Source organism: Aquarana catesbeiana, linkage group LG03, assembly GCF_042186555.1.
Source record: "Aquarana catesbeiana isolate 2022-GZ linkage group LG03, ASM4218655v1, whole genome shotgun sequence".
NCBI lineage: Eukaryota > Metazoa > Chordata > Amphibia > Anura > Ranidae > Aquarana > Aquarana catesbeiana.
The window spans coordinates 272939976-273084154 of record NC_133326.1 but is presented as its reverse complement, the minus strand read 5'-3'; the positions used below and the strand labels follow the sequence as shown (position 1 = coordinate 273084154).

At 42.7% G+C, this 144179-nt stretch overlaps 1 protein-coding gene across 5 annotated transcripts; it reads right to left on the bottom strand.

The window, feature by feature from the left end:
• Positions 1–42625: 42625 nt before the first annotated feature.
• Positions 42626–137143, bottom strand: MDM1 (Mdm1 nuclear protein). Of its 5 annotated transcripts, none has more exons than XM_073620085.1 (15): positions 136950–137018; positions 131312–131417; positions 123784–124187; positions 120259–120393; positions 118877–119053; positions 115778–115935; positions 108170–108269; positions 105352–105390; positions 103151–103326; positions 98023–98283; positions 61639–61787; positions 59739–59872; positions 55806–56040; positions 52656–52715; positions 42630–45735 (listed from the first exon to the last, which is right to left on the bottom strand). In XM_073620085.1, the coding sequence occupies exons 2-15, from the start codon at positions 131346–131348 to the stop codon at positions 45626–45628; spliced, it is 2175 nt and encodes a 724-aa protein (XP_073476186.1). In that variant the 5' UTR covers positions 131349–131417; positions 136950–137018; the 3' UTR covers positions 42630–45625. The 5 variants fall into 5 exon arrangements, with proteins under 5 accessions (XP_073476187.1, XP_073476188.1, XP_073476186.1 ...); XM_073620082.1 differs by having other exon boundaries at positions 42632–45735; positions 136846–137025; XM_073620086.1 differs by lacking the exon at positions 123784–124187 and having other exon boundaries at positions 42626–45735; positions 136950–137143.
• Between the last annotated feature and the right edge of the window lie 7036 nt (positions 137144–144179).

Sequence of the window (144179 nt, the reverse complement as noted above, 5' to 3'; positions counted from 1 at the left end):
TCTGTTACAGCTATGGGAATGTGGCACTGATGGCACCAAAACATGAGAAGAGCTGTAACCAGTGGCGGACCGTCCATGCAGGGCGAAGGGGCGCCGCTCCCCTAATCCATGCACCCGGCCCCTAATCTACATGCAGGGCCTCGGATGCATGGATGCATGGATTTTAATGTGTTTTTTTTTGTTAAGCTCATGATTAGAGCCTGAGGCTCTAATTGGCTTAAAAACAGGGTGGGCTCGAGGCGCAGAGTACTGTGCCCTGAGGCCCACCCAGTTGTGTGACAATAGCGAATTAATATTCCTTATTGTTTTCCTGATTGCCTCCCGGCCAATCAGGATGCCCCGATTGGCCAGGGAGCCTTTGGACTCCCTGGCCAATCATGTCTCAGGACACTCTTCCTGTTCGGCCAAGAGGAGAATGTCTCTCTGTGTGCTGCATCATGCTCAGACTCACCCCACCAGGCAGACGATGTCTTTAAAGTCTGGCTGGGAGAAGCGGTCAGAGCGGCTCTAGCTCTTCCTTCCCCCTGCCTCCTAAGGTAAGGCATCTGATTGCCGCATTCAGTCCATCTCCATCCCCGTCTTGTGAAATGTTCACTGTAAAGCATATTTGCTGTCTGCATTTGCCAATGCATTCCATCACCCAAGTCACATTTGGAGCCTTTTGGAAAATGATTGAATGGAAAATCCAGTTTTCAGTAAACACCTTTGCCATTTTAATGTGTAATATGGTCAATGTTATTTATCTGCACCAATATCTTTTATACATTCACTGTTTTTAAATGGCAAACCATTGATTTGATTTACCCATCAAGTACAACCATGCGTTCACATTACAGACAATATTTGCCACGCAATCTACATACTGCAAATGAGGATTGTAGGGGATGTAAGAGTTTATAAAAAAATAAACATACATTCTTTCATCTGTGCTGCAGCATTGGTGTGATGCTGCAACTGTCCCACTTGAGCTCCCACATGATCGCTGAGCGTTCAGTTCTCAGTCTGCTTAGAGCAGAGAACAGTGACTGTCAGTCACTGCTCCCCATTCTGCGCCTCTACATGTGAACAGCAATGGCCACTGTCAGCCTGTCAATAGTTTAAATAGGCTGAAGGGCCTCTGCTATTCGCACACACCGGTCATTCCAGCTGCAAAAATTGCTGATTTTTGCCACTGGAATCCGTACATGGAGGCATGTATATCCTTATAGATAACCCCTATGGCAGTAGTTTAGAAAGGATGACATTGGGTTTACATCCACTTTAAGCAGGGTGAGCTATAGAATAAAATATTGTTAACATTTTATCTACAGTAACACAATTATTATTATTTTTTTAATTAACAATCATCATAGTGTAGCATGCACCTCAGTCCTATTAAAACACCACATCATACACCCTACTAAACTCAGCACACCACGGCATGCACCATAGTACATTCAGCACACTGCAACCTGCACTGCAATACAGCCAGTACTCATCTCCATACAATTCAGTGCACTCAGCAGACTGTAGCGTGCTCCCCCAATATACAAAACACATCACTACATACATGTAGCGCACTACTCCCTTGGGAGCTGCTGGGTTGTTCATTACCTTTTAGGTCAGTGTACCCCATTCTCCCTCCTTACAACCCATAGAGTTGAGACAGTCAAGGCTTTATGAAACTTAGTTTATTTTGCAGAACTTTAACTTGGTTGGGAGAAGGATTGGTTGAGATGCTCTTTACAATTCTTTCCAGCACTTACTGCGATACTGTGGTACAGAGTCACTCTGAATAGCTCTCACAGATTTGGCGTTAAGTGAAGTAAGTCCTGAGAATACATAGTCCAGATTATATAGAGCCACTCTGAATAACTCTTAACCTGCACTTGCTTCCAGTTATACCTTGCAGTTTTTCTCCCTCCTGTTTACTGCTACTTCCCAACTGTACAGCGCTTCCAAGTTATGCCCAAAGAACGTTACACTGAATAAAGTTCCTTGGCCGACCGATTGGATTTCTCCTGGGTATTAATTCTTTAAGGCCAAATCCCTGCACAGTCTTCTTCATTGTCCCACACTCCAACACCTTTTTTGGGGTATTGATTCTTTAAGGCCCAAGACCTGCCCCTCCTCCTGCATGACCCGCACTTTAACACCTTTAAGTCTTTGGAAGTACTGTTTCCCTGGGTTTCCACTCACTTGTACTCCTGATCAACAGTCCATGTTTGCCACGGAGGTTCGATCTCCCAGTCTTCCTCCTGTTAGTAGTAGCAATTTCCTTCTGACGGCTCCTCCATCTCTCCTCCCCGCATGGCACGTTCCCCTCCCCAGAGGGGAGAGCGCCCGAGCTGCATCAGCCCCTACATGCTGTATTCTTCTTTTCCTCAATCCAACTCTCCCCGAAGCATGGTACCCCATCTTATATACAAGCCCCTTACCAATACAAATAAATGATTGGACAGAAGCAAGGTGGTCACACCCCCCTCTAAATTAGCACTCCCATTCCCCCAAATCAAAACAACCAGGCCTGCCAGGAACCACAGGCCTGACTAAATTTGCCTAAAACTGAATTCTAACACTAGTGCACTGTAAGATCATCTACCATTTGGGTAGTGACTGCTACCTACACAACAATACACTCAGTAGACTACAGTATGTACCACAAGACATTTACCACAGCATAGCATTATATACTTATATACTCAGCACAATGCAGCACGCATCCAGTACATTGCAGAATGCATCCTAGTACACATAGCACACTGCAACATGCATTTAAGTACACTCAAAACAATGCAGCATGCACCCCAATACACTTAGAATGCTGCAGCATACACCACTGTACACTGAGCTCACAACAATATGCTCTACAATACATTTAGCTCAATCCAGCATGTCCTCCAAAAAACTTAGCACACAGCTGCAAGTGCCCCAGTACACCCACACACTGCAACATGAATCCCAGTACACTTCCTACACCTCAGTATCAACCCCACTCCACTTTTCACACTACGGCATGCACCCAATATAATCAGAACACTGTAACATGTACCACAGTACGTTTGGCATATTCCAGCATTATGCCCAATACACCAAGCACACCACTGCATGCACCCCAGGGCACTAAGAACACTACAGTGTGCAACTCAGCACACTGGGCATATTGCAGCATGAATACCAGTACACTTACATCATTGCAGTATCAACCCAGTGCTCTCAGTGCACCCACCTGCTGCAAAGGACCACAAAACACAATACACCATATACATCGTTACATCCCGAAGAATGTATACAAGACCTTGAAATCCAATACACTCAGCACATAATTGGGTGCACACTAAAAGATTCAAAACACAGCAGCATGCACTCCAATACACTCTATACACTGCAGCATGCACCCCAGTATATTCAGCACACCACATCATGTACTCTGATAGACTCAGCTCACTGCAGCAAGAACTTAAGTACACTCAGAACACTGCAGCATGCGCACCAATACACTCAGCCCAGTGCAGCATGCACACAGGACACTCATCCCACTGCAGCATGCACCCCAATACACTTAGCACACTGCAACATGCACCTGAGGGCACTCAGCACACTGTAATGTATACCCCAATGCACTTAGCACACAGAGGATCCCCCCTAATGAACTTAGCATACTGCTGCATGCACACCAGTACACTTAGCACACTGCAGCATTCACACCAGTACACTCATCCCACTGCACTGTGCACTCCAATACACTTAGCACACTTCAGCATGCACCCTGATACACTCAGCACATCAAATCATGTACATACATGCACTCAGCACACCCCAATATACTTTGCACACTGCAGCATGCACCCTAGGACACTCAGCATGTTGCCCTGTGTACCCTAATACACTCAGCACACTGCAATATGCACCCCTATACACTTAACACACTGCAGCATGCACTCCAGTACGTTCAGCCCACTGCAGCGTGCTCCCCAATAAACAACACACTGCAGCATGCACCCCAGAACACACTGCAGTATGCACTACAATACACCTAACAAAAAATTCAGTGGAACCAATGTTGAAGCTGTTTTTAGAGGTTGACTCATCTCTAGCTGAGATAAGACTGTATGCAGTGTATTTGACTCATATAGAAATAGATGATAAAACAAACTGCAGGTGATGGTTTATACATTTGATAATCATAGCAAAACTTTTAGAACAATAAAAAAAAAATAGAAACATTACTGGTTATTGAAGATGTATCTTTGTAAAGATGTGCGTTAATCTGGGAGTTCCCATGTTTATGAAAAAACCAATGGTGGTTGTTATTCTCAGCAGTTACAGATTTTTTGTCCAGCTTCTGAATTTAAAGGTGTTCTATGTTAAAAAAGGTTGACCACTGCTTCAGACCCTTTGAACCAAAATGTAAAATATTGCAGTTTACCAATCTTTAATGTGGTGGCTGCATTAGTTTTTTTTTGTAAGCTTTTTTTCCTTTGTTTTATCTGGTGATCCTGCCCGTAAAATACTACCTATCAGAGTATCAAATGAAGTGTGCATCTACTGGCAAAATCAGCAGGTTTACAGGAAAAACAGGGAGCCTGATCTCATTGTTATGGGCAGCCTACATCATGCATGTTAATTTATAATTATATTCCTCTGAAAGATTTTAAATAGTTGTAGCAACCTCTTACTCCTGGGAGATGGATGGGGACCTCCAAGCACTATAGTGGGGTAGTATTTAAAACTTTAGGGTGCAATCCTTGCCCGTGTGTGAGGAATAAGAAACTAAGTAAGCATCAGTGGCTTTAATATGATGAAAAAGAGTTTATTATAAGACCATAAACAAAGAGTTAGTGCACAGTATACTATAATGCCGCGTACACACGGTCGGACTTTTCGTCTACAAAAGTCCGACAGCCTGTCCGACATACTTCCGACGTACCTTCGGCGGACTTGCGGCAGACTTTCTTACGAACGGACTTGCCTACACACGACCACACAAAAGTCCGACGGATTCGTACGTGATGACGTACACCGGACTAAAATAAGGAAGTTCATAGCCAGTAGCCAATAGCTGCCCTAGCATGGGTTTTTGTCCGTCGGACTAGCACACAGACGAGCGGATTTCGGGGTCCGTCGTACTTACGACGTAAAGATTTGAAGCATGTTTCAAATCTAAAGTCCGTCGGATTTGAGGCTAAAAAAGTCAGTTGAAAGTCCGGAGAAGCCCACACACGATCGGATTACCAGCCAGCTTTAGTCCGTCAGCGTCCGTTGGACTTTTGTAGACGAAAAGTCCGACCGTGTGTACGCGGCATAAGGGATAAGGACCTTCATACTGTTGAGCAGCTTCAGGCAGCACAATACCTTTACAGTTGACCAACCAGACTTCCTGCAATGTCCACTGGCAGAAGTCTATACACAGCTCTTCAGGACATTCTTCAGCAGTGAAACTCCAAACTGTGCAAGCCTTTCAGGCCCAGTGCTCAGGCCACTTGTTCAGTAACACACTTACTAGGCAGCAAGCCTGAGAGGCAGTAAAGCTCCAACACAACCTCCTCCCCAGGCAAAGCCTTGAAGGACAAAGAACTTTATGGATAGTCATCCCATATGTATGTCCATCCCCAGCAAGCACCACTGGCAACATTCCAGAGGTTCATCAGGGAGTCATAAATATTCATAACTCAGCAATATTTCTTATTACCCTCTCTGAGGAACACTGGCATAATAAGCATAAGCAAACAATACCCTGAGCTTGGAAAACACCCCAAAAAAGCAGAACTAAAATAATTCAAGCTCAGGCTGATTACATCTTAGTCAGGGGTGAAAGTCTTTACCAATCACCATGTATGTGGAATGTCCCTTTGTCAAAGGGGGGTAAGACGGCACTGTTATGGGGGGTAAAGGACACTGCTGGGGGGAGAAAGAGGGCAAAAGACACTACAATGGGGGGGTGCGAAGGGGCAGAGGACACAGCATTGGGGGGTATATCACACTACAGTGGGGGGGCCATGTGAAGAGGCAGAGGACACAGAATTGGGGGGTACAGGGCACTACTGTGGGAGACAGAGGACACTACAGGGGGGGGGGGGTGTGTGAAGGGGGCAGAGGAAACTACAGTGGGGGGGGTGATGTAAAGGGGACAGAGGACACTACTGTGATGCTATCTTTTTATTGGGCGCTTGATAGTTTGTTTTTTTAAAGGGCTCTGTATAGTAGACCCAAGAGGATATCTTTCTCGCAAAGGTTACAATTACAAATCAACTGTATCAGCTGAACTGTAATAAGGTGGTTAATACCGCCAAGGAGGAAAACATTCAAACTGCTTTCACACATGGCACAGACACCTTGGGCCCAGAAGGCCTTACATAATAAAGAAATTAACTGAGAATGACTATGCAAGTGGAATAAAAATTAGTTCTTGTGTAAAAACAATCAAATGCACCAGCAGTATTAACCAGTTCACATCCGCGCTAAAGCCGAATGACGGCTACAGTGCAGATCTACATTGCCGGGACTACTTCTATTGATGTCTTCCCCTTTCCTCGCTCCCCGCACGCTCTCGTGAGCACGCATCAGGTAAAATCTGTGTTGGCCGTGTCCCTTGGACACAGCCAATCACAGATCGCTGTAAATGGCTAATCACAGCGGCTGTTTACAGCGCGATCAGCGTGGCCAATGAGAGATCATCTCAAATGTAAACATATGAGATCATCTCTCATTGCCGGCTCTACCTCCTCACACTCGGTTTCTGTGTAGAATCATGAGTGCTAATTCAGTAAAAAAAACACACAGTGTGCCCAAACAGTGCCCAATCAGTACCACAGTGACAATTAGCATCTATAACTAGTGTCATCAGTGCCCATTTGTGCCCGTCTGTGCCCATCTGTGCCCGTCTGTGCCCATCTGTGCCCATCTGTGCAATCAGTGCACATCGGTGCCACCTCATCAGTGCCCATCTGTGCCACCTCATCAGCGCCAATCAGTGTCCATCTGTACCAATCAGTGCCCATCTGTGCCGCCTCATCAGTGCCCATCTGTGCCACCTCATCAGCGCCAATCAGTGTCCATCTGTACCAATCAGTGCCCATCTGTGCCGCCTCATCAGTGCACATCTGTGCAATCAATCAGTGCACAATTGTGCCGCCTCATCAGTGCCCATCTGTGCCGCCTCATCAGTGCCCATTTGTGCCACCTCAACAGTGCCCATCTGTGCCACCTCAACAGTGCCCATCTGTGGCGACTCATCAGTGCACATCTGTGCCAACTCATCAGTGCCCATCTAAGCCACCTCATCAATGCCCATCTGTGCCACCTCAGTGCCACCTCATTTGTGCCCATCTGTGCCGCCTCATTAGTGCACATCTGTGCAATCAATCAGTGCACATCTGTGCTGCTTCATCAGTGCCCATCTGTGCCGCCTCATCAGTGCCCATCTGTGCCACCTCATCAGTGCATATCTGTGCCACCTCGTCAGTGCCCATCTGTGCCGCCTCATCAGTGCACATCTGTGCAATCAGTCAGTGCACATCTGTGCCGCCTCATGAGTGCACATCTGTGCCGTCTCATCAGTGCACATCTGTGCAATCAATCAGTGCACATCTGTGCCGCTTCATCAGTGCACATCTGTGCCGCCTCATCAGTGCACATCTGTGCGATCAGTGCCTATCTGTGCCGCCTCATCAGTGCACATCTGTGCCATCAATCAGTGCACATCAGTGCTCATCAGTGCCACCTCATCAGTGCCCATCAGTGCAGGCTTAGCACACACCTGTGCAGTCTCATCACCACCAGTAACCATGTCCAAAAGATGCTTTTCCGCCGAGGAGGCATACCAAATACTTTACACGGTCGATGAGAGCAACGAGGAGCTCTCTTTTTCGGATTCCCTTTCAAATTCGGATTCTGAGTCTGATGTAAATTATGAACCAGTCCTCAGTAGTGGAACACTGACAGACTCAGAGGAGGAAGATGTTCGACCCGCCAAACAAAAGCGTTCTGGTGAGGATGCAATGGCATCCACCAGCACCGCAGTGCCATCCACCAGCACCGCAGTGCCATCCACCAGCACCGCAGTACCTCGGCAAGAAAGGCCAAGTACCAGTGCGGTGTCACCTCAGCCCCAAAGGGTTAGGACCCATGCCAGCCTTCCCTATGCCCTTCAGAACCCCTTGTGGCTTCCTCCTAATTCAGGAGAAGCTAACGTTCCCCCTTTCACTGCTCAGCCAGGAGTCCAGGTAGACATGGGGAATTTTACCCCAATCAATTTTTTTTATTAAATTTTTACGGAGGACATGTTAGCGTCAATTGTGGCCCAGTGCAACCTGTATGCACAGCAATTTATTTTGAAAAATCCAACATCATATTATGCCCGTCCCTACGAGTGGAGAGACCTATCAGTGGAGGAGTTGAAGGTTTTTTTGGGCCTCACATTTAATATGGGATTCACCAAAAAAATGAATTGCGTTCCTATTGGTCAACCCACCATATCCACCACATGCCGCTCTTCTCCGCGGTAATGCCCAGAACCAGGTATCTGATGATCATGAGGTTCCTACATTTCAGTGACAATACCCAGTGCCCATCCTGAAATGATCCAAATTATGACAGGCTTTACAAAATTCGGCCAATACTAAATTATTTTTCAAAAATATTCACCCCAGTTGTTTACCCCGTACCAACACATATGTGTGGATGAGTCCCTTGTTAAATTTAGCGGCAGGCTTAAAATTAAGCAATTTATCCCCAGCAAAAAGGCCTGCTTTGGGGTGACAGTGTACAAATTATGTGACCGAGCTGCAGGGTACACATATTCCTTCATAGCTGCAGCCCCCTAATTGCCTGGACTACTCGGAAAAGTTGTTTGGGACCTCATATCCCCCCTACTGGAGAAAGGCTACCATCTATACAGACAGCTTCTACACATCTTGCCCCTGTTCCACAACCTTCACTGGAAGAAGACGCCAGCATGTGGCACCGTAAAAAAGAACTGGAAGGGCTTTCCTCAAAGTCTTGTCAATAATAAGTTGAGAAAAGGCAAGTCTGTGAAACAAGGAGATTCTGGCAGTGAAGTGGAGGGACAGAAGGGATGTCTACATGTTGTCTTTGATCCACAATAACACCTACATGGAAATCCCCTACATGCATCCATGAATACAATTTGTTTATGGGGGAGTCGACTTCAACGACCAAATGATCGAACCATACCTTGCCACAAGACGGACATACCATTGGTATAAAAAAGTAGCAATTTATTTTATTCAATTGGCCATATTCAATTCCTATATCATTTACTGCAACTCCACCCAAAACCCCCAACCCTTCCTTGGCTACCAGGAGGAAATTTACACTGCCCTTATATTCCCGAACGGCCCACCAGAAAACATTCGATCAGATGTTCTTATGCCCCGTACACACGGTCGGATTTTCCGATGGAAAATGTCCGATCGGAGCGTGTTGTCAGACATTCCGACCGTGTGTGGGCTCCATCGGACATTTTCCACACACAAAGTTTGAGAGCAGGCTATAAAATTTTCTGACAACAAAATCCGATCGCGTTAATTCCGAACATGTGTGGCCGGTTCCGACGCACAAAGTGTCAGGCATGCTCAGAAGAAATTCCGAGACGGAACAGCTCGGTCTGGTAAACTTAGCGTTCGCAATAGATACAACACTTTCGTCACGGTGCAATGTTAAAAATGGTTTAATACAGCGCACTCTCTTCTTCTTTATAATGTGAGCAGAATGAAGTAGTTTTGCTGCTCATATTCACACAGACTTCTCACAAACTTCTTTCTTTATTATTTATTGGGATTCCCTTAATATATTTTGATTTGTCACATCTGACAAAAATATTTATTTATTTTTTTTTTTTTTTAAAGGCAGATTTTTTATTTTATTTTAGGTTTGTATTTTTTCCAAGGCTGATCTTTGTTTTATTTTATTTTTAGTTTTACTCCAGAATATTTTTGTGTGTGTTTTGTGTGTCAAGTTACCACAACACCATTATTATCTTGTATTATTTAATCTCAAGAAGGTTGCTTGGTGTTGGTGTCTCTTGTTAATTTCACATTGTATTTTTGAAATGTACCTGAATCCTTACAAACAAACTGTCCTTTTTGAAGGAAAACACACATAGGCGAGTATAATTGAACCAAAAAATCCTTTATTAAGGGCTCAGAACCAAACAAAGAGGGAGGCAACGCTGGAGAAACAGGAGAAATTAGCAAAGCCTGGTACCCTCAGGGCAGACATCAATTCTTGAACATCAAAATTGGTGGCCTGAGGAGTCCATATGTAAGGGAGTGCAGTCTGGTCCAGAAGTCCCAGAGATCCGGAAAGCAGCAGATGACATCTGTGTCCCCAGGTTGTGGTACCACATGCTGCATCTTTTGCCAGACCAGACTGGATCCAGGGTCATCACTTTCTGGTCTTCCTTCCACGCTTCCTTCCTGGCTGTAGCTCTGCTGTTGGAAATGTGGCAGGAGGAGGAGTAGAACCTGGAGGAGGAGGAGGACTAGTAGGACCTGGAGGAGGAGGAGGAGTAGTAGGACCTGGAGGAGGAGGACCATGTGTGAGGTCACAAATGTGGGTCTCAGATGTTATTTGGGCCCTCAACCCCTTATTGAGAGCTTCCAAAATTAATGACTCACACATGAGTTGTTGGCCCTCCTCCATCCGCTGCATTTTACAGGCAATTATGGCAGCAAAGTCCTCCTCCATGGTGTGTGGTGCTCCCAGGGCCTCTGTAGCCGTCCAAAAGAGGCCTATGGCAGCCTCCTCTAGGGTACTCCTCTTCCTGCCACTTTCTCTTTGCAGGTGTAGAGGAGGGACCTGCATATCAGGCAGCCTGCTCGGCCCGGCCACCTCCTGGCTGAGACTTCCCTGTGTATGAAAAAGGGACGTGGTTGTAATGTTTTGCATCATCAATCACAATCATAAATTAGTACTCCAAACTAACATCTAGTTAACATCATTGATTGGACAACCTGAAATATTTAGAGGAATGCTATACCTGTCTCAATCTGGGCTCCTCCACATGTTGCTGCCTGGAAGGCCCAGGTTGGGCGTCAGAAGCCTCAGCTGGGGGAGAAGAAAGCGTGGAAGGAAGACTGGAGAGTGATGACCTGGGTTCAGTCTGGCCTGCCAGAAAATGCAGCCTGTCATAGTACCACATCCTGGGGAATCCTGGACTTTCTTGCGCTCCCTTACATATGTGTTCCTCAGGCCACCAATTAGGATATTCAAATATGTAATGTCTGCCGTGGGGATCACCTGCTTCACAATTTCCAACAATTGATCCAGCGCTGCCTTCCTCTTTGTTTGGTTCTTATAATGTGGGTGGTTGATCTCCCACAGACAAGGCAGCTCCCTGAACATGTCAATGAATATTGCCATGAAGTCGGTATCATTCAAGATATCCATTTTCACTGCAAGACACAACACAAGACAAACCCTAATGTCAGCCAAAACTCTCCTAATCTTGTTACAATATAGGCCTCAATCTAGAAGCAGTATAGGCCCAAGTTTGTCTCTTACCTTCGTTCTTACGATCGGCACCTCCGATGCTCCTTCCTCCGCTCACAGATCGTACGTAATACGCACGCTTTATACACGCTGCGCATGCGTGTAACTCCGCCCGCCCCTGACGTTCTTTCTAGTCTATTCCCCGCCCCTTTTCGTTCGGCGCAGTGGGGGAAGAGCACATGGCGGATACACAGCAGGTGCGTGCTAATTACAGGAACGAGGAGGAGGAGGAAAGCCCGGATCCGGAGACGTTCCGATCCAGAAGGAGATTTAAGGCCTCAAATATGTCCTCTGGGGAGATGTTGGAGATGGTAGACATCCTGAAGAGGGCCGACTATGACGGGAAGTATGGACCTTACCCCAACCCCAATGTCAGAAAGGCCAAGATCATGGCGAAAGTGGTCAGGAGTCTGCACCGGAATTTCGGGGTACGACGATCGAAAGATCAGCTCAGGAAACGGTGGTCGGACCTCAAATTACGAGAACATGAGCAGTACAGAAAGATCCGGAGAGTGCTGTAAAAAAGTAAGTAGTTGTGCTGTGTTCCTATTCTTTATGTTTATTACGTTTGTGCTGCTCCATGTGCTTTTCTTAAAAGTGTACATTTTAAAATGGCAACTTTCATGTTCATGGGCACATTATTCGTTCGTATCAAACATTTTTCTTTCTGCCTATAAAACACCATTGTTTTGGCCATATGCGTTTGGCCACATTTTTTACGCCCTACTTGTATGAAACTAATTTGGTTGTGTAGATGGCTTTGTTACTAGAATGAAATGCAAACTAGATTCTGTGTAAGGAGAGGACACTTAGCAGCTGTTTTCACATCTGGACACTGGAGCACTAGTGTGGGACACAAGAACACCATTTTTATTAGGGGGGCCCACACAGGTGCTCCAGTGTATACTATAGGGGGGTCTCCATCTGTGAAGCTTGTACAAGACAGGTAAAGTATTCAAGCTTGACAAAGGACACTGAAAATGCTACATTTTTTAACTCTGCCAAAATAGACAATTGTACCCCACTTCCAAGCAATGTTTCCTATTTATAGTTCTGCCATCAAATATCTGTGTGTTAAGTATAGCATTTTTGTTTTACATAGGGAGAAAAGACTCGGAGGACACTCCTCATCCGAGGAGACCACAGACCCCCCACCTCTAGAAGAAGGGGAAATACCTCCAACCCAAGAAGAGAAGGAGGAGGAAGACGTGGTGGAAATTGTCACCACAACAGGTGAGTGTCTGCGATCACAGGCTCAGGTAAGAGATGGATGCCGGCATATATTTGATACCTGTTTTTGTTTTGTTTCTCTCTTTTTAGGTGATCGTGATGTTGTGGATCCAGATCCTTTCACATCAAAAAGTGCCCAGATCCTGATCGGGGAGATCATGGGGTATAATTTACAATTGGAAAACCTCAAGAAAAACATCAATGATGTTATTCAAAAAAATAAAAACATCATTGATGTTTTGGGGCGAGTTTAAAACCCCTCCAAATCCCTTTGTTTTTTTGTGTGCTACAATGTTAAAAATGTTTTAGCGATTTTTAGAAAAGCCAAATTTGGAGGATGCACACAGTGTGTCAACATGTGCTATCTGCCATCATGGTAGATCAATGGACGCGTTTTGGGGGTGCAACCCCTTCCTCAATAATAAAGTAGCTGAGAGGAAGGGGTTTCTCCCCCAAAACACGTCCCTTGATCCCCCATGATGGCAGGTAGCACATGTTGACATTGGCAAATTTGAGTGCATCTTCCAAATTTGGCTTTTCCTGGGGTGACTTCACCCCATCTGAACGCAATATCAAACACAGTTCCTAAATACTCACGTCTGATATTGCCTTCAAGTTTTACCTAATGTGAACTTTGTAAGTTCAAGATTTGTATCTTTCTTGTTGGTTTTACACATGCCTGTTTTATCTTAAATGGACATTTCTATTTTTTATAATGCCCCCCCAAAAATTGTTATACAACAAACATGTTGGTTTGTTTTAAAAACCTTTTCTAAATGCACATGTGATTGTGCAGGTATTAAAAAGATTGTTAATCAAGAATGTGTGGATAATTGTCTCAACGCTACAACACTTTTGTGGTGATGTAATTGCTGCTTTATGTGAAAATGGGGGTTATTTCCTAAGGGCAAATCCTCTTTGCACTACAAGTGCAGTTTCAGTGCAGTTTCAAGTGCACTTGTAGTGCAAAGTGTCTTTGCCTTTAGTAAATAACACACAACAGTGCTTTGTATAAGGTTACACAATCACGCCATTTTCAGGCCTCCCCACATTTCTGTCAGGGTCAGCTAAAACAAACACAAGCAGTAAATGTCAACAAAGATTTGCTTTTTTTTGTTTTTATTTGATAAAGGCTTCACAAATTTGCTGGCATATTGATGGCCCCCCTACCCGCAAAGAACTCAAGGTATCTTAACCGGACATCACAAGCACTCAGGGAGGGCAAGCCAGGACGGTCACTTTCAAACGCCTTCAGGGTTGTTTCATTTAGAATTCTGGCCTCAGGCCCAACTGAGCCAGCATAGTTGGCAGAATGTTGGCGTAAAAAGTTATGTAGAACACAGCACGCCAGGATTATATGATTAAGTTTATACTCCGCCATATAGATGGGTGTCAGAAATAGGCGGAACCGGCTGGCCAGGATTCCAAATGTGTTCTCCACCACTCTTCTGGCTCTGGCCAGCCGGTAATTAAATACCCTCTGTTCTGGGGTGAGGGTCCTCATCGGGAATGGCCGCATAAGATGGTCCCCCAGCGCAAATGCTTCATCCGCAACGAAGACGAATGGGAGTCCTTCCACATTCTCTTCTGGAGGTGGAAAGTCCAAGCTGCCATTCTGGAGATGCCTGTAAAACTCCATCTGGGCGATGACTCCACCATCGGACATCCGGCCATTCTTCCCCACGTCCACATACAGGAAGTCGTAATTAGCCGACACCACCGCCAACATCACAATACTATTGAACCCCTTGTAATTATAATAGTACGACCCCGAGTTGGGTGGTGGGACAATGTGGACGTGTTTCCCATCAATTGCCCCTCCGCAGTTAGGAAAGTCCCACCGCTGGGCAAAGTGGGAGGCCACAGTCTGCCATTCCTGTGGCGTGGAAGGAAACTGTTGAGGAAAACAACACCAAAGTATACGGTACACCTATCATATTCCCCCCCCTCTCATGGGCCATTTCTAACATTATAGGGGGGGGAATCTTGGACAGGTAACCCTCTTCACTTTATTGAGAGATGAATGCCTAAATACAGGGTATTACTTGGAACAGCCCCTCCTTAGTTACACTATTGGCAGCCCACTGGACAGGTAAGAATTGTCATAATACAAAGATATAAATACACACTGTACACATTTGAGCACATTTGGACATTCTGCTATTACCTATCAAGATAATAATATAATACAAAAACTTTAAACAGTACCATTTGAAAGTATACAGGCAGGCCCTTGCACTACATGCTTTGGGTAATTCATCCATAAATCTCACCACAAAAGAGGTGGGTATAGTGTGTATGGGTTTGGCAAAGTCAGCAGATAGATGATTGAGGATAGATAGAGAATTGGTATCAGCTGACTTAGCAGTTGGGGGCAGGGAGGGTTAATAAAAATGATTTGGGGACACCACAAAAAAAAGCCTCTGGCCTGAATTTAAAGCACAAATCACATTTCTAAACATTTTAGGGGGTGTTTGGGGTAAAGCACTGCTATGGAGCTGATAAAATACATTGTTAAGTGACTACATGAGGTGAATATAGGGCCAGGAGAGCATGCTGGGGAGGTTAGTGAAGGCAAATATGTATGAAGGACTAAAAAAATAATTACATAAAAATCCAGCATGCATGAGAACAAAGGGGACATTCACAGCATATTACAATCATGGTAATTAGGGAATGAGGAAAGAAATACAATACATTAGCAAACATTAAATACAATAAAATGTGATATTAAAGGAAAAAAATCTTACCTTCATATACTCCTTCTGCAGGACCTGGATGATGGCAGAACAGGTCCCTGGGATAATGATCTCCAGAGCCTGGGGGGAGATGCCTGTCGAGAACTTCAAGTCCTGCAGGCTTCTTCCCGTCGCCAAGTACCGCAGGGTAGCGACCAGTCTCTGCTCCGGAGTGATGGCTTGCCTCATGCAGGTATCCTGCCTGCTGATATAGGGGGTCAGCGAAGCCAACAAACGGTTAAAAACAGGGTCCGTCATCCTGAGAAAGTTCCTGAAATCATCAGGATTATTTTCACGGATCTCACAGAGCAAAGGCATATAAGAGAACTGGTCACGCTGAAGCAACCAATTCTTGGTCCATGAACTCCTCCCCACCCTGTTCATTGACTGGACTTATGTCAAGGTCAGGACCCCAACACCAAGCCCCCGCACAGCACGAACTCTACGAGGAGTACGTATACGCAACATGGCTAGAAAACGGTCGACTGCTCAGAACGAAGTAACAGAACGCACTGAAGAACAGCAAGGCCTGTGAAGAGCGACCTGAAAAACAGTAACGAACGAACAAGAACACAATGACAAGTCAAGGGTACTCGCTGCACGCACTGAAGAGCAGATACAAACCCACAAGCACAAACTGAACCGCAGTCTGAAAAAGCGCGAATCGTCTCTCACCAAACTTTTACTAACACGAGATTAGCAAAAGGAGCCCAAAGGGTGCCGCGCTTGGTTCTGAACTGGCCTTTTCTAGTCTCGTCGTACGTGGTGTACGTGACCGCGTGGTTGGCGATCGGAAATTGTGCGACCGTGTGTACGCAAAACATGTTTGAGCCAACATCCGTCGGTAAAAATCCTAGGATTTTGTTGTCGGAATGTCCGATCAATGTCCAACCGTGTGTACGGGGCATTAGTCTACTCTTCGAACGCCACTTTCCGATAAAATCCCTCCCAAACCAACAGGCCAAAGACGTCAAAAAAGATGTAGGGTGTGTACCAGTGGAGGAGTCAGAAGAGACACAGCTTATTATTGTGCACAATGTGCTTCCCAACCAGGCCTCTGCATAGGTGAATGTTTTTTCGCCGTTACCAAACTTCAATAAATTATTAGTGAAATATGGTAAACGTAATCCTCAGTTCCTGCCTTCACACACCTTCACACCCCTTATGCCACTGCCTGCTCTGTAACTGACCCTGGCTTGTTATTCGACCACATTTCTGTCTGCCGATTTCTGTACATACCGCTGCCTGATCTGGAACTGACCCTGAACTGTTATTCTACCATGTTTCTGCCTACCGATTCTGTACATACCTCTGCCTGATCTGGAACTGACCCTGGACTGTTATTCGACCATGCTTCTGCCTAACGATTCTGTACATACCTCTGCCTGATCTGGAACTGACCTTGGACTGTTTGACCATGTTATTTGCCTGCCTCTTGGACTGATCTTGTACCCTGCAACTGGACTAGTGAGATTCAACACAGGGGTCTCACTTATGTTTTTCTGGATGAAGAAAACAATTTTCTTTGTTTTCTCATTCCTAGATTAGGGTCTGAAGACTCGGAGGCTTCAAAGAGATTTGGGTGGGAGAAGCCTCTACCCCTGTCCCCATTCTGTCCTGAACGAGGCCCTACTTCTGCCTACTGCCTGTAGGACTTACTGCCATCATGCCTCTGTCTGTTGCACTGACCACAGCACATGGACCATGTTCCTGCCTACTATCAGAACCAATATTTTTGGCACTGCTGACAATATCTTTGCCTACACTGACCCTGGACTGTATATGGACAGTATCCCTGCCTGCTGCTTGAAAAATTGTGTTCGCTGTTGTTGACCAAGTCGACCAGTGCTATCCTCCTGTGGACACCTGCGCTACTAAAACCACAGGTAATCTTTTGTTTACCCTTTGCTCAGCATAATGTATTTTGGGGTGTAATTTTTGGTATGTGCATGCTATGTGTCCCTGGAACACCTGACGATGTTCCTTGCATGTTGGATCTCTGTATGTGGCCAGGCTGTGTAAAGGTCTCACACATGTGGTATTGCCATACTCAGAAGAAGTGGCAGAATGTATTTTGGGGTGTCATGTTTGTATGTAAATGCTATGTGTTGGAAATATCTTATAAACTGACAACTTTGTGTAAAAAACAATGCTTTTGCATTTTTTTTATAATAGGTGGGTGAGAAATGAGATGTGTAATTTATGCTCCTAGAACGCCTGAAAGTGCTACTTCAGTGTTAGGCCTCTGTATGTGGCCAGGCTGTGTAAAGATTATAGATTATACGTTGGGATGTAAGCTTTCCAAAATGGGGTCATTTTGTGGGCGTTTCCATTGTCCTGGTGCTCTAGGGCCTTCAAAATTGTAATAGGTAGTCAACACGTTAGATGGGTAAATTTATGCTCCTTGAACACCTGATGGTGCTCCCTGCATGTTGGGCCTCTGTATGTGGCCAGGTAGTGAAAAAGTGCCACACATTTGGTATCGTAATACTCAGGAGGAGTAGCAGCAGGGGTGTTGCTAGGTCTACAAAAGATCTGGGGCTAGAGCCCATAGCAGCGTAGTAAAGAAAGTCATACGCTTGGGCGGGCATACATATGTATATACAGAAATATACGTGTGTGTATATCCCCAGAGAGCCCCCCTTACATCAGGGTCCCCAGAGAGCCTCTTCCTCACATCAGAGTCCCCAGAGAGCCCCCACTTAAATCAGGGTCCCCAGAGAGCCTCCCCTCCCCTTGGGGACCCCTGCAGGGACTCGGGGCTATGGGCCCCAGATTCGGGGCTATAGCCCCAAAAGCCACCCCCTAGCAACGCCACTGAGTAGCAGAATGTATGTTGGGGTGTTATTTGTGGTATGCACATTCCATGTGAGAGAAATAAGCTATTACAATGAAAATATTGTGAAAAAAAAATAAAAAATAAAATAAAATCTTGTTTTGCAAAGAATTGTGGGAAAAAATGACAACTTCAAATAACTCACCATGCCTCTTTCCAAATACCCCTTTCCAAAAAGGGGTCATTTGGGGGGGATTTGTACTTTCCTGGCTTGTTAGGGTCTCAAGAAATGAGCTAGGCCTCAGTACATCAGATGTGATAATTTTTTTATGATTTGCACCATAGCTTGTAGAATCTAAAAATTTCACACAGACCACATAATATCCACTAACTTGGGTTATTTTTACCAAAGATATGTAGCGGTATAAATTGTGGCCAACATTTATGAAGAAAATTTGCTAATTTGCAAAATTTTATCACAGAAACAAAGAAAAATGCATTTTTTTTTCTAAATTTTCGGGGGGTTTTTTTCATTTATAGCACAAAAAATAAAAAACCCAGAGGTGATCAAATACCACCAAAGCCCTATTTGTATGAAAAAAAGGACAAAAAAATCATTTGGGTACAGTGTTGCATGACTGAGTAATTGTCATTCAAAGTGTGAGAGCACTGAAAGCTGAAAATTGGTCTGGGCAGGAGGGGGGGTTTAAGTGCCCAGTAAGCAAGTGGTTAAAGGAAAAATTACAACAAAAGCCTTTCTACAGCAGAGTAACAGCAGAGCTTATAAACCTCTGGACTTAATTCATTCAGATCTTTGCGATCCAATGGAAACATTGACTCCAGGAAAAAAGAGGTATTTTCTCACTTTCATAGGTATTTACTCTAGGTATACTACACTATATCTGAGTAAGCAACAAATTTGGCAAAATTCTGAGTGTATTGCACACAGGCAATGGAACTGAGTATTCAGTTGATCACACATGCGATTCTCAGAAAGTATGGCATAATACTTCAAACTACTGTACCATTGATATGGAAATAACATATTACATATTAGGTAAAGTTGTCTAGTGGTCTCACAAATATTTAAGAATGCCTCCAAGCCTTGTCTAAGGATTATACAGGGCAAAGTGTAGTTACTTTTAGTTAAAGTGCATGTAAACCCGAAAAATTTCCTATCATTTGAGCCCAGTCTTGCCACACAGAGTTAATCCATCTCTGAGCAATCCTCTTTTATTGTTCAGTGAGATAATTCTTGACAAACTGAGAAAAACTTTGTCAAATACTCCCCCTTGCTGTGAGTGACAGGATAAAACACAGGCAGTATTTTTTAATTCCCTCCCCCACTCCTTTCTTCAGCAGCTCTGCAAGGATTGGCTGTTCCACACCTCAGCATGATTTGGCATGCTGAAGTCATGTGGTTACTTTCCTGTCTTTTCACTGGATGTTAGAGATTATAGCAGAAGTTCAGCAGAAGTTCAGTGTTAGAAATACACAGGGGAATGTAGAGGTGGGCGGGGAGTCTACTGACATCACGACTCCACCCACCGAGCTCCAGACAACAGACCCACCCACAGAATATGCAGTTTTTTGGGTCTAATAACAGACAGAGGGGAGACATTTGACAGGTAAAGATACATTCAGGAGGCATGTATAACCTTATAGATAACCCCTATGGCAGTAGTTTAGAAAGGATGACATTGGGTTTACATCCACTTTAAGGCACATGAAAGGAATGTGTGAATGTAAACTGACCAAGTCATTAAGGGGTCATATTGCAAAGGGAGGTGGCTTGGGGGTTTTCAATTCCTTATACACAAGTCTAAATACCACTGTCCAAACTGGAATAAGTTAGTCTCATCCAGAGCTGCATCATGCAAGCGCCTGCTCTGATTTTTCTGCTTTTATGGGGGGACTCCATGGCGAAACAGCATTTTTATGTATTCTTGTTATATTTCCTAATATTATCTTTATCTGTCATTACTTTTAATAGAATATTATACTTTTAAGTATTTGTGTGATCTCTCTTTGCACATATCGAACACAAACCCAGAAACGTGACAAAACATTTCGTACCAGAAGTGGGGTGTTTGATTTGTGTAAACTAGAGATACAAATAATGATGTAGAATTGTGCTAAACTCTTTGTGCTGGGTTAAGCCTAGGTTCACATTGCTGCGGGTTTGAAATCGTAGGTGTTCAGCTGAGCTCACACAATTTCAACCCGGCAATGCAGTCTGACTTCAGGAGCGATTTGACAGACATCTGTTCGGGTTTCTGCACAGATGTCTATACAAATGGCCCCCCGAAGTCGTCAAAAGTAGTACAGGAACTACTTTGACAAATCGCATGCCAAATCACTCCAATGTGATCCTGGGCTTAATGCTGTGTTCTTGTATTGTAAGCCATAGGATAGTCAGAATGCGTAGAAAATGTATCAGATACTTATCTGTTTAATTAAGATGCCATTAGGTGATCAGATGCAAGCCCATTTTTGTTTTGGTGCCCACAACTGGACACCAGCTTGCAATTTTGTTTTTTGTTTGATAAATTGGGCGACAGACTGGTAAATGAGCGTGTATTGTCAGGAAGCCTCAATTTGTGATAGTTATAGTATCGGTCTCTGGACTGTAAAAGTTTCAGAGCAATGAGACTTTTTTGAATTTTGAAAAAGATGAGCTGACTGCTCAGATTGTTATACTGCAGTAATATAAGATATGTATGTATACACTGAGCTCTTTGTGTTGTATTCACTAACTAATGATAGGGAAATGTTGCGTGTATGAAGATATGTTAAATTCATGTTGTTTAGGCCCCTTTCACACTTATACGACTTGTCCCACGATTTTGTACTGCAAAATCGTATGACAAGTCATTCTCCATGATTTTCAATGACTACCATTCATATTGGCATGACTTTAAGTCGTGCCGACTTGAAAGTAGTCCCTGCACTACTTTGGTCCAACTTCTATGCGAGTTGTACTCCATAGACCTCAATGTTAAACCCTGAAGTAGCATGCAAATCGTGCCTGAATAATATAGACACGACTTCAGTACGACTTTGTAAGCACAAGCCTGGCCTCGCTATTCGGGAAAGGAAAACTTTTTTTTCCTTTCCCGATGAGCGACAGGCAGTGCTGACAGCTGTCTGGTATGAATCCAGAGGGGGAACACCGCGCCAAGTTTTAAATGAAAAAACCGGCGTGGGTTCCCCCCCCCCGGCATACCAGGCCCTTAGGTCTGGTATGGATCTAAGGGGAACCCCCTACGCCGAAAAATCGGCGTGGGGGTCCCCCCAAAATCCATACCAGACCCTTATCCGAGCACGCAGCCCGGCCGGTCAGGAATGGGGGTGGGGACGAGCTAGCGGACCCCCCTCCTGGACCGTACCAGGCCGCATGCCCTCAACATGGGGGGTGGGTGCTTTGGGGCATGGGGGGGCACCCTGCGGACCCCCCACCCCAAAGCACCTTGTCCCCATGTTGATGAGGACAAGGGCCTCTTCCCGACAACCCTGGCCGTTGGTTGTCGGGGTCTGCGGGCGGGGGGCTTATCGGAATCTGGGAGCCCCCTTTAATAAGGGGGCCCCCAGATCCCGTCCCCCAACCCTATGTGAATGAGTATGGGGTACATGGTACCCCTACCCATTCACCTAGGGAAAAAAGCGTCAATAAAAAACACAGTACACAGGTTTTTAAAATAATTTATTAGGCAGCTCCGGGATCTTCTTCCGACTTCGGGGGTCCTCTTCCAACTTCAGGGGTCTCTCCGCCGTCTCCTCCCGGTGTCCGCATCTTCTGCCGGCTCCTCCGCTATCTTCTGCAGCTCAATTGCTAGCGGTGGTCCGGACTTCTGCCTTCTTCTTTTCTTCTGAGCTGCAGAAGATAGCGGAGGAGCCGGCAGAAGATGCGGACACCGGGAGGAGACGGCGGAGAGACCCCTGAAGTTGGAAGAGGACCCCCGAAGTCGGAAGAAGATCCCGGAGCTGCCTAATAAATTATTTTAAAAACCTGTGTACTGTGTTTTTTATTGACGCTTTTTTCCCTAGGTGAATGGGTAGGGGTACCATGTACCCCATACTCATTCACATAGGGTGGGGGGCCGGGATCTGGGGGCCCCCTTATTAAAGGGGGCTCCCAGATTCCGATAAGCCCCCCGCCCGCAGACCCCGGCAACCAACAGCCAGGGTTGTCGGGAAGAGGCCCTTGTCCTCATCAACATGGGGACAAGGTGCTTTGGGGTGGGGGGGCCGCAGGGCGCCCCCCCATGCCCCAAAGCACCCACCCCCCATGTTGAGGGCATGCGGCCTGGTACGGTCCAGGAGGGGGGGGGCGCTAGCTCGTCCCCACCCCCATTCCCGACCGGCCGGGCTGCGTGCTCGGATAAGGGTCTGGTATGGATTTTGGGGGGACCCCCACGCCGATTTTTCGGCGTAGGGGGTTCCCCTTACAATCCATACCAGGCCTAAGGGCCTGGTATGCCCCTGGGGGGGAACCCACGCCAGTTTTTTTATTTAAAACTTGGCGTGGAGTTCCTCCTTATGATTCATACCAACTAATGTTTGTTAATGCCAAAAACGTGGCAAAGTAGTACTGCTCCCAAATCGCGGTAAAATCGCGGCAAATCGCGGTAAAATCGCGGCCGCGAAATCGCGGTAAAATCGTGCGACTTTGAAGTCGTATAAGTGTGAAAGGAGCCTGAGTGCCGGTTCACACTACCGCGACTTGGGATCCGACTTGTCAGACCTCAAGTCGCCCCAAGTCGCTTGACATCTGAAAGTCCATGTAAGTGAATGAGAGCCGTCTATATGTACGCTACTGAAGTCGCTCCGACTTCAGAAAAGGTCCCTGTACTACTTCAAGGCGACTTGTAGGCGACTTGTACCCATTGATTTCAATGGAAGTCGCCTACAAGTCGGATCATGGTCTATAGTGAAGCGACTTCACAGGAAGAGAAGATGTTTTTTTCAAGCAAACCCCTCCCTCCCCCAGAGCGGATTGTAGTTTGATTGGCCACTGGAAAGTCGCCTGTCTTGGAGGCGACTTGAAGTCGCCTTGTAAGTCGCCCCAAGTCGCGCTGAAGTCGCACTGAAGTCGCGCTGAAGTCGCCTTGCTAAGTCGCGCTGTAAGTCGTGTTGCCCCTGTGTGAACCAGCGCTTAGTCTGTGTTAAATGTGGCAATGTTACCTAATTTAAGATAGAAAGGTAACGCTAAGGCTCTGTTTCCACTAGTGCGACTTTTCATGCGACTTGGGACTGAAAAGTCGCATGACAAATTGTTTCCCATGATTTCCAATGAGTACCGTTCATATCTGTGCGACTTCAAGTCGCAGCGACTTCAAAGTAGTCCCTGCACTACTTTGGTCCCACTTTGATGCGACTTGAGGTCTATAGATACAGGCATTGCTTCAAATCGCGGTAAAAAGTTGCGGTAAAATCGCGGTAAAAAATCGCGGCAAAATCGCGCGACTTTGGGGACGCACTAGTGGAAACCTAGCCTTAGTCTGGATGATTTGTAAAATACTTTGGCTACTTATGATTGAGTAAGGAAGTGAAACATTACAATGATTGAAGAAAAACTTCAGTGAAAGACAAAAAAAAAAAACCTGCAGCAGCCACAGATATTAGTGATGACATTTGAGGGAGTTTATTTTTAAAAACAAGCTGTATTTTTAATGTACTGATGTAATAACACACTGCTCACAGATGCTGTGTTGGCGGCCATTTTATGTAAGGGCAGGGGAGGCCAGTGGCTGTTTCTTGCAGTTCTGATCACACAGTGAAAGCTGTAGTGATCACCTATTCTGCCAGTGAACTGACATCTTGAGCTCTGTCATCTTGTCAGCAGCAATGCGCTTGTCCCTAGCCGATGCACTCCCCGCTGCCCCGGCAATGATTCCTTCTCCCCATTCTCTGAGGCGCTCGCACTGTCAGTGCTATCGGGCCATTGGGCGGACCATTCGTCCGCCCTCTGAAGGATTGGACACACCTCTCTGCCCTCCTCCACTCCCTCCATAGTATCTCCATAGCATCTGGACACATCTCACTGCCATCTTCCCCGGCCCTGCTCCCCCCTCTTAAAGCTGAGCTATTGTTTCTGGATACGCCTCTCTGCCCTCCTTCCCCAGCTTACTCCGCCCTGTCAAGCATTGAACTCTCAGGAGAAAAAAAAACTTGCCCAAAGACACCTGGGATTTGTGATTTCCCAGGAGTCATTGGTAGCACACACTACATCATTCAAAAATAAGACAGGAAATGAAAGGAAATCTCCACAATGTGGGGGGTCACTATAATGGTATACAGAAGAAATCACATATCAAACAATAAATATTTGATATTTAACAACAAGTCATATTCTATTATATATAATGTGGTATCAAGTCTCAAACATATTTAACAAACGATAACTGAAAAGATTCTATCCATTGCAGAGATTCACAAGAAAGGGTGAAGAAAAAAATGTAAAAAAGTATATAAACAATCACCTGTATAATGTTGTATGGTGGTAGGTGATAGGTAGCTTGGGTGGTCCATGGGGAATGTCTCCAAACATTTAAAAGACTTGCCACATACAGTACTGGACATTACAACAAATCTGAGCATTAAAAAGGATAATGTAAAGATAATGTAATTAACTTTGTAAAGTGATTGAAAGACTGGGGCAGGGGGGAAGAGGGGAAGGGGAAAAAGGACCTGGGGAAAAGAAAAGGAAGGTGTGTGAAACCCTAAAAATGATCAGGGTAGTGGTCAGAATTGGAAGGGAGGGAGGGGGGAAGGAAAAAAATCCTTCCCCCCCTTTCTTTTCCCTTTCCCTTCCCCTCTCTCTTTTCCTTTTCACAAACCCCTCCTCCCCCATACTCTCTACACACACAATCCCCCCCTTCCCACACACCCCCCACATAAACACCCCCCACACATACCCCCTCCCTTTCTTTTCCGGTGTTCTTTTCTTCTCCACTTCCCTCAAATTCCTTTCCTCCTTTCCCCTCCCATTTTTCCATTCCTTTTCTCTTTTTCCTTTCTCCCCTTCCCCCTAACTTCCCAATTCTGACCACTCCCCTGATCATTTTTTGTGTTTTCTTAGTGTTTCCTTCCTTTTGTTTTCCCCGGGCCCTTTTTTCCATCCCCCCCAAGTTATTCAATCACTTTACAGAGTTGGGTATATTATCTTTTTTAATACTCAGATTTGTGGTAATGTCCAGTACTATATGTGGGCCAAGTCTTGTGAGGGTTTGGAGACATTCTCCAGGGGCCACCCAGGCTACCTACAGTGCCTTGAAAAAGTATTCATACCCCTTGAAATTTTCCACATTTTGTCATGTTACAACCAAAAACATAAATGTATTTTATTGGGATTTCACGTGATAGGCCAACATAAAGTGGCACATAATTGTGAAGTGGAAGGAAAATGATAAATGGTTTTCAATTTTTTTTACAAATAAATATGTCAAAAGTGTGGCGTGCATTTGTATTCAGCCCCCCTGAGTGAATACTTTGTAGAACCACCTTTTGCTGCAATTACAGCTGCAAGTCTTTTTGGGTATGTCTCTATCAGCTTTGCACATCTAGAGAGTGAAATTTTTGCCCATTATTTTTTGTAAAATAGCTAAAGCTCTGTCAGATTGGTTAGCGAGCATCTGTGAACACCAATTTTCTTGCCACAGATTCTCAATTGGATTTAGGTCTGGACTTTGACTGGGCCATTCTAACACATGAATATGCTTTGATCTAAACTATTCCATTGTAGCACTGGCTGTATGTTTAGGGTTGTTGCCCTGCTGGAAGGTGAACCTCCGCCCCAGTCTCAAGTCTTCTGCAGACTCTAACAGGTTTTCTTCTAAGATTGCCCTGTATTTGGCTCCATCCATCTTCCCATCAACTCTGACCAGTTTCCCTGTACTTGCTGAAGAAAAGCATGCCCACAACATAAAGCTGCCACCACCATGTTTCACAGTGGGGATGGTGTGTTCAGGGTGATATGTGGTGTTAGTTTTCCACTACGCTTTTTGCTTTTAGGCCAAAGAGTTCAATTTTGGCCATATCTGACCAGAGTACCTTCTCCACATGTTTGCTGTGTCCCCCACATGGTTTCTCACAAACTGCAAACGGGACTTCTTATGGCTTTCTTTCAACAATGGCTTTCTTCTTGCAACTTTTCCATAAAGGCCAGATTTGTGGAGTGCACGGCCAATAGTTGTCCTGTGGGCAGATTCTCCCACCTGAGCTGTGGATCTCTGCAGCTCCTCCAGAGTTACCATGGGCCTCTTGGCTGCTTCTCGGATTATAGCTCTCCTTGCCTGGCCTGTCAGTTTAGGTGGACAGCCATGTCTTGGTAGGTTTGCAGTTGTACCATACTCTTTCCATTTTCAGATGATGGATTGAACAGTTTTCCATGAGACGTTCAAAGCTTGGGATATTTTTTTATACCCTAACCCTGCTTTAAACTTCTCCACAACTCTATCCCTGACCTGTCTGGTATGTTCATTGGCCTTCGTGATGCTGTTTGTTTACTAAGGTTCTCTAACAAACCTCTGAGGGCTTCACAGAACAGCTGTATTTATACTGAGATTAAATTACACACTGCTAGACTCTATTTACTAATTAGGTGACTTCTGAAGGCAGTTGGTTCCACTAGATTTTAGTTAGGGGTATCAGAGTAAAGGGGCTGAATACAAATGCACTCCATACTTTTCAGATATTTATTTGTAAACAAAACCGATAACCATTTATCATTTCCTTCCATTTTGTGTTGGTCTATCATTGGTCAAGCCATTGTTGAAAGAAAGCCATAGGAAGTCCCGTTTGCAGTTTGTGAGAAGCCATGTGGGGGACACAGCAAACATGTGGAAGAAGGTGCTCTGGTCAGATAAGGCCAAAATTGAACTCTTTGGCCTAAAAGCAAAACACTATGTGTGGCGGAAAACTAACACTGCACATCACCCTGAACATATCATCCCCCTGTAAAACATAGTGGTGGCAGCATCATGTTGTGGGGATGCTTTTCTTTAGCAGGGACAGGGAAGATGGTCAGAGTTGATGGGAAGATGGATGGAGCCAAATACAGGGCAATCTTAGAAGAAAACCTGTTAGAGTCTGCAAAAGACTTAAGACTGGGGCAGAGTTTCACCTTCCAGCAGGACAACAACCCTAAACATACAGACAGAGCTACAATAGAATGGTTTAAATTAAAGCATATTCATGTGTTAGAATGGCCCAGTCAAAGTCCAGAACTAAATCCAATTGAGAATCTGTGGCAAGACTTAAAAAATGCTGTTCACAGATGCTCTCCATCCAATTTGACAGAGCTTGAGCTATTTTAAGAAAAATGGGCAACAATTTCACTATCTAGATGTGCAAAGCCGGTAGAGACATCCCCAAAAAGACTTGTAGCTGTAATTGCATCAAAAGGTGGTTCTACAAAGTATTGAGTCAGGGGGCTGAATACAATGTATGCCACACTTTTTACATATTTACAGTATTTGTAAAAAAAATTGAAAACCATTTTTCTTTTTTCTTCCACTTCACAATTATGTGCCGCTTTGTGTTGGTCTATCACATAAAATCCCAATAAAATACATTTACATTTTTGGTTGTAACATGACAAAATGTGGACAATTTCAAGGGGTATGAATATTATTTCAAGGCACTGTATGTATGTCTACTTGGTATTCTCCTTATTGGTGATTGTAAAGAAGTGTGACACTTTAGAATACAACACTAATGATTGTTTTATAAGGTTTTTTCGTTAATACAGAAGGAACCAGATCTGTTCCTTGAAGTTTCCAAAATCTGTGTGGGATTAACCACTTGCCGACCGCCTAACGTATATATACGTCGGCAGAATGGCACGGGCAGGCAGAATCACGTACCTGTACGTGATCTGCCTCCCGCGGGCGGGGGGTCCGATCGGACCCCCCCCCGGTGCCACCGGCGGTCGGCATCTGACTAGGAGCGTCGGGAGGCGAGGGGGAGACCATCCGATCGTGGCCCCCCCCTCGCGATCGCTCCCAGCCAATAGGAATCCTCCCCTGCCTGTGTGTAGTTTCACACAGGCAGAGGATGTGATGTCATCTCTCCTCGGTCTGGCAGTTTCCGTCCCAGCGCCGAGGAGAGAAGACATGTAAGTGCACACAACACACACACACACAGTAGAACATGCCAGGCATACTTTACACCCCCGATCCCCCCCCCGATCGCCCCCCGATCACCCCCCCCCTGTCACAAACTGACATTAGCAGTATTTTTTTTTTTTTTTTTTTCTGATTACTGCATAGTGTCAGTTTGTGACAGTTACAGTGTTGGGACAGTGAATATTACCCCCCTTTAGGTCTAGGATACCCCCCTAACCCCCCCTAATAAAGTTTTAACCCCTTGATCACCCCCTGTCACCAGTGTCACTAAGCGATCATTTTTCTGATCGCTGTATTAGTGTCGCTGGTGACGCTAGTTAGGAACGTAAATATTTAGGTTCGCCGTCAGCGTTTTATAGCGTCAGGGACCCCCATATACTATCTAATAAAGGTTTTAACCCCTTGATTGCCCCCTAGTTAACCCTTTCACCACTGATCACCGTATAACTGTTACGAGTGACGCTGGTTAGTTCGTTTATTTTTTATAGTGTCAGGGCACCCGCCGTTTATAAAGGTTTAGCCCCCTGATCGCCCGGCGGTGATATGCGTCGCCCCAGGCAGCGTCAGATTAGCGCCAGTACCGCTAACACCCACGCACGCAGCATACGCCTCCCTTAGTGGTATAGTATCTGTACGGATCAATATCTGATCCAATCAGATCTATACTAGCGTCCCCAGCAGTTTAGGGTTCCCGAAAACGCAGTGTTAGCGGGATCAGCCCAGATACCTGCTAGCACCTGCGTTTTGCCCCTCCGCCCGGCCCACCCAAGTGCAGTATCGATCGATCACTGTCACTTACAAAACACTAAACGCATAACTGCAGCGTTCGCATAGTCAGGCCTGATCCCTGCGATCGCTAACAGTTTTTTTGGTAGCGTTTTGGTGAACTGGCAAGCACCAGCCCCAGGCAGCGTCAGGTTAGTGCCAGTAGCGCTAACACCCACGCACGTACCATACACCTCCCTTAGTGGTATAGTATCTGATCGGATCAATATCTGATCCGATCAGATCTATACTAGCGTCCCCAGCAGTTTAGGGTTCCCACAAACGCAGTGTTAGCGGGATCAGCCCAGATACCTGCTAGCACCTGCGTTTTGCCCCTCCGCCCGGCCCAGCCCAGCCCACCCAAGTGCAGTATCGATCGATCACTGACACTTACAAAACACTAAACGCATAACTGCAGCGTTCGCAGAGTCAGGCCTGATTCCTGCGATCGCTAACAGTTTTTTTGGTAGCGTTTTGGTGAACTGGCAAGCACCAGCCCCAGGCAGCGTCAGGTTAGCACCAGTACCGCTAACACCCACGCACGCAGCATACGCCTCCCTTAGTGGTATAGTATCTGAACTGATCAATATCTGATCCGATCAGATCTATACTAGCGTCCCCAGCAGTTTAGGGTTCCCACAAACGCAGTGTTAGCGGGATCAGCCCAGATACCTGCTAGCACCTGCGTTTTGCCCCTCCGCCCGGCCCAGCCCAGCCCACCCAAGTGCAGTATCGATCGATCACTGACACTTACAAAACACTAAACGCATAACTGCAGCGTTCGCAGAGTCAGGCCTGATCCCTGCGATCGCTAACAGTTTTTTTGGTAGCGTTTTGGTGAACTGGCAAGCACCAGCGGCCTAGTACACCCCGGTCGTAGTCAAACCAGCACTGCAGTAACACTTGGTGACGTGGCGAGTCCCATAAGTGCAGTTCAAGCTGGTGAGGTGGCAAGCACAAGTAGTGTCCCACTGCCACCAAGAAGACAAACACAGGCCCGTCGTGCCCATAGTGCCCTTCCTGCTGCATTCGCCAATCCTAATTGGGAACCCACCGCTTCTGCAGCGCCCGTACTTCCCCCATTCACATCCCCAACCAAATGCAGTCGGCTGCATGAGAGGCATTTTCTTTATGTCCTCCCGAGTACCCCTACCCAACGAACCCCCAAAAAAGATGTTGTGTCTGCAGCAAACGCGGATATAGACGTGACACCCGCTATTATTGTCCTTCCTGTCCTGACAATCCTGGTCTTTGCATTGGTGAATGTTTTGAACGCTACCATACAATAGTTGAGTATTAGCGTAGGGTACAGCATTGCACAGACTAGGGCACACTTTCACAGGGTCTCCCAAGATGCCATCGCATTTTGAGAGACCCGAACCTGGAACCGGTTACAGTTATAAAAGTTAGTTACAAAAAAAAGTGTAAAAAAAAAAAAAAAAAAAAACATACAAAAATATAAAATAAAAAAAAAATAGTTGTCGTTTTATTGTTCTTTCTCTCTCTATTCTCTCTCTCTATTGTTCTGTTCTTTTTTACTGTATTCTATTCTGCAATGTTTTATTGTTATTATGTTTTATCATGTTTGCTTTTCAGGTATGCAATTTTTTATACCTTACCGTTTACTGTGCTTTATTGTTAACCATTTTTTTGTCTTCAGGTACGCCATTCACGACTTTGAGTGGTTATACCAGAATGATGCCTGCAGGTTTAGGTATCATCTTGGTATCATTCTTTTCAGCCAGCGGTTGGCTTTCATGTAAAAGCAATCCTAGCGGCTAATTAGCCTCTAGACTGCTTTTACAAGCAGTGGGAGGGAATGCCCCCCCCCCCCCCAACGTCTTCCGTGTTTTTCTCTGGCTCTCCTGTCTCAACAGGGAACCTGAAAATGCAGCCAGTGATTCAGCCAGCTGACCATAGAGCTGATCAGAGACCAGAGTGGCTCCAAACATCTCTATGGCCTAAGAAACCGGAAGCTACGAGCATTTTATGACTTAGATTTCGCCGGATGTAAACAGCGCCATTGGGAAATTGGGAAAGCATTTTATCACACCGATCTTGGTGTGGTCAGATGCTTTGAGGGCAGAGGAGAAATCTAGGGTCTAATAGACCCCAATTTTTGCAAAAAAGAGTACCTGTCACTACCTATTGCTATGATAGGGGATATTTACATTCCCTGAGATAACAATAAAAATGATTAAAAAAAAAAAAATGAAAGGAACAGTTTAAAAATAAGATAAAAAAATAATAATAATAAAGAAAAAAAAAAAAAAAAAAAAAAAAAGCACCCCTGTCCCCCCTGCTCTCGCGCTTAGGCGAACGCAAGCGTCGGTCTGGCGTCAAATGTAAACAGCAATTGCACCATGCATGTGAGGTATCGCCGCGAAGGTCAGATCGAGGGCAGTAAGTTTAGCAGTAGACCTCCTCTGTAAATCTAAAGTGGTAACCTGTAAAGGCTTTTAAAGGCTTTTAAAAATGTATTTAGTTTGTCGCCACTGCACGTTTGTGCGCAATTTTAAAGCATGTCATGTTTGGTATCCATGTACTCGGCCTAAGATCATCTTTTTTATTTCATCAAACATTTGGGCAATATAGTGTGTTTTAGTGCATTAAAATGTAAAAAGGTGTGTTTTTTCCCCAAAAAATGCGTTTGAAAAATCGCTGCGCAAATACTGTGTGAAAAAAAAAAATGAAACACCCACCATTTTAATCTGTAGGGCATTTGCTTTAAAAAAAATATATAATGTTTGGGGGTTCAAAGTAATTTTCTTGCAAAAAAAAATTATTTTTTTATGTAAACAATAAGTGTCAGAAAGGGCTTTGTCTTCAAGTGGTTAGAAGAGTGGGTGATGTGTGACATAAGCTTCTAGATGTTGTGCATAAAATGCCAGGACAGTTCAAAACCCCCCCAAATGACCCCATTTTGGAAAGTAGACACCCCAAGCTATTTGCTGAGAGTCATGTTGAGTCCATGGAATAATTTATATTGTGACACAAGTTGCGGGAAAGAGACAATTTTTTATTTTTTTTTTTTTTTTTTGCGCAAAGTTGTCACTAAATGATATATTGCTCAAACATGCCATGGGAATATGTGAAATTACACCCCAAAATACATTCTGCTGCTTCTCCTGAGTATGGGGATACCACATGTGTGAGACTTTTTGGGAGCCTAGCCGCGTACGGGACCCTGAAAACCAAGCACCGCCTTCAGGCTTTCTAAGGCCGTAAATTTTTGATTTCACTCTTCACTGCCTATCACAGTTTCGGAGGCCATGGAATGCCCAGGTTGCAAAAAACCCCCCCAAATGACCCCATTTTGGAAAGTAGACACCCCAAGCTATTTGATGAGAGGTATAGTGAGTATTTTGCAGACCTCACTTTTTGTCACAAAGTTTTGAAAATTGAAAAAAGAAAAAAAAAAATTTTTTTTCTCGTCTTTCTTTATTTTCAAAAACAAATGAGAGCTGCAAAATACTCACCATGCCTCTCAGCAAATAGCTTGGGGTGTCTACTTTCCAAAATGGGGTCATTTGGGGGGGGTTTGTGCCACCTGGGCATTCCATGGCCTCCGAAACTGTGATAGGCAGTGAGGAGTAAAATCAAAAATGTACGCCCTTAGAAATCCTGAAGGTGGTGATTGGTTTTCGGGGTCCCGTACGCGGCTAGGCTCCCAAAAAGTCCCACACATGTGGTATCCCCATACTCAGGAGAAGCAGCTAAATGTATTTTGGGGTGCAATTCCACATATGCCCATGGCCTGTGTGAGCAATATATCATTTAGTGACAACTTTGTGCAAAAAAAAAAAAAAATTTGTCACTTTCCCGCAACTTGTGTCAAAATATAAAACATTCCATGGACTCAACATGCCTCAAAGCAAATAGCTTGGGGTGTCTACTTTCCAAAATGGGGTCATTTGGGGGGGTTTTATGTCATCTGGGCATTTTATGGCCTTCAAAACTGTGATAGGTAGTGAGGAGTAAAATCAAAAATGTACGCCCTTAGAAATCCTGAAGGCAGTGATTGGTTTTCGGGGCCCCGTACGCGGCTAGGCTCCCAAAAAGTCCCACACATGTGGTATCCCCATACTCAGGAGAAGCAGCAGAATGTATTTTGGGGTGCAATTCCACATATGCCCATGGCCTGTGTGAGCAATATATCATTTAGTGACAACTTTTTGTAATTTTTTTTTTTTTTTTTTTTTTTTGTCATTATTCAATCACTTGGGACAAAAAAAATGAATATTCAATGGGCTCAACATGCCTCTCAGCAAATTCCTTGGGGTGTCTACTTTCCAAAATGGGGTCATTTGTGGGGGTTTTGTACTGCCCTGCCATTTTAGCACCTCAAGAAACGACATAGGCAGTCATAAATTAAAGGCTGTGTAAATTCCAGAAAATGTACCCTAGTTTGTAGACGCTATAACTTTTGCGCAAACCAATAAATATACACTTATTGACATTTTTTTTACCAAAGACATGTGGCCGAATACATTTTGGCCTAAATGTATGACTAAAATTGAGTTTATTGGATTTTTTCTAGAACAAAAAGTAGAAAATATCATTTTTTTTCAAAATTTTCGGTCTTTTTCCGTGTATAGCGCAAAAAATAAAAACGGCAGAGGTGATCAAATACTATCAAAAGAAAGCTCTATTTGTGGGAAGAAAAGGACGCAAATTTCGTTTGGGTACAGCATTGCATGACCGCGCAATTAGCAGTTAAAGCGACGCAGTGCCGAATTGTAAAAAGTGCTCTGGTCAGGAAGGGGGTAAAACCTTCCGGGGCTGAAGTGGTTAAACAGGAGGTTGAAATAGAAAAATCAATATGGATTAATGATGTATAATCTTTGTGCACAATGTGATGAACACACTATAATATTACTGTAAATGTAATTTTAACCATGGTAAATTGTTAAAACTTTTGACAGACGTCCTTTATTAAAAATCCATGTAGTGATAATTAATTAATTAATTAATTAATTAATATGAGGTCATTTAATATGGGTAATAAAGAGTGCAATCATGAATTCTAATCGCCATATTGTGTGCCTAGAAAGCGTTTTTTATATGTGTGTTTGTTGCTAACCATTTGTTGTCTTCCAATGCTGATATGTTGCCTTTATGTATAGTTGGAGGCATTACTGTATGATATTTGTGAGCCAGGGGGTGGAGTGATATGGAAATAGAATATTACATATTAGTTAAAGTTGTCTAGTGGTCTCACAAATATTTAAGAATCCCTCCAAGCTTTGGCTAAGGATTACACAGGACAAAGTCTAGTTACTTTTAGTTAAGTCACGTTAAATGAATGTGTTATTGTAAACTGACCCAGTCATTGAGAAGTCATATTGCAAAGGGAGGTGGCTTGGGGGTTGTCGATTCCTTATACACAAGTCTAAATACCACTGCCCAAACTGGAATAAGTTAGTTTCATCCAGAGCTGCATCATGCAACATGCAAGCCTCAGGTCTTATTACCTGGCCACACCTTTATGGGGGGACTCCGTGGTGAAACAGAATCTTTGGTTAAGTATTCTTGTTATATTTTCTAATATTATCTTTATTTGTCATTACTTTTAAGAAAATGTTATACATTTAAGTATTTGTGTAATCTCTCTTTGCACATATTGAACACAACACCAAAAACGTGACAAAACAACCATACAACCCAGAACAAAATTGGGTTGCAGAAAGATTAAATCATACTTTATGTGAGAGTGGAAGAACCATGCTGTTTGATGCAGATATGCCAATCACATACTGGGGGGGAGGCAATTATGACCGCATGGTATCTCCAAATTCGACTTACCAGGGAAATCAACTGAGAAAACTCCATATGAACTGTGGAATGGAAAAGCCCCGAATTTGAACTATCTAAAAAATATTGTAAGCAAAGCCTATGTGCACATCCCAAAAGAAAAACTTACAAAATGGGATGCTTAAGCAAAGGAAACTGCACTTGTGGGCCACAGTGAATCTGAAAAGGAATACAGAATTCTACACCAAGACAAAACAAGGTAACCATCAGTAGAAGTGTAATTGTTGCCAGATTCATGGGATGAGATGCAAAGACGTCCAACTCACAAGAAACAAAAGTGTATCAGAGCTGCTGATGAAGATTGTAGATGCTCTCACAAAACTGCTTACAAGAAACATTTTCATAGAACTGAGATCCAAAATGGGACTAATATAAGGAGTAGTTGCTGAGTTGGCATGTTGGAATACATTGTTCATGTATTTTTGTACAACAACTACGGGTATATTCTTCAGCCAGTAGATGGCAGTGTTTATGAGTTTGTAGCTCTCTATGGTAAACTCTACATCTTGTTTCTTTATAAAAAAAAAAAGTTTCTGCTTCCTGTTTGCAATTAAGCAGAAAAGTCCATGTGGACTGTGCAGCTATATACAGAATTTCTAACACTATCTATGCATGATCTTCGTGCTTTTGAGATACGGTATAACAACTTCATGTGCCCGATTGATACCATGTATGTACTGTAGGGCGTTGGCCCATTTTCAAAGTTAATGCTTGACTTTTTGTATTATCTGACTGTAACTAAGTTATAGCATTGTCTTAATGCCTCCTCTATTAGTATCTGTGACACAGAGATATGTTTATGTAAGATTTATATTTTATATTTATACTGTACGTTTTTGTTCTCTTTTGTATTGTCCTCCTGGTTATTTTCAATAAAAAACGTAAATTACAATTTAGCATGTCTTACATATATGCTCTTTTTTTTTTTTATTTGCTTTATTTTTTCCCCACAAAAGTGGTGTTACGCTTTAAGCAAGCCAGTATATAACATTTTAAAACAAACATTTTATTAATACACATTTAAAGCTTGATATAATTGCATTAGCAATATTGGCAACAGCACACAAAAAAGATATATTCATATATCACTTATACATCACCATACATGTGCCCTATGTTTTAAACCATTTAATTCTAATTTCCACATTTCCAATACTATTGAGTTCACTGTTTAGTATAAACACAGTTTTGGACTGAACTTTGCTTTGCATATACCCATTTGGCTGGAGTCAAACATACAGTATATGTATAGGTGGAGTTTTCCTACCAGTACTGTATATCGTTTGCTGGCTGAAAAACCCTAGCCATGTGAACAAAAGGGTTAGGGATAGCACTGATATCACTTACAAAATTTGTCCATAGTTGGTTAATGACATCACCAGGTATACCCCCTCACTTTGTTTACATTGCAAATGACAGATCAGGAAGCCGACATTCAGAGCAAGTAGTTGGCAGGATCAAACGTGGTTGGGTATTTCTTTTGGCAAGTCAGCAGGCATCATTCATTGTGATTTACTATTTACTATTTACATTTTTTGTGAATGAGTAGGGGTTCTATGTATCCTTTATCCATTCACATAGGGGCGTGGTATCTGTGGCCCCCTTATTCGGTTATTTAAACCGAATAAGGTTTAGATTCCAATAAGCCCCCCCCCCCCCCCCCCGCCTGCAGACCCTCAAAATCACAGGGCTAGGATTGTGGGGAAGAGGCCCTTGCCCTCATCAATATGGGGACAAGGTACCCCCCATGTGGATGGCATGTAGCCTGGTAAGGTTCAGGAAGGTAGGGTGCAACCCCCTCTTTCCTGGCCTGGCAGGCTGCATGATTGGAAAAGGGTCTGGTGTGGATTTTGGAGGGACCTTGTACTTTTTTCTTCTTTGTTTGTGTAGGGTTCCCCATAGATGGAATTTGGGGGAGACTGCATACTGTTAGATGAAAGGAATCCCCTCCTACATCACAAGAAGTTTTATCAAGGACAGGATGTGAACTACCTGTCTTGCTATGGTGAAACTTTTGACTCCTCCCTGATGGTTGATGTATGCCATCATTGTGGAGTTTTTTGACTAAATCCAGATCAGATGACTTTCGAGCAAGGTGGCCCCAAGCTGCAGAGAGAGCCAAGTCCCCTGAAGTTTGAGTCCTTTGAAGACCAAGTCCCCAGAATTGACAAAAAGTTCAGGACTTACTCCCCACCCCTGCTGGCTCGTATCTGTCATGTGTTATCTGCCAAAGTATGGAAATTAATGAATTCCCCAATTCCAGAGCTGGCTACCTGAGCCACTAGGCCAGGTACAACCTGCCAAACTAAATGGTCTCTCCTGACTTAATCTGACTAACTTGTCTCATGACAACAAAACATCTGTTGTAGAGGTCTGGAGTAAAAACTGGGCAAATCAAAATGAGCCCAGGACTCTCATGCATAAGCGAAGAGTTGGACAACTCTTGGACTGGAAAGCTCAAATCTTAGACTGCAAAGTTTGAAGTTTGATGTTTAAGAAACACTCTGGTCTCAGCTGTGTGCAGGTTTAAACCTAGATACTCCAAACTAAACTAAAAAAGTTTGTTCCACCAAAGCTTTGAAGAGATTCAGGTTCCAACAGAATCACTGTTATTTCTGGACAGACAAGGCCACGTTGTCTGACAGAAATCTGCATCAACTGTTCGACCAACAGTAGGTCATCTAATATCCTTAAATATGGATTCCATGAGAGCACAGTAGAGTTAATACTAGGTTAACACTTTAGACTTTGGACTAGACAACACACAAGGTGCAGGCGAGGGGCTGAAAGTCAGGGTCAAAAACCTGGAAGTTCATTGAGGTTCATGGGATTCAGAAACATGTGGAATGTCCTAAAACAGTCCGACTGAGAGGAAGAGAGCACAGCAAGCAAAGCACCAAGAGTTCCAATTATAAACAAACAAGATCTAAAGCCCAAAGCTGTCCTAAGAAGAGGCCTGAATATTCACCTGCCAAAACTAAGAGAATGTGTGAACAGACCAGGTGGCAGTCTTGCAAATCTGAGAAACAGTTGCCTGATGCTGAAGGGCCCAAGAAGCACTTGCAGATTAAGTAGACCATGCCTTGATAGGAAAAGGTGGAACCAAATTAGACCATAAACTAGAACAATAATTTGTCTGCACTAGTGAGAAATGGTTGAAGAAGAAGCTGGTTGTCCTTTAGAGGGACCATGGGGAAGCACAAAGAAAGAGTCAGTCATTAATGGAAGCAGTGGCTGCAAGATAGACACACACGAATTTGACACACTTTTCCGTTTCTTTGGCTTGAATTATTTTTGCACCACCACAAACAACTCTACTTATTGCAACACATTACTCATTGAAATCCACAGTTATCACTAGCCTGATGCTAGCAGTAATTGAATGAATCCTTTCCTAAAAGGAACATAAGAACTGATGTTACTGATGAAGGTATGTGAAGGCACATTTAAAGTATAACTAAAGGCAACATTTTTCCTTTAGTTTTAAATAGAGTGAAGATGGATTAGAACACCTGTCAGCTTTTATTGCTGTCTGTGCCCCCGTTAGGGTCATTCACCCTCTCTATTTGTCCTGTTTACCATTATCATTGAAAGTAACAATAAAAGTAAATCCCATATTTTTGAGTTGCCCCAAAAAAGTAATAGAGGAGAAATCTTCCAACGGGGACCTTGGGGTCCCCAAGGAATTCACTTAACGAATAAGTTCACCGTTGGGAACATGTTACATGTCCTGCCTGATTTTAGGGTGGAACATGTAACATGTTCCCAGTGCTGCAGCCATCGCCAGCTGCCCCCCTCCCTGTGGCAGCAGTACGGGGAGAAGTTCCCCTTACCAACTGCCACTGTTTGAAAAACAGCGTGGTCATGCAGGGCTCCACATGAACTAGAAGCCCCGACATCTTTAGCGACTGTCGGCTTGTAGTCTTCAATGAACTACCACGCCGCTGTGGAGCGCCGTGGTTGTTCATTGAGTATTCCTGTCAGGGAGTATCTGTTTACCTGTACGGATGTACGGGTAAGCAGATACACTGACAGTCTGCATGAGACCTGCCTGGCATCAGCAATCTGCTGAAATGCTTTCCAGGCTCCTGCAACAAAAAAATAATAAATGCATATTTTTGTACCTGCAAAAAAAAAATGTGCAATTATTTTTTTTTATTTTTTTTAAGTGAATTTATTCTTTAATCTGCAGGGATTTCCTCTTACTTTCTGCCTGGCTATGGGATAGGAAGTAAAGGAAAATCTCTGCAATGGGACACCGATGGCATAAATAAATCTGACACTGGTTATGACTGTCCCTTGCTCTATTCAAAATGAAGAAAAAAGTTTTGCCTCTAGTTCTACTTTAATTGCTTGCACTTTACGCCTGCTAGCAGTGTCAGTTCCAGAGAGTTTAGATATAAAAATCCCCGGCCCTGTCTTTGAATACACTTACCAGCTTGTAACTCATCATGTTTGATGATAAAGAGCACATGTTAAAGCACTGGTGACCAACCTACTTTATTTAAGGGGTGTCCCATGTAGCTTTCAGTGCACTCTATTTTAATGTTACTTAGTAAAGAGATAATGACTTAGTCAAGCATGTCAATGGCAATTTTGCACAGCAATGGTAGCGATGTTAAATAACATGACTGCACTGATATTATTTTACTAATAAGGTATGGGGAGTAATAGTATTTCCCACTGATGACAGTAGTGATAATCTCTAAAAAAAAGTTGAAATAAAAAACAAATCATGATTAAAATAATTTGGCCCATTATCTGTTTGTTTTCCAGGGGATTCAGTGTAGACCAGATTGACTGTATGCAGCCAGCAAGTGCATTTCTCTTTCAAATCAACAAATAAATCACAGTATGGTATATGTTTTTTAACATAGCAAATCCCACATCAACACGAAACTTTCAGGGTTGGAAAATGTTATATATAGAATCAGTGGCAGCTGGTGAAGTTTTAGGATGGGGGGCACCAGACCCTGTCCTTCCTTTTTGACCCCTGCCACTTCCCATAAGCCCTACCCCTTATAGAATCCAGACACTCCGTCCCCTGTATTCCACTTGCTTCCACCCATAGTGTTAGGAGTATACAGCCCCAGAATAACAGAACAGAGTATACAGATCAGCATTACAGATACGGTATATAGCTCAGCACCAGAGATACAGTATACAGATCGGCACCACAGATACGGTATACAGATCAGCACCACAGATACAGTATACAGGTCAGCACCACAGATACGGTATATAGATCAGCACCACAGATACGGTATATAGATCAGCACCACAGATACGGTATACAGATCAGCACCACAGATACGGTATACAGATCAGCACCACAGATACGGTATACAGATTAGCACCACAGATACGGTATACAGAGCAGCACCACAGATACGGTATATAGATCAGCACCACAGACACAGTATATAGATAAACACCACAGATACGGTATACAGATCAGCACCACAGATACGCTATACAGATCAGCACCACAGATACGGTATATAGATCAGCACCACAGATACGGTATACAGATCAGCACCACAGATACGGTATAAAGATCAGCACCATAGATACGGTATAAAGATCAGCACCACAGATACGGTATAAAGATCAGCACCACAGATACGGTATAAAGATCAGCACCACAGATACAGTATACAGATCAGCACCACAGATACGGTGTATAGATAAGCACCACAGATACGGTGTATAGATCAGCACCACAGATACGGTATACAGATCAGCACCACAGATACGGTGTACAGATCAGCACCACAGATACGGTGTATAGATCAGCACCACAGATACGGTATACAGATCAGCACCACAAATACGGTACATAGATCAGCACCACAGATACGGTATATAGATCAGCACCACAGATACGGTATACAGATCAGCACCACAGATACGCTATACAGATCAGCACTACAGATACAGTATATAGATCAGCACCACAGATACGGTGTAGAGATCAGCACTACAGATACGGTATACAGATCAGCACCACAGATACGGTGTACAGATCAGCACCACAGATGCGGTGTATAGATCAGCACCACAGATACGGTGTATAGATAAGCACCACAGATACGGTATTCAGATCAGCACCACAGATACGCTATACAGATCAGCACTACAGATACAGTATATAGATCAGCACCACAGATACGGTATACAGATCAGCACCACAGAGTAAAGTATAAAGATCAGCACCACAGATACAGTATACAGATCAGCACCACAGATACGGTATACAGATCAGCACCACAGATACGATATATAGATCAGCACCACAGATACGATATATAGATCAGCACCACAGATACGGTATACAGATCAGCACCACAGATACGGTGTACAGATCAGCACCACAGATACGGTGTATAGATCAGCACCACAGATACGGTATACAGATCAGCACCATAGATACGATATACAGATCAGTGCCAGACATTGACACATTGACAGCATGACAATACCCCCCCAACACTCCGTTCACAGCACTACCTCCCCCACGGATGGATCATGGGACACTCCGCTCACAGCACAACCACCCCCCATGGATGGATCGTGGGACACCCTGCTCACAGCACCCAGCCCCCCACGGATGGATCGTGGGACACCCTGCTCACAGCACAACCCCCCCATGGATGGATCGCGGGACACCCCGCTCACTGCGCAGCCCAACCCACCGCATGGATGGGTCTCGGGACACTCCATTCACAGCAAAGGTGGGTCACAGCACAATTAAAGCAAAGTTTCCCGTGCAGGAGATCCGCAACTTACCGGGTGTCCTCTTCCCTGGCGTCTCCTCTTCAGTCAGCTTCCTCCACTCTGTCCCACTTCCGCCAAAGTGATGGGCATCCAATAGGGACGACTGGCGCTTTGGACAATCAGGAAACAGGTCTCACTGACCTGCTTCCAGATTGGCGGGGAGGCGATGCGGTGTGAAAATAGCGAATATTCGTTCGCTATGGTCACACAACTGGGTGGGATCAGGGCACATGCTCTGCGCCCCGAGCCCACCCTTTTTTGAAGCCTATTAGAGCCTCTGGCTCTAATGAGGTGCTTCAAAAAACACACCCCCTCCTGCCCCCACCATAGGCGTCCATGCGCCCGGCATCCTGAAAGGGGCCGGGCGAATGGATTGGGAGGCGGCAGCAGGGATAGAAGGGTGGTGCCTGTGCGCCCACAATGCACGTGCCGCCACTGTATAGAATAAAGTATCCAAGTATTCTTTGTTAGGGTTTCCTTGATGGCGAAAACATAATGGGGTTTATTTACCAAAGGCAAATAGACTGTGCACTTTGCAAGTGCAGTTGCTCCAGAGCTTAGTAAATGAGGGGAATATCGTCTGAGTTCAATCATCCAATCACGTGCAAGCAAAAAAATGGTGTTTTTTATTTTCTTGCATTTGATTGGGTATTCTTTGTAAAGTAAAGCATTAACTCATTTACTAAGCTCTGGAGCAACTGCACTTGCAAAGTGCACAGTTTACTTGCCTTTAGTTTACTTGCCTCAATGTTATTTAAAATGCTGTTTTAACACGCTTCCAAACATTTTACAAAGCCTTTTAAGTTTCAATGTCATGGTGTAGCTGGCATTATTATAATGAGGTAATGTTTCTTTGAATAAATCAAAAATAAATTATATAATATATGCTTAGCTTTAATTAAAAATTATTTTATTTTCTTTAAGATCATGAAAAATTCAAACTTAACAAATCCACATAATTACAATATAACAGCAATACTATAATATAAACACAGTATAAAGAACATTATATTCAAACAGTTGTTTAATTTATTCAATCACATTTACAAAAATAAAACAGAGCAAATTGCAAATGTAGTTGACAAAAATGCTCTTAGCATTTTAGTCACAAGAAAAAGCTAAACACTCAGCACAAACAGCCACAGTTTTTTTGCTCTGTTTCACTTAAAATATGTATATAGTTTCATTCTGGTTTGTACACTGTTATGGTTTAAACAGGAAACCTGACATTCCTGTCTTCTTGGTAAAGGTAGATATTTGCAGGCAAGGCATCCAGTAAATGGTGAAAACAATATAACTGCCACAGCCTAGGGGATTTTTGGTCCAGTGGTGACCATGATAAAGTATGGGCTTGGGCTGACCATATAGCATGCTCGTTTATAATCTTAGATTATTATAAGACTTGCAATGTACAGAGAAAAAACCTGAAGTAGAATTTTAAAAACTGATGAAAGTATAGGATGTATAAAAATTATTTTAGAAAAAATGTAATGGTGAACTAACAGCAGACACCCTCCACCAGGCCCCATCTTCCTGCCTAGGGGATTTTTTGTCCAGTGGTGACCATGATAAAGTATGGGCTTGGGCTGACCATATAGCATGCTCGTTTATAATCTTCTTAGATTATTATAAGACTTGCAATGCACAGAAAAAGCATGACTGACACAGAAATTCATTTTACATTACAGAAAATCCACTAGGAAAGCACTACAAAACAATATAGAATGTGTAGGATTGTTCTTTAAGTTAAATGTTTAAACAATACCAATGGGATATATGACCCTTCAAATATATGCAGTTATATTACACAAAAACACTTTACAACTGCGCTAAAACAGTTCTGAATGAGTGTTACAACCAGGACCGTATTTAGAAAACATTCTGTTTAGGTACACATTCTTATACAATTTCCTCCCCTTGTGTCATCTGAATATTTCAGTAACAAATAGTTTTAGATTGCACTAAACTGTCTGCTTTGTATATTTATATGAGTACTTTTTCAACTGAACAAACCATCAAACTAGAGAAATTAGATACTTTTTTCATATTTGCTGAACTATAATCCTCTCATCATCCTTGAACTCTTTTACCCCTACTGTTTTAATGATGAACTTAGCTACAAATGTCCCATAGGTAGACAGAAGAGAAAAACAAAACAAAAATGTATTAGCATAATTTGTACATTGTGAGCCTTGTGCTGGCCCCTCTTACCCTGCTTATCTAAGAACTGTCCCACAAGTGTCATTATGGTAAATACAGACCTGGCTGTACATATGTGAGATATTGTACTGGTGGGCTACTGCTGGCTTAAAAATGGTCCAAGGGGAATATTTTATAATACTGGTGTTGTGCTTAATCTGGTGCAGCTCTGCATGGTAGCCAATCAGCTTCTAACTTCAGCTTGTTCAATTAAGCTTGTTCAATTAAGCTTTGACAAAAAAAAAAACCCTGAAAGCTGATTGGTTTCTGTGCAGAGCTGCACTCTTCAGTTTTAGTAAATCAACCCCACTGTATTTTAGAGTATGTGTAATTGTGTGCCATTTTTGCTGTGAGTTCAGCCCCATATGGCGAGGTCACCATCACAGTGGTTGCAGTGTCATAATAATATAAAATAATTTTGTTAGATCTGTTCTCATCTTGATGTATTTACTGGCTAGCAGAGACTATTATATTACGTGAAATATTTGTGTATAAAGAAAGTAATATAATTAATGAGATCTTGCAGAGTGAGTCATTCCATTTCTTGCATCAAACATACAGAAGTTTAGTTACACCCATCTCTTTGATTTGAGATTACTGTAATGCCGCGTACACACGAGCGGAATGTCCGACAGAAAAAGCCAGACGGAAGCTTTTCGTCGTATATTCTGATTGTGTGTATGCCTCATCGGACTTTTGTTTTTCGAAAATTGTGCCGGACCTAGAAGTAGAACATGTTCTAAATATTTCCGATGGAACCAATTCCTATCGGGAAAACCGCTCGTCTGTATGCTGTTCTGACGGACCAAAAACGACGCATGCTCTGAAGCAAGTACGAGACGGAAGCTATTGGCTACTGGCTATTGAATTTCCTTTTTCTAGTCCCGTTGTACGTGCTGTATGTCATCGCGTTCTTGACGATCAGACTTTGGTGTGATCGTGTGTACGCAAGACAGTTTCCGTGGAATTCCGTCGGAACTCCGTCGGAAAAACCTTCAGAGTTTATTTCAACGGGAAAACTGGTCGTGTGTACGCGGCATTAGTGCTGAAAAATATTTCATGATTTCAGGAGAGTTATTGGGTCATCAGAAAAAGCTTGTTTTTAGCTGTGACATTAAAAACCCGAAGAAGTTTCTAACCAAGCCACACTTTATCCAAACTTAAAAAAAAAGTTCAGCAATGGATACACCTTACAGCATAACCCTAGCTATAAATAAGATAAAAATGAATAGCTCATTAAAGGATAACATTAAAAAACAGCTTCTGTTGCAATATTCACAGAGCTCTCTTCCACAGTATTTCTTTTTTACCACCCTAGTCTGATGGCCAGCATCATTTTGACCCTCTTCCTAAAATTGATGTATACATGATTACAGAGCAGCATTTATTTGTGTCTATTGTATCTGTCTAGAGTTCAGCTTTAACCAGAATAGGCATGTTCACAGTTAAAATCATTCATAAAATTGTTTGGTTTATCCATATACTTGTTTTCAGTGGGAATTGCACACATGTAGGATTTAAAATACTAAAAAACTATAATCATAATACACAGATAATGTATTCATTAATACAAAAATGTACAAATTGATCTAGGATTTCAGAAGAAAAATACAAAAATCATTTACAAAATTACTAAACATTATTCCTTCTTGCTTATCAAATTCTGTAAACAATATTCTATAAGTAGAAGTTGATGGGTCAACTGATCATTTGTTGCCCCAGAAATTCTCTTTTCTTTTCTGAGCGCGCTCTAGAACTTGTGAGGCCAAAGAGCTAGAAGCTGCTGACCTAGCAGAGATCTGGGAGAGTCGATCATCTAAAAAACAAAATGACAGTAAAGGTCTTTACAAAAACAAACAGGTAAAGAGGACATATCTTCAGATGCTATCAGTCATGGAAGAAAAGGGTTCCTCGAAAAAAAAAAAAAAATACATATATGTATATACAATGTTTTGGAGGTGTTAAGTAATCTTCAGGGCTAAAATATGTATCCAATGTGTGCAAAAATGCAAATGAAAGGGTTAAATACCTAAATGCAGCGAAGGGGTTAAATACTTTGAGGCCCCATTCACACTAAGCAAAAGCGTGAATGCACATATGTCACCGTAAAATAAAGCTTAAGTTTAACTTTATTTTTTTTGTAAGGGGTAGGGAATACAGCAGAAAACACATTTGTTATGTGTTTTAGTGCCTATTCTATTACCTGCAGGCTGTTGCTTCTGATAAAAATCCACCCAACAATGAACAGCGGTGTTCCTGTGCACCCCTAGCTGCACTAATCCTGGGTAGTGGAACCAACAAGGGTTCCCAATACTAGTACTATATAAATATATAAATATCAAGCTTAAATGTAAAGACTGCCAGCAAAAAAAGGAAGATATACACACCCTGCAAACATACGCAATATATTGCAACACCTAAATATTGATTAACTGCAATAAAATCAACCACAAACTTGTAAATAAAGAAAAAGTGTAGTGCTAAAATTGCACATATGTAAAACAACTCCTGTGTAATATGCCCACAATTGAAACATATATAAAATATACAATGATCAACAAATATGTGATTTCACATCAAACAGAAAAAAGATGTGCTCCAAAGAAAAAGTCAGTGGGAATGTTCATATGGGTAGAGTATGATGGTGAATATAGTGTATAGATCAGTAGCCGATATTTTCACTTGCACATCAGTTATCGATATGCAATTGTAGCACTGCACTTTTTCTTTATTTACATTTGAAAGTCTTGTATCAGGACGTTGTGTTAGCAGCTGTAGGACTTGTCATATTGTTTTTTTAATTTAGAGTGTATTCAAGTGCAGATTGTTTGTTCAAACCAGGGACGTATCATGAAATGAGTGAGCCCGTGTGCAAGATCAAGAGTGGGCCCCAGACACCGGCAAATTAGGAAATGCGGCGCACGCAGCACGCCGTGGTGAAAAGTGGGCGTGGTTAAAAGTGCGCTAAATATTGGGCATGGCTTAAAGGAGGTGTGGTTAAATAGAGTTTGAGATGACTTACATGCAGAATGTGGTAATGTTAAATAGGCACAGGATAGTATACGCAGGAGAGCAGTATGGGGTGTATGGCGGTGGATAGTATATGCAGGAGAGGAGTGCATAGTGTATTGAGGTGGGTAGTATGTGCAGAAGAGGAGTGCGGAGTGTACAGCGGTGGGTAGTATGTGCAGGGAGAAGAGTGCGAAGTGCATGGTGGTGGTTAGTATGTGCAGGGAGAGTGGTGTGGAGTGTATAGTGGTGGGTTTGATGTGCAGGAGAAGCGTGCAGAGTGTATGGCGGTGGGTAGTATGTGCAGGGAGAGGAGTGTAAAGTGTGTTACAGTGGGTGGTATGTGCAGAAGAGGAGTGCGGAGTGTATGGAGGTGGGTAGTATGTGCAGGAGAGGCGTGCGGAGTGTATGGGGGTGGGTAGTATGTGCAGGAAGAGGAATGTATGGAGGTGGGTAGTATGTACATGGAATGTATTGTGGTGGATAGTATGTGCAGGAAAGGAGTGCAGAGTGTATGGGGGTGTGTAGTATGTGCAGGAAGAGGAGTGTATGCAGGTGGGTAGTATGTGCATGGAGAGGGGTGTGGAGTGTATGGCGGTGGGTAATATGTGCAGGAAGAAGAGTGCGGAGAGTATGGAGCTGTATAGTATGTGCAGGGAAAGGGGTGTGGAGTGTATTGCGGTGGGTAGTATGTGCAGGGAGAGGGGTGTGAAGTATATGGTGGTGGGTAGTATGTGCAGGAGAGGAGTGTGAAGTGTATGGAGGTGGGTAGTATGTGCAGGAGAGGAGTATGGAGTGTATGGCGGTGGGTAGTATGTGCAGAGAGAGGAGTGTGGAGAGTATGGCGGTGGGTAGTATGTACAAGGAGAGGAGTGCGGAGTGTATGGCGGTGGGTAGTATGTACAGGAGAGGAGTGCAGTGTGTATGGCGGTGGGTAGTATGTACAGAGAGAGGTGTGTGGAGTGTATGGGAGGTGGGTAGTATGTACAGGGAGAGGAGTGCGGAGTGTATGGAGGTAGGTAGTATGTAAAGGGAGAGGAGTGCGGAGTGTATAGAGGTGGGTAGTATGTACAGGGAGAGGAGTGCGGAGTGTATGGCGGTGGGTAGTATGTACAGGGAGAGGAGTGCGGAGTGTATGGCGGTGGGTAGTATGTACAGGGAGGTGATTGCGGAGTGTATGGCGGTGGGTAGTATGTACAGGGAGGGGAGTGCGGAGTGTATGGCGGTGGGTAGTATGTACAGGGAGAGGAGTGCCGAGTGTATGGCGATGGGTAGTATGTGCAGGATGGTGTCAGTAGGGCAGTGGACGGTGTCAGTAGTTCTTTATTATAATTTTATTTCTTTCTTTTTTTTTCAATTACAATTTTGTTTTTCATTTTTTTAAAATACTTTTTGGGGGTCAGTGAATGGTGTCAGTAGGGCAGTGGACTGTCAGTAGCAAAGGACACAGGGGGCTGGAGGAGGAAACATTATCTATTGCAGAGCCCAGCAGAGGAAGTCACTGGTGGAAGTTACTGCACAAGCATCCCCAGCATCCCTCCTCCACAAGTGAAGTGGCCACAGGAGCAGTGATACAGCTGTCAGTTCACCTATCAGCAGCGGTGCCCCCCCCCCCCCCCCCCCTCAATGCGGCACCCTCTGGATAAAAAGATGGGCCCCCACCATTGCACTCATCATCCCCGAAGTATCATCCATTATATTTTTTTTAGTTAGCCCTTTTTTCACTCAACTTTAATCCTTACACAAGGAGGGCTGAAAAGTGACAGGCACTTTTCTTGGAGACATTAGAGGTCTTTTTGGCCCCTGATACTTCCCATGCTCTATGGCAACTCTAAGTGAGGCCCTCATTCAGCTGTTTCACCTGGCTCTTTGCAGCTGCAGCATGGGACCCTTGCTCTCTGCATGGAAGCAGTGGTCTCTCTGTAGAATACCGACACATGCTCTACTGAATAAGACCTGTAGCTCTGCAATCAGCTAAGCTCATGCTATCTGTTGATTGGAGAGCTCTGCCTCAGCAGGGGGTCTCAGAGGGACTTAGCAGTGTTGAACCTCTACAAACAGATCACTGCTTTACCACAGAGAGCAAGGTATCCATTCTACATCATGCTGACGTGCAATAGGCTTTTCTACTCAAGCTGTGGCTGTTTCTAAATAAAGCCAACTTTGTACACCTTTTTTTTCTCTTAGAATGTATTTAGCTGATTTAAACTGCATGTTCAGTTGGGCTTTGTTAGTTGCTCATTATAAGATTAATTACAGAGCTCTACTGCAAATCTAACTTTGAGATAAAAGCAGTTAATTATTACTTTCAGTCTTCCCTAAATATGGCTGAGTGTTTAAAGTAAACCTTTTCTAAGAAAAATACGAGGCTGCCACTGCTAACCTCCTTCTAAAATTCTTCTGATCCTGAACAAGTATGCAAATCAGGAATGTCAATGTTCATCATCTGCATACTTGTTCAAGGTAATGACTCAAATATTGAAGCCAGAGGATCTGCATGACAGCCAGCCAACTAGCAGGTATTTTTTAGGAAAACAAAAGGTAAAAGTATTAAATTTTCTCTTAAATCTAAATTATTTTTATGAAATAAAAAACTACATTATTTTAATGTGGATAGATAGGGAGAACTACTGCGCCAACTCAAAATACAAAAAGCAGCCAACACTAACAATCAGTCTAATACACAGCAGGTAAGCAGACTGAAGGCTGGATGGTGGACTGGAACAAGGAACACAGCAGGCAAGTAGGCAGATATCATGAAGCAGGCAGAAGGATCGTCAAACAGGCCAGAGATCGGTATCAGATGGACAGCAAAGATTTGAGAATTGTACTATTTTCAGTAAAGATTGTCTGGGAGAGGAAAAAGCAGAAGATGAAGAAGAAGATTCCTTCTATCCAGGATATAAATGGAAGTGTGATTCTCTTTCCTTTCTGATGAACCTGGAGAGTAAAATTCAGGAATTACGGGAGTGGAATCCGGTGGAAGATCCCAGCCTATATTTGGAAAAGTAACCTGATCAAGAAAAACAAACACAGGAACATCGGGCCTATCTCCATCCCTTCCAGGAGTGTTGAAGCCGTGAGGTTCTTCCTGCCTATCTGGCATCCTTCCAGGATTGGAATCAACTGTAACCCTACCGCTCAGACGGTAAAAGCCTATACGACTCACCGACAGAGGCCAGTGAGTCCAACATTTCCGGTAAGGGCATTTCATTTCTTCCAGTTGAAAGTGTTTGTCTTATAAGAAGATCTAGCCCTGGATGTTGGTATATCATTTACCTGGCTGTGCAGGATATAAATACAAGTTTTGAACACCTCTCGCCTTCAAGAACTGTCAATTTATATAGACTTTTTATTTTACATATGTCCAGTAGCCATTCCATCATACCACTGTGTTTACTATCCTTGGTCCGTATAGCTACATGTGGATTTGCCTCTATATGTCTGCATGGTTACGTTGGTATAATATCTGTGATTTCCCATTTTTTGGGTCTAGTCCTTTTTTGTGTTGCAATATTGTTGTTTTTATCTCCTGCCTTTTTGGATGTTTTCCCTAATGAGATACACTTGCACTGTTTACAGATATTCACCTATGGGAGAATCCTCGCAAATACTTACTTCTTATTTTTAGTACACAAATGTGGAAGTGGTCTACACACTTGTGAATTTTTTGATATCACTTTCACTATGGGGACTTCACACCCCTGACATGAATTTACATCATAGTTACAGCGCTACATTTTTTGTTTTCCTATTTACATTATTTTAATGTAAATGTAAAAAATGCGTTGCGCTTAGGTATATATTCACCTTATCAATCTAAAGGTGCCCAGTGTATGTGCTTCCAATCTCAAATCAAAATATAAAATATGTGACATATAATTAAATCCACCGTATTATTAAATATAAAATACCAGTATATTGCGCTTAATGATAAGCGACCTATTTATATATAAAGGACATAACCAAATAAATAAATGCGCCTGAAATTTACATCAAAGTGCCATGCATAAATCCAATCTAAAGTGCTACGTGCAAGGAAAACTGCTTATATACAATAGTGGCAAGTGAAAAGGCATGCATTGTAAATACGATAATTAGCATACAAACTGTGAAAAAAAAAAAAAAACTCTATAAGCAATAAGTGATAAGAACATATAAAAAAACCATATATATTAATTGGGTGATAATAGTCTTTTAAATGTGAGGAAAATCTTCCAAATCCATATCACGCAACAGTGTGTGGCGGAAAAGAATCCAATGGTGCAAAAAGGTGCTTCACATGGGAGACGGATCGTGGAACCACAGTGCCCAAATGTGCCCTGGTGACCCCCAAAGTAGCTGCGCTCACCTCTGAGCGTGTGACACAGGGATTAGCTGCGTCCAACCACGCTTTGGAGCCAACCCTGGGCTCAGTAATCAGGACACCAGATGATCTCCCATCAAGCTCTCTTAGGACTCCATAAGCATCATACCAAAAGAAAAAGAAGGGACTGCATAGTGTAATATCGCCAAAATATTTAATAGTAACTGGTGTAAACAATCCCCACACCGACACGTGACTCCCTGTGTCGAACACGCGTAGGGGAGGGGCCAGGACGGAGCGAGCAGCACTGAGCTGGGCTGGAATGATCTGAACACCCCATAGCGCATTGAATCAGCATTTCCGGACGTATATTCTGCCTGTACTGTTTGGTGCACATTAAGCACCTATGTAATGTGAGTACCCCGGTGTGGGGATTGTTTACACCAGTTACTATTAAATATTTTGGCGATATTACACTATGCAGTCCCTTCTTTTTCTTTTGGTATGATGCTTATGGAGTCCTAAGAGAGCTTGATGGGAGATCATCTGGTGTCCTGATTACTGAGCCCAGGGTTGGCTCCAAAGCGTGGTTGGACGCAGCTAATCCCTGTGTCACACGCTCAGAGGTGAGCGCAGCTACTTTGGGGGTCACCAGGGCACATTTGGGCACTGTGGTTCCACGATCCGTCTCCCATGTGAAGCACCTTTTTGCACCATTGGATTCTTTTCCGCCACACACTGTTGCGTGATATGGATTTGGAAGATTTTTCTCACATTTAAAAGACTATTATCACCCAATTAATATATATGGTTTTTTTATATGTTCTTATCACTTATTGCTTATAGAGTTTTTTTTTTTCACAGTTTGTATGCTAATTATCGTATTTACAATGCATGCCTTTTCACTTGCCACTATTGTATATAAGCAGTTTTCCTTGCACGTAGCACTTTAGATTGGATTTATGCATGGCACTTTGATGTAAATTTCAGGCGCATTTATTTATTTGGTTATGTCCTTTATATATAAATAGGTCGCTTATCATTAAGCGCAATATACTGGTATTTTATATTTAATAATACGGTGGATTTAATTATATGTCACATATTTTATATTTTGATTTGAGATTGGAAGCACATACACTGGGCACCTTTAGATTGATAAGGTGAATATATACCTAAGCGCAACGCATTTTTTACATTTACACTGAAACGCACGGCTATGAATACGTGACCTGTGGCTGCAGCTGGGTATTTGTAGATTTTTGCAGTAAGGCATAGGGTCATTGTGGCTCGCAAGACCTCTTCTCTCTCTTTTTTCTGTACATTATTTTAATATCAGCAGGAAAAAAAACACTTTCTTCCTATAAGAAATGTGACCGTATATACGGCAAAATAAAGATATTCATCTTATATATCCATACCTTCAATGCTATCGTCATCATTTATAGCTGAACTGTAGAAGCCGATACTGTTAAAGTTGCCTGTAAATAAAGCATTAAAAAGAATACCATAAAAATCCAAATGATTTGTTACAGGATATAGACACAATATTTATCTGACTGATAGAGTTTTTTTTCACTTTTACGCTTCATATTTATTTGATCTTGGCCAATGTTATTGGCATACACTGTTTTTTTCTGCATTCCTAAAAAGAAAAATTGCATTTCAGTCTCGTTACATAGCAAAGATAAAACTTAAAGGTGATTTTCAGAATATCTGGACATTATCTGTATTCCCTTATGTATTCTATTGTATTATTCTATTATATTATGCAATTCTATTGTACTTGGTGCTGTCATTTTAGATGGCTAAACTAATTTTGTTGTTTGGTACATAAAAATTACAGACTTGAAAGTCTGTAACCATAGATTTTCTGAAAGGAGCAACAGAATTAGGACAGTAATGTTGATTTTGTTGCAATAAACATTTTTCAAAGCAATATTTCCAGTATGAAAATAAAAAAAAAATATATCATTAGCACGTATAAACACAACATAATCTCAAACATTTGTACTAAGTATAAAGGATATGCAGTATCTCACAAAAGTGAGTACACCCCTCACATTTGTGTAAATATTTTATTATATCTTTTCATGTGACAACACTGAAGAAATGACACTTTGCTACAATGTAAAGTAGTGAGTGTACAGCTTGTATAACAGTGTCAATTTGCTGTCCCCTCAAAATAACTCAACACACAGCTATTAATGTCTAATCCACTGGCAACAAAAGTGAGTACAATAAACAGCAAAGTGCAGCGCTAATATAATATATGAAATAAAAAGAAAAAGAAATGGATCTCACCAAGTGACGTAAAAATACTCAGTGAGCAAAGATATTACAATTCAATCAATGATAAACAAAAACTTAAATCACAAGTGCATGTGAAAAAAAATTATTGAGAAAGAAGTCCAAAAGTTCTTGATAAATCCACAAGTAAATAAATAAAGAACACCCATCCAGGAAGAAATGTGACAAAGGTGCCTATAAATGATCCACCAAAGCGTGTGTGAGTAGAATCTGCTTACCGGACGGCGATGACTGCTATTACGGCAGTCTCGCCCAGCATAGGGATTATGGTCTCCCAAAACCAGGGGTACAATGCAGGATCAGTGGTTCTAACAATCCATCAAAACCGGAAATACAAAAGAGAACAAATATAGCAGGAGGTATGCAGCATATGAAATATCAAGCAGAGCGGCGGCGTCTCCGTGTACCGCGATTCACTTCCTGTATTCAAGCCCATCCAAGAACGTGATGACGTCACCGTCGTAGGCTCCTCCCTACGCGTTTCGTCACGATAGGACGTCGTCTGGGGATTGGCCAGGAAAGTGAGTACACCCCTAAGTGAAAATGTCCAAATTGGGCCCAAAGTGTCAATATTTTGTGTGGTCACCATTATTTTCCAGCACTGCCTTAACCCTCTTGGGCATGGAGTTCACCAGAGCTTCACAGCTTGCCACCGGAGTCCTCTTCCACTCCTCCACAGCATTGGTGGATGTTAGAGACCTTGCGCTCCTCCACCTTCCATTTGAGGATGCCCCACAGATGCTCCATAGGGATTGGTCTGGAGACATGCTTGGCCAGTCCATCACCTTTACCCTCAGCTTCTTTAGCAATACACTGGTCATCTTGGAGGTGTGTTTGGGGTCGTTATCATTTTGGAATACTGCCCTGCGGCCCAGTCTCCGAAGGGAGAGGATCATGCTCTGCTTCAATATGTCACAGTACATGTTGCCATTCATGGTTCCCTCAATGAACTGTAGCTCCCCAGTGCCTGCAGCACTCATGCAGCCCCAGACCATGACACTCAAACCACCATGCTTGACTGTAGGCAAGACACACTTGTCTTTGTACTCCTTACCTGGTTGCCGCCACACACACTTGACACCATCTCAACGAAATAAGTTTATCTTGGTCTCAGACTACAGGACATGGTTCCAGTAATCCATGTCCTAAGTCTGCTTGGCTTCAGCAAACTGTTTTGGGGCTTTCTTGTGCATCATCTTTAGAAGAGGCTTCCTTCTGGGGTGACAGCCATGCAGACCAATTTGATTTAGTGTGCGGAGTACGGTCTGGGCACTGACAGGTTGACCCCCCACCCCTTCAACCTCTGCAGCAATGCTGGCAGCACTCATACGTCTATTTCCCAAAGACAACCTCTGAATATGACGCTGAGCATGTGGACTCAACTTCTTTGGTTGACCATGGCGAGGCCTGTTCTGAGTGGAACCTGTCCTGTTAAACCGCTGTATGGACTTGGCCACTGTGCTGCAGCTCAGTTTCAGGGTCTTTGCAATCCTCAGAGCAACAATTATTTTTTTCAGATCCTCAGAGAGTTCTTTGCCATGAGGTGCCATGTTGAACTTCCAGTGACCAGTATGAGAGAGTGAGAGCAATAACACCAAATTTAACACACCTGCTCCCCATTCACACCTAAGACCTTGTAACACTAACAAGTCACATGATACTGGGGAGGGGAAATGGCTAATTGGGCCCAATTTGGACATTTTCGCTTACGGGTGTACTCACTTTTGTTGCCAGCGGTTTAGACATTAATGGCTGTGTGTTGAGTTATTTTGAGGTGACGGCAAATTTACACTGTTATACAAGCTGTACACTCACTACTTTACATTGTAGCAAAATGCCATTTCTTCAGTGTTGTCATATGAAAAGATATAATAAAATATTTACAAAATGTGAGGGGTGTACTCACTTTTGTGAGATACTGTGGATAAAAAATGTATTTTTTCAGTAATATGAACATCAAAGTTTCAAAAACCTGTAAAACAAGGAACTTTTACTACATAGATTTAATACTTATTTTTTTTAGTGCTGTAGTAAAATTGATGGCCCTAAAATTATTCCTAAACTTCTCTTGTGTGCAAGGACACATAATACTACACTATAACAGGAATCTTAAATGTGCATATGCAAACATTATATTATATTTAGGTTTATGACCTAAAGGATTATAGTTTGCCCTTTTTTAAAAAATATTCTGGCATAGTGATAAGGAATCTAAGTAATGTCTAGTACTCTTTTAACAAGCATATAACCATTCCTTTTACCATTATGCTGGAACTCTGGATCTCGCAGTGCTCCCTGTATTCGGCATGATGGACTCCACTGTCGAGGTAGTGGTAAATAAGGATCCTCTACAGGCCTGCTGACAGGATATGCAATTGTTGCTGGAAAAGGCTTATTGGAAATACGTGAACTTGGCCAGGGATCCTCTCGAAGTGGCAATGGATCTACCGTCCTCAGACCAGCAATTGGTGGAGACTGTGAAGATTGCTGATAATCCTGACATGCAGATACAAATATTATTAAGATGATGGTGTCTCAAAAAAAATAAATATTCATTACTGTTTTATTACATGTATTATATGTTGAAATTACGAAAAAAATTATGATCGATAGTATCCCTAGTATAATAATATTACCTTTGTTCGATCCAGAAACCCAAAGATGCATACAACATTTTACGGATTCCTTTTTCATACAATAGAAAGTGATAGTAATTCTCATAAAAGGTGTACCAAAAATGTTTTTTTGCATTTTCAGGTACCAATAATATTTTTATTGAGATGCAGACAATGGTAAGGAATATTAGATCAGAGAATACAGTAACAGTTATATTGTTGCATATTTGAATGCCTACAAAATTATGAAGACAGATTGAATACCAAATACTTAGATGTTCTGTAAACAATCATATTTTTGTAAACAAGAACAAAATGTTAGATCTGAGAATACTACAAAAAACATGCCCAGGAGCACAAATGGCTTTTCCTTAAGCACATGTCACACAATATTCGCCGATGAGCCAATTTGAGTCTGCATTTGATAGCCCCCCTACTAAGTTTCAAATGGTAGAGCTGTGTGCTGAAAAAAAGAAAGTGGGGTGGAGTGGAAGAGAAAGGAAGGAAAAAGAGAAGAAGTTGGTTTACAGGGTATAGGTGAGAAGCAGAAAAAGAAGTGCTGGAAAAGGTTTGAGGGGTGAGAAGGAAAAAGTGTTAAATAAAAAAGAAAAAAAGGAAGGGAGAGGAAGGAAGAGGCAGGAGACCACAGAGGTTGCTAGGGTGTTTAAAGAACAATAAAAAGAGGAAAAGTTAGTCCCTACAATTCAGAGTTGAAGGAAGCATGAAGTTTGTTGAGAGAAGGGGAAGTATCTAAGCCATGGTTGCCAATTTGACATAATTAGAGTGTCTTCTAAAATGGTGGTCAATTTTTTATTGATACGTTTGCCCTGAACTCTAGACTTAGCCTCCTCAAAGTCGAGGCATGGGGATTTCCATGCAATGATATGTGTTATAAGTGTTTGCTATGACGAGGGACGTTGTCCATGGGTTTATGAAGAAGGGCCTGCCATGGGTCTTTTTGGAGGTTAATCTGTGAGATTGGATCAATAATTGTGCAGACCCTTACAGACATCGGGTCTTCAGGCAGGACCACCAAATGTGGAACATCTTACCAGCCTCTCAGGACCCCCTGAAGCAGAAAGAAGGGTAATGCCCCATACACACGATCGGATTTTTCGACAACAAAACCGTGGATTTTTTTCCGAAGTATGTTGGCTCAAACTTGTCTTGCATAGACACGGTCACACAAATTCCAAACGTGAGAACACAACACGTATGATGAGCCGAGAAAAAGGAAGTTCGATAACTAGTGCGGCTCCTTCTGCTTGATTCAGAGCATGCGTGAACGTTTGTGTGCCGGACATGTGTACACACGATCAGACTTTCCAACAACAAGTTTTGGTGTCGCAAAATTTGAGAACCTGCTCTCAAACATTTGTGTGCGGAAATTCCGACAGCAAATGTTCGATGGAGCATACACACGGTTGGACTTTCCGACAACAGGCTCACATCGAACATTTCCCGTCGTAAAATCCGACCGTGTGTACGCGGCATAAGACAGGATATATGTCCAGTCAATGGCTCCCACTGCTATCAATCTGCCCAGTGAGAAGAGAGAGGGCGGCGAGAGCTGCTGCTCTCATGCACATCGCTGGATCGAGATTGGGCTCAGGTAAGTATAGGGGGGGGGGACTTCTGGCAAAGAAAGTTTTTTTAATCATAATGCATAGGATTCATTAAGCACTTGCCACCAAATCACATACCTGGAAAGTCATTTTTTAGAGCCGGTCGGCTCTCTTGTAATAGCAATCAAGTGGCTAACTAGCCACTCGACTGCTATTATAAGCAGTGGGAAGGGACTCCCCCCCTCGTGCCACCTTCCACAGCTCTCTTGGGCTCTCCTGTCCCACCGGGAGACCTGAGCTACCAGCAAGCACATCTGCCGACTGGCCGGAGACCCATACAAGGCCGGAATCGGCTTTGATCAGGTCTCCGCTATGGTAACCCGGAAGTGACTACTGCCTATGGGTAGTAAAATTAAAGCCGTTTGTCACCGCTGCATGAGCATGCACAATTTTAAAGCGTGACATGTTTGATATCTATTTACTCAGCGTGACATCATCTTTTATATTTTACAAAAAAATGGGTTATGTATTGTTTTTTTGCATTCAAATTAAAAAAATTGTGCTTGAAAAACACTGCGCAAATACCATGTGATATAAAAACCTGCAAAACCCACCAATTTATTCTATAGGGCCTCTGCTTTAAAAAAATATAATGTTTGGGGGTTCTGGTTCTGGATGGGCTTCAAGAATGACAACATGGGAAGTGGATCATAAAAAACTTGAATCCCCAGCTCCAGTATCTACAATCAAGTTTTAGTCATTTAACTAAAGATATGAGCCGAGGACACGCTATGTACACTCTATGTCTCTATGAAGACAGAACATTTTAAAATGTGCTAGCATAAACTACTGAAAAAATCAACAATATTGTCCACTTTGTTGTTCAGATAAAGCCCAAATCCAGGAATTTTTTAATTGGGCCCACAGCCTAAAACAAAAAAAAAAAAAAAAAAAAAAAAAAAAAAACGGTCCAACTGCAATACTTATCTAGAATCCAGAGCAGTTCCTCACAGTACATTCTTTTCTGCCACAAAATCCCCTCAGCCTTCCAGGTTGATTGATATCCAGTGTCATTAAACTTGGAAGACCGAGGACAATTTGTGTGGGCATCATGGGCTTGCATCCCTAATTGGGTGTCACCAGAGCACCATGCAATAACTGTGCATAGAACAGTGCTAAAGGCATCATATAAGCACCCCTGTCTGCATCATTGTAGACCGCCCAGCCTGGAGAAGAGGCAAAGAGGAAAAGGACCCTGCAGCATCATGTCATTGGCCTAAGACTTCAGAAAAGGTACTTGTAAAAAAATATAGAATTAAAAACAGCTTGTGTGTGGGGAAGGGGGTGGGTGGGATGCCGAGCCCAAATTGAACTTTAAGGAGAACTAGTCACCAATATGCAGTTGTATTAATTCTAATATCCACACTTGATCTGTTGAAGTAGTACAGCTTTACCTTCCACAGATAATACCTGATTTTTTTTAATTACTTGTATTCCCCCTGTAGAAGTGTCATAATGAAGTGTTAAGCTGTAAGGCAGTGCTATCTCTTGCCTCCAGCAGCCCAGACAAAAATTAACTTTAACGTTAACAGTCAGTCAAATGGAATTTTCAATAGAGCAGGTCAGCAATGCTAGCCTAAAAACTTGTCAGTACAAATTCCTTGAATTAGAGTTCAGATGATGACACCCATTTTCCATACAGCACAACTTAAATTATTTTAAAAAGTCACAGAGTCTGGGGTGATTGCTACGCCAGCCTAAATCACTAAGAATTTCCATAATTTGCTTTCAGTTTGATGTCAGTCTTCTAGTTTAGTGGTCACTTCATTTCTAGGCATATGTCTCCTATGACATGTTTATGGTCATGTAACTTTGTGTAGCCTGTATTTGGACTGGAACAGATTATTGTGTCATGAAATATTAATCATGCACTGTAATCATTGAATTACTATGTCTACTCCATATTGAATACTCGCAGTTTTGTGATTTCTAGAAAAATAAAAAATTTCCTTACCCTTTTTGAATTAGTTTCATTTACACCTTGGGAGGCAGTCTTCTTTGGGGAGACGTGTTTTTTAGAAGATCCCTTATGCTTATCCTCTGGTGTTTGCTGATGATTTTTTGAAGGTGAAACTAACAGGGCTCCCCCTTAAAAAAATAATACACTATTGAATTTTTTTCTACAATTATACACACATAAGGCCTAGGTGAATGACATGCAATTAGGGAGGGTGGAGGGAAGGCAGCAACATCCTACTGAGGGTGGAGATCAGCTTTAATGGCTATTTTGCAAAAAGAGAAAAAAAACAATGCATTCCAGCATCCCCAACACATTACATGCCATTCTTCTCCTGTTCAAATAGTTGCTTCTGTACCCCTCTATACATAGGCCGGGCACAGCCTGTCTGAAAAAACTCCTTAGTAGCTGATCCCCCTCCATCCTGCCTTAATGGCAGGGCAAGCCAGACATTAGAAATGCACTCCAAGCAGCTGCTCTACTCTAGGTAGTGCACTACTTGAATAAGCCATAGTGGCCAATGGGGGTTAATGTCTAACATCAGGCCTATCCTGCTGTGTAGGAGGGTCAGTTATTAATGTGTTTTTTTCCTATTCGCTGCACACAGCCTACCTGTATGGAGGGGGGCAGTAGCAACTACTTGAGAAGTGGAGGGGTGACATGTGATATGTTGTGGATGCTGGAATAAAGTTCATGTTCATTTATACAATATATAAAAATGTCTAGTGTACATTATAATAGTTAAAGTGGAGTTCCACCCACTTTTACAACTCTTCAGCATCCCTCACTAAACTTTTCACTGTAAACAAATTGGATATTTTTTTATTTTTTTTCTCAGCACCTACTGTATATCTGCTGTATTCATTTTTCACTTCCTCCTCCCTGGCCGCGGCCCATCGCATCATTTCCTGTTTGCAATGTCTTCTGGGAAGGGGCGGCAACTTCCTCTGAAACTGCCGTTGCTATGGAAACCTGACCTGAAACCTGTTACACTGCTTGTGCTGCACTGAGCATGTGTGAGATCTGCAAGGATGAGATCCAGGAAGAAATACAGTCTGGCTTCAGATGCCCACATTTAAGATGGCCACGGCCTGCTGTAAGTTTATAAAATAACAAACTACTGCTATAAACTAACAAAATAGACCTTAGTTTACAGACTAACTTTACTAGCATACATTAAGTTTGCTTATTATAGGGGTATTTTTTATTTAAAAAGTATAATTTCGGCCGGAACACCACTTTAAGTGCTTTCTAAGCCCTTCCAACAGTGGATTTTTTGCAGGTATCTCACCTAAGAAAGTAATTTTTAGCTCAGCAATGTAGTTACCTGTGTGGGTATCTGCAATACATGAACTGTTGGTGGGACTTGAGCAAATGTTTGGGAAGCAAAAAATTAAAACAATTCTTGAATCAACATTTGCCTACCAGTAAATAATGTGTTAAAACACTTTTCAAGCCATTTTTTTTTAACACACTTTTTTAAAAAAAATGCTTTAAATGGATAAATAAATTAATGGATTATAGTGTTTACTTCAATTTCATAAATACTACACTATTTATGACATTCAAAGGTATAAAAGAATAATAATGCCACATTTCCTATGCTCTTGCTTAAGGCCCACGGGCGGTATTATCTTCAGGACGTTTCAGCAGCCAATCTGATCCTGCTTTCCAGGACAGCAATCTACACAAATTACTTTCCAATATAAATTTTATAAACATATATTTTCTAGAAAACATACTCTTGATGTGAAGTATACAATTTTTTTTCTTAAAATAAAATAAGAATAGTGCAACATGTTTAAAAGAAATGTAAAAAAAATGAAAAGAAGTAGAAGATTACAAATCTTATTAATGCAAAGTACATTGTATAGATCTGTCCTTTAAAAAATATTACCTGTGGCTGGAGTTGTTAGATCATGGTGGGTCCTCTGGGCCAGTCCAAAGGTTTTCAGTTTTGGCGTAGGAAGTCTTCCTTCAACTCCTAAAGTTACAGAGGTTCGCTCAGATTCGTCATCTGGGAAACTGGATTTTGTGCCATTGATTCTTCAAGAAAAAAATATAGGAACCAGCATTAGGGCAAAAATCTGTCATGAAAGATGTATAATACCTCTATATTTGTTGCGTCAACAACCAAAATTTTTTTAACTCTGGGCAGAGAATACTTTGACACCAGGCAAGTAGATCTACTTAAATGCTTACTCCAGTCAAAGCTGAAAATTAAGCACTGAGAAGCAAACAGTGAGGAACCTACCTGCTCAGTACTATAGTTTTTCCTCCAGGCATTTCTGTAAAACAGCAGTTCACCCCACTACTCCCTTACATGATTATCTTAAGATATATACCTGAACAAGATTCTGGAACACCCGTTTGCTAACTTTCATATACAGTAAAAAAAAAAAAAATCAGCACTAACAAGGTAGTATTAGTTAAATTTGTATTTAAAAAACAAATAAAGTAAATAAAGCTAACTCTACTGCTTATTGGTTAACAGCTTTAGATCTTCAGGCAGAACAGCAGAACAGATGGTCCAAAAGGGACACACACCCTCGTCCCTCGTCCTCTTCCACTGAGAAAAGTTCTTACATTAATTACACTGCTTGTAACACAATCTGTGAATGAGGGAGAGTCTGATCACAGTATTTCCCCCATTCACAGATGGTGTTACAAGCAGTGTAATCAATAAAATAACTTTTCTTGATTAAGAGAGAAGAGGGAGCATGACCCTGATTGGACTGCTGTTCTGCCTGAAAATCCAAAACTATTAACCATTGCAGCTCTGGAAGCCCAGACACATTCTATCTCCCACAGGGAGTGTCTGTAGCTGGGTTGCAGCATAGACTGTCTGTTAACAATTCAGCAACACACCAAACCCTCCATCAATGGCTTTTTCCTGCTGTAAACAACCACATCCAAGTGCACAAATCTTTGTTACCAGAATAAAGACTGCAGAAGGCAACAGGAGTTGTGCATATGAGAGCACTTCCACAAAGTTGGCCAGCATAGGGATGAGGTCACTCGCTCTGTCTCAGGAAATATTCCCAAGCCCTCCTGTAGGTGAAGGTCTTACAGCACCAAAGTGATGTCCAACAGGATCCAGATCAACAAACCTACTCATAACAGGATACCCGAGGAAGCAGGCACTGACTGCTCCAGGAAAAAGGACCCAGTTCCCAGTCATGAGGACGTGCATAAGACAAAGGGGGATGGGGGGGAACCACCCCATAATCCCCCAAGAGACTATGGGTGAAAATGTAAAGATCATTAGCTCCATAGGATCTGTCTATACATCTCACCTCTAGTCCAAAATCCCAGATTGCAAGGGAGAGAGAAATAGGGAGACTGAAACTCAACAAGAGAAAGAGATGTACATCAGGTGTGTTCCTGGCACCCCAGTAGCCCCTAAATGATTCCATGAACCCAGAAGGTGCAGCATACTTCAGGGAGGATCTGAGCTTGTCAGCCTCACTCATTGGTAACCAATAGCTACCAACACTAGACATCTGTAAGGCTCTAACCAGTGGAAACCTGCAGGACCTGGGTCCTGTGAGAAAATCCTATCAGAGTCCAGGAAACTGACCCTTTTGAAGAAGAATGTCCTAAGCATGACACGATGGGGATGCTAAGAAAGGGTAATAAGACAGACATAAGGTTCAGTGTTGTAAACAACTACAAGTGCCTTTAAAGGACACTGAGTGGACAGGACCTTGCCAAGGATGGGTAGCAGTGGATACTGGTCCATCTGACTCTATAGCTTAGAAGGTCCCAGAAGGAATAATGCAATGAAATAGGTGCCGGCAATAACTATTGTAGCCTAAGAGCTAGGGGGGATATCATGAGCATTGCGAAAGTCAAGGAGATCTAATTCACAGGGACTCACACACTTTTGTAAACAGCACCCCACTTATAGAAGTGTGTGTGTGTGTGTGTGGGGGGGGGTTCCCCATTCATGCTGAAGGCTTGCCAGAGGTGTTAGCAAATCTCTCACTTCTGGACCTACAGTCTAATCAGGAGTATGCGCTGCCAAGACCCAAGGCCAAATACTAGCAGGCTGAACCTCCAAATGCAGGTTACTGTGCATCATATCAATAAGGTTTTCAAGAACGCTGGTATAACCTAGTCAACTGCAGGAGTGAGCAGTGACCCCAAAACAGCCTCTCCCAACTGTGGAGATCCTGAATTTGAATTAAAAATGACAACAGGGGCTGCAGATTCGGTTTGACTCACAGTCACAGGTGGGTCACAGACATATTCTGTCAGGAATGGCCCAGAAGTGTGCTTAGAGCCCCCACAGACAGAATGATCCAGTAGCTAGACACAAACAGCAAGGAAGTGCCTAATGGACATGGAAGTCCCCATGGACATGAGAGAGACCTCTGCCTCATTCAATGGAGCCCAATTAGACAGAAGAAGACCCTATAACAATAGGGGTCTTAGATTTCAGCTTACAAACATTGGTTCCATTTGGGGATGCAGGGTAAATTTCACAAAACCGTGGGACTGACCTCTGCAGGTCTCTGAGATGACATCTTATGTCTTGTGGTCAGCAACTAGGCCCAATGTGAAGTTAGGCCTCATGTACACAAAAATTGGGGGATCGGTGCTAATAAGGTTTCAGACAGTCAAGAGGTGACTGAGTCAGTGTAAGTGGGAACTGGAAGAGAACAGGAGATGTCACTGCTTCAGCCTAACCAGCCCTACTTACTAAGCAAGCCTTTTAGAGACAGGGTCACATCAGAGGCTGTGCCATGGCTCTAGACCAGTGTTTCTCAACTCCAGTCCTCAAGGCGCCTCAACAGGTCATGTTTTCAGGCTTCCCATTATTTTTCACAGGTGATTTGATCAGTTTCACTACCTTAGTAATTACCACAGCCGCTTCATCTGAGGGAAATCCTGAAGACATGACCTGTTGGGGCGCCTTGAGGACTGGAGTTGAGAAACACTGCTCTAGACCAAGAATGCACTCTGCAGCTAACATAGTACATGAAGGTCTGCAAAGCGACACAATGCAGAGCCCAGTGCTCGAAGGTCACATTTCCCCTGCAATCTTCCAGTCATATGGGTTCCAGGTAGAGTCTCTAAAGCTGATGCTGAAGATACGCTGATTCAGATTCTAAACTGAGGCATGGTGGTTAAAGATGGGGTTGGTCTTTAACATTCTTTGTCCCTCCTGCAGGCAGCCGTATAACCTGATTTTTTTCAGAATTCCTGAATTGTTGTGTCCCTCAATGAAAAAGAAAAAAAAGAAAATAATACTGAGGGGGCATTTACTAAAACTGAAGTGTGCAAAATCTGATGCAGCTCTGCATAGAAACCAATCATTTTCCAGGTTTTATTGGGAAAGCTTAATTGAGCAAGAAGAAGTTAGAAGCTGATTGGCTACCATGCAGAGCTGAATTTCATTCTGAGTGCTCGAGTTTTAGTAAATCTCCACCAATGTTTTTCACTATACAATTTTATGTGCACATGCCAAGCAAAGCAGCAGGTCAGAAAAATCCATGCTCCCTTGCTGTCGGAACAGAAAAGCTAGTATACATACAGAAATTAATCAGAACCTTCACTCCAAGCAGCAACACATCAAATTGTAGACGCACATGTGCTGTGACCACAGCAACTGTACAGTATCTGCACATGTGCACATCCATACTGCCTACACAATGCATGGTATGTCTTATTTGCTTTTGATGTTTTTTTTTTGTTGTTTTTTTGTTTTTTTACAGTCATCTTTATTTATATAAGTACACAGTTCATGCAGTTTTGTTCTTACAGGAGATGAGCATGTAAAATCCCTAAGAAAGACCCAACACATTAGTGAAAATCATATTGTTATTTTAGGCATGTTGCTACTTAGCTAACATACAGTATATTCAGATGGTGTATAAATGGAAAAATTGGTGTATATCGCACTGACATACAGTGGGGATGGAAAGTATTCAGACCCCCTTACATTTTTCACTCTTTGTTATATTGCAGCCATTTGCTAAAACCATTTATTTTTTTAAATCAAAAAGGTCTTTATTGAACATTTTAGCTAAATACATCTTCCGGTGCACAGTTTTCTACATTTCAGTGTCATATTCATACAATGTATATAGCATAGGTTCTTATAGTATTACTACATAGCCCTCTAATTTTCATTATACAATTTTAAATATAATTGACTCCCAACATCCTTCCAATTCGCATATATTATACATCCTTCCCATTTTCATTAATTTATTTATCTAAGGACCCTGTAAGAGCCTTGTCATGACTAGTTCTCTCGGACCAAGTCCTGGTGTGTCTAACCAACTTGCCCAGATGCGTTCAAACCTATGTGGGCAACCTCTATGTTGATATATGTATTTTTCCATAGTTAGAGTTTTACCCATATGCGTTATCCACATTTTGACAGAGGGCGGTACTGCAGACTTCCACGCCATTAGTATAAGTTTTCTAGCTTGAAATAGAGCCCTGGAGAAAGCCACTTTAGTTTGTTCCTCTGGGATTACCTCATCCAGTACCCCTGCTAAAACCATTTAAGTTCATTTTTTTCCTCATTAATGTACACACAGCACCCCATATTGACAGAAAAACACAGAACTGTTGACATTTTTGCAGTTTTATTAAAAAAGAAAAACTGAAATATCACATGGTCCTAAGTATTCAGACCCTTTGCTCAGTATTTAGTAGAAGCACCCTTTTGATCTAATACAACCATGAGTCTTTTTTGGAAAGATGCAACAAGTTTTTCACACCTGGATTTGGGGATCCTCTGCCATTCCTCCTTGCAGATCCTCTCCAGTTCTGTCAGGTTGGATGGTAAACGTTGGTGGACAGCCACTTTTAGGTCTCTCCAGAGATGCTCAATTGGGTTTAAGTCAAGGCTCTGGCTGGGCCATTCAAGAACAGTCACAGAGTTGTTGTGAAGCCACTCCTTCGTTATTAGGGTCATTGTCTTGTTGGAAGGTAAACCTTCGGCCCAGTCTGAGGTCCTGAGCACTCTGGAGAAGGTTTTCATCCAGGATATCCCTGTACTTGGCCGCATTCATCTTTCCCTCGATTGCAACCAGTCGTCCTGTCCCTGCAGCTGAAAAACACCCCCACAGCATGATGCTGCCACCACCATGCTCCACTGTTGGGACTGTATTGGACAGGTGATGAGCAGTGCCTGGTTTTCTCCACACATACTGCTTAGAATTAAAGCCAAAAAGTTCTATCTTGTTATCAGACCAGAGAATCTTATTTCTTGCCATCTTGGAGTCCTTCAGGTGTTTTTTAGCAAACTCCATGCGGGCTTTCATGTGTCTTGCACTGAGGAGAGGCTTCCGTTGGGCCACTCTGCCATAAAGCCCCGACTTGTCGAGGGCTGCAGTGATGGTTAACTTTCTACAACTTTCTCCTATCTCCTGACTGCATCTCTGGAGCTCAGCCACAGTGATCTTTGGGTTCTTCTTTACCTCTCTCACCAAGGCTCTTCTCCCCCGATAGCTCAGTTTGGCTGGATGGCCAGCTCTAGGAAGGGTTCTGGTCATCCCAAACATCTTCCATTTAAAGATTATGGAGGCAACTGTACTCTTAGGAACCTTAAGTGCAGCAAAAATTTTTTTATAACCCTGGCCAGATCTGTGCCTTGCCACAATTTTGTCTCTGAGCTCTTCAGGCAGTTCCTTTGGCCTCATGATTCTCATTTGCTCTGACATGCACTGTGAGCTGTAAGGTCTTATATAGACAGGTGTATGGCTTTCCTAATCAAGTCCAATCAGTATAATTAAACACAGCTGGACTCAAGTGAAGGTGTAGAACCATCTCAAGGATGATCAGAAGAAATGGACAGCACCTGAGTTAAATATATGAGTGTCACAGCAAAGGGTCTGAATACTTAGGACCATGTGATATTTCAGTTGTTCTTTTTTAATAAATCTGCAAAAATGTCAACAACGCTGAGTTTTTCTGTCAATATGGGGTGCTATGTGTACATTAATGAGGAAAAAATGAACGTAAATGCTTTTAGCAAATGGCTGCAATATAACAAAGAGTGAAAAATGTAAGGGGGTCTGAATACTTTCCGTCCCCACTGTATATCAAATAGCAGCCAGCACAACACTAAGACAAGTGTAAATCAAGAGATCTGTGAAAGAAACTCATGATGATAAAAAGTGACGTGAAATTCACACCCAAACTAAAGTCCATGTGCCATCATGTAAGGTTTTTTAATCAATATAACAGTCCTTGGACAAACAGTGAAAACAGATTATGTAGCCAGAAGTGGAATTCCATGTGACATCAGTGTTGAAGTGAAGACACAGACAATAGAACCACCACCGGTTACTAAGAAAGTTTACCAGAGTAAGAGGACTCAAATGGACATATGCTCAGTGAGTCAACAAGGCATATGGTGTAAACACCAAAGTATGGGACCTCCACATCTGTGCTCCAGATCAAGGTGGAAGATAATCCAATTGGTCAAGAGATGTCACAGAGAAGCAGTCCTCAGAAGCAGCCAACTTGTTAGACCAAATCCTCTCAAATGTTCAAAGTAGCATGACCTGGCTGGCTTTGTGCTGATTTTCTTCCCCTTTCTCTGGGCACTTCTGTTTAGGAACTGCAAGAGACTGGCTTCCTGCACTGTGATTCTAATAGTGGAAGGCCATACAGCTGGCTGAAGATCCCGTGGTCCCATACTTTGGTGTTTACACCATATGCCTTGTTGACTCACTGAACATATGCCCATTTGAGTCCTCTTACTCCAGTAAGCCTCCTCACTAACTGGTGGTGGTTCTATTGTCTGTGTCTTCACTTCAACACTGAGGTCACATGGAATTTCACTTCTGGCTACATAATCTGACCACACTGTTTATCCAAGGACTGTTATATTTATTGTTTAACCTCCCTGGCGGTATGATTATTTCGGATTTTAGGTGCTGAAAGCGGTACAATTATTTTGCATGGAAATTTGGCGTTTTATATTGTAGGCCTGTAATTCTTAACAATAACACACTTAAATCTGTCCAAACCAGAGTCTAGTAGATATCCCGGGTATGATGAAGTTTGAAACACAAAAACATAAATTATAATAAAAAAAATAAATATAAATTTAAAAAAAAATAATGTAATAATAATAAAATAAATTTCCCCACGATTCACTATCGCTCAATTCTGCAAGTGTTCTAATTTACTATCGCTGTTTTCTAGCTGATCTAAAGCCACTTTTGACATAAAGGGACACTTTTTGGTTGCTATGGACAATCTCCAGTTTCCAGGCAGAAAGAACAGTATATATCATATAAAACTGCATGCAGGGCATGGGCCAATGCACTGGGGACAAAAGGGATGTGAAATAATTTCATACAGTACTGTAATCTGTAAGGGAACGGAGCCTGGCACAGAAAGGCTTCAGAGGAGACACAGCCCACGGACACTGCGGGGGACATCACAGGATCCTGGGGACAAGGTAAGTAAAGCCGCACCAGGATCCTGCAATGTAATCCCGAGTGTGGCTCGGGGTTACCGCTAATGGGACTGAAATTTAACCCCGAGCCACACTCGGGATTACCGTCAGGGAGGCTACAAAAACTTTACATGATGGCACATGGACTTTAGTTTGGGTGTGAATTTCACATCACTTTTCACAGTTTTTTTTTTTGTGGTCATTGCACAGTATATATTAGTTTGTATATGAATTTTTATATTCAGATGGTGGAGCGTACACTATGGCAGTGTTTCTCAACTCTAGTCCTCAAGGCACCCCAATAGGTCATGTTTTTAGGCTTCCCATTATTTTGCATAGGTGATTTGATCAATTTCACTGCCTTAGTAATTACCACAGCCGTTCCATCCGAGGGAAATCCTGAAAACATGACCTGTTGGTGCGCCTTGAGGACTGGAGTTGAGAAACACTGCACAATGGAGTGTACATTCTACTATCTTGTTAGTAACTCACGGGTGCATAGTAGATATCAGAATGATTTTATTTAGTTGTCTGCATATGATCAATGCATAGAAGGAAGCGCAGAAGTGTTAAATAGTGATAAACATTTGAGGATGCAATTTCAGTAAAAAGTGTCCCATTTCAAAAAAAGAAAGATTGTGGTTTCCCTCAAGTTACAACAAACTTTTCATATAGTTTCACTGTCAGCAATTGTCTCACAGAAAACTAAACATTCATGGTTTTTCTCAGTGTGTATTCTGCAACTTTTTGAGTTTTGTCTTAGCATAGTCATAAGACCAATTCACTGATTGTTGGTGTCAGCAGGTTTGCATTGAAACTTTCACAGTTTGCCAGCGCAATTCTCACAGTCTATGCCTTAATCTTGATAATGTACTTTCTCTTCTACTTTTACACTTGCCTTTTTGTCTAAGCCAGACTGGCAAAGAGTGGTTATTAAACAGGAGAGAAATTATGGTCGTGGGACTTTGAGTGAGGCAATTACTAGATATCATGAAATAATATATGAGAAATATAATAATTTATTATACATACAATACATTCATGCTCAACACATGCATCCACATCCAGATGTCAGGCATAAATAAAAAGATTAACAACAAAAAACAAAACATACACATAATAGTACAATTCATAATATATTGTAATTCCATAAAAAGGTGCATAGTAGATCTCTAAATGGTATATCTTGGCATCTATTGAGCCTGATGTGTTTCATGGATGCCTGTCCAATCATCAGGGGCTTGACGCAACAGACTATCTGAAAAATGTGGGCCTCGTGTTAATATTGAAAGAAAAAAAAAAAAAATATATATATATATATATATATATATATATATATATATATATATATATATATATATATATATATATTATATATATATATTTTTTTTTAATTTTTTTTAACACAAGGTCCACATATTTCAGATATTCTGTTGTGTCAAGCCCCTGACGATGTAGCCCATTTAGAGATCCACTATGCTCCTTTTTATGGAATTACGATATAATATGAATTGTACTATTATGTGTATGTTTTGTTTTTTGTTGTTAATCTTTTTCTCTATCAGGAGCCACTGTCAGAATACAATGTCCCAGTGGGAGGAATTCCATCCACGCTGCTTCTGTGGATAGAGAAATCTATATAGGTGATCCCCTCTGTTATGTGAGTCCATTGAAGAACGTATGAATGATCTTTTAAAGGGCCATACACCCACTATATGTGATCACCTTAAAGTGGCTATAAGAGGAGTTTTTCAAGAGAAACCTTAACCGACTGGAACCACAGGGCAGCCCCTAAGTAAGGGGGAAGCAATATTTGACCCTGGCACTTTGCGGGGTCCACCATTTGAGGTGAGAGCATGAGTGAACAGTGGTGGGAATCACTGTCTTGGTTTAACTAACACTATATATGTAATAAGATCTTTTTGGGGAAGTCAAGAACCTACTAGATGTGTATGCTCTTCATTAAAACATTATACACTTATTCATATTTATGCACTGGCGAAAGTAAAAATTGTATTGCTTTTTTACATGTCTATGATATATATGTAATTAGAAATTGAATTCAGTGATTGAAATTTTGCAAATTTTTTTGTTATTTTTGCACATTCAATGCACTTTTTTAGTTTGCCTTTTATGCGTAATATTTTGGTATCACGTTATTGTGAAGTTTATTGTATATAACATTTTTAAGGTGTCTTTACTTTTTGTTATATCAGCTGTTTATTAGTAGGTAGGCGCAGTAGTGTCACTTTATTAACATATGGCAAAGTGCGACTTGTATAGGCTGTGCAAGAGGCATATTAGCAGGCAAGGGGTGTGTCAGCAGGTGGAAGCAGGGGGGGGATGTCAGATGTTAGTAACTCGGGGACTGCCAGTAAACTAAACAAATGCCAGCAATAAGAAATTGAGAAAATAAAACAGCGTGTCCCCCCCAATCCTTACCAGGGCCTTAATGTCTGGTATGGATTTTAAGGGGAACCGCATGCCAAAATAAAAAAAACAGCAAGGGGTCCCCCCAAAATCTATACGGACTCTTATCTGAACATAGAGCCTGGCAGGCCAAGAAAGGGGGGGCAAGCGAGCACCCATCCTCCTGAGCCATACCAGGTCACATGCCCTCAACATGAGGGGGATGCTTTGGAGTAGGGGGGCTCCCCATGCTGATGAGGACAAGGGTCTCTTCCCCACAACCCTGGCCCAGTGGTTGTGGGGGAGCAGGGAGTGACTTATTGGAATTTGAAAGCCCCCTTTAACAAGACGGCCCCCAGATCCCGGCCCCCCAGGGTGCATGGTATGGTGTACATGGGGTATGGGATACCCCTACTCATTCACCAAAGAAGGTGTCAAAAAGTAAATAAAACGCACACACAGTTTTTGACAAGGTGTAGGTGTAGATCCATCGTCAATAAACGATGAACACCAGCCGCTGACCTGAGGGGAAAAAAAAAAAAGGTCTGCACCGATGAAACCTCCTGGCGTCTGACAGCTCCACCGCCTCCCGCAGCTAAATAAACTAAGTAATGGGGCCGTACGGTGATGTCACCAGGTGACCCCACACTTTGTGCCATCATCAACCCAGCATGATCCCCATTGGTGATGTTACCGCCCCTTAGTTTATTTTGTGGCGGGAGGCTGTGGAGCTGTCAGACGGTGGGAACCTTTGTCGGGTGCAGATTTTTTTTTTTTTTCTCAGGTCGGCGGCTGGTGTTCATCGTGACTGACGATAAATCTACACCAGGGGACATTGTTTTTGTTTTTTTAATAAAGGACTTGTCAAAAACCGTGTGTGCCCTTTAATTAACTTTCTGACACTTTTTGGCCAGCCCGCTCCTTAACAACCAGCTATTCACCGGTTGCTAAGGACGCTGGCAGCCTGCGTTTAGAAAAAAAAAATGCTGGGCACTGGCGTTTAGCAGAGTTTAGGAGCTGTCAGCATTTTTTCTGTCAAAACGCGCTGGAAGAGGGGTTTTTTTTTGCCAATAAACTCTTGTGCCACAAAACGTTGCCAAAAGCCTATGTGTGCATGAACACATGGGATAACATGCAGGGGAGTTTAGAGGCAGTTAAAATAAATGTCTGACACCACTAACAGTAGCGTCAAAAACATCCAGTGTGCATGAGGCCTAAATGCTAAGATTGTACAATACTCTACTCTCTTAGCCCTGGCAGCCTGACTCTAGAGCATTAATAATATGGTGAGGCTAGATTTGACTGAAACCACTGATCTGAGATAAGAATAGTAGTAGGCATTCCTAAAAAGACCCTGACACTACAGGGACAAAATAGCATATAGCAATACCTCCAGAAAAAAAGAGGCACTGTATCGACCTTTCCTGAATGACATGTCTTAAAATGTTACTTCTTCACTGCTGCCCACCCACCACTGTTCTACACTTCTGGGTGTGTGATATTCTGCTACCCCCACCGCATGCAGTAGTTCTTCCCACCAGCATATATATATATATCACTACAGTATGTACAAGCCCCTGGGAGAGCAGGCACTTATCCTGCCAGAGCAGCACCACAGGGGTCTCTACTTTGCACAGATATTTCTATTTGATGTTTAGAGTAGTGCAGGTATAGAGTAGATGAGCTGGTCTGATAAGGGGGGGGGGTGTCTGCAGCTCGGGTGTAGACAGACATTGACCTACACGCACATCTTGCAACCATCAGATCCGTCCAGCAAGCAGCATGTCACAGCAGCATCTTGCCATCTTCCCTGTGGCCATCTGATCCCATCCACAGTCCAGCAAGCAACACGCCTTGTCAGCAGGTCAATTCCAAAATCCGAATCAAATCATCAACACCAATGATGCCACTGTCTGCTGTCCCCACGGACAGGTCCGATCCAGAGATCACCATACACTGGGATCTCTGGATCAGATCTGTCCCTGAGGCCAGCAGATAATGCAAAGTATGGGCCATACTTTGTATTGTCAGCTGTCTCCCCATCTCACTCTGATGTCTCCCTCAAAGCAGCTCCAGTCCAGAACTCCACTTCCCTGACAGTGGCAGGATCTGTCCAAAAATGTGGGATCTGCTCACACCTGAGTGACTGACACCTCTTGCCTGTCCCGTCTATTGTCACTGGCTGCCATGGATGAACAGCATCGGCTGTTATTACAAGGTGTGGGAGGGGACGTCCATATCCCCCCACCGCTCCCCCCAGGTCTCCCATCCCACCCGGAGACCTGAAAAACCAGCCGGAACGTCCACCGGCTGGCCGGAGACACGAACAAAGCTAGATTTGCTTTTGATTGGGTCTCCGATGTAGAAACCCGGAAGCGACAGCACAGTGTCACTTCCGGTTTACTCAGCAGCCAACAGCGCCATTTTAAAAAAAAAAAAATCAGAATTCAAAAACGCAGATCTTGGCAGAGGAGGGTGTTTTTTTGTGGGTGTTTTTTACATTTTACAGTTGGGGGGGTTGCCAGATATAGGATCCGCCCCGGGTGCCACATGCTCTAGGTACGCCCCTGGATTTGCTAAAGGCAAACAGACTGTTCACTTTACAAGGAAAGTCTTAAGCCTCGCACACACGATCGGATTTTCCGCAGACAAAACCTCAGAATTTTGTCCGAAGGCGTGTGCCTGGATTTTGTCTTGCATACAAACAGCAAGGAATTGTCGGACAACAAACACAGACATAGTGACGTACTACGTGGTTTTTCAGCTCTTTAGCTTCACCCTTTGGGCTCCTTCTGCTAATTTCATGTTAGTAGAAGTTTGGTGAGTGTTGATTCGTGCTTTTCATTTAGCGCTTTTCATTTCGTGCTTTTCAGTTTGTTTCTGAACGGCCGTTCGTCAACTATACACGTTGCGGAATCGGAGGAGATAACGTGTTATTTATTATTGGCCTTGGAGTTGTTGATTTGACCCAAGTCCACTCCAGGAACAGGAGGAGGAGGAGCTCTTGGAACAATAATTGGTTACTTTTTTAATCGTGACCAATTATGTCATATGTCTTTGCTGTGGGAGCTCCAGGAGAATAACCCGGTTAATTTTCGGAATTAACTATGGATGACGGACCCCTGCTTTCACCAACTCTTGGCATTGTTGACCCCCTATATTATTAAGCAGGACACATGCATGAGGCTTTTAATTTATTTTTTGGTTGAATAATAATGATTTGATTTGTTTTATTTTCTATATTTTTGGATGCATAGAATGCACTTTTTGGTTAAGTTCTATTGGCAGACAGCATGTCTAATTTTATTTGTCTTCTTTTTTTAATCAACAATAAACAAATTGTGGAGAATGTAAAATTGACAAGGGACACCAACACAGTCGTATCTTTGATCTTAAAAACTACGGGATAATGGTGTTGTGGTAACTTGCCCAAAAAAAAAAAAAAAAAAAAACCCTAATAATATTATTCTTGATATATCACTAGAAAAAAAAGCCTTTGAAAATTTGTTTGCAATAACTCCATATCTTTCTAAATCCAAATTTGCCACGTCACGAATGTTAATTCTCCATTACGAACGCTAGTTTACAAGACCAACCGCTTCTGGCTCGTCCTTGCTTTTAAGCATGCGTGTTTGTACTTTGGACTTTTGTCCGACAGACTTGTGTACACACACTCGGAAAATCCGACAACAGACATTTGTACGCGGAAAATTTTAAAACCTGCCATCCAACATTTGTCTGCGGAAAATCCAACAACAATTGTCCGATGGAGCGTACAAATGGTCGGATTTTCTGCCAACAGCCTGTCATCACACATTTCCCGTTGGAAAATCTGATCGTGTGTACGCGGCTTTACTTTGCAAGGTAATTATCCTCAGAGCTTAGTGAATACTGTGAAACTCTGCTGACTTTCATTATTAAATCATGTGGAAGAAAAAATTTTGTTTTTTTTAGTATTTTCATTGCACGTGATATTCTTTCCAAAGTGAAATCCACCACCTTCGCTAAGCTCTTGAGAATTTTTTTTTCTTGCAAAGTGCAGTTTCCCTTGCAAAAACAACAGTCTATTTGCCTTTAGTAAATTAAACCCTAATAACAGTTCCCAGCCAAACATTTTTTGATGTGCACTAAACACACTTGAGCAAGGAACAGGACCAAGTAATGTTTTACTGCAAAGTGGATGTGCAACTTTTGTGGTCACAAACTTCTACAAACTTCTGGTACATGCTAACTGGTGGATGGACCTTATTTGCATTGCTTCCACTTTGGGTGCTTAAAGAGGAACTAAATCACTTTCTCATTTTTTTACTTTTTCCTGACCTGAAAGGTAAAGGCATAATGTGCTAGTATGCAGGAGGCCGCATCCATCTTTGCCCGTCTTCCTTCCGGGCCCTGCATGCGCGTAGGAGCCACCGGTCACAGCACAGGGCTCTGAAGAAATGGCACGGGTGGCCGTTCCCTCAAAGTGTATGCACTGATGACATAATTGGCTGCATATACAGTAAATATCTCCTAAATGGTGCACGTATAGGCTTACATATAGGTACATCCATGGAAGTTTACTTCCTCTTTTAAGTTATATTAGATTTTCTGTTTTTTTAATTTAATAATAAACATGGTATACTTACCTGCTTGGTGCTATGGTTTTGCACAGAGCAGCCCCGATCCTTTTCTTCTGGGGTTCCCTGCCGATGCTCCTGGCTGCTCCTTTCTATGGGGGCACTGCAGTGGGCTTGCTCCCCAGCCACCCTGTCTATAGACACAGACAGTGCGTCTCGGACCCACCGCCCCACCACCCCTCACAGGATTTGATTGACAGCAGCAGGAGCCAATAGATCCCACTGCTGTAAATCTGCCCAGTGAGGAGGGAGAAAGTGGAGAGAGACGCTGCTCTCGTTAAATGCCTTAAGGTAAAGAAAAAAACCTTAAGGCTTTAGAACCAATTTAAGAGATACTCTTCATTGTAAACATAGGTGAAGAGCATTCTACTGGGCTAAAACTGAACTCTAGGCACAAAAACTTTCATTGAAATATACTACTACTCAATAGCCACAAAGAATATAATCCATATAACCCAATTTGTTTGCAAACCCAGATATTACCTTGTAAATGTAGCAGTGATGTCATCACTGTGCTGTACATAGCTTGTGCAGAGGGCAAAGCTGTAGGAGGGACCTAGGAGGCTCCACCCACTACAGGCTGTCAGCAGACAACTACAGGAGGGGGTGGAGGCAAGACCAATCACCCTGAACAAGGAACGAGAGCAGCGGTGACTGGTCTACATTATTACAGGAAGCTCTGCACAGGGACAAAGTTTCACACTGGATTACTGCACAGATCTGGAAGAAATACCCAAATTACACCAAGAATGAAGTAAGAATACACATGACTCTTGTATTTAGACAATATCTGCTGATCCCGAAATTCAGCGTTAACTGTACCTTAACAGAAAGTACATTGTTCAAGTAAGTTTGCCAATAGGCCAGTACACATGTGTGTAAAATATGTGTAAAATATACAGGTAGTATTGAGTTGAGCTACTGTTCAACTCAATACTACCTGTTCCTTCAGACCACTAACTAATGTATATAGGTAGCTAGGATAGCAGAGTATGTTCACAATTTACAATATCTCTCAAACTGATCTGTGGCAAATGTGCTCAAATACAATATAAGCATCATGTAGACCTGGTCCAAAATCCAGTGTTCATGTACCCAACGTATTTTTTGAGGCATAACCAAAAGCTCTGCATGATTTTGTCCAATAAGTGAGAAACAAACATCTAGTTTTTTGGATTTGCAATGACAGAATTGGTTCCTTGGTTCCCCTGACACTATTCCATAAAAAATATCTTGCAGCACTTACAAGGCCAAAACAGCCTGTATCCATACTAATAAACAGCAGTTTTGGGTGCATAGTTGCCAAGAGGGGAATAAATTGCATGGTTCTGCCCACTAAGCCTAAAGAGAAAGTAAACCCTGATGGGTTTTACTTCCTCTTTTTTCCCCTGCAAAGTAAAAGCATAATGGGCTAGTATGCATCGCATTCTAGCCCATTATGTTGCACTTACCTGCAAACGAAGCCTGTAATATCCTGAGGTCCCCGCTGGTGGCCACGTCCATCTTCGCACCTCTTCCTTCCGGGGCCTGTGGACTCCGGCTCTGTGACTGGCCGGAGTCGCGTGACGTCACTCCTGCGCATGCACGTGAGAGCCGACAGTCACAGCACGGGCCTTTTAGAAACAACCGTGCCCTTTCTGCGCATGCGCCGATGACGTCGGTGCAAGCGTATATGGTAAATATCTCCTAAGCCTGCACGATTATTTCCAGTACCTACAGGTAAGCCCTATTATAGGCTTACCTGTGGGGAAAAATGGGTTTACAACCACTTTTAAGTGATTGCAAAGGTTCTTTAAAAAATAAATACAAAATAACAAACATGTTGCACTTATCTGCTCTGTACAATGGTTTTGCACATAGCGGCCATGAACCCCCTCTTCTGGGGTCCCCCGCCTTCACTCTGGGCTCCTCCTCTGCTCTGTGTGCCACTATAAGAACCTGCTTCCTATAGTGGCACATATGTAGCTTCCTACGGTGGCACACATGTGGGCACTGAGTCCATTGAAAAGGGGGAGAGAGAGCGGCGCTGCTGCTCTTTAGCACAGGTAAGTATTTAGGGGGCTCAGGGGGAGCTGCACATAAAAGATTTTTTACCTTAATGCAGAGAATGCATTAGAGTAAAAAACATGAAACCTTTACAACCACTTTAACCACTTGCCGCCCGCCCACCGTCAAATGACGGTTGGGTGGATCTTGTTCTTGGTGGACATCATATGACAGCGCCCAGAACGGGCACTCTCACGTGCCCCCAGGGGTGCGCAGCGCGGCGGTCGCGACTACGCCATGTTGCTAGGACATGGCGTGACCCCGATCTCTGTAAAGAGCCGCGGCGGCGGCTCTTTAACCATGTGATTGGCTGTGTCCAATCACAGCCGGTCACATGTAAACACAGAGATGCCTGTAATCGGCTCTTCTCGCCTCACACTGACAGAGTGTGAGGAGAGGAGAGCCAATCAGCAGCATCTCCTCACAGAGGACATCTAGGCATGTAATCAGGGCACTGATAATAAGTGCCCTGATTACAATAAAGCACCCACAGTGCCAGAAGTGAGTGCCCACCAGTGCCAGCAGTGTGTCCACCAGTGCCAGCAGTGAGTGCTCACCAGTGCCAGCAGTGAGTGCCCACCAGTGCCAGCAAACAGTGCCCAAAAGTGCCAGCAATCAGTACCCATTAGTGATGCCAGTCAGTGCTGGCTATTACTGCTGCCCACCACTGCTGCCCATCAATACCTATCACTGCTGCCCATCAATGCCACCCATCAATGCCCATCAGTGCTGGCCATCAGTGCTGCCTATTAGTGCCCATTAGTGCCACCCAACAGTGCCACCCATCAGTGCTCACCAGTGCCGCCTATGAGTGCTCATCAGTGCCACATATCAGTGCCACCTATCAGTGGCCATAAGTGCGGCATATGCGTGCCTCCTCATCAGTGCCACCTAATCAGTGCCCATAAGTGCCGCCTCATCAGTGACCATAAGTGCCACCTCATCAGTGCCCATCAGTGCCGCCTCATCAGCGCCCATCAGTGAAGGAGAAAAATTACTTATTTACAAAACTTACTGACAGAAACTAAGAAAAACTTTTATTTTTTTCTAAATTTTCTGTCTTTATTTTTTTTTATTAGGAAAAAATAAAAAACCCAGAAGTGATTAAATACCACCAAAAGAAAGTTCTATTTGTGTGAAGAAAATGATAAAAATTTCACATGCTTACAGTGTTGCATGACCGCGCAATTGTCATTCAAAGTGTGACAGCGCTGAAAGCTGAAAAATGGCCTGGGCAGAAAGGGGATGTAAGTGCACTGTATTGAAGTAGTTAATAAAGTTAATTTCCAGGAAGACAGCTAAATCTAGAAAAAAATTCACACTGGTAATCACACAGGAACGAACAGTAGTTCTGTGCGGTGTGATTTTAGCTAATTCATTATGAATGGGCTGGAATCACACCGCACTGCATTAAAAGTAGTGTATCCACTACTTTTGGAAACACTGCATCACATGGTACGTTTGAACCATGCGATCCACTGCAGATCAGTGCGCACAGAACACGGGTTTCCTGCACCGCGTTCTGGTTTAAACTGACCCTAACTAGTTTACCTGTATAAGCATACCCAATTCTATGATTGATTTATGCCAAGTCAGAATTTGTGGGAAGATAGTGGACCAAGTAGTTCATACAGCAGTTATGCTAGCAGTATTTTAAAATATTTTCTATAGTTTATGAGTATATACAGTAACAGGACCAACGGCCATTCTTCACAGTTTTATAATGTTCTACTTTCATTGAAAAACGGACTATGTTCTTGTGACTGAAAACCAAAAGTGCAAATGGCCTCTAATTTTAAATTGCAACAATGCACTTTAGTAGAGGGATTTCCGTTTGTTTCGGCCAACCTTACCATAATGTCACTGGATATGATGCCGTATTTTTCCAACAAGAGAATTGTGCGCAATCTAAGAAAACCAGCTTCAATGACTAATGGATTCCATGCTATGGAAAGCTTCCCTTGAAGTGGAATTTCCATTTGACGGATCTAGCACCCAGAAAAACTAGGAACCAAAAATAAAAAGAAACTAGCAGATCCTTATGTCATAAGAGCAGAGTTTTGTGGTTTAGAGAGCTGTTCCGCTACGTGTTATGGTGAATGCTGAGCTTACCTCTTCCTGCTGAGTCACACAACTGCTACCTCTCCAAGAAGACAATGGTACTATATGAACACACTAACACTGAAACTGGCAAAATAAAGGTTATAACTAAGGTAACTGGTGGAAAATAGAGAGAATATGTAATGCCCTTAGGTTTCTGTCATCTATGTCTTAATAAGTGAAACTTCGATAAAAAATTTTATTTGTCCCGTTATGATAAATCCTGTATATGATCATACAGCACTGTCAACTCACGACAGAAGAAATGTTAAAAAAAGTTTTGGCACTAAGATGACATTTCAGTATGCAAATTCTTCTAAAAAAATACTTTATCACAATAAATAAAAAATATTATGTTATTACAATTGAATTATTTATTAAAATAACAAAATATGTGGAAATTGGGTGGTCATGTACTACATATGTATAAAGGTGCATACAGTATATAAGAACTGATACTTTTTTCACTAGTCGCTGATGCACCCACATTCACATATGATTTACTCATCAAGACAGAAAAAAAGGTGCGGTGGCATTTCTTACAGGGCATTTCCACAGACTCACTTTGGGAGTTCCCTTTATGATACTTTCAAGCATAAGAACAGTTTGAAAAAAACATTTTTTTTTGCAACTGCTGTTCCTTTCTGACTGCTAAATATTTCAATGCCTCTTTTGGGGAATTTGCTGATACCTATTTCTTCTTCAGCTTCAGGTGACAGCTCTGTTGTTTCAATATTATATATATATTTTTTTTTTTATCTGTAAGTTCAGTTTGTATAAGCAAGGTAAGGAAGACATTGTGAGGATAAATTACTAAAGGAGTTGAGAATCTTCACACAAAAATGTTTTGAAAATATTTACTACAATTATCCAATCATGTGCAAAGCAAATCATTGTTTAGTTATTGCATCTGTACGTGACTGGATAACTCATGTGAATATTGACACAATTTACTGTGTGAAGATTCTTAACTCCTTTAGAGGATCAGCTCAAAGAAGATAATAGAAAACCTAAAGTGATTGTAAAGGCAGAAGGTTTTTTATCTTAATGTATTCTATGCATTAAGATAAAAATCTATCTGTGCGCAGCAGCCCCTCTCAGCCCCCCTAATACTTACCTGAGGCCCATGTAGATCCAGCGATGTTGCAGGAGTGTCTCGGCTGCCCGGGAATCCCCTCCTCATTGGCTGAGACAGCAGAGCGGCGCCATTGGCTCCCACTGCTGTCAATCAAAGTTAGTTAGCCAATGAGGAGAGAAAGGGGGCGCGACCCGTGTCTGAATGGACACAGGGAGCTGCGACTCGGCTCGGGTGCCCCCATAGCAAGCTGCTTCCTGTGGGGGCACTCAACAGGAAGGGGGGGGCCAGGAGCACCCAAGAGGGACCCGAGAAGAGGAGGATCTGGGCTGCTGTGCGCAAAACCACTGCACAGAGGAGGTAAGTATAACAATGTTTGTTATTTTTAACTAAAAAAAAATGAGACTTTAGTTTCACTATAAAGGATAATTGAGCTTTCAGTGAAGTGTCCCGAGACACCCTCTCCTCTCATTAAAATGACCATAAAAGACCTCAGATGCAAACTCCAGGCTACATTCTCCTGTGAGCACTGCAACAGTGGCTCTGCATAAAGTGATGTGGCAAACCACATGGCCATTGATTAAGGCATTACTAGGGGACTAAGGAACGGCAAGGTCTACACACTAAGTGTAGTCACACAAAGTTACAATTTACAATCTATTTTATAAATCACGCACATTTTTTATTAACTAAACCATACAGAAACCCCCCAAAAAATGAACATATATAGCTTTCAAACAATTTGTAAATATGACCAATGCCAACAAATGAACATCTACATTTTGAAGGAGTAAGGTTTAGAAAGTATTTAGTTCTTCATCTATATCAGTGGTCTCCAAACTGCGACTTGGATGTGGCCCTTTGCTTTCCTTTATTCGGCCTTTGGGACACTATTCCTCCCACTGGCATTAACAGTGGGATATAATTTCTCCCACTGACGCTAACCATAAGGCATTATTCCTCCCTCTAATACCAATAATGGGACATTATTCCTCTCACTGACACCAATACTTGCACACTATTCCTCCCACTGACACCAACAATGGGCCAGGGGTCAAGTCCTGGGGAAAAAAGTGTGGGAACTCACCCAAGATCCCCCGCCCCCACACACACACCTCAAAAATAAAAAGTGAGTACACCTCTCACATTTTTGTAAATATTTTATCACATCTTTTCATGTGACAACACTGAAGAAATTACACTTTGCTACAATGTAAAGCAGTGAGTGTACAGCTTGTATAACAGTGTAAATTTGCTGTCCCCTCAAAATAACTCAACACACAGCCATTTAGGTCTAAACCGTTGGCAAAAAAAGTGAATACACCCCTAAGTGAAAACGTCCAAATTGGGCCCAATTAGCTATTTTCCCTCCTCAAGGTCACAGGTGTGAATGGGGAGCAGGTGTGTTAAATTTTGTGTTATCGCTCTCACTCTCTCATACTGGTCACTGGAAGTTCAACATGGTACCTCATGGCAAAGAACTCTCTGAGGATCTGAAAAAAAAGAATTGTTGCTCTACATAAAGATGGCCTAGGCTATAAGAAGATTGACAAGTCCCTGAAACTGAGCTGCAGCACGATGGCCAAGACCATACAGCGGTTTAACAGGACAGGTTCCACTCAGAACAGGCCTTCGCCACTGTCGACCAAAGAAGTTGAGTGCACGTTCTCAGCGTCATATCCAGAGGTTGTCTTTGGGAAATAGACGTATGAGTGCTGCCAGCATTGCTGCAGAGGTTGAAGGGGTGGGGGGTCAGCCTGTCAGTGCTCAGACCATACGCCGCACACTGCATCAAATTGGTCTGCATGGCTGTCATCCCAGAAGGAATCCTTTTCTAAAGATGATGCACAAGAAAGCCCGCAAACAGTTTGCTGAAGACAAGCAGACAAAGGACATTGATTACTGGAACCATGTCCTGCGGTCTGATGAGACCAAGATAAACGTATTTGGTTCAGATGGTATCAAGCATGTGTGGTGGCAACCAGGTGAGGAGTATAAAGATAAGTGTGTCTTGTCTACAGTCAAGCATGGTGGTGGAGTGCATGAGTGCTGCCGGCACTGGGGAGCTACAGTTCATTGAGGGAACCATGAATGCCAACATGTACTGTGATATACTGAAGCAGAGCATGATCCCCTCCCTTCAGGGACTGGGCCGCAGGGCAGTATTCAAACGTGATAACGACCCCAAACACATCTCCAAGATGACCACTGCCTTGCTAAAGAAGCTGAGGATAAAGGTGATGTCTCCAGACCTAAACCCTATTGAGCATCTGTGGGTTATCCTCAAACAGAAGGTAGAGGAGCGCAAGGTCTCTAACATCCACCAGCTCTGTGATGTCGTCATGTAGGAGTGGAAGAGGACTCCAGTGGTAACCTGTGAAACTCTGGTGAACTCCATGCCCAAGAGGGTTAAGGCGGAGGCGTGGCCAAGATGGCGTTCTGAGCGGCGGCTTTTGTAGGGAGCTCCGCAGATCCGTAACATTTATCCGGATCCATCGGCACTAATTATCCCACAAAACTATCCCTGCTGACCGAGGGGGAACTGGGGAGGACCTGCTTGCTGAGGGGAGAGGAGAATTTGCTGTCCCAGGGCCGCGATCGGCGTCCCGCTGGCACTCCGGGCCTACCTCGGACGAATAGGCCGAAGCCGCGGCCTTTCCTGGCGGGCCGCGCTGCGGACCGGGAGCTCCTTTCTGTGATCTGCTCTGCTGCGGAGGCTCATCGGCTGCTGGGGACCTCGGATGGGGACGGGAGAGACGACCCTGGATCATTCTTAGGCTGTGCTTGGGGCCTGAAGACTCTGCCCTCCCGCCACGTTTTACTAGGCCGAGACCGCGGCCTTTCCTGGGCATTCGGAGCCGTCGGACTGGCGCGAGGGGGGCCCGAATCCCCTGGCCTGGAGGAAGTATCCCTGAAACGTCTGGGGACAGCTGCCTGGGCAGTGGGGGAACCCCTGGACGCTTCCACCCCTGACATTTTCCTTGTGGAGGAGAGTGGCTGGACTGTAGATCTCCTCACAGCCAGTGGAGCCCTGTGGTGGACGGATCCTGCTTTATACAGTTTCAGGTGAGGGGGGGGATTGTTGAGGGGCCACACGCTGCACCATACCTTTCGCCTGACTACCCCTGACTCAGCAGGAGGGCTCCCACGGCCAGTTATTGACCACTATCCAGATCTAGGCCCCAGGCACCTGAATGAGGCGCAGGAACTCCAGCGCAAAATACAGCAAAGGGGGTAAGAGGTTGATCTTTACGCCACAGTTGGACACACCTCAGTCGCCCACCTGCCCCCCCCCCCCCCCCCGGAGGCTCTTAAACGTGCAGTCCTCATAGAGCCTCGCGGACGAACATTATGGAGTCGGATGACTCTCGGCCCCCCTGGCTGGCCGACGTCATGGCGGCTATTGCTACCTGTCAATCCATGTTAACAACAAAGATTGAAGCTGTTCAGCTGGACATGGGTCTAATCCGCCAAGATATAGACAAAATCAGGTCGCGAGTCACTGAAACGGAGCAAAGGCTGAGTACCACTGAAGACTCCATTACGGAACATGGAGCATCGCTCCGTACGCTTCAAACCAAGGTAAGGGCCCTTGAATACAGAGCCGAAGACGCGGAGAATAGGAATCGGCGCAATAATCTCCGCATTGTTGGTCTACCGGAGGGGGCGGAGGGGAATAATCCTACCTCCTTCATAGAGGGTCTGCTGCGAGACCTTCTACCCAATGCCCGATGGTCACCTTACTACGCGGTTGAGAGGGCACACCGCATCCCGCCTAGACCGGGGCCTCCTGGATCCCCTCCCCGCACCTTCATTCTCCGTCTCCTCAACTTCAGAGACAGAGATGAAGTTCTTCGTGCCTCTAGATCTGTTGGGGACCTCAGATTCCAGAATAACAAGTTGATGATCTTCCCCGACTACTCGGTCGAGACCCAGAAATTCAGGAAATCTTTTGACCAAGTTAAAGCGGCTTTGCGATCACGCAACATTCGTTACAGTGTACTCTTCCCTGCTCGCCTGAGAGTTCAGGACGGCGAGACAACTCGCTTCTTTACCACACCGAGGGAGGCCTCTGCCTGGCTCGACACGCTGCCACAGAATCGCTAATGGTCTTTCTGGTATGTGCTGCTTGACCCTTTTCATTGGTTCCTCACCACAGTTTAGATCTGGATCTGAGTTATCACACAAACTACTACATGGATGACTTTGTTATGTTACACAGGTTATGCCCAGTTCAATCCATGGAGTGTGCGGATCTGTGGGGGGAACACTGGTTATCCTTATCAGGGAAATGTTAAGTTAATGCCCCTGCCAAAGAACTTGGTCAGGAGACTGTTGGAAAATGAAGTTCCTTTACACCTGCTTGACTCCATGAGGAGCGTTGGAGTCTTTGTTCTGTATCTTCTACTACAAGATGGATCGAAACTACTGTGAGGTCGCATTATGGGACACTTCCTTACGTCTGACTTTCCACGTCCTCACAGCCTGCTGCATCACACAGCGGAGATCTCACATGTGTAAAGCCGCTTGAACTGCTGCTTCCCCCCCCCCCCGTGTGAAGTCTCGGGGGGTGGGCTTGCCTCTTCCACGGACCCCCTGTTGCAGCCGGCGAGCTTAATAAGTTTGGGATTAAAAGTTCCCTTAACGGGGCTTGTTCCATTTACTTTAGATACTGGTATCCTTTATATGTTTTTAGTGGGGTTTATTTGTTTTTGTTTGATGTTTGTACCAAAAAAATTAACTCATCAGCATTGCATTGTTTCCAGATGTGTCAGTTTCGGGTCCCGGGGTCCAGTCCAAGAGCCGTGATCTGCACTGATCCTAACATTATTATTATTCTTGGCAGACATGTCCTCTCTTAACATTATCTCCTGGAACACCAGGGGTCTGAATTCCCCGGTCAAGCGCTCCCTGGTGTTCCAATTTATTAAATCTTATAACCCACATATATGTGTACTCCAAGAAACACAGGGTTCTGGCCCTAAAGAAACCTTGGGTGGGCCACCACTACCATTCCACGCACTCCACCTTCTCTAGGGGTGTTACCATTCTGGTATTGAAGTCACTCCCCTTTCGGCTTTTGGATTTGGCCCTCGATCCTGATGGTCGGTATGTTATTATTCATGCCAAAATATATTCTTTAACGTGAACCATTGTGGGCTTGTATTTGCCTCCCCTGGCTTCCTTGATGGTGCTCAATCAGATCACTAGCAAGATAGCAGACTTTGCATCTGACAATACTGTTATACTAGGTGATTTTAATCTGGTCCCTGACCCGGATTTTGACAGGCTAACTCCTGCGGGACATCATTGCTCTGGGTTGGCTGAGTGGGCAGATACCTATGACTTGACTGATGTCTGGAGGTGGCGTCACCCCCAGACCAGGGCATACACATGCCACTCGGCCTCCCACAGAACGTTTTCCCGTATAGACTTGGTCTTTGCAGGGAGCCAGGTCCTCCCACGGGTCACAGACATACAAATACTCCCTAGGGGAATTTCTGATCACGCACCCTTGCTGTTGTCGTTGGATCTCTCCCTAGGCCCGGTGGGAGGGGTATGGAGGCTCTGCAGATTTTGGATCTCAGACACCGCAGTAGATTCCCAATTTAGGACAGAATTGCTTGACTTTTGGGCAGTAAACGTGGGCTTGGCAGACCCCACAGTTGTGTGGGACGCCTTTAAGGCCACAACGTGCGGGCAGTACCAGACCATCATTGCCAGAGTCTGACGAGAGCGTAGGGCAGATTTGATTAAGGCTGAGAGGGATGCGGGCAGTGCAGAGGCTCTTTTTGTTCGTACCCGAGACCCTGTGCACTATTCGCATCTACAACTTATGACGAAGGAGGTGGTGCGTCTTCGTACCTCTCTCACCCAGAAGAAAATGTTGGCTCAGTCCCAGCGGATTTTTGAGCAGGGAGAGAGGTCAGGCCGTCTGTTGGCCTGGCTCTACAGGGAACAGGCTGGTGGGATGTGTATCTCATGTATTAAAGACCTATCGGGACAGCTGATCCATACACCGGAAGGGATAAATGGCTGTTTTGCGGAATTCTATGAATCCCTCTACAGCTCCAGGGTAGACTATAGAAGAGAAGATCTAGTAGCATATTTAAATGATATTGATATCCCAACCCTTACAGCTACGTACCGCGACAAGCTTGACGCCCCAATTACGTCTCTGGAAATACTTCAGGCACTCAAATCAATGCAGACAGGGAAAACACCGGGTCCTGATGGCATCCCAGTGGAGTTTTACAAACAATACGCAACAGAACTAGTTGATAAATTACAGGACCTCTTCTCTGCATCGGGGCGTCTTGAAAAACTCCCGGACACAATGAGCGAAGCGATTATAGTGGTGATCCCTAAGCCAGGGAAGGACCCCACGCTATGCTCCTCGTATCGCCCCATATCCCTTCTAAACGTCGATGCAAAGGTACTGGCGAAAGTGTTGGCCAACAGGCTTAATTTGGTCATTATTGCCCTCATCCACAGGGATCAAACAGGCTTCATGCCCGGGAGAGGAACTGACATTAATATCAGACGCCTTTATACCCACATAGATAGAGCAGATGAGGCGACTAAAGGAATGGTGGCCTCACTCGACGCAGAGAAGGCTTTTGACTCTGTTGAGTGGGGTTACCTATGGGAGGTGCTCTCGCGATTCGGGTTTGGCCCGGGTTTTACGAACTGGCTCCGCATGTTATATCACGGCCCCTCAGCTAGAATACGTACCAACGGATGCCTATCGGGGAAGTTTAGATTGTTTCGTGGCACGCGACAGGGATGTCCTCTCTCCCAGGGTCTCTGGAGATGGAGCCCCTGGCTATATTGCTGAGGGATGATCCGGGTGTGAAGGGTCTCCAGGTAGGTCCAATTGAGGAGAAATTATCGTTATACGCGGATGACGCTCTGCTCTATTTAGCGGATGCGTCGTCCTCTTTACAAACTGCACTGGATCTGATTAACCGATTCGGTGGGTACTCGGGGATATGCATTAATTGGGACAAGTCGGTTCTTTTCCCGCTCCACCCTTCGACCCCTAGGGTGCCACACCCGCAGCTCAAATGGGTAGATGATTTCAAATATTTGGGGATCCAGGTTAGCGGCAAAGTCCAAGACTACATGGATAACAACTTGCGACCACTCATGACACAGCTTACGGCTAAATGTGCTGCTTGGCGTTCCCTTCCATTGACCCCTGTTGGCAGAGTCAGTTTGCTAAAAATGATCTTTCTTCCCAAGTATCTCTACTTCTTCCGTATTACACCCATACACATCCCTAGGACTTTCTTTCGAAGATTGGAGAGTCTGCTGATACACTTTGTCTGGGCTGGGAGGCCACCTAGGGTGGCCAAACAGATTTTATATCTCCCACTTTCGGGGGGGGGGACTGGCGCTACCGAATTTTCAAATCTACTATTGGGCAGCTGTTCTGGTCATGATTCGGTGGTGGTTCTCCCAGCCCATACAGAATCCGGCGGTCACTCTGGAGGCAGGGCCTATGCGGCCCTGAGAAATCTCCTGTTTCGTGGACTTAGAGCCAGTCCGTCCATGACAACGCTGATGCGAACTACCGTGAAGGCATGGCAGGAGGCTAGGAAAATATATGGGAAGCCCAATCTCATCTCACCTCACATGCCCCTATGGGGTAACCCTATGCTCCCCCACTTTTACAGCATACCGGACCCCTCGCTTTGGGCAAAAAAGGGAATTCTCACATTAAAACATATAGTCAAAGGGTAGACTTATGTCTTTCCAAGCCCTGAGGCAATCCTTCGCTATTCCGCCCTCCTTCCAATTCAGGTACTGGCAGCTGAAACACGCCTTTGAAGCTCAGTTCCCTGCCCCCCTCATTCTGGAACCAGATTCCATTGAACGGCTCTTGACTTCCAGTGTGATGGGGAAGCCCCTCTCAACATTATATCTTTACCTTACAGTGGAGTATGATGCCAAACTAACCAAAACCTGGGAAAAGTGGAGGGTTGATATTCCCTCTTTGAACGAGGAGGAATGGAAGGAGTGTTTAATCTCCTACATTCCCTCAATGATAGCTGCAAAAGATAGGTTCATACAATTTAAGTTCCTACATAGATCGTATTTCACCCCACAGAGACTGGCGCGCATTTACCATCAAAGAGATCCCAACTGTCAGAGATGTAGGCAGGAGGAGGGTACTTTCTGGCACATGGTCTGGTCCTGCCCTAAACTTTGCCCCTTCTGGTCAACAGTGGCCTCCACATTGAGCGAGGTCATAGGCTCACACTTGCCGGTGGATCCCCAGATACTGCTGCTTAGTCATTTGGAGGAAGTGGAGGGAGATAGATATAGTAAACTGTGTCTAACCTTTGCATTATACTATGCCAGGCGTGAAATCTTATTGCGATGGAAACTAGTGGAGCCTCCTACTCTGGCCTTGTGGAGAAGGTCGGTGAATACGGCACTCCCCCTTTATAGACTGACGTATGAAAGTAGGCAATGCCCAGGAAAGTTTGATAAAATCTGGTCCTCTTGGGTGGACGCCTCCGGGGATCCTGAACCCCCATCCCCATAACCAAGAAGTGAAACATATTAGAGGACATCCTACATCCCATGTCCATTCTTCTGATGCTCATCCCACCTCATCCCCTTCCCCCCCCCCCTCTCTTCGGGCCCCCCCCTCCCCCCCCCTCTTCCCCCGTCCTCCCGCCATCCCTACTAGGTTTGACTGTATATTGGTTACCTACTTTATACTACCTAAGAGGTTACTACGCTTTAATGCCATAAGGAGTATTGTTAGGTGAAACTTCTGACGTTTGTATAACTGGAATATCTGCTAAATAGTGGCTTTTGACTCAAGGTAGATCCTGTTGTCACTATTCTCATCGCATTGACTGAACTAATTTATTGTATTGTAATGCTGATTTGTTCAATAAAATCTTCTGTTAAAAAAAAAAAAAAGATGGTTAAGGCAGTGCTGGAAAATACCAGTGGTCTTACAAAATATTGACACTTTGGACCCAATTTGGACATTTTCACTTAGGGGTGTATTTACTTTTGTTGCCAGTGGTTTAGACATTAACCACTTCCCGACCGGCACGCCGATGTACGTCGGCAGAATGACACGGCTGGGCGCGTACAGGTACGTCCCTTTGTATTTGCTGCTGTGCCGGGGGCTCCGTGGGTCGAGTCGCGGGTCCCGCAGACTCGAACGCCGCGGGGATACCCGCGATCGCCTCACGGAGAGGACGAACGGGGAGATACTGATGTAAACAGCATCTCCCCGTTCTGCCTACTGACAGTGTCACTGATCTCTGCTCCCTGTCATCGGGAGCAGAGATCAGTGATGTGTCACAGCTAGCCCATCCCCCCTACAGTTAGAATCACTCCCTAGTACTGACTTAACCCCTACCCGCCCCATAGTGGTTAACCCCTTCACTGCCAGTGTGATTTACACAGGAATCAGTGCATTTTTATAGCACTGATTGCTGTATAAATGACAGTGGTCCCAAAAATGTGTCAAAAATGTCCGATGTGTCCGCCATAGTGTCGCAGTCACGATAAAAATCGCTGATTGCCGCCATTACCAGTAAAAAAAAAAAAATTATTAATAAAAATGCCATAAAACTATCCCCTATTTTGTAGACGCTATAACCTTTGCGCAAACCAATCAATAAATGCTTATTGCGATTTTTACCAAAAATATGTAGAAGAATACGGATCAGCCTAAACTGAGGAAAAAAAATGTTTTTTTATATATTTTTGGGGGATATTTATTATAGCAAAATGTAAAAAATAATACGTTTTTTTCAAAATTGTCGCTCTTATATTGTTTATAGCACAAAAAATAAAAAAATCGCAGAGGTATTCAAATACCACCAAAAGAAAGCTCTATTTGTGGGGAAAAAAATGACATCAATTTTGTTTGGGAGCCACATCGCACGACCACGCAATTGTCAGTTAAAGTGACGCAGTGCCGAATCGCAAAAAGTGCTATGGTCAGGAAGGGGATAAAATCTTCCGGGGCTGAAGCGGTTAATGGCTGTGTGTTGAGTTATTTTGAGGGGACAGCACATTTGCACTGTTATACAAGGTGTACACCCACTACTTTACATTGTAGCAAAGTGTCATTTCTTCAGTGTTGTCACATGAAAAGATATAATAAAATATTTACAAAAATGTGAGGGGTGTACTCACTTTTTGTGAGATACTGTATGTATATATATATATAATAAATACTCCATGTGTGGACATGCTACAGGAGATGGTCAGAGAGTGTGCGGACATGCAACAGCAGATGGTCAGAGAGTGTGTGGACATGATACAAGAGATGGTCAGAGACTTCAGACATGATACAAGAGGTGGTCAGAGACTGCAGACATGATACTCGAGATGGTGAGAGACTGCAGACCTACTAAAGGAGATTGGCAGAGACTGCAGACATACTACAGGAGATGGTCAGAGACTGCAGACATGGTACAGGAGATGGTCAGAGACTGCAAACTTGATACAAGAGATAGTCAGAGACTGCAGACATGATACAAGGGATGGTCAGAGATTGCAGACATAGTACAGGAGATGGTCAGAGACTGTGGACATGATATAAGAGATGGTCAGAGACTGCGGACATGATACAAGAGATGATCAGAGACTGTGGACATGATAGAATATGGAAGTGTACTAGGGGGCCCGGAGAGCACAGAGGGAGCAGAGAGCACTGGAGGAGCCAAAGAGCACTGGGGGGCTGGAGAGCATGGGGGGGCTAGAGAGCATTGCAGGGGAGATGGAGAGCACCAGGGAGGTCGGAGAGCGCAGGAGGTGGAGAGCACTGGGGGGGTAGGGAGAACCGGGGGGATGGAGAGCACGGGGGGCGGGGAGCACTGGCGGAGCCGATTATCACTGGGGGAACTGGAGAGCACTGGGGGGGCCTAGGGAGCACAGGGGGCGGAGAGCACTGGGGGGAGAGCTGAACAGCACTGAGGGGGAACTGGAGAGCACTGGGGGGAGACTGAAGAGCACTGGGGGGGGCCAGCAACAGAAGTTGGATAGGAGGAGCGACGGGGGCACCTGCATATAGAGGAATTGATTTTTCCATATTCCTCCTACAGCCTCTGATTGCCTGATTCTCCTCCTCTCCCTCCTACAGGCATTCAGCGGCTGCAGGAGGAATATGGAAAAATCAATTCCTCTATTTGTAGCTGCCCCCGCCGCTCCTTCTAACCAGGCACAAAAGGAGGCTGCACGGACACTCACTTTCCAGTCCGGCGGCGGCATCAGACGATGGGATTCCTTGCAGTTTTACGGTCATGGGGCAGCTAGTTTCCGCCCCCCCGGCACTGACTGTTGATCTGAATAGGCGGCCGGGCTGAAGGAGCAGCCCAGCTACTGCAGCAGCTTTCACCTCATGGACATGCGGCGTGGCGTTGCCGGCGTGACACCCCCCAAATGTGGCACCCGGGGACATACCGCCCCCGCACCCCCTTTGGTACGCCTGCTACACAGCTCGCATAATTCACAGGCCAGTCCTGCAGGATGCGGCTGCTAACAGGAATGGTGTTCCTGCTGTGGAAAAAGTACAGGAACACCGTTCCCATGCGTTCCTTCAGGGCTCGAGCCCTGCAATGGGCCTTATTCCTCCCACTGACACCAATAATGGGACACTATTCCTCTCACAGACACCAACAAAGGGCCTTATTCCTCTGACTTACACCAATAATGGAACACTATTCCTCCCACTGACACCAATAATTGGACACTATTCCTCTCACAGACACCAAAAAAGGGCCTTATTCCTCTGACTGACACCATTAATGAAACACTATTGCTCCCACTGATACCAACAATGGGACACTATTTCTCTAATGCCAAAATAGGGCATTGTTTACTACCACCTCCACCAGGATCTACTCCCACTGGCCACAGTCAGGCCCCTCTAAGGTCTGAAGGACAGTAAACTGGCCCTTTGTTTAGAAAGTTTGGAGACCCCTGATCTATATTATAGATAGATGTGTACCAAGCTCTCGTAAGATTAAGGGCGTCGGCGGTAAAGCGCCGCTATTTTTAGCGGCAATTTACCGTCTTTTCTGCACCGCTTTTCACCCCCGCTAATGGATGAAAAAAGGTTAAAAGCGCGGCAAAGGAGTGCCTTAGGAATGGTGTATACACCTCTCCTAAAGCACCTCCAAGGTGCTGCTTGCAGAACTTTTTTTAGCGTCCTGCCAGCACACCGCTCCAGTGTGAAAGCACTCGGGCTTTCACACTGGAATGACAGGAGAGGCGCTTTACAGGCGCTTTACAGGTGCTTTGCAGGCGCTATTTTAGGCGCTGTAGCGCCTGTAAAGGGCCTCAGTATGAAAGTAGCCTTATGCCCTGTACACACGGTCGAACATTGATCGGACATTCCGACAACAAAATCCATGGATTTTTTCCGACGGATGTTGGCTCAAACTTGTCTTGCATACACACGGTCACACAAAGTTGTCGGAAAATCCGATCGTTCTAAGCGCAGTGACGTAAAACACGTACGTCGGGACTATAAACGGGGCAGTAGCCAATAGCTTTAATTAAATATTAATTCTGAGCATGCGTGGCACTTTGAGTCGGATTTGTGTACACACGATCGGAATTTCCGACAACGGATTTTGTTGTCGGAAAATTTTATAGCAAGCTCTCAAACTTTGTGTGTCAGAAATTCCGATGGAAAATGTAATGGAGCCCACACACGGTCAGAATTTCTGACGACAAGGTCCTATGACACATTTTCCACATGGTCGGAAAATCCAACCATGTGCAGGGCTGGACTGGGACAAAAATTTGGCCCTGGACTTCATCCAGACCGGCCCACTTTAATTGTGCAAACAAGCACAAAAACAGTATATAAACTATACGCAATTGTGCAAAAAAACATAAGTAGCATAACATAAGGAGTCCTCACTAACCTCTTTTATTATTTCACTTATTCTCCTCTGTATTTTTCTCATCTTTCTCACATCAATGTGTGAGGTTGAGGGCGAACCGTGCAGCCATTACTTTGACAGGCTGTCACTGAAACCGGCCCACTGAGCCATCGGCCCACCGGGAAACTCCCTGTTGTCCTGATTGCCAGTACATGCCTGACCATGTGTACAGGGCATTAGAGTCTACAAGTAGTAAAAGGTCTTAAAAATGAATTGCAGACACAGAAATGTTCACATTATCCTTTCCCACTATAATTTTATGTATGAATCTGTAAGGGTTTGTTATATACTGTATAAGGAATATAATTGCCACATCACATTTAAGTTTTATCTCCTAACTATTCACATTTATGTGGTTCCTGTCTACTGACTCACCTTTTACCCATTGTTACTGAACTGGCAGATTAGTTAGCTAGTCGACCATTGTATGCAGTGTCTTATTTTAAGGCTAAGGTGTGTACAGTCGTGGCTGGTAGTGGAGGGGGTTTTGTGTCTGCCTTCTCACTCCCTACCTGAAAACTGACACAGCAACTTTGGTGATCCCTAATACCTGAAACCTGACACAGCAACCTTGGTGATCCCTAATAATGCCCCAATCATTGCCCATAGCATCAATAATGATGTCATGCAGACCCACACTGAAGTGCACACAGGAAAATATAGTTTCCTGCTTGATAACTACTGTCTCGGGACATAAGAGCATCAAGTCATAAATCCCACAAAGCCACTTTTATTTAAAAAAGTGAATTGCTGCAAAGCAACATGGGAAGGAGTTTTAGGACATTAATTTAGGTATGTGGTAGAACTTTTTTAATATGAATCTTGCATGGTGATATTTGAGGAAGTCTTTAGGTCATTTGTTGCCTAAAGTTTAGTTTTACATTTTTAACAGGGTGTGCTTTTACAAATATCCTCTTCTGGAATGTAATGCACAGCTAGACTCTACATGAAATGTGATGGAATTGAACATTTTCCTCTTATTAAAACATAGTAAACATAGCATAAATACCTGAAAGAAATGAAATCATAGGATGTTTGTACTTACATCCTATTAATACTTTTCATTTACTCCATTGAAGAACACAGGAAGCCTTATGCCCCGTACACACGATCGGAATTTCCATCGGAAAAACCTTGGATGGTTTTTCCGACGGAATTCCGCTCAAGCTTGCCTTGCATACACACGGTCACGCAAAAGTTCTCTGAGCTTTCGACCGTCAAGAACGCGGTGACGTACAACACTATGACGAGCCGAGAAAATTAAGTTCAATGCTTCCGAGCATGCGTCAAATTGTTTCCGAGCATGCGTAGGAATTTTGCGCGTCGCAATTGCTACAGACAATCGGAATTTCCATTAGGAACTTTTTCAGTCGAAAAAATAGAAAACCTGCTCTCAATTTTTTGCTGGCGGAAATTCCGCCAGCAAAAGTCTGATGGAGCATACACACGGTCGGAACTTCCGACCCTTTCACATGGGTGGCTGTTCTGCCGCTGTTAAAAGCATGTTTTGTTATTTTGAAATTCCAAGACTCCAGGCACAGCGATGACTTGCATTTGTACATTGCAATTAACTGCGTTTACATGTGGCTGCGATTAGCTGCGTTGGAACATTCTTGACATTTCTGATGTGCTTCCTGTTGTTTTTCTTTCCTTGTTGCCACTATCTGCAGGCACAATAGTACACTGTGATTACCTGCAGTTATGTGCAGATAGCTGCTGATAGCTGCAATAAATCGGTCCTGGACGCAGTCAAATTTATTTTTTCTAACAGCACCAAACCGCGTACCCATGTAACGAAACCGTTGCTAAATGCAGTGTGTGAATGGGGCCATAGGAAAGCATTGTCTGAGTTTAGCTGCGGTAGATAACGTGATCTATCCACAGCTAAAAGCTGAATTCTATCCGCCCCTGTGAAAGGGGCCTTAAACCTAGTTTATCCTGCTGCTTACAGGAGAAATTGACACTGGCAACAAAAAATTGTTGGCAAGACAAAACTAGAGAAATTCCCAGCTCAACTCACCAACCAGTCTACTTACCAACCGAATTAACCTATCTAACAGTATGCGTTAAAAACAGGTGTTTAGTTAGCACACATTTGGAAACGCATGCAAGGGCACTCCAGGGCACCCTGGAGGTAGCCCAATCCTCTTTAAAGGCACAGGGGCACACTAGACACCCAGCACAAAGCACAATGGCAGCAAAGGTGTCCAGCGTGTCCCCTCACTAATATTACATCAGTAACAAACAAAATGGCCCCTGCCCCCATGTATAATTGGCCTTCACATCAAGGAGCACATGGAAGGACTGAATCTGACTACAGAAAGTAACAACCTCCAGTAGATATCTGCTAATTTGTGATTTATTTATTATCTATAATAACCTACCAGCATGTCTTTGGAGCATGGGAGGAAACCAGAATACTTGGAGGAAACCCACGCAAGCGCAAGAACATGCAAACTCAGGGCAGGTAGAGTCGTGGTGGGATTCAAAGCAATGATTCCAATGCTGCTAGGCAGAAGTGCTAAACACTATGTCCCTGTGCTGCGTGCTCACTTCTTTTTTACAGCTGCATCATCAAGTTCAGCTAGAGGAAAAAAAGATAACCTTTACCTTGTATAGCCTAAGCAGAAAAAAAAGAGGACACCTTGTCCATGAGGCCAATGTGAAAAGTACATACAGTATTATGCAAGCCCAGAAGTAAAAGGAGAACATTAAATCCCTCAGAAAATGGCCAGTCAGCTACAGTTGCTTTTGTAGTCTATACCAGTGTTTCTCAACTCCAGTCCTCAAGGCGCACCAACAGGTCATGTTTTCAGGATTTCCACTATTTTGCACAGGTGATTTGATCAGTTTCATTGCCTTAGTAATTACCACAGCCGTTTCATCTGAGGGAAACCCTGAAAACATGACCTGTTGGTGCGCCTTGAGGACTGGAGTTGAGAAACACTGGTCTATACCACATACATAGCCTTGGTACCAAAAAGAGAAAAATACAACCCAGCACAGGCCTGCTAGGTATTGATAAAAGTGAGTTACAGAGATGGGAACAATAAAACTGACTCAGCCCTCGACTGATAACTCGAGTTCCCTAACATAATGGCCTGAACTGAAAGTAGAGTCCTGTGTGAACTGGAACAAAGATGGGTAGTCATTGCTGACTGCTGAACTGTCACCGAACATCAGTATATTTGAAGAACTGGGAAAACCTATGCGCATTGGTTAATTGGGTAAACTTCCAGGATGTCCAATATTTGGCCTGAATCTACCAGTAGCTATTGATGACTGGAGAAACTTCCAAAAATTCAGGGCCATGGCACAAAGAAGACTTGCATACTAAAAGAACTGGGTAAACCTGTAATCCCAGGATTTTTGTATACATTGTGAATTAACCAGCAGCTGTTGATAGCAAATAAATCTCCCAAACAAACAGAAAATACTAGAGCTGAGGACACTAGAAAAGAACTGAGGCATTCTGGTTTTGGGTGAGGTTATCCTGTGCTGGCAACATTTTGTTTTACACTATACATTTCTCCTGTAGGTGGAAATATAACCGAAGGTTTGAGACTTCTTGTGTGCCTCAATATACAAGAAAGAATGTAATACTAAAAAAATATTATACAATGGTTACATGTATAAAAAAAGTGTTTATCGTGCGTAACTTGATTACCTTGTTCCAGTAATATCTGCATGGCATTCTTTAGTGTTTTCCTGGGGCTGGTCTTCATCGTCTGCATCAGCAGCTTCTTCGGGGTCACCCTCTGCTCTCAGTGGTGTTACCTCTTCTGTGTCCTCACATTCATCCCAAACTAGTTTTCTTCTAACTGGGTGGGTGGAAACATCAGAAACCCCAAGATTACCAGTATTGGAGGCAGCTTTAGCTTTGGTTGGTGACTGGTGTCTGTTTTCATTCCTTGAAGAACTATGTAGACTATACAACCAATAAAAAAAATGACAATTAACATCTGTAAATAATTCCTCATAATACTATCCAGCTCTTTCTATCCATATAAAATATATATAAATGTACACATACTTTTTAATAACAGTAACATACATAATTTACATTTCCTGATCAGACAGGTAATTTCCTAAGCAGCTGTACATATAGGTATACTATATCAATTATGGAAAAGAGGTCATTGGCCATAAACAGTTCAACAGTCATTAAAGCTTGAAGTGAAACTAAACGCTATATAAATACAGTTTTTGAAGTACTTCCAAATCAACATGTTATTGTTACATTGCAGCCTATTCTGTTTCCTTGTATTCTAAAGAAGCTAACCAACCGTGACACATTTAAATACAGCTATCCCTCCTGGTATTGTCACTATGTAATCAGTGTATGCAAATGATGTATAAAACACTAGTGTATTTCTATAAGAGGTTTCCTCTTCCCATAGTAATAATGATGTGAAGCAACTGATTAAGCAAGTAATGATACACCAGGCCATAAGCTACCAGGGATAATTGCAATTTATTTGTTGGTCTTGATTTTGATTTTATATACAGTGAAAAGAATAACCCTCTTTAAAATAATCACATTTTGTTTCTTTGCGGCCTGAAATGAAGCCAGACACTGTTTTTGTTTTATGCAGCTGTATTTACTAACTTATAACATCAAAGTGAAAGATATAATACCAACATGTCAGAAAAAAAAAATCAAAAACAGAATCACTGAGTTGGAAAAAGGATCACCTCTTCCTAAAAATGACTTGTAAACTCAATCAGGTGTAGCTAATCACCTTCTCAATGGCACACAAAGCCATTTGACTTTCAACTGTGATCAGATGTGGTCATTTTGATTAGCTCAACATGAAAAGAGCTTTCCTGGAGCATTTCAGTCCCTGGTAGTGCAACTGAAGCAAACAGTCAATTATGGGTGGCAAGGCACTGTCAAAAGATCTCCGGAATAAAGTTGTGGACATGCAAAAGTCAGGAAATGGATACAAAAACATTTCAAAAGCTTTATCAATGCCTAGAAGCACAGTGAAGTCTATTATTAAGAAGTCAAAGGTATTTGGTACAACACAGACCCTCCCTGGATCAGGATGTTGGTCCAAACTGGATGAAAGAGCCAAGAGGAAACATGTCAATGAGGCTACCAAGTGGCCTACAGCAACTCTGAAGCAGTTGCAGGAGTTTATGAAAAAGAGTGGTCATTGTGTGCATGTGACAACTATACCACAAATTCTCCACAAATGTGGCTTGTATGGGGGGGTTGCAAGAAAAAAAAGCCACTCCTCAAGAAAGACCACAGGAAGTCATGACTGAGCTTTGCCAAAGAACACCTTTAAGATTCTGAGGCCACATGGAAAAAAGGTGTTATGTTCAGATGAGACTAAAATTGAATTATTTGGCCTCAACACCAAACGATATGTCTGGCGGAAATCCAATACAGCTCAACATCTAAATAACAGCATTTCTACAGTTAAGCATGGAGGTGGTAATATCCTGTCATGGGGGTGTTTCTCTGCAGCATGGACTGGTGCGCTTGTCAGGATAGAAGGAGAAATGGATGGGGCAAAATACTGTCATACTCTTGAGGAAAATCTGCTGCTCTCTGCCAGAAAGTCGTCAATGGGAAGAAGGTTTACTGTCCAACATGACAATGACCCAAAGCAAACAGCAAAATTTACCACACATTGGTTGAAGGAGAAAGAGGTGAATGTGCTTGCATGGCCTAGTCAGAGCCCAGACTTAAACCACACTGAAAATCTGTGGAATGACTAGAAGACTTCGGTCCACAAATGGTTATTATCAAATTTAGCTGAACTTGAGCAGTTCTGCATAGAAGAGTGGTCAAATATTGCAAAGTCTAGGTGTGCACAGTTAGTAGAAACATATCCCAACAGACTAAAGGCTGTAATTAAAGCAAAAGGTGGTTCAACAAAATACTGACACAAGGGGGTGATCATTTTTCCAACTCAGTGATTCTGTTTTTTAATTTTTTTTTTAGGACATGTTGGTGTTATATCTTTCACTTGGATGTTATAAGTTGCACTGTGTAAATACAGCTGGATAAAACAAAAATTTAGACTGTCTTCGTTTAGGCTGGAAAGCAACAAAATGTGATTTTTTTTTAAAGGGGGTGATTCTTTTCTATACCCACTGTACATCATGATGTCATGTGGATTTTATTGGTTTGATTTTTGTTCTGTTTTGTTTGAATAAAGTTTATATTTTGTATATACCTAAGTACAAGTGTGCAGTGTATATTTGGAGCTCCAATACTGTAGCTGCTGATTTAATAAATAAAAGACACTTACCTGTCCAAGGATCCAGCACTGTTTTCATCCAGGTCGGTTGTTCACCAGTCTTCAGGTCCCCGGCACCCCAAAGTTGACTGTGGGAAGCCGGCTGTGACTCCCTGAGGCTTCACAGCCCATTTCCTGCTATGCATGCACTTGGCGAATGGCCCTGCAGCCTTCTGGGACCTGTGATGTGCCTCAGTAGGTTGCGGAAGATGAGGGGGCAAACTTCTGCTTGGATCGCCTAGCTGATCCGAGTGGCAGTGGGAGCGGGTAGCTGTCAAAACTAAGTACCCGCTCCCAGATAAAAAAAAACAAACATCTAATACAAGCAGAGTAGGGAAGGGAGGAGGACACTCTTCCTGAAGTTCTGTTTTAAGCAAACTAAACATCATTCTGCTAGGTTTTACATCTACTTTAAATCAGAACCCAAGTAAACAGCTAATCATTAAAATCACAAACCATTAATGAACTATTTTACCTGTCTAAATATTTGTAATTCAGTCTAGCCAGTGTATACCTCTACCACACTGCATAGCCAGATCAATACCACTATTCAAGAATAAGCATTAACACATCCTTGAAACGCGTTACCCCCTCCTTCCTTTTCTGATCCAGTGAATTCCAGCCGGCATTGATGAGTTTATACATCACCCTCTCTGCCCAGACTGTGGTGCCTTGATTTCAAGCTGTCCTAAGATGAAGATGATTCCTGGCTGCTGTGATGCAAGTCTGCATTTGCTTTTATCCAATAAAGATATTCAGCTTTCTAATCGGATCCCATGCTCCTGTCTGGCTCCTGTCTGGTTTAAGAGACCAGCCTGGGTCTATTAAAGTAGCCTTTAGAACCAGATCCAGAGCTATCAAGAGCTCCTCATGCTGACAGCCCCTAGATCTCCCTTCTGATGCATTTGAACTATTATTAATTATCTGTGTGCTTTTAGTTTAATATGTAGAATTAACACATCACCCTGTGATTCCCCCCTCTTGTAAGCTACCTAAACAGCTCTTCCACCTTAAGTGCCTGAAAGTATGTTATAATGGCAGCAGTGCCCAATGATATTGTGATTGAATGGCTCACATTGCAGAGCTTCCCACTCCTATTCTGATTTTTGTTGTGCAGGGGAACATATCTAACATATCAAATACATTAAAGAAGAAGTCCAGCCTGATCTTTTTAGGCTGGGCTTCTCCTAAGTGTCATGGTTATGCAGTATGTGTGTCTGTCAGTTCACCTTTCCTCCTGTGTTCACCTTTAGAGGCTAGCCACCCTCACCTGACTGTTTAAATAATCTTCCCTCAGCATAGCTCCACCCTGGCCTCTAATTAGGAACACTATATTAACCTGGGCATTGCAAGCCAACCTTGCTGATCAACCATTGTGTGTTAGCTTTCGTGTGTACTTGCTGTGTTTCCTACGTCTGATTCCAGTTACCGACCTTGGCCTGTTCTCGACTATCCCTGTCTGCTTGTGACCCTGACCTTTGACATGTTATGTTTATCCTTGTCTGTTAGTCGCCCCGACATTTGGCTTATCCCTTTACTATCCTTGTTGGTCCAGCCTGCTGCCTCCTTCCTCTTCTCCTGTAGTCTACGGTGAGCGTGAGCTGTGGGACCCTGGGGGCCGCGACCTGGAGCCAAACTGCAGCGCAGTCCATTCCCACCACTAGAGGCTCTGGTGACCACCTGCTGGCTCTTAGACTCCGCACCCTGGGAAATCTATGCTCTAGCTCCCAGTGGGATCGGTGTTAGTGATCCAGTAGACCTGCTTCCTGAACCTCCCAGGGTTCAATCCGCAGCAGTCAGTCCTAGGGTCCACTACCTTAGCGGTGCACTTCTGACTCCCACGGAGTGCATCTGTCACCTGGTCTCAGGTGACCTGACACTAAGGGTCACACGAGTGCAATTCGCTTTGCACTCCTGTGACCCGTTTTAAGCGGAGAGCGGACTGAAGTCCGCTCTCCGCTGACGTCACTGGAATCAGTGGAGGCAGCGCATCATCCCTACTTCTGAAGTCTGGATCCGCCAGCTGCCTTGACTGATGGAAGTCTCAGCGAGCCGCTGAGAAGGCTGCTCCCCCCCCCCCCTTCCACAGCTTATCGCTCTAATGAGCGTGGAGGATCAGAGAGGAGAGATGCTGACTGACAGGCAGCAGCTCTCCGCTCAGGGAGTGAGAACCGAGCCATCGACGGTGTTTGGTGGCTCGGTTCTCAGTGAAGAGGCGGCGGCGCACAGATGCAGCATCAGAATGATGCTGCATCCACCTAGGTAAGTATGAATAGGGGAAAAAAACATACTTTTCTTTTAATATAATGTGAAGGAAGATTTAAGGCAGTTTTTGGAAAAGATCATTACAGTAAATTTTTGACACTGGATGTAAGGCTCTAAGTAATTAAGTTTTATATACAGCCTGTCCACATCACCTCCCACTTGTATGCAAAGGAAACGGATCCTATAGTGACGGAACGTATATGCTCAAAGTGCAATACACATTACACAGTACACAACACACTTGGGTAAAACTACGAAAGAAAGTGTCAGACATACCCAGCCAAATCTAAAGCTTTAATATTGTTGCTTATATCCTCCTCGCTGCTCACGGTAGAAGACACATCCCAAAATTTATTGTTAGTAGACATTATCTGATTAAGGTGGTCCCGGGAGAAATGAGTTCCTTGAGCTCGGCGTCTATAATATTCAGCCTTTTCTCGCAGTTCCTTTACCTGCTCAACAGCACAGAAACAGTTCGCTTAATTCATTATAAAAATATAAATGGTAAAAAGCTTATAATCACTCCACCTCTAATACAAGCAACCCAATTTTGGTGCAGTGTGTGTTAGAGGTCGACCGATATATCGTCCGATATTTGGTGTTTTTTACTTAATCGGCATCGGCCGATTGTGCTGATAAAAAGGCGGATATAGCTTCAGCGCGACTTGCAAAAGACTTCTGTAATAGAAGTCAATGCCAGTTGCCTGTGTGAAGCAACTTCTCCCCCTCTCTGGGCAGCCTGCCAAATCTGATAAAAAGAACCTGAAGGATACAATGTTTACACTTATGAATGGACTGTGTGTAGAAGTTCTCAGTTTAACCATTTAAAGACTAAATCTTTTCTGACATTTGTTGCTTACAAGTAAAAATCCTGTATTTTCTGCTAGAAAATCACTTAGAACCCCCAAACATTATATATATTTTTTTTAGCAGAGACCCTAGGGAATAAAATAGCGGTTGTTGCAATATTTTATGTCACACGGTATTTGCGCAGCGGTCTTTCAAATGCAATTTTTTTTTTAAAAATACACTAATAAATTAAAAAAAAAACTAAGCAGTAAAGTTAGCCCATTTTTTTTCATCCAGAAGTTTTGATTACCTGTTTTTGTGTATTTAATATTTAAGAGAGGTTTTTTTTATATTTTTTTTATCTAAATTCTACATACAAGTGAACTGATTGGAGGTTTGTTTTGTTTAATAAATGTTTAAATGTAAAAAAATTTCCGTATCACTGAAGGTTGCTTTCACACTGGAGCGGGCATGCGTTGACGGTAAAAGACTGCTAGTTTTAGCGGCTCTTTACCATCATTTTAGCAGTGCTATTCGGCTGCTAGCAGGTCGCTTATAACCCAGCTAGCGGCCGAGGAAGGGGTTAAATGCGCCCCTGAAGCGCCGCTGCCGAAACGCTTTGCAGGCGATTCGACAGCGGTGCGCATTCATTTCAATGGGCAGGAGTGGTGGAGGAGTGGTATACACTGCTCCAAAGATGCTGCTTGCAGGACTTTTTTTAATATCCTGCCAGCGCATCGCCTCAGTGTGAAAGCACTCGAGCTTTCACACAGATTGCAGGGGAGCCGTTTGACAGGCACTTTACAGGTGCTATTTTTAGCCCAAAAGCGCCTGAAAAACGCCCCAGTGTGAAAGGGGTCTAACTGTTAGATTTTATGAGATGAAGGTAAAAAAAAAAAAAAAATCGGCCTAATATATCGGCCCAAAAAAATCGGCATCACATATCGGCCATCGGCCACCGCGATTTGTAAATATCGGCATCGGCCAGAGAAAAACCCATATCGGTCGACCTCTAGTGTGTGTACCCAAATAAAGTATGCGCAAAAACTATGTGGTTGGGATAATGTTGTAAAAGCAAGAGAGGAAATCAGGCAGGCAACACCGGAAACCCCTTAGTAAGTCTATGAGTGACGTCACTTCCCAGATGTTTCCCAACCGTTGTCGTGCTTTCTCCTTCACACAGAAGGTGCCGCTTTATACAGACCGGAGTAGCTTTAGAATAGGTAAATATAGCGTTTTTTTTTTTTTTTTTTTTTACATTGTTAAATAGATAGGCTTAGAATGTGGCTGAGAGTAGGTTTAGAGTTAGTTAGGTTTTGCCTTTATGTCTACTTTAATTGGACAAGCTGAAGTTAAAAGCTGATTGGTTACCATGCACAGCTGCACCAGTTTCTGCGTGCACCAGTTTTAGTAAATCTCCCCCATTATATGAACTTGTGCAAAAAAAACCCTTCCCTGAGATTGTTCTAAAATGTAAATTTAATATTCCCACATTTTATACTCTCCCGCAACAGTATAAAAATGAAATCTCTCTATCTGGTCTACCCATTGTTTCCAGTGTTAATGTACCTATGAAACAAGTTAAAAAAAAAAAAAAAAAACTTCCCTTGTAGAGTAGTCTGCACTGAAAGTGCTTATCTACTGTAACTATGGAAAAGTAAGGTAGTTTTAGGAGAGAACAAACCAACCTCAGCGACCCACATGGAGCCTACACTGAGAGGAGAGTCCTAAAGGAAAGAACACAGAACAAATCATCATTTATTATAACTATATCATTAGCATCAACTGGAAAAAGCAAAGCACAGCTCGTTGCTGCCACCTAGTCAAGCATTCTAGTTACTGATACTAGATAATAACATGACTAAAATTATGCAAAATATATAAATAAATAATACTTCTCTTACAGCCATTTTTGAAACAAGAATGCTGTAACTGAAATGATCACAATGGCCCTGCATCATCAAGCTGTGATAATACTTATATGTTGCTAAAGTGGCCTCTTTATCACATGAAAAATCACTCGAGAGATCACTTCAAACGAGCCATGAGCACTATCACAGCTTGAAAAGTCAGAAACCTTGTGTACTTTTCAACTTCAACAAACATAATCAACAGTTGTTGGAAGAAATGACATTAAAGCACAATCCATGCTCAAATTAATGAAAATAGACTTGAGCTTTGATTACTACTTATGAAAAATACGTTTTTTTGTGTTCTTGCTTATAATTTCATATGAAGTTACAGCATAAGTGTTTTCTAAGTGTGTTCTTAATTTTCATATAAAAATGCTCAATTAATTTTTCACATTAAATGGTTATTTTGCCATAGACGGTTTTGTTTCATCATCAATAAGTATTTTATCTCATCAATTGCTAGTGTTTCTGCACTAAGAATAACTATTTTTTCCCATCCTCCTCAATTGGAACCCCATAGAAAATCACATTTACTGCCAGCCAAAAGATTTTAAAGTAGAACTATAGGCAAAACTTTTTTTTTTTTTCTAGTTTTGGATAGAGCAAGGGAGGGCTATGACGTCACTCTCGCGCATGCGCACGGGAGTCGCCGTTTCCGGCGCGGCTCTGAAGGTCTGGCACTGTAAGCCGGGCCTTTAGAGCATGTGCGCCAATTATGTCATTTGCTGCATGCACTCTGAATATCTCCTAAACTGCGTCAAGTTTAAGAGATATTCACAGTACCTACAGGTAAGCCTTATTTTAGGTACAAGTTGGTAGTACAGAGTTTACTACCACTTTAAGAGAATTTCTTGGGGACCCTCAGATCACCAGAATTAGTGTTCCTATTGGAAGATTTCCCCTCTATTACTTTTCTGGGGACAACCCAAAAATTGGGATTTTCTTTTACTTTCACTTTCAATGATAATGGTAAACAGAACAAATAGAGAGGGTGAATCACCTTAATGGGGGCACAGACAGCAATAAAAATTGACAATAGTTCTAATCCCTCTCCACTCTATCCAAAACTAAAAATATGTTTTGCCTTTAGTTACACTTTAAAGTTGAGCTCTATCCAAAAGGAGAATTCCCGCTTTAAGGCCTCCTTCCCCCCTCCTCTTCCCCAAATGGCATTTTTTTTTTTAGGGGAGGGAGGAGCGGATACCTAGTTTTGACAGACACCCGCTCCCACTTCCACTTGGAACGCCTGGGTGATCTGACCGGAGGTTCTCCCCTCCCTCTCCGCAGTCATCTGGGACACATCACAGGTCCCAGTAGACTGTGGAACCATTCACAGTGTGTAGCACAGCTCGCGCATGTGCAGTGGGCACCCATGTGTGAAGCCTTAAGCTGTCACAGCCGGGTGTCCACAGTTGAGATGCTGGTGCCGGGGACAGAAGACAAAGGGAAATGACGGCTTGGGTGAGTACATCGCCGGATCATGGGACAGGTGAGTGTCTGATTATTAAAAGTCAACAGCTACAGGTTTTTGTAGCTGCTTTTAATAAACACAAAAATGACTGGAGCTCCTCTTTAAGAAGACACTGCTGGAGCATGTAACACATTACACCCTAAATATTGGGTAACGTGTAACATGCTCAAGAAGGCCAATTTAACTTTTAAGCTTTAGTAAATTGACCTTAGCAATTGCCTTATGATTTATCCTTTAGGATCTTCCAGGCAGTGTGGGAATTCTCCATATTTCATAGCTGAATCTAACAAAAAAACATTTATTTATTAGCACAATTTGATCACTGCTGGAGCCTTATTAATAAAAAAGAACTAATAAAGACAGGACATCGCCAGGCTTTTTTACCTGCATACTACTATACTACTGCTTTATAAATTATCCACATGCAAAGTTATTTTGGAAAAAAAGTTTAAACATAGCATCCAATTATATTGGCATTATATTGTATGTGTATTAATGTAAAAAGTAAATAGAGGAGATGTGATGGCATTTTATGGGTAATGCCTATATTTTTCCCTAATACAAATTTCATAAACATTCCCTAGCATATGTTGCACACGGTGCAATAAAAAACAACTTAAATGAGAAATATGGGACTACAAAAGAAAAAAAAAAAACCATACATACTCACCACCGTACTGAAGGATCTGTGTCGCACTGCAGCTGTCCCATGCCAGCTCTAAAACTGAGAACTTAACGATCACCTAACTGCTGATCGCTCAGCTCTCAGTTTGCTCCCAGCAGAGAGCAGTGACTATCAGTCACTGCCGTCTGTTCTCTGTTCCTCCAGTGCTCACTGAAGCATGAGGCTGGGGAGGAGGTGGCGCAGCTGGCTCAGGCTCTCAGCCATATGCTGAAAATCGGAGCCACCTGTCAACCCAGCAGCCTGGTGGATCCCGACAATACTTTTAAGATACTTTCCGAGCCTGGCCCAGCTCTGCCTAGGTCACAGGGGAACAAAAGTAAATGTACTCCTGTGGCCCTAAAAAGAAGTACATACTTCTCTTTTAATTCATGCCAACCCATCTTCACCTCTAAGTGGAGCAATTAAAAAGAAAAACGAAACAAATACATTTCACTCACTTGATCATTTACTTGACGTTTTGCTTTTATCCAAGCTCCATCTTTGTAATTATATTCTGAAGGAGATAAATAATTTGCAGAATATTCTGTTTTTGCTTTCCTGCAAAACAAATAATATGGTATGAGATTTGCTAAGGCCCATGTACATTGTGCATATTTGTGTTGCAGATGTTGGCTCATTATGATCATAAGTTTCCTTTGATCTCTCACTTTCTGTCAAGGATATTTTCATGAATAGCATCACATATTGTAGCCAGGTGCTGATCCTGGCTTGTACGTACTAGCAATATTGTTATTAGATTTGTATTATGCTCTACCATTGAAACATGTTCTTTCTACAGTCTTAACACTGTAATTATAGACTGCAAATGAACCCTGCCCACCCAGTTTTCACAAATTAGGCATGGTGAGGTTGATTTACAAAGACCGAAGAGTGCAAAATCTGATGCAGCTGTGCATGGTAGCCAATCAGCTTCTAACTTCAGCTTATTCAATTGAGCTTTGACAAAAAACCTGGAAGCTGATTGGTTTCTATGGAGAGCTGCACCAGATTTTGCACTCTCAGGTTTTATTAAATCAACCCCGGTGTTTCTTAAGACAGTTATTTGGCCAGATTCTTTTTGCTGATGTGTATCAGTCTACCTGTGTCCTCCTGTCACAAACAGTGCCTATCATTGTCTGTTGTCATCTTTGTCAATTTATGGCAGAGTGGTACCAACTTCAAGAATAATAGAAGGTCTAATTTACTCTCTATAATGTATAATTATGCATATTGGGATTTACCAATGAGTTTACAGCCATGGCCAAAAGTTTTGAGAATACCACAAATATACATTTTTACAGAATCTGCTGCTTCAGTGTTTTTAGATCTTGTCTTGTTTAGAAGTGTCAAAGGCGTTTATTGACAATTACATAATTTTTTTGCAAAGAGTCAATATTTGTAGTGTTGATCCTTCTTTTTCAAGACCTCTGCAATTCGCCCTGGCATGCTGTCAACTTCTGGGCCACATCCTGACCGATGGCAACCCTTTCTTACATAAATAATGCTTGGAGTTTGTCAGAACTTGTGGGGGTTTTTTTTGTTCACCCGCCTCTTGAGGATTGACCATAAGTTCTCAATGGGATTAAGGTCTGGGGGGGTTTCCTGGCCATGGATCCAAAAATTCGATGTTTTGTTCCCCCCGAGCCACTTAGATATCACTTTTGCCTTATGGCAAGGTGCTCCATCATGCTGGAAAAAGGATTGTTTCTCACCAAACTGTTCTTGGATGGTTCGAAAAAGTTGCTCTTGGAGGATGTTTTTGAACCATTCTTTATTCATGTCTGTGTTCTTAGGCAAAATTGTGAGTGAGCCCACTCCCTTGGCTGAGAAGCAACCCCACACATGAATGGTCTCAGGATGCTTTACTGTTGGCATGACACAGGACAGATGGTAGCACTCACTTTTTCTTCTCCAGACAAAGTTTTTTTCTGGATACCCCAAGCAATTGGAATGGGGAATTTATCAGAAAAAATGACTTTACCCCAGTCCTCAGCAGTCCATTCCCTGTACCTTTTGCAGAAGTCTGTCCCTGATATTTTTCCTGGAGAGAAGTGGCTTCTTTGCTGCCTTTCTTGACACCAGGCCATCCTCCAAAAGTATTCACCTCACTGTGCGTGCAGATGCACTCACACCTGCCTGCTGCTATTTCTGAGCAAGCGCTACACTTGTGGTGCCCCAATCCTGCAGCTGAATCAACTGTAGAAGATGGTCCTTGCGCTTGCTGGACTTTCTTGGGCGCTCTGAAGCCTTCTTCACAAATGCAGTAGAAATGTTTTTTATGGGATTAAGTTAATTTTCATGGCAAAGAGGGACTTTGCAATTAATTGCAATTCATCTGATCACTCTTCATAACATTCTGGAGTATATACAAATTGCCATAAAAAAAACTGAGGCAGCAGACTTTGTCAAAATTAATATTTGTGTCATTCTCAAAAACTTTTGGCCATTGCTGTACATTTGTAAAATGTAAGAACGCTAACACCTCTATAATTACCATTCTATATTGTATCTAGTTTTAGATTCTTGATACCCATTAGCCGGTTTCTGGACTTTGTATTTTATTTGTATTGCTGGATCTTCACTCATCCAGCCTTGTATCCTAATATTCACAGTTTCTTTGAATTAATGGTTCATTAGCGGTTATCAGTCTTGATTATAAAGTACTGCTTGTCTGCCAACTTGTCAAACCCTGACCTCTGCTTTACATTGCTTATTCTGAAGGTTTTGAAATAGTAGCCCCTCAACCTGATCACTAAGATATGAAACACAAGGCAAAGTGTCTGTTCTTAAGCAATATATCTCCCAGGAGCTGGAATGCAGATGAATACATTTGTTCACTGGATGCTGTGCAGATCTCAGAGCCAGACACATACAAAGTGGGACTAGGCTATAACAATAAACAGCAATAACGTAATAGATTGTTAGATATGACATGTTTTATATACTGCATTTGGTATTTTTAGCAGCTACTATACTTGGCCAGTTCAAATGCTAGTATACCCTAGTTTTGCTGGAAATGTGTGGCATTGTGTGGATTTCAGACATTCCTTATCTGAGCAAAAGCCAAGAGACAGGAGATTCAGCTGGAAGTGCTAATGTCACTCTGAAGTCTCCTTAAAATCAAGAGATTGAAACAGATAAGCTATGATGGATATTAACATTAACCATCAAAGGCTGAGTAATCGCTATGAAAGTAGAATTAGTACGAAACTAGCAACCCACAAACTGCCACTATACGGCCTGGACCTGTACCTAAAAGTTAACATTCTACAGTAGAGTTCAGTGCTGAATAAACTCCGCTAGGAAGTAAATAAAGATAATTTTTCACTGATATACCATACTTGCATTTATGATCTGTTTATTTTATTGTTCAAGACTAAAAAAAAATATTTTTTGATTTTTAAAGTCATTTATATTACCGCAGTCAGAAGCCGGTCTCTGGGCTGCTTTTCAAATTTCACCAGGCTAATATCAATTTATTATCCAAAAAAAAACTTGTTTAGAAATCTCAAGCCCTGATTACAGACATAGCTTATTGGATGAGGGATCCTCCCTTCCCTTTTCTCTGTATTACCTTCCAGTTAAAGAGACAGTCTGAAAGAAAACAGCTTCTGCTATGCTCTCTCCTTAAAAAAAACAAAATGTTCTGGAAGACCAGTGTCATGGGTGCACCCTGTATCAGATGTTTATTTGTAAAGTAGAAATAATATAAATAGTAAAAAAAAAAAAAGATCTAAAATTCTATTTACAATCTTGGCAATTAAAAAAAAATGGACTCAAAACCTTAAACTTTTCTTGAAGCGGATCTTCACTGCATCTAAGCACCACAAACCAAAAACATAATTTAACTCATTTTTAATATTCAAAGCTAACTCCCCCATCCATCCATGTCTTTATACTTTATTTTGTTGAGAAAACACTTTAAAAAACACCACCCTAGCATTTCTGGCCATGGCCATCTTGGGTAAGGGTAAATGATTCATGTCACATTTGCTTCCTGGAATCCATCTGCCCTTAGCTCAAGCATGCCCTCAAGCAAGCCCTCCTCCTGAAGACTCCTGGGATGTATGACATCATTTGCCTAGGCAAGAAACCAGGAAGTAACTGAAGAAATGTTAAAAAAAAATTTATACAAGTAAATATAATATACTTTCCTATCTATTTACTAATGCTAGAGGATTGAGGATAAAAAATAAATAATGTTGATTGGGAGAGTGAAGTTCCACTTTAAGAAAGGTTTTTTATGATAAAAAAAGCTCAATAAGTATTGCCAGCAGTTAAAAAAAGCTTTTTAAATCCCCCAGGGGTCCCTGTGTACATAGCACAAATCTGTGAAGGGTTGTTGAGCAGCCTTGTCAGATAGCTGTCCCACATCCTGCCACCACTATCCAACAAGGCTGAACAAAAGAGATGGAGTTATGACTAACAGTGCAAGAGGAGAGGGAGCATGACATGCAGTGCATACAGAGCCTACATAAATCCTGCTTGTGATGAGAGCGGTGCCAGATCCCAGCCGCTGCCTCCAATATGTGACATACTGCAGGCTAGATCTCACCGTGCTCCCACCAACACATGACGATAGCACTCTCATTGTCACCCAGCACAATGATTTTTCACCTTGTGGAACCACAATCTAAGTGCCTGCAGATCACGAGTAATAAACAATATGTGGTTAACCAATGAAACACCACAAAAGCTGCCGCCACTTTTTTTTATCAGAAACAAGAATGTGCGTTAACAATCTTGACTTTTATGAAATGTCTTTATGATCCACTATCAGACAGGGATATTTCAGAGATTTATATCCGGGCTTGGTCTGCACTACACTGGGAGGTAAACAATTGCTGTCTATACAAGGAGAATGCTGCATGTAGGAGATTGCAGAAAGTACTGTGTCCTAGTCTGAACAGTCCCTGTGAGAGATGAGGAGACACAGCACTGCAGAATGGAGAGGGGTAGGGGCTCAGTGATGACTGTAACTCCCTCATAGGATTGTCCATATTTTGGTCTTCGGAATGACAACAGCCAGCACTCCCCCTGAGGAAGACATGTGATTTCCTGTGTCGACACGCAGTGGGGAGGAGACAGGGCAGCTTGGGCAGTAGCAGCAGCGTTAGAACAACCTACTGTGTCTATACAACTGACCTACAGCTTTCATTGGGATTTAATAGTTTTTGCTGGAACAGATTGGTGCGCTGCAAGCACCTTGAAAGTGTGAGTACCCTGCATACCCGGGATTTTTTAATAAAGTGTGGTTTTAAACGATAAAACACCATCCAGATTGTTTTTTTTTATATGCACCAAGGATACATTTTCTGAATGGTTCAGGAGCCTGCACAGTCTACATAACACAGAGCCCAAGGGTGGTTCAATGAGTGTGTATTGACCAAACTTAGGTGTGCGGTCACACACCTTCAGGTGTAATTACAAAAGGGGGAGCACAAGTGTGTTGGCACTTATTATAAGGTTTGGATCACCATCACTATTCCAGTATACATCAACCTGGAAATGTATCTATAATGAACATTTGAGCACATATTATGCACTTGGGACTTCATCATTTATTATTAAGAAGTTATCACATTGTTTTACCATCACATTGGCACTTTTTTGCATGAATGATATAGGGGAGTATTACATAATATTTACTGTATTAAGGTATTTTTCATGTTTTTATTAGTACATTTGTACAGTTTTGTATTTGTGTAACACTTATTTGCTACTTTTTTATTATTTAACGTGGCACTTTGTAATTTCAGACTGACAAAAAATAAAACAGGCATTTTATGTGTACAGGGTCCCCTGGGGGATTTTTTCCTATCTGCTGGTGGTATTTCTTCTTTAAATAGGTTACATGATTTGAAATCATGCTCTCTTGACAATGGCTTATACTGTCATTACGAAAACAGCCCACTCTCTCTTTAAGGACTGAAAATGCTCTAGTCCTGCCTGTGCAAACTCTGAAATAGATCAATCTGAAAGGTGATTGACTCTTTTTGACTAAAAACAAAAAAAAATCTAGGTGCACAGTTTTCTTTTGTGTCAAGAAAACCCAATTGGTTTCCCTTTAACCAGTACACCCTTAGTTCTGCACAGAAGTTGTGCATATTATTCCTGCAGGATTATTTATCAAGATTCTACTTATTGCCTTTTCTTTTTATAATAATTGTGATATTGAGACTCACTTCAAGTATCCATTCATATGCAGATGAAAAAACTTCTCCACTTCTTTAGTTAAGCAGCCTAAATGTGGGCTGTATAAAGCATTATTAAATGATAGAAGTTTACAGTATTAAAAGATAAAAAGATCTTGGTTTCATTTAACAATTTGTGTTATCACTTGGATATGTATTGTTTTTTTATATTTTTTTGGTAAATCTTTTAAAAGAGTTTAATTCATAATGCAATAAATAAATTTAATTTTTAACATATTTAACTGTATTTGACCCATGGGGCGTGCGTAAGGCGAGTTCTGGGGGGGGGGGGGACTTCATATGACATCCACTCAGAATTAGAGGGTTCCCACCCAGCCGTCATTTGACTATAGACCAAGCGGGAGCTCTCTAGATCAGGGTGGACTTCATATGATGTTCGCCCACCCCCCAGATACAAAAAAATTACAACTTCAAAAAACTCCCCATGCCTCTTATTAAATACCTTGGACTGTATACTTTCTAAAAAGGGATAATTTGGGGGATATTTGTACTGTCCTGTCATTTTCAGGCCTCAAGAAATTAGATAGGCCATCAGTACATCAAAACTGATTGATTTTCAGATATGCAGTTGTGCTCAAAAGTCACAGAAATCATGAAATTTTGGCATTGATTTGAAAATAAAACTGATCATGCCAAAAAAATATATTTTTTTTTATTTAAGGATAGTGATCACATTAAGCCATTTATTTTCACATAGTTGTTTGGCTCCTTTTTAAATCATAATGATAACAGAAATCCCCCGAATGGCCCTGATCAAAGATTTAAATACCCTGGAATATATGGCCTTAGTACAGACACAAAGTGTGCCACACATGGGTTAAAATGGCAATTAAAGTTTCATTTTCCACATATGTGGCTTTTTAAATTACAATTAGTGTCTGTGTATAAATAGTCAATGAGTTTGTTAGCTCTCACATGGATGCACTGAGCAGGCTAATTACTGAGCCAAGGAGAGCAGAAAAGAACTGACAAAAGGCCTGCATAACACGGTAATGAAATTTTATAAAGATGGAAAATGATATAAAAAAATATCCAAAGCCTTGAATATGCCAGTCAGTACTGTTCAATTACTGGGAAATTCAGGGATCTCTTGATACCAAGCCAAGGTAGATAAAGAAAGATTTCAGCCACAACTGCTAGATAAATTGTTCGGGATACAAAGAAAAACCCACAGGTAGCCTCAGGAAAAATACAGGCTGCTCTGGAAAAAGATGGTGTGGTTGTTTCAAGGAGCAAAATACGACCATACTTTAACAAAAATTAGCTGCATGGTCGAGTTGCCAGAAAGAAGCCTTTACTGCGCCAATTCCACAAAAAAAGCACAGTGAGGCATGTCAAGGTGTAGTTGGGCATATTGTAACTGGACTTTTTTTGTGGCATTGGTGCAGTAAAGGTTTCTTTCTAGCAGGTTTAAATTTTTTTGTCATTTACTTAAAGTCATTTTGAAATTACATGTCCATCCAAGGATATTCTGTCCACAGGGGGATAACATTTTGTACGATTTAAGTGCAGAAAAGCTGCAAAAATTATGAAAAATTTGAAAAAATAAAAAATGTTGAACTCAGAATAAGCAGGGTTGTTAGCCTGTTAGAGTAAGTGGAAAATAATGTATCTACTAGCAGGTTCAACAGGTAATAAAACTATGTTACAGGAAGTAAATCAACAACCACTGTGATAATGCTATTGAAAGACTGCATTATATACTTCATATTTTTATTTTGCTCACTTTGTGCTTCATATGTCAGTTATATGTGAATCGATCTGTTTGTTATGCTACCATTTTATCCAGTAAAACTTGTGTAATACATTTAAGTATTCTGTTCAATAAGGTAGCATGAAAAGATTGCCTACCTGTAATATTTTGTGGGAGTGTAAAGTTGTTTAAGAATTTTTTCCTTCAGATTTTTTTCTATTAGAACATTTTGTTTGTCAGTTTCTTTCTGTTCTATGTCAGTTGTGTTCACTTTGGTAGAACCAGATTTCATCTCACCAACCGTCTTTTTTTTATCCTAGAAAAACACATTTGCATTAATACACAGCATGAAGTAAGGATCTTGCTTGTGTGCAGGGATCTGATATATTTTGTTTGTTTTTTTTTACCAGCAAAAGCACTTTCTAAATGAAAAATTATCAGGTCACTGCATACTGGTTTCTTGAACGAGAATATTTTTAAATACTGTGTTAAAACAGTATCTAAACCCAAAACCAAAAAAGTAAGATCCCACAGCTTACCAATCCTTAAATGTGGTGGCTGCATTATTTTTGTTTTGTTTAGGCTTTTACTTCCACCGTTTTTTACCTGGTGATCTGGCCCGTAGCATACCTTATGTATTATGGTGCCTACTCTTTGAATAAATGAGCACAAGGGCACCTTCGGAAAGTAGCTAGACATGTGCAATTGGTTTTGGTCCGAATGTAAATTCAGGCAAATTTTTGGTAACTCAGAGATTCGGATCTATAGGAAATTCGGATGTATTCGGATGGGGGCTCTCCCCCCCCCCATCCCAAAGCACCTTGTCCCCATGTTGATGGGAACAAGGGCCTCTTCCCCACAACCCTGGGTGGTGGTTGTGGAGGTCTGCGGGCAAGGAGGCTTATTGGAAACTGGAGGCCCCCAGATCCTGCCCCCCACATGAGAATGAGTATGGGGCACATAGTACCCCTAAGCATTCACCAAAAAAGTGTACAAAGTGAAAAAAAGACCGTACAGTAGATGTAGATCCATCCTCAATCACGCCGCCTGCTGCACCACCGGACCCGAAATAAAAAAAACCTCTGGTCTTGTCGAAGGCTCCCCGCCAACTGCCTGCTCCTCTGTCTGACATTTAAGAAATATCAGACGGTGGAGCAGGCAGTTGGCGGGGAGCCTTTGACGAGGCAGGAGATTTCGTTTTTTTCTTTTATCGGGTCCGGCGGTGCAGCGGGCGGCGTGATTGATGATGGATCTACATCAGGGGACATTGTTTTTTTTTTTTTATTTTTTAATAAAGGAATTGCAAAAAAACTCATGTACTGTCTTTATTTACTTTTTACACTTTTTTGGTGAATACGTACCCCATACACATTCACATGGTGAGGCAGGATCTGGGGGCCCCATGTTAAAGAAGGCTTCCAGATTCCGATAAGCCCACTGCCCGCAGACCCCCACAACCATTGCCCATGATTGTGGAGAAGAGCTCCTTGTCCCCATCAACATAGGGACAAGGTTCTTTGGAGTGGGGGGAGCAGAGCCCCCCCCCCCAAGCACCCCATCCCCATGTTGAGGGCTTGTGGCCTGGTATAATTCTGGAGGGGGGGGCGCTCGCTTGTCTCCCCCCTTCCCTGACCTGCCAGGCTGCATGCTCAGAAAAGGGTCTGGTATGGATCTGGGGGGGACCCCATGCCATTTTTCTTTTTAAATTTTGGTGTGGGTTCCCCTTAGAATCCATACCAGACCAGAAGGGTCTGGTATGGATTAGGGTGGCCCCACACTGTTTTTTTTCTGACTTTTCGATTGACGGCATTCTGCTGTTTACATTTCAGCTCTCCGTTGGGAAACCCACTGACAGCTGATGATTCATCGGGTGTTAAGGACGCGGTGGCCGGCTACCCGGCCCGCTTCTTAACAACCAGCTATTCTTCACACAGAATTCAAATTAGTCAATCATTCTTCAACCGATCTGAATTTGAATTGTTTGCGATAATTTGGAATTCGTTCGAAAATTAATAAAACAAAATGAAACTAAACGAATTTCAAAGCGAATCAATGAAACTAAATTTGTGACATAGCGAATCTATCCGAAACAAAACTAAACACATTTTTCTGTTCTGCACATGTCTAACAGCAGCATTGTCAGTCCGGGGGGGAGGATAGTGTTAAATGTACTAGCCGATTCAGATACACTAACAAATTGAAGCCAAACAAGAGGGGTTTGACTGACGGACCGACCAAATGGGGGGGGGGGGGGGCGGTTGGTTTGTTTGTCTCAACACTCCCAACAGTTGCATTTGCAGGAGAGATTGTTCTGTTGAAAAACAACAGACTTACTGGCTGAATCACCAGCTGAAAATAAAGGAAAGAAAGCCTAAAAAAGAAAACGAATACAGCTATCACATCTAATAATTGGTAAGCCGCAATATAATAAAATGTTTAATTTTGGGTTTAATCCTGCTTTAAATAATAAAACTGCTCATGAACAGTGGGATAACTACCATAAGCACAGGGAAGGGGTCACCTCTTCAATATCTGTGAGTCTTGAAGAGGGTCATAGCAGCCAACTCCTGCTTCTCCAGCAGTAAGTTAGGTGTTTCTAATCAAGATTTCTGAGCTTGGCATATGATTTCAATGACCTACACTAGGAGAGAGTACTGCTAGAATGACTTATCCTAAAACATGCATGTTAATTGATTTTACTCCGTAAGTCACACTGTTGGGTGTAAATCTTCTTAAAGGATAAGTTAACATTCTATAACATGTTACATGTTACACCCGTTTACAGGGTGTAACATGTAACACATGTTACTGATGCAGCAGAGGCCCACACTCCAGGTCCCAGTTGTGACAGTGGGCCAGGGACCTTCTCCCCACACCCACTGTCACAATTTTAAAAAAACATGGCCGTGTGGGACTCCGCCCACCCAGCCGCGTAACTCATTCACAGAGTTCTGTTAATGGGAGAACTACAACTGCTGCGGCTTGTATTTCTCAATGAACTACCGTGGTGCTGATGAGCACTCTAGGTAGTTCATTGATCCTTCCTGTCATTCAGTACCTGCTTGCCCATACGAGGTACGGACAGACTGCAGGAGCCTGAGATTGCACCCATGATCTGCTGATCATGGGTGCAATGCTTTACAGTCTCCTAATAAAAAAAAATCTAAATGCACATTTTATTTACCTGCAAAAAGTGTGCATTTAGTATTTTTTTTTAAAACGTGAACTTATCCTTTAGGGGTTGAGGGAAAATGTACCTTTCTTTTAGGAGAATGATTATCTTTGTCATATTCTGTGTGATGTTTGTCTTCCCAGTCCTTTCTTAACTTTGGACCTTTAGCCGGTGGAGATCCTTTAAACTGACTCTTATATTCTGTCTCTGTGTTGAGATTTAATTTAAATGGTGGCACCGATTGATTCTTGTTGTGTATTACCTGAAAGAGAAAACATTCACAACTGTTTAAAAATAGCTTTAGTTAAAGAATATGTCAACCCAGAATATCCTAATATGTGCCCGATGGACCATGTACTTATCTGAAAATGTACCCTTTTCTCTTTCTATTGCTTCTTTTGTGTGAATTCAATACCTGCTGTTCCTGCCAGTACCTCTGCTTTCGTATTAAAACTTACCACGCTAGGCATGAGAGCGCAGCGTGGGCAGTTTTCTGGCTGTGCTGGGAACTCAGCCTGTTTTCCTCCAAAGATCAGACTGGTGCTGACACCCCCCCTCCTCTGCACAGCCATTCATTGGGAAGACCAGTGTGCTGCTGTTTCTCCTCCCCAGCTCTCTAAGATCCTTATGCAGCTGAGAACAGAGATTATGTGATCACTAATAAAAAAGTGAAAAGGGTATTTATAATGTTTTTAATATGTATACACAAATGTTTTGCCTTTCATTTCTATTTTAAAGTAAATGGGTTGTTTTACAAGATGAGGGTTTACATATAATGAATTAGGGCTGTCACTCCAGCAGCCACGCGGATTGAGAGCACTGGTAGGAAACAGTGGCAGCGTGCCATTCCCAGCAAATTGCACTGTTTACTTTTCCCTTTTTTGGTTGGAATCTTATTTAAGTGTGTCACAAGTGACATTTCATTAAAGAGGTGTTCCCATTTAAAAAAAAAAAAAATTAAAAGTCAGCAGCTACAAATACTGCAGCTGCTGACTTTTAATCTGACACTTACCTGTCCCTGGGTCCAGCGATGCGGGGGATCAAAGCCCCGCTCTTCCCCCCCACCGCTCGGCGGCGCCGGCATTTTAACTGTGGGCGCCCGGCTGTGGCTTCACAGCCGGGCACCCACTGCGCATGCGCGAGTGGCGCCGTGCGCCGTAATTGGCCACTCAGTCATCTGGGACCTGCTGATACCTGCTGATACCTGCATCACTACTTTGCCCTTAGCACTGCAGAGTACAGGAGATCGACATTACCGGCAACCAGAGAGGAAAGTATTGACGTTTTAGATTTAGTAATAGAATTTCTACAGATTTCATGCAATCTGACAGTCTGACAGGGTTTAATATTATGTCATCATTACAGAACAACAAACATTCTCCATGACCAGAAATGTTAATAATTTGTTAATAAATGGATAAAGTGAAAGATGAATATGTTCAAGGTGTGTGATTTACCAACATATACCTGTTCTGCAGCAAGCAAAGGAGAATTTTCTGTGTAGGCTTTTCTTTCAAACTGCCTTTGATATTCAGATGTCCTCAGAGGGTGATGTGACGGGGCTACATTCATGCCAGCTTTCTTCTGCAGAACTCTGTGAACCTTTTAATAAAGTGTTTATTAGTATCCTAATGTTTACTTGAAAAAATGACTTAGTGGACACACTTTATATTTAAAGGTATGAGCACCCTAGACAAATTACATGTTGTTGGGTATCTTAAGGAGGAACTGCAGTCTGCTCACATAATTTGTAATAAAAACATCTTTGCCATTCTGAAGTTTTCCTCCAACCACTTTGCATATTATTATATACCGGTATATACTGTGATTCTGTACTTGCCAAATATGCTGCAGAAATCTCCTACTACTAAGTCTGGCTGCATCCATTTTAACTGTGGGCAGCTGAAGCTGCTGCCTGTTCACTTCCTGGATTTATACAGACACACAGAGGCACACCTCCAGCTCTGCAGCTTATGACTCACCCCCCCCCCCTCCCTTCCTGGCAAACTCTCAGAGAGTGAGAGAGAGAGAGCTGTGCATGATGTCATAAGCCTAGGCTAATGACCAGACAAGAAACAGGAAGCGGGCTGTAAAAGGTATTTACTGGCAGAAAAAAAATTGTTTTACTATCCAAAGTTAAAACAAGGGCAGAAGATTTAATAGATGGAAAGTTGAAAAAGTGACTGAAGGTCCACTTAAAAGAAAAGCAATTAAAGTTTCAGGTAATTACTACCTTTCAAAGAGAACACTGTCAATGCCCTCGTTTTATCTATAGCCCAGAAAGCCAGCAGTGCACTTTCTTCATGTATCCTCCGGGGTCTGTATCTACTTCCTTGACTAAAGTATTTCCCCTTGGTGTCACAATCATTTAAATCCGGGTGCCTGAGCAACACAGCATGTATGTTCTTGGCTAGGTGCACACATGCATGATACAGATCTGCTACTTTTCATCTCAGACGCTACAAAGTTACAGTGCCACAGTAATCACTGTGGAATCCTCATGCCTACAGCAAATTGATGGCAACATTCTACCAGATTGCACCCCTAAGCATTGGCTAACACCAATCAAGATCTATTTTTCCCCATCATTCAAAGTGTATTAATGTAGAGAACAGCATTAGCATTACCACGTTAAAACTACTCTCTGCATCATCAGAAGACTACCAAGAGCAAGTGAGAGGGTGGGAGCCATTGGGGAGTGGGGGCTGAGCCAAGAGATGCCATTAAAGTGTTACTAAACCCACAACAGTAAAATCAGTGTGTATATGCAGTAAAGCATACTTGTTATGCTCACTGTGGAGCTTAAGGAGTTAATCCTCTGCATTGTGTAAAAAGGCTGTTTGATCCTGTCTTCTCTGATCCTCCCCTGCTTCCACTGTCCCCAATCAATCTCCAATACCTCAATATGTCATCTCCAAGTTGCTATGATTGTTTTTATGAATATCTGGTCAATAATATGTGATTGTTATGCTTATTTACTATGTATGTACTCATATTGCCATGTAATGTTTTTAATGAATAAAACATGTCTTTTAGCCATGCTAGATCTACCTCATTTAAGGTCCCAAACCCTCTTTTTGTTGCAATCTCCTGATAAGACCGAGCCTTTGGAGTTGCTATGCACATGCTCAGTTTGGTGTGCATTGTTAGAGAGTTTTCTTTTCTTGGGAGGGTGTATGTGATCAGCACAGGGCCAATCAGCACTGTCCAGACAGAGGGTCAGGGGTCCTGCAGCCTCATAGAACAGTCAGAGTAGAATGAGAACGCCTCCTACAAGCTTTAACCAGACACTGATAGAAGTCACAAGACTGCTATATACTGCTGATGAGAAAAGGTATTTAGCAGTTTATATTTACTTAAATAATTGCATTTCCATGTTCTGTGTACTGTGGGAGACCAGATATAGTGAATGCAGGGTGAATGCAGATATAGTGAATGCAGGGTCCTGGGTTTAGTAACACTTTAGTATAGTTGGTATACGTTGTGACATATCAGGAAATGATTCATGCAGACCCACAGTCTCTGCAGAGAACAGATGTCAGTAAAAATGCAGCTTTGCACTTATGTCGACAGGGGAGGCTCCCCGCCAGCAGAACACAGTGCAGGAGGGATTTCCCCATCAACACTGACTGACCTGTGGTTGAAAGAAAGAAAGAAAGAAAGAAAATGGCATAATGTATGGCCTACATAAGGGAAAGAACATTAAAAAGCTTTTTTTTCCTCAATAAACTTGCGATGTGTTGATGTGCACCGCACTGCACTGCACATGACACCAGCATTGTGGTGTGGACAGGAAACATTGGAAACAAATTGGTTTCTATGGTGTTGATCTACTAAAACTGGAAAGTGCAAAATCTGGTGCAGCTCTACGTGGTAGCCAATCAGCTTCTAACTTCAGCTTGTTCAGTTAAAGAGGAAGTAAACTCTTATTTTTTACTTGTACCTACAGGTAAGCTTAAAATAAAGTTTACCTGTAGGTACTGTGAACATCTTCTAAACTTGAACACTTGCGTCATCGGTGCATGCGCTCTGAAGGTCCGATTTATTGACCCGGACCTTCAGAGCCCATGCCATAAACGGCGGCTACCGCATGCATGCACGGGTGTGACGTCATTGCGGCTGCGGTCACTCACATCGCCGAAGCACGCAAACCCGGAAGAAACACCGGGGAAGATGTCACCTATCTCAGCGGTGTGCTGGCCCTGTAGGAGGGCTTTGTTCTAAGGTAAGTATTTCATTATGAGCTAGTATGCGATGCATACTAGCTCATTATGCCTTTGTCTTACAGGTTATTTCTTTTTTTTTTTCCCCAGGGTTTACAACCTCTTTAAGCTTTGACAAAAAAAAACTGGAAGCTAATTGGTTTCTATGCACCAGATTTTGCACTCACAAGTAAATCAACTCCACTGTGTCCTTGCGGTGACCTGCACTCCTCCGGTGCAATAAAACGCAGGTCACTGCAGTATGTGTGAACAAGGCCTAAAAGATACAAATAATCCCAATGCAATGGTGCAATAATCTATCTATGTAAAATAATCAGAACTGAATAAAGTTACCACTGGACTCTGGACATGCTGAAAAGTATAGGCCCATATTTTCAACAGCTATGATCTCTATTATTACAACAGACATAAGACAATACTGCACATCAAACCCTGGGACAGGAGTACACATTTATTTTATAACAGCAGGCAAAAGAGCCTGTCAAAGCAAAAAGTCAACCTTCTATAAATATTGGAGTTGATTTACTAAAACTGAAGCGTGCAAAATCTGGTGCAGCTCAGCACAGAAACCAATCAGCTTCCAGTTTTTTTTGTCTAAGATTAAATGAAAACGCTGCACCAGAATTTGCACGCTCCAGTTTTAGTAAATCAACCCCATTATGTTTTATTTTACACTTTTTTTGCTTGTGGATTTATTATGTTCATCAGTATTTAGTGCTTTTATATGCATAATCTGTGTGGTACCAACAAGGTACAGTCCATTGCTTACCCCATTAGCTTCTTTGCGATGAATTGATATCTTCGGCACTGGCACATTTTTTGAGTCATCTTGATTATTTTTTATTTCTGCTGCAGGTGTACTACCCTTGGCAGGCCGTGTTTCTACCACCTTTGAGTGGCCTTCAGCTGCCTGCATTATGGGAGCTGCTGAGTGCCCATTATCAGTCTCTATTCTAGGCACTGCTGACTTGGACCTAGCTTTTGTCTTTGACCTTGGCGCATCTGGTGTAACGATTTTCTCTTTATCTACGAAGTCCTTTCCAATACCTCGATCTATCTTCATACTGTCTGCTGCATAGTCATCATTTTCCTTCCATTGAAATGATTTTGAAATCTGTGGGTGGTAATATGGAACTTTTCGTTTTGAAGAAAAGCTTGGCTCTTTAGTGATCCCTTTAAAATTAAGAGAACAAACCATTAGGGAACAATGAAAAGAGCAAATAAAAAATATATATATATTTTTGCTTGGTGGTGACTGCTAACTTTTAAGCTTATTTAGGCTACTTTCACACTGAAGGCGTTTTTCAGGCATTTTAGCGCTAAAAATAGCACCTGTAAAGCCACCCCAGTGTGAAAGGCCAAGTGCTTTCACACTGGGGCAGTGCGATTGCGGGACATTACAAAAATTCCTGCAAGCAGCATCTTTGGTGCGGTTTGGGAGCGCTGTATACAGTGCTCCTAAACCGCCTCTGCCCATTGGAATGCATGGGCAGTGCTTCCGAAACAGGGCCTGAAAAGCGATTCAGAAGCGCCACAATACGGTCAGTTTTAACCCTTTCTTCGGCCGCTACCAGTTAAAAGCACCCCACTAGCGGCTGAAAAGCGCCACTAACAAACGACGGTAAAGCGCCGCTAAAAGGGGCAAAGTTTTACAACTGACACGGCACGGCCCCAGTGAGAAAGTAGCCTTCTTGCTGGCTAAAAACATTGTACAGTCATGTGAACAAATATGTACACTCCATGGAAATTGTTGACCTTTTGAACATACTTGCACAAGATAAATATTAGACGTTTCATTTAAACAGTGCCTATAGATAAAAGTCATATACTGTATAGAGACCCCTTTCACACTGGGGTGGTTTTCAGACTCTTTAGCGCTAGAAATAGCCTCTGCAAAGCACCCATTCATTCCAGTGTGTCTTTTCACACTGGGGCGGTGCGCTTGTGGGAAGTTCTGAAAAATCCTGAAAGCAGGTTGGGAGTGCTGGATTTAGCACTCCCAAAACGTCCTTCCCATTGGAATGAATGGGCAGCCCCTTAAACGCGCCGCAAAACTGGAGTTTTTAACCCTTTTTTTGGGTTAAAAGTGCCCCGCTAACGGACGGTGCTTTCAGTGTGAAAGCAGCATTTTATCAACTCTGAGACATTTTTGACCTCTCCTTCATGTAAAATTTCTTCGGTTTCAAGATGTTTGTGGGTTCCCTAAGAGCCCTTTAACACTGGGGCAGTTTGCAGGCGTTATTGCACTAAAAATACCGCCTGCAAACCGACCCAAAACAGCCGCTACTGTTTGTTCAGTGTGAAAGCCCGAGGGCTTTCACACTGAAGCGGTGCGCTGGCAGGAGAAGAAAAAAACTCCTGCAAGCCACATCTTTGGAGCGGTGAAGGAGCGCGGCTATACCACGGCAATACCGTGGCTATAGCCGCGATATACGAGCGGTTTTAACCCTTTTTCGGCCGCCAGCGGGGGTTAAAACCGCACCGCTAGCGGTCGAATACCGCTGCAATAACGACGGTAAAGCATCGCTAAAAATAGCGCTGTTTTACCGCCGACGCCCCCACCGCCCCAGTGTGAAAGCAGCCTAACTCTCCATAACATTTCAATAGGGTTCAAATCAGGTTTTTCTAATCCAAACTATAACCCTCCATTTCTTTTTTTGAGACATTCCTTGGTGGATTTGTTAGTGTGCCTCAGATCTATATCTAAAAAAGATTAATTTCCGGTTCAACTTCAATATTTATGGACAGATTACCCTATATTCTCATCTAGCACACTTGGATATATATGGGCACTGTTTGAATGAAGATATAAAGTTTACCTGTTCAAATATGTTCAAAAAGTCTACTAAATTAATTTGGTGTGTACTTATTTTTTCACATGCCTGTAAATATTTGAATTTCCATAGCATGGCCACATGTGTACTTTAACACCTTCCCGTGTGGCCTATAGTAAAATGCCGGCCGGGAATGGGTGGGCATCTTATGACATCCTCCCCGTAACATGCCTCGTTCATGTCCCAGGGGTGGCGCTGTGGCGTTATCTGACACTTACTGTGTCCACCGGATGACAGATCAGTGTACCAGCCTGCTGCTATGATCGCTGTGATCTATCACAGCAGATCCCATGACAATTGTACACAATGGACACCTTCCATTCATGACATTAATTTTGTACTATTGTGTTGATCCTTGTGATTGGTCACAGTGATTGCATGGTACAGACAGGGCCAATCACAGTCCATCTGTACCATATGATTAGCCGTGGCCAATCAAAGCTAATCACCATGTTAAACACTGAATGAATGGATTTCATTCAGAAGAAATGGTTGCTTATAACAGTGCAATTCACTGTTATAAGCAATCATTGTGTGTAAAGTAAAAAAAAATCCTGATCACCTCCCCAGAGTAGTACACTGTATTACTCTGTTCATAGTATGTAAAAAAAAAGTAATAAAAAAAGAAAATAATATTTAATAAATTGTAAAAAATTATTAAAACTTTTTTTTTTAACATGCTGTCACCAGTCTATGTCCATGATCATCACCACACCAGTTATATGATGATGCTGTACTGCACTAATGACAGTATTTAAAATAAATAAATAAATAAATAAACATTTTGCTTTAACCACTTACCGGCCGCCTCACATACATATACATCGGCAGAATGGCCATAAAGGTACGTCGGCTCCTTTAAGAGCCATAGCAGGCGCATGTGCGCCGCTGGAGGACCCGATGCGTGTGGCCGGCGGGAGCTCCCGCCGGCCACCCGCAATTGTGGGCATGAGAGCGAGAGCCGGGATTTGTGTGTGTAAACACACAAATCCCTGTTCTGTCAGGGGACAGACGATCTGTCTCCTCCCCCAGTCAGTCACAACCCAATACAGTTAAGATCACTCATGAGGGAACACATTTAACCCCTTGATCGCCCCCTAGTGTTAACTCCTTCCCTGCCAGTGACATTTACACAATAATTAGTGCATTTTTATAGCTCTGATCGCTGTATAAATGTCAATGGTCCCAAAAATGTGTCAAAAGTGTCCGATCTGTCTGCCGCAATACTGCTAAAAATCGCAGATCACCGCCATTACTAGTAAAAAATAATGAATAATAAAAATGCCCAAATTTTTTCCCATAGTTTGTAGACGCTATAACTTTTGCGCAAACCAATCAATATACGCTTATTGCGATTTTTTTTACCAAAAATATGTAGAAGAGTATATATTGGCCTAAACTTATGAAGAAATAAATTAATTTTTTTTAATTTGGGGTATTTATTATAGCAAAAAGTAAAAAATATTGTGTTTTTTAAAAAATTGTCGGTCTTTTTTTGTTTATAGCGCAAAAAATAAGAACCGCAGAGGTGATCAAATACCACCAAAAGAAAGCTCAATTTGTGGGAAAAAAAGTATGTCAATTTTGTTTGGGTACAGCGTCGCACGACCACACAATTTTCAGTCAAAGCATCGCAGTGCCGTATCGCAAAAAATGGCCCAGTCAGGAAGGGGGTACATTTTTCCGGGCTGAAGTGGTTAAAGCTCACTCTAACACTAAAATCCCTGCATCTACAGACATCCACAATCTAACACTAACCTATCTAGCCCTGTAAAGATGAAATCAGTATACAAACCTTTTCTGAAGCCGATCCGATCCGATGCTTCGCTGTCAGCTGCGGCTTCGCTGTGGAGGTGGGTGCAGTGGACACTGCTGACAACGGAAGACCCATAGTAAGTCTATGGGTGACATCATTCTCCATTCATTAATTTCACAGCCGTTGTCGGCCATGTCCTCTGCAGAGCTTCTGCCACTGGAGACCGGATCGGCTTCAAAAAAGGTATGTATTCTTCTTTACAGGGCTAGATAGGTTAGTGTTAGATTGTGGATGTCTGTAGATGCAGGGATTTTAGTGTTAGGTTGAATTTACACTTTAAGTTCTTCTTGTGACAAAAATTTACAACTCCATGCCCCTTACTAAATACCTTGGACTGTCTACTTTCCAAAAAGAGGCATTTTGGGGGGTATTTGTACTGTCCTGGTATTTTCAGGCCACAAGAAATGAGACAGGTAGTCAGTATATTGGGATTAATCAATTTTCAGATACATAAACCATAGTTTGTGGACTCTATAACTTTCTTACTAACTGCATATTACACACTGATTTGGGGGTATTTTCACCAAACAAATGTAGCAGAATACATTTTTGCCTAAATTTAAGAAGAAGATTATTTACCGGTATTTGCAGAATTTTATAACTGATAAGTTTTTTCGTTCATTTAGCAAAAATTTTAAAACCCAGTGGTGATTAAAGGATATATAAACGTTTTTGTTTTTTTAAACCAAAATGTCATACTTACCACCTCTGTGCAGTTGGTTTTGCACAGAGTGGCCCCGATCCTCCTCTTCTGGGGTCCCTCAGCAGCGCTCCTGGCTCCTCCTCTTCTGTGCCCCGTCGAAGAAGCAATATCCCTCAGGGCACCAATGCGGGCGTGCTCCCGTGTCCTGCTGCTGCGTCCATTGACACAGACAGCAGGACTCGGCTCCACCCCCCAGTTCCCGCATCATTGGATTTGATTGACAGCAGTGGGAGCCAATTGCTGCGCAGCTATCAATCTATCCAATCAGCACCCAAGACACCGGCTGGAGCCGGTGTGCTCGTCCCCAGCGCAGGAACGATCGGCCTCAGGTAAGTAAAAGGGGGGCTCTGGGGGGCTGGTGAACTACAAGAGGCAAGGGTTTACAAACCCTTTAAATACCACCAAACCAAAGCTCTATTTGTGTGAAAGAAATTATAAAAACGTAATTTGAGTACAGTGTAGCATGACCGCACAATTGTCATTTAAAGTGCAACAGGGCTGAAAGCTGAAAATTGGCCTGGGCAGGAAGAGGGTGAAAGTGCCTGGTATTGAAGTGGTTAAGGGCACTTTCAAAGTGAATAGGCTGCCTTAAATCAAGACACAACACTTTAGGGAGATTTCCTCTCGCATTGCATCAACAAGACAGGAAGTGAAGAAAAATCTTTCCAGTAGGACACAGACAGCAAAAATCCACCTGATAGGGGTTTAACCTTTCCTTGCGCTATCCATACACTCTAAAAAAAAAAAGTAATCAAAAGCAACATCAATCACTGTAGTTTATTGAGATACTTATGCCCTGTACACACGACCGGTTTTGCCGTCGGACTAAACTCTGAAGGTTTCTCCGATATAATTCCATTCAAGCGTTCTTGTCTACACACGGTCAAACTAAAGTCCGACCGTCCAGAACGCGGTGACGTACAGTATGTACGATGGGACTAGAAAAAGGAAGTTCAATAGCCAGTAGCCAATAGCTTCCGTCTCGTACTTGCTTCAGAGCATGCGTCGTTTTTGGACTGTTGGAACAGCATACAGACAATCGGTTTTCCCGATAGGAACTGGTTCCGGCGGAAAGATTTAGAACATGTTCTATTTGTAGGTCCGTCTGAATTTTCAAAAAAAAAGGTCCGATGAGGCGTAAACACGAGCGGATTATACGATGAAAAGACTCCGTCTGACTTTTTCTATCGGACATTCCGCTCGTGTGTACGCGGCATTATATATCAAGGTACAAATCATGGCAAATGAAAGTTTCATTGGCAAATAACTAGGGTTCTCAGGGCAGCTATTTAAAACGAGACATACAGTATATAAAATAAGCATGCCATAAGGGTTTATTACAATTAGCTCATGTGAATATGACATGTCTGTTTGTTGTGGAGACTTCAGATTGTTACAGTACAGCATGAATATTTCATTTGTGAATAGTAGAGGTCTAAATGCACAACCCTAGGAAGAAGTAATTTAGGCTTTTGTCTCCAAAAGCCTTTCACTTGAGAAGAATGTTGTCTTATTATTATCAACACACATACCAGCGTACACCTAGTTAATCATTAAAAAAAAAAATGTATTTTTTAAAGCAGACCTTCAGTAATTTTTTCAACTTTCCATCTATTAGATCTTCTGCCCTTGTTTTAACGTTGGACAGTAAAACATCTTTTTCTGCCAATAAATAACTTATACAGCCCACTTCCTGTTTCTTGTCTGGTAAAAAGCCTAGGCTTATGACATCATGCACAGCTCTCTTTCTCACTCTGGTGAGAGTTTGCTAGAACGGGAGGGGGGGATGAGTCATAAGACGGCCAATGAGAGCTGCAGAGCTGGAGGTGTGCGTCTGTGTAAATCCAGGAAGTGAACAGGCAGCAGCTTCAGTTGCCCAGAGTTAAAAATGGATGCAGCCAGACTTAATGGAGGAGATTTGTGCAGCATATTTAACAAGTACAGAATCACAGTATATATAAAATATACAAAGTGGTTGGAGGGAAGCTTCAGAATGGCAAAGATGTTTTTATTACAAATGATGTGAGCAGACTGCAGTTCCTCTTTACGTTTAATTCTAACTAAAATACACAAAATGCTTTCTCCAGTAATGTTCATTATGCTATCTTAGAACAAGATCGTCCATATGGTTAAACGCTTGTATTATAAGGACACTATATTATGTTCTGTATCTGTCCAACAAGCACAGCAGTATACTGGGGGTATGACATTGTGGCACCTACTGTCGTTTACTGCTGCTTCATCCCTGTCAAAGACATCACTGATTTTTATGTTCTGTGTGCAATACACTGTAGATCAGGGGTCTCCAAACTGACCCGCAGGCCAAATCCAAACCGTAAGACTTTATCCGGCCACAGCTAGGGTCAGTGGCCTTTCACACAGGTCTCCCCAACTCCCACCCTTTGTTCTCTAGTGCAACTGTCATTAATTCCAACAACCAATCATATGCATGCCGCACCATTCACAGAAGGATGGCACTTCCTCTGCCTAGATCTCATGGGGACTCTGATTTAAGGAGGTCTCTGATGTAAGGTGGGGTGTACAGGAAACTCTGGTCTAAGAGGGACTGTGATGGGGACCCTGATGTAAGGGGAGAATGTGATGGGGACCATGATGTAAGGGGGAACTCTGATGTAGGGGAGTCTCAGGTGTAAGGGGCAACCTGATGGGGATTCTGATTAAAGGGGGGACTCTGATAGGGACCCTAATTTAAGGAAGAACTCTGTTGTAAGGGTAGACTTTGATGGGGACTATGATGTAAGTGGGATTCTGATGGAGAGCCTGATTTAAGGCGAGACTCTGCTGGACTCAAGTTTATTTAGAATTTCTTTGCTTCTAAGTTATGAAATGAACGTCTAGAACTTTGATGGTCACCTTCAATCTACAATCTATGCCAGTTCATTATTTTTTAGAAAGAATCATTTGCAAGTGCACTTTTTCTCACCAAGCTCATCAGATGGAAGCCCGGCCCATCTGGACATCTGGGTGGCGTCTTCACTTGCATCATAGGATGTGTTCCTCTTGAAGTTCCTGTTATATTCTGATGAGGCCTGGGCCAACACAGAACATTATTTCAAATGTAAGATACAGCTTTTATTCCAATAAAAATAGCAGCGAAAAGCTTAAAGTGGTTGTAAACCTCAGACATGAATTATGAACAAAGCACGTCCCTCTATAGTGTGTACTTGACTCAGCTAAAAGCACTAAGTTTCATTTCTGTCTGCTGCTTCATTCCTCTGCTATCAGCATGAATCACTTCTGATAAGTGTTCCTGACACCAAGAGAAAAAAGGTGACAGGACGGACCTCCAGCTGATTGACAGCCTCAGCTTTGTTGCTATGAGCTGTGTCCTTCCCTCCAATCAGCTCTCTGAGCTCTCCTCACTGAGCTCTGTTCAGCTCAGCTTTCCTCCCCTTTTTTTCTGAGCTCTCAGGCAAGCTTATAAATTCAGCACTTTTAACAGATGTAGAGAAGAGAAGAGTGCAGATAGACAGGAACAACTTGTAGGAGGATTTGTTTCATCTATGTGTGTCACCAGACGATAGTCCCTTCACTGGGTATATGTAAGGGTTTACAACCACTTTAAATATGTTAATTATTTTTTTAACAAAGATCACTTTCTCAATAATTTATAGTGGAAAAATTATATATACTGTATAATATCACTAGCATTAATACTCCAGTCCCACCTGTAACATAATTTTATTACCTGTTTATCCTGCCTGTCAGTTATTTTTAAATTCCCAAGCTGTCCAGCAAAAGTGGTAGTTAGAGGGTTGAGATAAACAATTGAAAAATGGAAATAATCCCATCAATTTAAGGGCCCTTTCCTACTGGGGTGGTTTGCAGGCACTACTGCACTAATAATAGCGCCCGCAAACCGACCCGAAACAGCCGCTGCTGTCTCTCCATTGTGAAAGCCCCGAGGGCTTTCACACTGGAGCGGTGCGCTAGCAGGACGGGAAAAAAAGTCCTGCTAGCAGCATCTTCGGAGCAGTGAAGGAGTGGAGTATACACCGCTCCTTCACCGTTCCTGCCCATTGAAATCAATGGGACAGCGCGGCTATACCACCGGAAAAGTGCCTTTGCAGAGGCGCTTTGCGGTGGTTTTTAACTCTTTCTCGGCCGCTAGCGGGGGGTAAAACCGCCTCGCCAGCGGCCGAATACCAACGGTAAAGCGCCTCTTACAATAGCAGCGCTTTACCGCCGACGCCGCCCCCGCCCCAGTGTGAAAGGGGCCTAAAGGTTTCCCAAAACAGTTACATTCAAGTCATGTCATCAACGATAACTGCCAAAGTAATAACTGATCACATGTGCATCACCATGGCAATTGCAGATCAAACAGAGGCTAAGATGGCAGCTTCCTTGGCTGTAAGGGATTGAAGGGTTTAGTTCCACTTTAACACTTAGGCCGGCCACACACAGTTCAAATCTCAGCCGGTTCCTCCTGAACCGGCTGAGATTCGAACCTTTAATGGGCAGGCTAAATGTGCCAAGTTGATCGATCGAATTAACTTGGGTACAACCAGCCTGCTGGGTTTCTCTTGCGATTATCACTAGCAGCTGTTAAAGCCGCTAGCAATAATCACTGTTTTCTCCTGGTGGGGATGGCTTCCTACAAAAAAAAACCTGTTGCTGTAATAGCTTAAAAGTGTTAATAGAAGTTCACCTATAGGTTTAAAGCCTGCCATACATGTATCGAAATTCAGCCAATTCAGCAGTGACCGGCTGAATTTCAATCAACACTATATTGTGAAAAGTATTGGGACCCCTGCCTTTACACGCACATGAAGTTTAATGGCATCCCAGTCTTAGTTCCATAGAGTTCAATATTGAGTTGGCTCACCCTTTGCAGCTATAACAGCTTCAACTCTTCTGGGAAGACTGTCCACAAGATTTAGGCGTGCGTCTATGGGAATGTTTGACCATTCTTCCAGAAGTGCAATTGTTAGGTCAGGCAGAGATGTTTGACGAGAAGGCCTGGTTCGCAGTCTCCGCTCTAATTCATCCTAAAGGTGTTCTGTTGGGTTGAGGTCAGGTCTCTGTGCAGGCCAGATAAGTTCCTCCACCCCAAACTCACTCATCCATGTCTTTATGGACCTTGCTTTGTGCACTGGTCCAAATCATTTTGTGGAGGGGGATTATGGTGTGGGGTGTTTTTCAGGGGTTGGGCTTGGCCCCTTCGTTCTAGTGAAGGGAACTCTTAAGGCATCAGCATACCAAGACATTTTGGACAATTTCATGCTCCCAACTTTGTGGGAACAGTTTAGGGATGGCCCCTTCCTGTTCCCACATGACTGCACACCAGTGGACAAAGTAAGGTCCATAAAGACATGAATGAGCGAGTTTGGGATGCAGGAACTTGACTGGCCTGCACAGAATCCTGACCTCAACTCGATAGAATACCTTTGGGATGAATTAGAGCAGAGACTGCAAGCCAGGACTTCTTGTCCACATCCGTGCCTGACCTCACAAATGAGCTTCTGGAAGAATGGTCAAACATTCCCATAGACACACTCCTAAACCTTGTAGACAGCCTTCCAAGAAGAAATGAAGCTGTTATAGCTGCAAAGGACGAGCCAACTCAATATTGAACCCTACGGACTAAGACTGGGATGTCATTAAAGTTCAAGTAATAGGCAGGCATCCTATTACTTTTGGTAATATAGTGTAATAAGTGAATATTATGTCCAAATTGGGCCCAATTAGCCATTTTCTCTCCTGGTGTCATGTGACTCGTTAGTGTTACAAGGTCTCAGGTGTGAATGGAGAGCAGGTGTGTTAAATTTGGTGTTATCGCTCTCACTCTCATACTGGTCACTGGAAGTTGGAACATTGTAGATACTTGCCAGTACACCAAGGATCAGCACAAGTTGGCGTCCAAACGGTTCAGTTTATTGCATGATCACAACACAAAAAGGTGCACCTTTTGTGTTGTGATCATGCATTAAACTGAACCGTTTGGACACCACCTTGTGCTGATCCTTGGTGTACTGCAAGTATCTACATTGTGACTTGAACCAGTATCCAGCTGGTTGTTGCTGCAGCACCCAAACCTTTAGAGCTTATACCAGGAACATGCTCAATGGGAATATGAAACATTACATTGGAAGTTCAACATGGCACCTCACGGCAAAGAACTCTCTGAGGATCTGAAAAAAAGAATTGTTGCTCTACATAAAGATGACCTAGGCTATAAGAAGATTGCCAAGACCCTGAAACTGAGCTGCAGCACAGCGGCCAAGACCATACAGCAGTTTAACAGGACAGGTTCCACTCAGAACAGGCTTCGCCTTGGTTGACCAAAGAAGTTGAGTGCACGTGCTCAGCGTCATATCCAGAGGTTGTCTTTGGGAAATAGACGTATGAGTGCTGCCAGCATTGCTGCAGAGGTTGAAGGGGTGGGGGGGTCAGCCTGTCAGTGCTCAGACCATACGCCGCACGCTGCATCAAATTGTTCTGCATGGCTGTCGTCCCAGAAGGAAGCCTCTTCTAAAGACGATGCAGAAGAAAGGCTGCAAACAGTTTGCTGAAGACAAGCAGACTAAAGACATGGATTACTGGAACCGTGTACTGTGGTCTAATGAGACCAAGATAAACATATTTGGTTCAGATGGTGTCAAGCGTGTGTGGCAGCAACCAGGTGAGAAGTACAAAGACAAGTGTGTCTTGCCTACAGTCAAGCATGGTGGTGGGAGTGTCATGGTCTGGGCTGCATGAGTGCTGCTGGCACTGGGGAGCTACAGTTCATTGAGGGAACCATGAATGTCAACATGTACTGTAACATACTGAAGCAGGGCATGATCCCCCCCCCCCCTTCGGAGACTGGGCCACAGGGCAGTATTTCAGAATGATAACGACCCCAAAAGCACCTCCAAGACGACCACTGTCTTACTAAAGAAGCTGAGGGTAAAGGTGATGGACTGGCCAAGCATGTCTCCAGACCTAAACTCTATTGAGCACCTGTGGGGCATCCTCAAATGGAAGGTGGAGGATGCAAGGTCTCTAACATCCACCAGCTCCATAATGTCTTCATGGAGGAGTGGAAGAGGACTCCAGTAGCAACCTGTGAAGCTCTGGTGAACTCCATACCCAAGAGGGTTAAGGCAGTGCTGGAAAATAATAGTGGCCACACAAAATATTCACACTTTGGGCCCAATTTGGACATTTTCACTTAGAGGTGTACTCACTTTTGTTGCCAGCAGTTTAGACATTAAGGGCTGTGTGTTGAGTTATTTTGAGGGGACAGCAAATTTACACTTTTATACAAGCTGTACACTCACTACTTTACATTGTATCAAAGTGTCATTTCCTCAGTGTTGTCACATGGAAAGATATAATAAAATATTTACAAAAATGTGAGGGGTGTACTCACTTTTGTGAGATTATATATATAAATATATATATATATATATATATATATATATATATATATAGTAGCTACAAAAGCCCTGAGCCTGAAAAGAGAAAACGAATGCAGCCACCACATCCAAGCACTGGTAAACTGTATTCTATTGGATTTTTGCTTTTGGGATTAGTTATCCTTCAAGGCTTTTCAGTTGAAAACACACAGAAGTGAATGTGACCCATAGGAAATAATGTTACAGGGTAAGCCTACATAGACAGAAAATCTGTAAGGTGAACTTACACTGGACCCCCTCACCACGCGCCCTGTCAGGCACTGGGACGTTGTTTTACTGGTTTGGGGATTTTAAATCCTCCTGGCTTTCTCTCCTGTCCTCCAGCGCTGACAGGACAGGCTAGGTAAATTAGCGGACCTCCAGCTGTTGCAGAACTACAAGTCCCATTAGGCATTGCAAGACTCTGACAGCCACAAGCATGACACCCAAAGGCAGAGGCATGATGGGACTTGTAGTTTTGCAACAGCTGGAGGTCCGCTAATCCCTGGGCTAGGAGGATTCTGATTGGTCAGCGCCATCCATGTGCCTCCTTAGTACATTTCTGCAAATCCAAAAACGCACTGCAAAATGCATGAGTGTGAACCTAGCCTAAATGTTTGATAGACTTTAGCGCAGGAACACCTCCATTATGTTCCATGAAGTGTGGATTTACTCGAGATCTGATATGGTATAACACACTACTACAATCACATAGGTAGATAAGGACAGATCACAGACATTTTCACTTTCACTTTCTCACACTTGTTCAGCATTCTTCCTGATCTGTGTACAGATGTTACAATCAATGGGACACACAATACACAGCTACACATCTGACAGTTCAATCCTACATCACATGTGGATGGCACCCTTTAACTGCCATTTCTGCTGAGGTATTATCCTATAAAAGAACGGCAGTTTCCAGGTAAAAGATAAACACGGACTTCTCCTGTTTGAAGTAAAGAGAGAAGCCATTCTAACTAATAACGAACCCCAGGAGTCACAGTGTACATTGCTGGACCCTCTCACTCTCTCCTATCTCCATCACTAGAACACACACAGCTGCAGCTCGAGGCACCTTGAATCGGACCGGCATGCTGCGGACTCTCCTTTCCCCGGGCTTCCTTTGTGCTGCAACAGGGTTCGATCTCTGCTGTCAGGACGATGTAAACAACCCGTTACCTTGGCAAAGCCCAGCCAGCGTCCAATCCGTACTGCGCATGCGCCTGTGCTAACGGCTCTGCCAGCTCCTTCACCAATGGAAGAAGGCCTTCCGGAGTCCTCGGGGCGCAGGCTTGTTTATTCCTCGTGCTGTGGGGATTAGTTGTGTGCACTGCATGGCACCTGACTGCTGTGTTCATGTCTCAGGTGAAGGCTTCCCTTGTCACCTGTCCCCTGGTCACAGTGTCTGTAGTAGAGACAGATACAATCTATGGAGAGCACAGCACACAGTGGAGGGGCCTGTGCTCTCCTCCATGGGGACCACCATAGAGGTTTTCTTTCATTATTCCAGTCTTAGTATTTCCAGGATGGAAATGCAGAGTAGAAAAATGTAGCGGCGTGGTTTTTTTTTTTTTGCTTGACACAGTTGAAACGAATGCTGTGTAAAGGGAAACCCTGATGTAAGGGTATTTCTGCTCACCAAAGCTCCCACTTACTTTGGAGTTCCCAGCATTCCCCCTTAACAGATATACTGCGGCAGAATGGCTCTCCTGGGCGAAATCCTGTGTATATATATATATATATATATATATATATATATATATATATATATATGGCTTTGCCCAGGAGAGCCACCAGATGGCGCGCGAGCACCACCAGAGGCACGTGCGTGCGTGCGCCCGCTGCACAGCGGGGGACCCGATGATCGCCGCCGGCCACACGCGATCACGTGCACGAGAGCAAGCACGTGGATTTGTGTGTAAACACACAAATCCCTGTGCTGTAAGAGAAGAGGAGACAGATCGTATGTTCCTACAAAGTGGGGACAGTGATCTGTCATCTCTCCTAGTTAGTCCCATCCCCACACAGTGAGAGAACACACAGTTAACCCTCTTGTTTGGGTATAGCCAGCCACGCGCGATCGCGTGCACGAGAGCCAGCATGTGGATTTGTGTGTGTAAACACTAAGGATGAGCTCCGATGTGCGGCTGCAGAGATCGGGAAATGTCTCACTGCCTGTGATTAGCGCTGCGCCGTGCCGACTTCCTGGCAGGCTCGGCACATTCAGCATGTGAACACGCCGGAGCTCATCCTTAGTAAACACACAAATCCCTGTCAGAAGAGAGGAGACAGATCGTGTGTTCCTACAAAGTAGGGACAGCTATCTGTCATCTCTCCTAGTCAGTCCTATCCCCACACAGTGAGGGAACACACAGTTAACTGAAAGTATAAACAGAAAAAGTGTTTCTCCTGCATTCGTGCAGGCGGTATTAATGTAAAATAGTAGTCATTTCAAATGGTGAATAGTATAGGACAATCATGCGTGTCCCACTGCCTAAACTGTCCAGGGGTGGTCCGAAAGAAGCAGAATGAAAAAGGGGATGGATGGCAGGAGGCGGAGCCTAGCGGAGCAGACATGCATTGTTAGAGCTCCACACCGCTGAGGAGAGAAGAGAAGGACAAAGCGGAGCCTGCAGGCTCAAAAGGTATCCATTTGAACCTTTACTGGGAGGAAACCGTGGCAGAAATAAAAATCACCTCACAAAGAGCTCACAGGCACTCACTGCAGCTGAAGCAGCTCCAGTCACCTCACAAGATACAGCATCAGGGCGCTCTCACAGACAGAAAATGTCACAGCAAGACTCTCCATTTGAGTCAGATACAGAACAAATCCTCTCACAAACTTCTCCACAAGCCTCCTCAGCATCCCCAGTAATATTATTACAATTTGAAAAGATGCTTCATAAGGCTTTAAAACAAACCTCAGACCAAATAACAAAAAGCCTAACCAAAGAAATAAGAGAGCTGGGAAACCGCACCGCAGCCTTAGAAATAAAAATGGATGAAATTGAAATTACAACCCAAGAAAATATACTTCAAACTAAGCTCGAAGATTACGAAAATAGAGCCAGACGTTCAAACTTGCGCATAAGGGGAATACCTGAAACTGTGACAGACCTGCAATCTACTATTACTGCTCTATTACAAGAACTAAAGCCAGATATCCCTATTGAACGTTTAGAACTGGACAGAGTACACAGAGCCCTCACAGCCAAAAAGAAAGATGGACCCCCATGTGATATAATCACAAAATTTCATTATTACAGAACGAAAGAACAAATACTAATTGCTGCAAGAGAAAAAAAGGAACTTAATTTTCAAGGACACAATTATCACATTTTTGCTGACCTATCCCAACTTACTATTACTAAAAGACGATCCATGAAACCCCAACTAATGGAACTGCAACGCCACAACATTATGTATCAATGGGGCTTCCCCTTTTCAGTCAGATTTAACTACCAAGGTACAATTTACAGAAGCAGATCAGCAGATGAACTACAACAAACCCTTTTAAAATTAAATCTGACAGAACCCACAAGCAGCAACACTCCCACACGCAGAAGAATGGCATCATCTTCACCTTCAGGCAGCACCCAGAAAATTCCAGAACAAAATGGGAATCATAATTCTCACAAAAGAGGCCGTTATGCCACATCATCCATGGACCAAGAAGATTCAATGGACTGACATTAAAATTCCTGATATCTCTTCATTTATTATACTAAGAGATGGTTCTCTATAAAAAACCTGTATTTATAACTGAATGTAACTGCATTCTGATAGTCACACACTGTGTGGGATCATGTTACATTCCAGTTATATTTCTTATTACTTCTGATTCATATAGCCTTAGAATATATAAGTGAAATAAGGAAATTCTTGTTCAGTTATATATTATCAGGTAATAACAATAGATTTATTACTTTTTAGGACAAATATGTTCAATAATCCAGAAGTAATGGAAGCTTTTTCTTTCTTTTCTTAAAACAAATATATTATTACCTAACTAGTTCCTAGAATTATGTTTTTGTTTATTCTAATCTGAAGCAATACAACCTCAATTTTATGAGTTAACATATCTAAACAGTTACATATGAATAAAATATGTAATTGTTTACTCTGGAGGGGTTAAAGTCCCAAAATAATTCAAACTATCTTCATCAATACCAAAGTTATTAACAGTACCTTTCTAACTGAATTATTTAGCCTAGGGCAAGACTAACCATATACAACCACCCTGGAATAAATAATTTCAACAAAAACTATATTCTGCACTCCAATTAATGAAACATCATTTTGATGTCTTTTGACATAGCACTTCTCTCCTGTAAGCGGAAGATCCGTGTACCCCCATTAGCCCTCCTCATTCTCCCAACTATATTATGTGGGAGTGTGACGAAGGCACTTATTCCCCTGAGAGAGATATTTATTCTCTTTCACGGGTAAATTGTGATTACTTGCAAAAAATAATTTATACAATGTATCATCTAATCTCATATGTTTTTTGTTTACTCTTCACTCCAGAATTCACTGGTTTCTTTTCTATCTATTCATCTCTTCAGTCCACACAGGTTGATCTGCGCAGTCAGCTCTGCATAACAAAAAGTAAGTCAAAACTATTTGATCTATTGCCATGGCACCATTGAATATACTTTCCCTGAATGTTCAGGGAATAAATGTCCCTCAAAAAAGGACCAAAGCCTTCCGTACTTTCCATAACAAGAAGGTTCACATAGTATGCCTCCAAGAAACACACTTCACCAAAGATTCTACTCCAAAATATATTTCTCCTTTTTATCAACAAATTTACACGGCTTCTGCCTGTACCAAGCAAAGGGGAACTCTAATTGCATTTCACCGATCCACACCATTCACCTTATCATCAGAAATTAAAGACCCAGAAGGTAGATACCTGATACTCATGGGTTATATAATGGATACAGCAATCACGGTGATTTCCTACTACGCTCCTAACAAACAACCTACACCATTCCTCTCACATATATTACAAGTGATTAATACACACAAAATAGGAACAGTGATAATGTGTGGGGATTCGAACCAGGTCCTCCTCCCATTTCTAGATAAATCACCTTTTACACCATCCAAAATAACCTCTAGATGACCTTTTTCTCAACTTCTTTCCAAATACAATCTGGTAGATTCATCGAGAGAAAGTAACCCAATGAAAAAGAAATTCACTTATTTCTCGCACCCTCATCAAACCTTCACCAGAATAGATCATATTTTTCTAACAATAGGAATGATACCAGAAATGATTGCATCAGATATAATTCCGATTCCGTGGTCTGACCATAATGCAGTATATACTACTATAGCCTCAGCCATACCAAAAGCGCATGACCCAACGTGGTACTTACCGGACATAATGCTCAAACACCCACTACATCAGATGGCCATTGAACAAGCTTTAAAGGAATACATATCAATTAATAATACAACAGACATCTCCCCAATAACACTGTGGGAAGCTCATAAGCCTGTCTTGCGTGGTACAATACAAAGACAAATGGCACTATTTAAACGGGAACGCAAAAATCTAGCAAAAAAACTAGAACTCAATTTTAATGCAGCCTACATATCATTTCAAGATAATCCATCTCAGAGTACAAAATCTCATCTGGAAAAATCTAGATTGGAATACGATCTATTTCTCACTGAGTCAGTTGATAAATCCCTCAAACGCTCCAAACACAATTTCTACATGAATACAAACAAACCAGGTACATATTTGGCTCGGACATTAAATTCAACTAACAAATCTTTCAAACCAATACGTTTGAAATTATCAAAAAATGTTTACACTTGTAATCCAGTTAAAATAGTCCATAAATTTCACTCACATCTCGCAACTTTATACAAGACAAACAATGAATTTAATCCTACAGAGGCTGAATCCTTCTTCTCAAAAATAACCTTACCTGAATTATCTCAGAATCAAAAAAGCAGTTTGGATGAGCCTATAACTATAGATGAAGTTGCTAACGCCATAAAAGACCTAAAACTTAACAAAAGACCAGGCCCAGACGGCTACTCGGCTTTATACTATAAAACATTCTCAGAAATACTCTCTCCCATTCTCACTGAAACTTTTAACAATCTTCTAGATGGACATTCTTTTCGGCAAGAAACACTAATGGCAATTGTTTGTATGATCCCAAAACCCCTTTCTGATGATACTTCCTGTGTGAATTATCGGCCTATCTCTCTGTTAAACCTCGATATTAAATTATTAGCAAAAATAATAGCAAAACGTCTCAATAGCATTATAGGAAAATTAATACATAGAGATCAAGTAGGCTTCATGCCAAATAGACAGGCAGGCGATAATATACGCAGGGCAGTGTTATTGGCACATATTGCTAAAAAACGGAAAATCCCTTTATGTTTTCTATCTCTCGATATTAAGAGGGCATTTGACACAGTATCCTGGCAATATATGCAATATTCATTACAAAAATGGGGTTTTGGACCCCACTTTTTAACATGGATCAAAGCATTATATAATAAACCCAAAGCCTATATAAAATATGCTGGATACAAATCTGAAGCCTTTAATATCGAAAGAGGTACCCGACAGGGTTGCCCATTATCTCCCTTATTATTTGCCCTTATACTCGAACCCATGGCCCAATACATCAGAACAAACCAAACTATAACTGGCATTGAAGTAGGAGGTATTACACACAAATTATGTATATTTGCAGACGATATATTACTTTTTCTATCATCACCACAGGTCTCTGGTCCTAACTTAATACCAGCTCTTGATGGATTTGCAGCCCTATCCGGCCTTATGATTAATCCCAAGAAATGCCTAGTGCTTAATATTTCACTCACAAACATGGAATTGATCCCGGCTAGGGCTGCACTCCCATTCACATGGGCAGAAAAATCAATCCCATATCTTGGAATTCATTTAACAGCATCTCATTCTGACTTATTCTCAACCAATTATCCTCCTGTATTAAGACAGATCACAAATCTAATAAAACAATGGTCGCAACTTCCTTTATCCTGGATAGGGAAGATTAATGCAATCAAAATGACTATTCTACCCAAATTGCTTTATCTATTCAGAGTCCTGCCTATTCCAATTCCTTCCTATTTTTTGAGAATAGTACAAAAAAGAGCAACTTCGTTTATATGGGGCTCTTCTAAACCACGTATACCTATACACACACTACATCTTCCCAAAAATAAAGGAGGCCTGGGATACCCTAATTTTACTAACTACTACAGAGCAGCACATTTGGCCAGTTTGTCCAAATACCATGCAAAACAGGAAATCCCATTATGGGTATTTATAGAGGCTTCAGAAAATGACCCTCTATTAATATCAAATTTATTATGGCTTGATCCTAAAGACCGCTTTAAAATTCATAATCCCATAACTAAACACTTCTTATCTCTCTGGGATAAACTAAAAACCAAATATCAGTTACAATCTCCACACAATCCTCTCCTTTCTTTTATCAGAAATCCGGCCTTTTATCCGGCATGGATCTACCCAAATTCTTTTAAAGCTTGGACAACATCAGGCATTCAGACACTAAATGACTTCATAGCATCTAAATCATTCCTTTCATTCCCATCGCTTAGAGAAAAATATGATCTACCAAACTCTGAGATATTTAGATATCTCCAAATCAAAAATTTCTATACACCATTCCTAAAGGGGGATACACCATTATCCCAATTATCCATTTTTGAATCAATCTGTACAAAAGATCCATTTGCTAAAGGTACAATTTCATCACTTTATAATCAATTATATGGAGTAGCAAATCTTAATAGACCCTCTTACGTTCAGAGGTGGGAGGAGGACCTGGGACGAACTTTAGAAGACACGGACTGGTCTAACATATGGCTCACATCTAAGTCATCTTCACCCAACATCTTAGCACTGGAGACAAATTATAAAGTCCTAACTCGCTGGTACCTTGTACCCGCTAGAGTGGCAAAATATTCACCTAATACCTCAGCTCTTTGTTTTCGAGGATGCCCAGAAATAGGCACATATTTACACATATGGTGGACGTGCCCAGTAATCCAAACCTTCTGGAAGGAAGTCTTCGTGATTGCATCTAAAATATTTAAAAAAATAATACAACCAGATCCATATTTAACTTTACTTAATCTAAAACCGGAATGGTTAACACTCTCTCAATTCAAACTTATGATCCAACTAATAACGGCTGCAAAACAAACAGTGGCCAAGGCATGGAAATCTCCTACATTGGTACTAGCAGAAACAATTCACAGAATGAATAATACAATGTCCCATGCTAAGATGGTAGCCATCGATCAAAACCAAATTCCAAAATTCGAAAAACTTTGGCATCCTTGGATAAAACAACAGTTCCTGTCAAACTTCAATGACTC

What these genes read in the sequence shown, in the direction of transcription:
- MDM1 (XM_073620082.1), bottom strand. An exon ending in CTTTGCTTGCTGCAGAACAG is followed by an intron (nt 119,054 to 120,258) that starts GTATATGTTGGT and finishes TTTCTCTTTCAG; the next exon opens with GTAATACACAACAAGAATCA. An exon ending in ACTCCCACAAAATATTACAG is followed by an intron (nt 108,270 to 115,777) that starts GTAGGCAATCTT and finishes TTTGTTTTGCAG; the next exon opens with GAAAGCAAAAACAGAATATT.